Raw genomic sequence first — 117061 nt, 5'->3', positions numbered from 1 at the left:
AACAATAAAAAAAATTCTCACGACGTTTCGACCATAACTCAAACGGTCATCATCAGGTGTGTCGGTTTGCATAAATTTATTTTTAAAACGGCACATTCATATTCTTAGTTTTTTCGGTAAAGTCACGTTGAAGAGAAACAACAAAATAACAAAATATATATAAAACAATAAAAAAAATTCTCACGACGTTTCGACCATAACTCAAACGGTCATCATCAGGTGTGTCGGTTTGCATAAATGTATTTTTAAAACGGCACAAATAACGGCACAAATAAATGTGCCGTTTTAAAAATAAATTTATGCAAACCGACACACCTGATGATGACCGTTTGAGTTATGGTCGAAACGTCGTGAGAATTTTTTTTATTGTTTTATATATATTTTGTTATTTTGTTGTTTCTCTTCAACGTGACTTTACCGAAAAAACTAAGAATATAATGTATCCACTTATTACAGATGCATGTAACTCAATTTAAACGTTTTACAATTATTACAAGTTGAGTGAATTTGGTGTGGATGATTTGTTTGCGTCCAAATTTACTTAATTTTATGGTAACAGTTTTCTGTCGCTGTTGCGTTTATGGACAAGTCACCCTTGATACAGCGCTGTTGAGCTCAGCGGACTAATTAGGGCAACACCTTCTGATTCTCATTCTAAAAATGTTGGCGAGTGAGTGCCTATATTGAAGTGGACCGACAACCGGCAACTCCTGGATAGGCGTATTGAATGTTTATGTCTTTTCCTCGTGGACTTCTCCAAGTGATGTGACCATTGTACGAACTCTTCCTTCTGGGATTTTTATGGTGTTTAATTTAATTGTGGTGGACTTTGCATACATTTAGAGTTTGCTTTTCAGGAATACACACGGATGAGAATATCATCACATCAACACACCGTGTTTGATTTGACGACTGTTATTTGTTAACGCACTGCAAATGCATCGGAGTTCGGAATTAATGGATTTTTTTCATCGTTGCGTGGGTAGCAATCACATTACTGCTCCATCAGCAAACAGTTCTTTGGAAATTCTAAAACTAGCAGCTGAAGGACTGTGGTCACCGGTGTCAGGATGGGCGATAACAAGCACACAGTCACTTTGTGAATAACACATTGGAACACTAAGTGTTAGGACTCGGTGCGTGATGTTTATTACGGGCTGTACGTGCAATAAATAGCGCAGGCATTACGCAATTGCCTTGTGTCTACTGCCCATTGATCAGACAGATAAGCCTGCAGATTTATTTCTGAATTTAATTCCATGAATGCACACGTGATGTTTTTGAGTTTTTTTAACTTTGTGTTAGTCGGGTTTTTTGTGCATTGCAGTAATCGAGCAAGAAAACTTATAAAGTAACTTTGCACGGCATTCACAAGAGGATGGCCTTGGTAACTTCTAATAGTGCAGCCTACATTCTTTCCTGTCTCCGAATTTTAATGGATTTGTTACACCCACCTTGAATCATAAATCATTTTAGAAATGTACGTATCATTCTGCCAAATCAGACACGACATCTCTGAAAGAGAAAACATGGTAATTTAACCACTCCCATAAATGCCTGTAGTATAAGCCCCTTTTCATGTGAGGATTACATTTTCCCTTTGCGAAAGTTAAATGTCACATTATGATTGCAAACATTGTCTTCGCAGTGGACAAATGATGGGGAAGTCTGGAGGGAAGAGATAAACGTGGGACACATGACATGGCGTGCATAACACACATCCTCTTTTGTTCCTGATTCTGTGTTCAATCACAAGACTGTATCTTTCCCTGAATGCAAGCTTGTTAGGTTGGCCGAGAGAAGGTTCAGGCAGTAGTTATGAAAAACTGCTGGTGTATGGCCAAGAACCAGTTGATTAGGATGCTGACACTAATCCAACCCTACTTACGACAAGGTTTTGATGTCAGATAAAAAACACATTTCCCAATTTATCCGTATATTTTATATCATATAACATAATTTTCATGTATAAAGCATCTCCATAAAGACTCTTTGGGAAAATGCTGTAAGCACATAAGGGTAGCACGGCACATGAGGTAGTCATGTGGCCATTGCATTTAACAATAAAAATGTGCATTGCATGCACAAAGGCTCTCAATAGCCTTACGCATTATGCACAACCACCAGCTCATAAGAACTCCAATGTGTTAAGTGTTAACTTTGTCTGAGACCACCATAAATAAATTGAGAAAATGTGGCCAACAGGCAACAGTGTAGAAAGAGACAACAGCAGAGAGGATGTATTATGACTCATCAGTGCAGTCTAATCATCAATCATCACGGCTACCACGGCATTATAGTCATGCATGTTCACTTCTGTTGTCATGGATTTTCTCGTCTTTTACAGATTATGAGGGCAGTGATCGTCTCCCCAGTGCCGATGTTGCCCAGACTGAGTCAACCCTGGAGAATTCCAGATCAGATTCAGATACGTACAGTGAGAGAAAAAAAGTATTTGATCCCCTGCTGATTTTGTACGTTTGCCCACTGACAAAGAAATTATCAGTCTATAATTTTAATGGTAGGTTTATTTGAACAGTAAGAGACAGAATAACAACAACAAAATCCAGAAAAACGCACGTCAAAAATGTTGTAAATTGATTTGCATTTTAATGAGGGAAATAAGTATTTGACCCCTCTGCAAAACATGACTTAGTACTTGGTGGCAAAACCCTTGTTGGCAATCACAGAGGTCAGACGTTTCTTGTAGTTGGCTACCAGGTTTGCACACATCTCAGGAGGGATTTTGTCCCACTCCTCTTTGCAGATCTTCTCCAAGTCATTAAGGTTTCGAGGCTGACGTTTGGCAACTCGAACCTTCAGCTCCCTCCACAGATTTTCTATGGGATTACGGTCTGGAGGCTGGCGAGGCCACTCCAGGACCTTAATGTGCTTCTTCTTGAGCCACTCCTTTGTTGCCTTGGCCGTGTGTTTTGAGTCATTGTCATGCTGGAATACCCATCCACGACCCATTTTCAATGCCCTGGCTGAGGGAAGGAGGTTCTCACCCAAGATTTGACGGTACATGGCCCCGTCCATCGTCCCTTTGATGTGGTGAAGTTGTCCTGTCCCCTTAGCAGAAAAACACCCCCAAAGCATAATGTTTCCACCTCCATGTTTGACGATGGGGATGGTGTTCTTGGGGTCATAGGCAGCATTCCTCCTCCAAACACGGCGAGTTGAGTTGATGCCAAAGAGCTCCATATTTGTCTCATGACCACAACACTTTCACCCAGTTGTCCTCTGAATCAGATGTTCATTGGCAAACTTCAGAAGGCATGTATATGTGCTTTCTTGAGCAGGGGGACCTTGCGGGTGCTGCAGGATTTCAGTCCTTCACGGCGTAGTGTGTTACCAATTGTTTTCTTGGTGACTATGGTCCCAGCTGCCTTGAGATCATTGACAAGATCCTCCCGTGTAGTTATGGGCTGATTCCTCACCGTTCTCATGATCATTGAAACTCCACGAGGTGAGATCTTGCATGGAGCCCCAGGCCGAGGGAGATTGACAGTTATTTTGTGTTTCTTCTATTTGCGAATAATAGCACCAACTGTTGTCACCTTCTCACCAAGCTGCTTGGCAATGGTCTTGTAGCCCATTCCAGCCTTGTGTAGGTCTACAATCTTGTCCCTGACATCCTTGGAGAGCTCTTTGGTCTTGGCTATGGTGGAGAGTTTGGAATCTGATTGATTGCTTCTGTGGATAGGTGTCTTTTATACAGGTAACAAGCTGAGATTAGGAGCACTCCCTTTAAGAGTGTGCTCCTAATCTCAGCTCGTTACCTGTATAAAAGACACCTGGGAGCCAGGGATCTTTCTGATTGAGAGGGGGTCAAATACTAATTTCCCTCATTAAAATGCAAATCAATTTATAACATTTTTGACATGCGTTTTTCTGGATTTTTGTTGTTATTCTGTTTCTCACTGTTCAAATAAACCTACCATTAAAATTATAAACTGATCATATCTTTGTCAGCGGGCAAACGTACAAAATCAGCAGGGGATCAAATACTTTTTTTCCCTCACTGTACGAGTTATGTGGGGTGTTGTGCATGGCTTCATATGGAATCTGGGTGGCTGAGACATCCAACACTAGTCCAGTACGCCCCAGTAATATACCAGCAACCCTTATCTATTTGCTCGAATGACTTTTTCCACTTTGTGAATAATAAGACGTTGGCCCCTTTTACGAACAGTTGAATGGTGCATTGCGAAATGTTGCAAAACAAATGTGTGCAACCAGGCAAAAACGAAAATGCCAATGCTGCAATTTAATGTCTTAGAACACCAACAAGGTGTGCTTTATAGAATGTTGCTAAAAAAAGCACATTTAAATAGCAAGACCCAAGTATGCGGCAGAGGAAGACATAAGACTGGAACGTGCTGAGATGTGGCCATGGCAATGGATACTATCAGTTGATTTGAACAAAAGCTTGATGAAGTTCTGGAACAGGTTCCGAAGTATGGAAATCTACGTACTTCGAACCATGCATAAAAGGCCACAGATGTGGATTGTGCTCATTCTCATATGTGAAAGTTCGATGAAGGACGTTCTGGACGTTGGTAAAGAAGGACATTTAAAAAAATATACAAATCTGAAGGGTGTGCCGTCGAGTGAAATGAAACTCAAGATCGGGCGGGATGGAGTTTGAGCCAAATAGATACCATTTGACACAGATAACATGAGGGAAATAAATATTTCTCAATTTCACCCAATCGAATATAAAACATCGTGCAATTTGTACTCTTTAAGCATGTAATGGACTGTTGGGGGGGAATTCTATCATCAACCCCTCTATACAGTCTTGTACTTGAGCAGTTTAATCTCTGCTTGTTGAAACGTGACTTGGAACCCAGGATCTTGGCGTGTTGACTCAGCGTTGATCAAATGGTGGTAATAATGATGCCTGCCCTGAGCCCTCTCTGGACATTCACGCTTAAACGCAGTTTGAGTATGTCGCACACACACACAACACATATAAGAACAGAAACATATACAGTACAAAAATACGAGACAAAGATCCCCTTTATCGCCTGTAACGGACTGTTGGGACAAGTGCTGTTAGCGAGGGTGGGTGGTCAGCACCACGCGGAATTTTTATCCACGTGGCGAAATGTAAACATCGTACCAGGTATTTATTTTAAGGCTCAGTCGACATAGGGGAGGCCCGGGACCGATTGAGACATTCGTCACCAATGTTGGCCGTGAGCGGGAATCGAATTGGGGGTCGCCGGGTTCGTAGCGCAAGTGCGCGCTAACCAATGCGCCACCGCTCCTTACCACAAAGACAAAGAACCCCCGTATAGCTCCTTAACATACGTTCGGGGAAAGTGCTGTTAGCGATCACTTCAAATGAAGGCCAGCACAGCATACGCGGTGGGGGGGGGGGGGGGTGTTAGTGTCCAGCACCACGCCCGACCGCCTTTGTTTCCCCAAGTACTGATGTTTACACACCGGCACGCATACCTGTCAAACCCCTTAACAGCGCCCTACTTATTACAGACCTCGTTGGTCATCCCGTGCCCCTTATACATCTCAACGTTCATCCTACAAAGCCCCATCACAACGGAGAAACACAAGACACATTCACACACCCCCCCCACCCCCCGTATCGAAACGGCTGTACGCCGTGCGGATCTGACGACTCAATTTCCCTGCACAAGAATACGGGACTGAACCGTACGGGTCGACACGGCATGCACGGAGTGAGACGGCGAGTGTGGGAGCTCGCGATGATCTCCTCCTGCGCGCGTGCTGGGGGGGAGGGAGGTGAGCTCGCTAACCACCGGAGCCACCGCTGCCCGGCCGACCAACACCATCAGCATCACCGCGGACCACGTGGCGAGGCGCCCCTCCAGCTCCTCCTCCTCCTCCTCCCAGCCACTGGCCACCGAAACGCCGCCAGGAAGTCGCCCTTGGTGCAGAGGGTGGGGTGTGTGTGTGTTTGTGTTTGGTGTTGTTACACCTCGCCACAGGTAGCAGCGAAGGCGGGTTCGCCGTCGGTCGTTCGTCGTTCGTTCGTTCTGCATCTGCGGTCTCTCGTCCGTCCACACGACCCCACAGCTTGCGGCAGCAGCGGCGGCAGCAGCAGCGGCAAGGCGAGCCCACTGCTACGCACCGCCGGCTCATTCGTCTCCCATCGAGCCATCGGTGAAATGTTTTGTTGTTGTTGTTGTTTGTCGTCGTCGTCGTCGTGAACGAGTGCGGGTTACACGCGGCACGAACGAGTGGCGAAGCGCTAAGCGTGCGCCGTGTTTCCGCGCGCGCCGTTGTCTCGGGGTGAGACAAAGGCGGCCGGGCGTGGGGGTAGTGCAAGCCGCGTTCATCGTAGGGCAAAACGAGAAAACAAAAACCTCAAGCCCCGGCAGGCTTGTGAAGGAAGGGATCCCTACGTGGGGGAGCACAGCAGTTGTGTGTTTGTGTATGTATGTGTGTATGTATGTTACATATGTTTTTATTCGTGGTTTAGTGGTAATTTATTGAAGGTGGAGGGGGTTACCAGCCCCTCGCACCCGTCCAGAGCCCCCGTTTAGCCCCTGTGGTGGTCACAGACGCCATGAGGGGAGGAGCCAATCGGAATTGGCTCCTCCCCCCCCCCTCACGGCGCTGTCCACGACAGAGTTGCCCGTCCGGTACCGCGAGGAGGTAGGGGGTTGTTTTGCCGGATCACGTCATCCCACGGCAGAGAATGAGGAGGCTTACCGCAGCCTTCGCTCGGAGATTCGGAGAGCCGTGAGGCGCTGCAAGGATGGGTGGTGGTCGCGGCTTTGCTGAGGAGGTGGAGTCTGCCTCAGTGGCCCGCGATCACAAAACTCTATTTAACTCCATCAAAAAAGTAACCTGCAGCGCCACACCTATCACCATCATTAGGGGAAAAAAACGGTGATCCGATCTCCGACCCCCCAGGAACAGGTTTGCAGATTTGCTGAGCATTTCTGTGAGGTCCTAGGGGAGGGGAAATCCCTCAGCCAGGAAAACATCGTGGCACAAAGTGGGGATGACCCTGCTGAGGCTGCGGTGCCTCAAATATTGGAAGAAGTCACCCCCTGTGAGTGGCTGGCTGAGGTGCCATCTGTTGAGGAAGTACTAAAGGCGATCCGGAGTCTGAGACCAGGAAAGGCAGCGGGCAGAGATGATCTCCCAAGCAAAATGCTGAGGGAGGGTGGCGTTTGTGCACAGACTGCCCTATATGATATCATAACAACAGTCTGGACCACTGGACGGGTTCCCCAGGATTGGAAGGATGCCCTGGTGGTCCCCCTCTTTAAGAAGGGGGACCGCACAGACCGTAACAACTACAGGGGCATCTCACTCCTCAGTGTGCCGGGAAAGGTCCTGGCAAGGATTATTCAACATCGCCTTGCCTGGCACGCTGAGGAGAGGCTTGCGGAGCCCCAATGCGGTTTCAGGAAAGGGCGGTCCTGCACAGATGCCATATTTTCTGTCCATCTGCTACAGCAGAGGTGTAGGGAATTCCAGCAAGACCTACATCTCTGCTTTATTGACCTGGTCAAGGCCTATGATACCATCAGTAGGCCTGGGCTCTGGGTTGTTCTTTGTGCTTTTGGAGTACCTGACCCTCTGCTCACGATCATTAAGGACCTTCATGATGGTGAGCGGGCCCGGGTAAAACTACGTGGCCGGGAGTCAGAGCCATTCCCTGTACACCTTGGGGTGCGACAGGGATGTCCTCTGGCTCCCACATTATTTAACATATATTTTTACCACGTAGTTCATGAAGCCTTCAATAGCTGTACCGGGGGAATCTCCATATGGTACAGATATAATGGGAGGCTGATCGATGCCCGGGTGCAGTCAAGGGATGGCTCCCTATTGGTCAACCACGTTATGTATGCCGATGATTTGGTAATAGCCACTCATTCAGAGGAGGAGTTGGAGACGCTGCTGCTGAGACTGGAGCGTGCCACTAAGAGATGGGGCCTTACCATCAGCCCCACCAAAACTAAGCACCTGCCTGGGTATTTTGTACTATCGGACACTCCACCCCCACAACTCCCAATCGGTGATGGGGCAGTTGTGGAGAGAATGGAGAGTTTTCCATACCTGGGCAGTGTGCTTATGACCGGGCTCCAGTTTAACAGCGGAGGTCTCACTCCGTATCAGTCAAGCGGCAATAGCTTTTCATCGGTTGCGTAACGCTGTGTGGAAGCTACCTGGTCTGTCGCTCCGCACTAAGCTTCAGGTCTTCTCGGCCACGGTCATTCTTCCTTCTCTACGCTTGCGAAACGTGGACCCCCTTAATGGAGCATCTTCGCCGGTTGGAAACATTTAGGCTGGCCTGCCTACGATCGATCCTGGGTTTAACCAGGCTGGATTGTGTGAGGAGCTCACAAATCCTTGAAAGATCTGGGCACGGTCCCATCGGTGAGCTCCTCCGGCAGGCAAGGCTGCGTTGGCTGGGTCATGTCGTCCGCATGCCCAGCCACCGCATCCGAAACAGCTTTTGTTCGGCCGGATCGAGGGGGCTAAACGGGCGCGGCACGGGCTAGAGAAGAGATGGAGTGATGTGGTACAGGAGGATGTGGAGCTGAGTGGACGTGCCGATGACTGGTACCAGCGGTGTTAAGATCGGCCTCTGTGGAGGAGGCTCGTGAAGGACGCTACTGGGCAGTTGGAGACAGTCGCCCTCCAACAACGCAGGGCGGAGGAGCGACGCTCACTACAATGAGCGGAGCGCCGGGTGGCTAAAGCACAGCAGGTTGGCACAGTAGGGGGCACAGGTGGTGCATCAGCCAGTCATCTCAGTCAGTCATCTCAGTCAGTCGACCCGTGGCACCTGGGTCTGCCCTGTGACCTCCTGCCAGCGGGCGTTCGACACTTCACATGGCCTCAAGGTGCACATGGCCTGGCACAAGCGTCGTGGTGACGTCACCGCCACTTAGTGGCGAATGGCGGTATGATATGGTGTTTGTGTGTGTATGTATGTATGTGTGTATGTATGTGTGTATGTATGTGTATGTATGTGTGTTTGTGTGTGTATGTATGTGTGTATGTATGTATATGTATGTGTGTATGTGTGTGTATGTGGGGAGCGATAGAGTAGCGGTTAGCATGCTGCGCTATGAACCTGGCGACCCGGGTTCGATTCCCGCTCACGGCCAACACCAGTGACGATTATCTGAACCGGTCCCGGGCCTCCCCTAGGTCGACTCAGCCTCAAATGAGTACCTGGTGCGGTGTGTAAACATTGCCACTAGGGAGACAAAGGCGGTCGGGCGTGGTGCTGGCCACCCACCCCCTCGTGTACCGTTCCGGCCTTCATAGGCGCTCGCTAACAGCACTTGCCCCTACAGTCTGTTAAGGCTATATGGGGGATCTTTGTCTTTGTATGTGGGGGGTGGCTACTAGAGCCGTCAGCTCGACAGACGTCTTCTGTCTCCGCGGGACAGCCGTCCCCCGTGTGTCTTTGTCTCACGCAGAGTTAATCCCGCGGCGCTGATGGTCTCTGCGGGGTTTGTGTCGACGTCCGGTTGGGGTTTCATTGAATTGGGTTACGGTGTTCAGCACCCAAAGCCCGCGGCCTCCATCGGCTTTGCGCTAATTCGTTACGGCCATAACGCGGTGTGTCCGTGTTATCTCTACTCTGTGACTATTGATGCTTTGTATTCTACAGTAATTGCTAGTATGATAAATTTAGGCCCTGCGTTGAAAGGGCTCCGGGGTTTAACTTGCAGCAATTTCAATGGAGTCGGTTTCGTTTTCGTTTTCTGCAAAGGCTTAGGGCGTGAGATAGTGCCTTCGTGTGCAAGTAGCCTATGACCATGTCGCTCATAAAGCAACCCCCAACTTTGCCAGGTGCCTCGAGCCTAAGCAGACTTGAGGTCGGAATATTCCTTGGACGGGCGATAGCTGCCGTGGTGATGCGTTGTGGGTTAGCGGATGGCAGCGGCATGATCCATGGTGGTTCGGTACTTCCCTGTAGTACTGTGACGTCCCCTTTGCCTTGACCAATCCACAATGACCAGCGTGAATTGTGTTATATGGAGAAGGGCCGTTGCCCGAAACGTCACCGATTATATATTTTATATTAAAGGGGCCGTCCATAAATTACGTCACGCGATTTTGGCCGATTTTTTTACCCCCCCCCCTTCCCCTCCTCGTCACACGGCGTCACAAAAAGTCAGACCCCCCTCAAATATGACGTCACAAAGCTCTGCCCCCCCCAAAAAAACATTTCCATTTTTAAAATAAAACATGCTTCAAATCACTGTAAACTATTGTCATTGTAGTGCGTATTTAATGTGGCGCTGCACTCTGATGTTGTAGAAGAAACGTATTAAAAAGGAGGCGTTGGAAAGCTGAAATTTAGCATAAAATTCACTTGAAAATATTTAACGTCTACCTAAAACTGCAGATGTTCAGAATATTATATTGAAATTCTCTTATAATTATAAAATATTAAAAGTAATTATAACTATAAAAAAATACTTGAAACTGTGTAGTAGAACGAAGCAAAATGGAGAGTACAATTATAACAATCACATTCATTTCACAGAATGAAAAGCCCTGGTAGAATCATTAGAATCAAAATGTTTAATAACAATCATTCAAAAAATTCACAAAATTTATGCTTCTCCATTAACCCCATGGAGAAGCAAAATGCTCCTTAATGGAATAAATAAAAGGTGACCTTGGTAAATTTAAATATTAAAATAGTTAATAATGAAAATTAATCAAAATTAGTGTTGTAACAATTCTATTTAATTAATACTTATTTAAAGTTGCGCATTTTGACGTGACGTCACATTTCTCAAACTCCCCCCTCCCCCCCCTCGTTACACATCGTCACAAATGTCTGACCCCCATCCCCCCCCCCTAGGTGCGTGACGTCATTTATGGACGGCCCCAAAGCCTCATTTTGTTTTGTTATATTCGCTTGTGCACCACTGCCAACACAGCAGCATCAAAGCATTTGTCTCAGCGTGAATTATGGTCAAATTTTGCCGAATGAACCACACCGCAGGGACTTGCGGTGTCATGTATTTTTTCAGAATCCGTCGGATGGTATGTAACCTGCATCTGGCATGCTCAATGATCTCTTTCGAACAAAGACGGTCACTGCATCTGGAACGTGCTTCCTTCCGATAGGTGTAATCCACTGGAGCTATGCTACTTTAAATCTTAATTGAAGAATCGTTTCTTTAGAACTTATTTTTGTGTTTCATATGTTGTCCTCCCCCCGCACCGCCAATAAGCAAAACAAGTTCAACATACATACATAAATTCGTAACGTGATAATAAAAAAAAAGATGAAATAAAGGCATAACTGTACAGGTACTTTGAGAAATGTTAACGAACAGCATATTAGCAAATGACATCACTTTATGGAAATTGACCACAGCAAACGGAGGAACAGAGGTGGAAGTGTATCCGAGTATGAGCACACAGGCACATGCACTGACGCCCTGACCTACGTAGAATACATTACCAAAGGCAGTTAAATAATGCAAACACGGATCAGAATGTTGAAATAAAAGAGTTGGACGAGATCATGTTGGATTGTTTCGCAAATCTGTACTCAAGAATGAAAGCAATATACCAATGTGCCTAAAGAAGGTCATGTTTAAACAATGTGTAGTATCCAATTCAAAATGTATCAGAAACGTGGATATTTACAAAATAAAAGCTGATAAATACGTGGAGAAGATGCATCAGCGGAATGACACAGAAGAGGTGCGTGTGGATTGTAGATCACACCGTGCGCACTGTTATCTCCCTCGCCTGCTATGCAGGAGGCTGTGGGTTCAATCCCGACCCTGACGCCTGTATATCTGGAGTTTGCGTCTTCTCTCTCCCAGTGGTCGTGTGGATTTTTCTCCAGGTTCTCCGGTTTTACCCTCCACATTTATAAACATGCGTTTACATTTATTTGCTGCAACTCTAAAGTCTCACTTCATAAGTGACTGCGTAGAGCTATCATGTGTGGCCAGGTCACCTCTGAAGAAGAGAAAATACTGTAGGTCAGTGGGCTTTACTTGGAAAAAAATTGTTTTGTTTAAGAAGAGTACATGCACTTGGGCAGGACACATTTTTAGAAGGGACAGTGGCCAGTCGTCAAGAATAATGGTAAAGTGGCAATCCAGTGGAGTCAGTTGAATTCGTTTCATGTACAGGAGCCATGTGGATTGTTTCATCGCAAGGCCCTGAGAGAGCGTGATGTCCCGGGGAAGCCAGAAACCAGTCGTGGATAGATTTTGGTTGAATGTATACTTATTTCTCACGCAATATTAGAGGGTGTTTGCATAACTGTGTGTTTGTGTGTTTCTCCCCATTTGAATGGATGTTCACCAGGTACTCTAAATAACCTTTTTTTCTCACAAGCATTTAGGAATAGAACATTTACATATCCTCATAACAGAAACATATATCCGGTTAATGTTTGGACAATGGCCCTTCCTTACAGGAAAGGAGTAATGGCAAATATGTTGAATTAATTCGTTTGCACCGTATCAATGCAGTACCTTATAGTTGGGTTCTTTGAAAGACATTTGACACACATCTCAATATTGGACCTGTCTGGCATTTCCAGACTTGTGAGATGTTATCATGTCTATGACATTTTTGAGCATCAGAATAAACTGGAGTGCCTGGAGAAACCCCACATAACCCTGTGCCAATCCACTTTTGGATGACATCCTCCCCTCGCCTTTACCATGTCACACAGTCCTGCGATGCCACCATTTATTTCCTTCAAACAAACATGTTATCTCTCAATGTCCATGGTGGTATTCATCTCAAGCATGTTCTCTCCTTTGAGTGCCATCTCATCACAAGTCTTGTCCATCGGGCATCATCCCTTCCAGCTACGATGCTTCCTTAACAGTCAATATGATATGCCTGATTTTAATTTGTTGCCTGATTCATGCGCTGCTCTTCCTGTTTCTCAGTGTAATTACAAACATGCATATATTCTTTTTCACAATTGGAAACTTTCCTTTCTTTTTTAGTGTCCATATTTCTGTGACATATGCCTTGGCTGGTAATACCAATTGATTATAAACGTTCTTCTTCAGGCACATTGGTACCCTGCTTTTCATTATGAAGGTATCCTTTCCTCATCATCATTGTCATCAGGTATAATCAGTTCAACGTTGGATTAAGGTCTCCCCGCCATTGCTATCCCACACAGGCCCGCAATGCAACAATCCATCCAGTTCTTTGCACAGCAGCTGATCTCATTCACTCCATATATGCGTTGGACGTACTCTTGTATGTGTCCCCTCTTATAGCTGCCACACTTTCGTTAGTCTTGACCACCAACCCTCAATGTCTTCTAGTGTCGTATATTATTCTCCCTGTCTGTGCAGTGGTGTTTGTATTATTATTATTGTTGGGAACCGTAGTGCAATGGTTAGCGCACTGCACTACAAACCCGGCCACCCAAGTGTGATTCACGCTCACGGCCACCTACATGACGATTATCTGAACCGGTCCTGTGCCTCCCCTAGGTCGACTCAGCCTAAAACTGAGTACTTCGTGCGATGTGTAAACATCACAACTTTGGAAACAAAGGCGGCTGGGCGTGGAGGCTGGCCACCCACCTCCTCGTGTGTTTTGTTGGCCTTCATAGGTGCTAGCTCACAGCACTTGCCCCAACAGTCTGATGAAAGCTATATGGGGAATCGTTGTCTTTGTATTATTTAAATTACACTGCACATATAGTTTGCCATGCCATTTAATATATCACATACACGATGACACCATTTCTGCATGGTCCAGAAATCCTACCTTCGAGCCATGACATGTTTTGGAAAAATGATCAAATGTGCATTACCCCAATTGGCCATACCTGAAGCAATTGCTCCGAGCAGCTCATGTGACTTTTCTCGCTGAAATTTGAACCTGTGAGTATAATGGCATGTACCAGGTGTTGGTCTGCATCTACCGTGAAGGCGGAACACAATGGCTTTTTTGTGAAACTCCAACCATCTCTATATGCTAGTTCCAAACAATCCATGGGCAAAGCCTTTTCAAGGAGCATCTGTAATCCTAAATATATTAATTACACTGCAGACCGCTCAAGACATTAACATCGTCAACGAACAACTATTGATTTGGCGAAATATATTTGTCCACCATTGTGTGAATAGCTCGAGAGCCAAGTAGTTAGTTGCCATTGTGGCGATATGTTAACTACCTTGCCTGGTATGCGGGAGATTGTGGATTCGATCCCGACCCTAATGCCTGTATTTTTGGAGTTTGCATATTCTCCCCGCGGTCGCGTGCTTGTTTCTCCGGGTCCTCCAGTTTTTCCCTGCACATTTAGAAACAGAAGTTTAGTGTATTTGGCTGCTATAAATTTCCACGTGATAAGCTACTTTGTTGAGCTATCATTTGTGGCCAGGTCGTGTCTGAAAAAGAGTTATATAGCTAAGTGGGCCTTACCTGGTAAAATAAAAAAAAAATAGTTTAGATTTTTTATAATCCAAGGATGAGAAATAACCCAAAAATCTGAAGAATAAAAACTATGGAAAATCAAAATGCTTTTGTGAGAGGACATAGCCTATCCTGGAGGGCAGGCAAAACATTGAATGCAGAGAGTGAGATGCTCAGCGACCTCCACTTCACTGCCATCTGTGCGTCACGAAGCGGGAGGCATTGATTACCAGAGAGTGCACAGCAGAGCACGTTTGGACGAGGTGAAGAGAGGGGGTTGGGGATTGCATGCCATTTGTCTACCCATTGCCACGAACAGATGACATCCGTGGACCAGGGCTGCAGTAGTGAAATGGTGCCAAAGATAATAAAAAAACAAGGCTATTCAACCTTAAACACATGTGTGAAAAGTAGAATTTGTCATTCTTTTGGCCAACATGTTATTGCAAACACTGAAAATCTTCTCTTACAACTTTTGAAATATTCTTAGTTTTTTCGGCAAAGTCACGTTGAAGAGAAACAACAAAATAATAATATATATAAAACAATAAAAAATTCTCACGACGTTTCTCTGGTCGAAACGTCGTGAGAATTTTTTATTGTTTTATATATATTTTATTATTTTGTTGTTTCTCTTCAACGTGACTTTACCGAAAAAACTAAGAATATGAATTACTGCAGTCACGAAAGCTTTAAATTAAAACTTTTGAAATGTTTGCCAACGTTCGTCACCCTCTGCTTTGTACTGAAAGCTCTGGTATCCCAAAACGTCCCAAGAATTTCCAAGACAATTCCATGTTTGGGCGGGCAGCTGCAGGCACAGGTCTAATTTTAGAGCGAGCATCGCCTCTGCCACGAAATTAAACAATTTGCCTTTGCGTGTCATTAATTGATGGACAGGCGAAACCTCCAAGTGACTTAATGCTCCACTGTACAAACTTTTACTGCTACAAAAAATCGGCAGTGTGCTGGAGGGGGTCACCTTACTTGGTGTTTCTCAGTCTCCAGTCCTCGTAACCCCCCCCTCCCCACCCCAAAAGTGAATGCAACGTTCCTTTGTAACCTACTGTTTTCCATTCATATATGTAAATAAAGCCACTACATGGTTAATTTACCTGATCGTTGGCAATCACTGAATGCTGCACAATGTGGGATGGCAGGGGCGCTGTTTGCAAGGCTTGGAGTTGCAAAACACTACCTGAATGTGTCCGAGTACCCCCGCGTAGATGATTCTTTTGGGGGAAGAAACTGGAGAAGTGATATTGTGTGGGGTTTTTTTTCCCTCTTCCACTTAGTACGGCATTTCGTTTTGGCACAGCGTGCTGCACTCTGAACCCAAGGACTTGAGCTCCATTTCGGACCCCGGTTACACCAGTGGCGAGAGGTATCGGAACTGGTTCTGGGTCACCCCCTGAATCAGGGTGGAGGCTGGATTGTGTAGAGATGGGTGACCATTGTGCATGAAACCCGGCATTCAAGGCTGCTGCTTAGCTACATGGTGGGCAGCAGGGGACAGTGCAGCAGACACCATTGTCGTACTCTATTTCTTTGCTCCTACACCTCCACTCCCCACCCTTCAGCAACTCAAGATGACCAGCACAGTTAAGTAGGGTCAGATAAACACCGTGCATGAAAGGCATGGGGTGGCCTTCATCCAGCAGTGGATTGATCAAGGACCGCACATTCATACGCCCCATGTTTTCTCTTCAAGGAATAGATATTTTACCATCAATTATAACCAGGTAAGAGTTCACTGAGACAAGAAGCCCTCCCTTTCAGGATATGCCCCATTGGTGAAACTCCTTCATAGGTTTTTGCCTCCACGGGTCCAGGGTGAGGATGTGGTTATAGAGGCCTGTATGTAATATAGCCTTTCACTGGGGACGTTCCTCTGCCATTGTGCATCTAAATACATAATGAAGGCAGGGTTTTTTTTTACATTCCTCAATAAATAATCAGACTATTCTCATGTGACATACCAAAAGGTATTGTCCAGTAAAATGTACGAAATCGTTATCACGTGTTTGTTAATCCACTGCCGGATGAAGGCCTTCCCAAGTCACGTTGGTCATGTTCATGGGCTAACCTTTGAGAAATGTGTCCCGCCATTTCCATACGCTGAACTGTATTTTATATCAATGCAAGTAAGTTTAATTGAGTGTTGTATCCCGTTGTGAGAAGGACGTCAATTTGTTTGGCAGGCGTTTTCACAGAAACCTCATGTCTTTTGTGTGTGTGTTGCGGTAGGTGCTTCGTTGGTGTCTGTAAATAATGCCTGTGGGAAGGAGGAAAACCAATCAGTACCTGGAGTTGGAGGAATCCAATGATGTCAGCTCGATTACTAAGCCAGGTAATGTAAAATGCAAGCATCTATTTGTTGCGCCTCATTAATAATGTAGTATTTTTTTACTGTGTAGACTTTTTTGCGGTTGTGCTCGATAGCTCTCCGATGTATTTTCGGGTTTGTAGCTCGTGCTGTTCGCCGAGATGTTCCGACGTTTCCCTCCGTGTGCCGAAAGAGTCTTCCAAGAACTGAATTTCTTTGGGTTGTACCACTCGATTTTCCCTGAACTTTTCACTTCCTGAAGAAGCTTCCAGCATGTGAAGAAAAACAGCGAATATCCTGACGAGCAGGATAATGCTGTCTGGTCATCTGCAACTGAATTGTGCTCCGTTCTAGCCCATGTGGTGTTAAACCGGTTGTGCATCTCCATCTGCTGGAGGTAATGTGGCGCTGATTCCAAATGATTGAAAAAGTGAAATAACCACATACGCCACCTGCTGGAATAGGAACGCAACTGCCGGCAACTCTGGAGGTCATTCACGTGCGCAGCAGAGTTTAAGCAGTGTTGCAGCTTAGTGCTAATTATGATTAAAGCAATAGGAAGCATCTGTTACTCTAGTACGGTGTCTCAACTCCAGTCCTCGCTAACTTCACCGTCTGCCTTTGGGTGAAAATTAATCTTTTCCATTCATACGCCAGTTAAGCCACAGCACACGACATATGTTTGGTAGTTTGTGATCATGAAACGCCGTACCTGGGGGGGGGGCGGTGTTTCAGGGACTGGAATTGAGAACCACTGATGGAGTGAACGTGTCCGTGTACAGCCATTTTAGTCAATCCAGCGTTGAACACGAGGGTCACTTCATGCCTATGTGGTTCGTGGGGGGTTATTGGATCTTCACCGTGCTGGTCTGTGCGAGTTGATGCAGCTTCTAATGATCAGTCGCAGTGTGTACAGTATGATGCTAACAGTGGTGGCTCTTTGGCAGTTGGAGGAGGTTAACAAAAGATTGATTGAAATTCAGTGGCATTGGCTTCTTGAGCACTTTCGCTGCCAAATGGACTCGGGCAGATTTTAAATGTCGGCTTTATGTTCAATAAGATTAATACTTAGTTTTGAGTTAGATCGTATACGTATAAACGCTCCGCCCCAAATACTGTCACTTGAGCATTACTAATATGCCATCTAGGCATCCGTATGACTGACGTCTGCAGTGAGTGGACAGCTAGATGCATGCGGAAATGTGTCAACGTGTGTGTTGTGCGTGAACTTGTTGGCGACAGTGTGTGTTACAGTATCACGTGCAAATAAACACAAAAAAACATACACGAAATAACATACGTGGTAATTTAATTGTTCTCATAGTTCATTCATTCACACCAGAGTACCTTCCAACGCATGCACCGCTCTCACCTAACGATTATTTTTGCAACAGTCTTAGCAACGTCAAAGCGCATATCGCCAAAACCTAACGCCCATGTTCCAGAAAACAGACCTCGTCAAGTAAACAGTGTAAAGCCGAAACACACATTCCATAAAACCACATGCTGCGAGGTTTTCCAGTAATGTCATTTTTTTATTATGACCCTCCACCACCCGTCATCGAGCCTCATCAGCTGTTAACAAAAGCGCCGCTCTTTATGCGAGATCAGCTTTGATGTCATTGCCAGGTAAAACGTCTATAATTATTGTCAAAAATGTTGCTTGCTTTTCAACATTCCAGTTTTGCTGAGGAACAACATCAATTGGCGTGTTTGCCCACGTGACAACTCGAATTGATTGGCTCTGTCGATGGTGGAGAGTTATCGGTACAATAATTTACGTGTTAACTTTTTTTGTATCATACGTAGCCAACCAAAACTATACCTACATGATCTAACCCAAAATAAACTAATTATGAAATGGGGCACAGGCAAGTCCTTTCAGTTTTCCAGAAAATCTCATGTGATGGCCACCTAACACTATTATCTTACAATGCTTTTGCATTTAAATTATCAATAAATTCATATTAATGTTTAACCTTAGACTGAAATAACTAAGGAATTTTTTTTTGCCTGATCCATGTTATCCATATTTGATTCATACATACAGATTATAAACCTACATTTGAATCTCTTTGTTTATGTTATCAGTTAAAGCCCACTGAGCTATTAGCTCTTTTTCAGAGGTGACCTGGCCATATATGGAAATGTATAGAAGCCAAATAATGTAAACGCATGTTTCTAAATAAGGGTCAAAACAGGAGAAAAATCCACGCAACCACAAGAAGAACAAGCACACTCCAAATATACAGGTGTCAGTGATGGGAACAAACCCACAACCTCCTGTATACCAGGCGAAGCAGAGCTTGAATAAAGGAAATGGTTTAGTCTGTGGACTTAAGCCAATGATGACTGTCTGTAAAAAAAAAACATGCCCTGAAATTTTCCAACTGTTTGGCAGCAGCACAAAATGTGGAACCAAAGACATTCTCAGTGGAGCAGGCCGTGGAGCACATGGGATTTGGCCGCTTCCACATCCTGCTGCTCTTCATCATGGGCAGCACCACGGTAAGCCGGGCTCTGCTTGTGGAAGTCCTGCCCAGGCTTTTGTGAACACCGTATTCTCCACACCGTAAGACTCTCAGGAGAGTAAGATGCACCCCCTTAGACTTGTGGTGGGTGTCAATAAAGTTATACAATCGTAATAAAAAGTTCGACGACAAGCTGGCTGCCTTATTTATTTATTTCTCGGCGCTGGACAGCTCCGCGTTCTCCCACGCTATCACCGTCGCTCCGCGTTGCGCGGCGTGAGTTGTTATCGTCCGCGCACGCTCGCTCACTCTTCCCGCTCCCGCGCACCGCTGGCAGACGGCGCGCAGGGAGACCGCCTCCGGACCGCCACGTGGCCGATGGCGTGCCGGAGGCGCGAGACGTGGTCCCGCTTCCAGACTTCCCACACTGACCTCGAGTCCCTTCCGGCTTCCCCTTATAACCCCCCTCCGCGTCACCAAGCCCCGCCTCTAGCCACGCCCCCTTACGAACCTTCTAGATAATACCCCACTAGCACCCTCGGGCTCCGCCCTTGAACTCTGGTCCAGATAATCCCTTTCACCCGATTGGCTGAGAGGCTGAAGCGGCGAAGCCTGTCCCACCGATCGGCGACCGTCAGTGTATGCTCGCATTACATCACCCCCCCCCACCCCCCCCCCCGTGTAAAAGACTAGCCGTCCCGGCTAGAAACGAGGCAAAGCACATAATGCGAGAGACAACGGCGAATAACAACAGATAAACCTGAACAAGAACAATGCATAACTACAAAAGGGAAGGAACGGTAAGAATCAACGAAAGGGAAGGGATTTGGATCTAGTACGCGACGCTGGCCCATCCCCTGCGCGAGCTGGGGGCCTCGCCGGCTGCAACCCAGCCGGAGGTGGAAGAGCGGCGGGATCAGCATCCGTCGCCGCAGGTGAAGGTCCGGCCGGTGCAGGGTCACCAGCAACCGAAAGTTTCAGGGTCGGCGAGTCTGTGGAGGCAAGACAGGCCCCTTCGGGGGTTCAACAGGCAACTGGGGTAGCGCGTCGGATGCATCAGAAACCGGCAAGACAATTTTTGGGGATGAAGGATCGACGCGCGGGGAAAAGAAGGGTTTCAACCGCGACGTGTGGACGTACCAACGGCGCGAACCCGCCTGGGTACGTACACATTGAGGATTGCGTATTTCAATCAATTCGACGGGCCCTTGCCAAGGCCTGTGCCACTTGGGAGAAGTACCCACCGGCACCTGTGGGCAATGGAGCCAGGCCCGGTCGCCCACAACCCACGGCATGTCGCGTTGCGACCGACGAGCACACCGCTCGTTACGAGCCTGGGTTTTGGATGTGGCAATCCGTACCGCCTCCCATGCTTCTGTGACACGGCGAACAGAGTCGCGAACGTAGGTGGGAAGAGTCTGCGCGGGTTCTTTAGCGTGCGCTCCCAGTTGCACACCAATCGGTGGACCGTTCTCCCGCCCATACATGAGGAAGAACGGCGAGTACCCGATGGAAGCATGCGGTGCCATACGGTAGGCGGAGAGCACGCTAGGGATGTGGAGATCCCAATCGGCCTGCTTCTCGCTAACTGTGGCAGAGCATAGCCGATAAGGTACGGTTCAGTCGCTCAACCATTCCATCCGTTTGCGGGTGGTAAGGCGAAGTCCGTATCTACTTAGTGCCCAAAGCATCACACATTACGTAGCAATTTAGACGAAAAATTACGGCCCTGATCCATAAGCAATTGTTCCGGCGCACCTTTGTCCATCACATACCCGTACAAAAATTCCTCTGTGATGGACGACGCCGACTGATCAGGCAAAGGCCAGGCCACCGGCCACCACAAGAAGAGCCCGAGGATGTCAAGAGGCACCAGTTCGTTAATCCGCGTCACTTGAATCAACTTCAAGGGTGGAATATACCTCTGTCTCGGTGGTTTCCGCCGAGCGCATTCGGGACAGGCCTGAACGGCCTTGGCGACATCGGCCGTCATGCCGGGCCAAAAATAATCCCGCTGTAGTGTGAGCAAGGTTTTATGCATGCCGAGGTGCAGCAACTTCTCGGCGTGCAGTACCAGAATCAATTCTTGCCGAAGCGCGACGGGAAACACCAGACGCCAACGGCCCAACAAATCATCCCTCCACATCAATAGACCCTCTTGGAAGGCCACCTGCGGGGAGTCGTCCTTGGACGAGGACACCCGCGGCCCGTCCGCCTGACATCGCAACGGAACCAACGAGTCGTCCAACAGTTGCTCGCGGATCCATACCGAGCGCGGCAGGTGCAACGCACTGTCAGCCGGCCCCGGACTGGCATGGTCCGTGGAATCTGCCACTGCGGATATAACAGGCCGAGGGGGCTGAGGGAGACGTGTGCACCGATTAGTGCCCGAAGTGCACGCGCAAGGGGACCCTTGCGGCAACCTAGAGAGCGCATCCGCGTTACCATGGCGAGAACCCTTATGGAATGTACGTCGAAGGAGAATTCCTGCAATGTTTCCAACCACCGAGACAATCTGGCCAGAAGGTTGTTCACTCTTTAAGGAATGCTGCAAGGCAGCATGGTCAGTGTGCATCAGAAATTTTCTGCCGTACAGGTAAGGACGATATTGGTGAACAAAATGGACGATCGCCAATAATTCCCTGCGTGTAACACAATAGCGATTTTCTGCCGAAGAGAGAACGCGGCTGCCATACGCCACCTCGTGTTCGACGCCATTTTTGTACTGAGATAAAACGGCACCAATGCCCGTATCGCTGGCATCAGTATCCAGGATAAAGGGCAAGGAGAAATCAGGATAGTCAAGCGTCGGCGCGGTCGACAATCGATCCCGAAGGGTTTGGAACGCTTGCTCCTCCTCCGATCACCATTTAAACCTCTGATTCTTCGCCGTGAGGAGGTGCAGGGGCCTCACGATGGTAGCAAAATTTGGAACGAATCGACGGTAGTAGGACGCGAACCCGACAAAACGACGCACATCCCCCACAGAGGTGGGGGTCAGCCAGTCCCGAATGCAAGACGTTTTGTCTGGGTCCGTGGCGACACCGTCAGAGCTGACAATGTGTCCCAAATAACGCATGGAGCGTTCCAGAAGATGGCACTTCTTAGGTTTAAACTTGAGATTAGCGGAACGCACCCTGTTGAAAACCGCTCTCAATCGCTGAAGGTGTTCCTCGAGCGTACGACTGAACACAATAACGTCGTCCAAGTATATGAGACACGTGTCCCATTGCAACCCGGAACGTGGCGGGAGTGGCTTTCAATCCCATTGGAAGGCAGTTAAACTGGAACAGACCCTGAGGCGTACGTAATGCCGTCTTTGGCTTTGAAGAATCATCAAGGGGCAGTTGCTAAAATCCAGAAGAGAGATCGAGGGTGGAAAAGTATTTGGCCCCTGACAAAGTATCGAGGGAATCGTCCATCCGTGGCAGAGGGTACGCATCTGCCACGTACACCTTATTAAGTGTACGAAAATCAACGTAAAATCAGAGGCTACCATCCTTTTTCTTAACGAGAACAACAGGAGCGCCCCAAGGGCTATTAGATGGAGAAATTATATCAGCGGCCAGCATGTTATCCACCGTGCCGCGCACATGGTCCCTCTCAGAGGGACTCAACCGGTGCGGATTCATTCGTATAGGGCTTGCCTCCCCGGTATCAATGTGATGGGACAATAGCGATGTCCGACCCAAATCAAAATCGTTCATGCTAAAAACGTCAGAGTAGTCGGATAACAGCGCCCGTTGCGTGCCACGTTGATGCGTGGTCAGGGATGAATTTTCCTGGGACAATTTCGCGATCCAACGATCGTCAGATGTTGCACGGGAATCAATCGCCGCAGCCGATCTTTGTTGCCGATCCCCATCGCGAACTGTAAACGCGTTAGTGGCATGAGCCAAAACCGTAGCGGCCGTGACCGCCTGACCGGCCCAGATGATCGTCTGAGCCCCCACAAGAGCAAGACTCTTGATAGCGGTGTTAGACGGGGACAGCAGCACGCCCGCCACCATGTCCATCTCGTGGAAATGCTTCTGGTATCGCAATGGGATGAGCATTTGAGAGCCCGGAGGAATTTCGACCGAGACATCCGCAAGCACCTGCACCGCAACGCATGGCGAGGGATGACTTAACGGGGACGGCAAAAAAAACATCTTACGACCCGCATGCAACTCAACACAGCCCTGATTGACAAGAATTGTGACTGGCATTTTACGAAGAAAGTCGGTGCCCAACAAGCAAGGCCAACGCCAAGGATCTGGAAATCAAGACTGTCCCCGACGCCGCAACATTCCCAATGGCGATATGTGCGTCAACTTGACCGATAATACCCATACTACCCCCATTAGCAGCAACACATGCATCAAAGACCGGTCGCACACGCGAAGCGGGAGATAATAGTGGCAGACGCTCCGGTGTCCACTAATATCCGAACGTCCACCCCCTGTATAGAACCCGGCACCGTGGAGGATCCCGTCGCAGCCGCCACTACGCAGTGTGCCAATTTCCTCCATTGCGTAATCGTACGCGGCGAACCGTCGACGGCATCGTGTGAGTCGCGAACCGGTGGAATACGCGCGGCAAAAGATGCATGAGGTGTCAACATATGCCGGGTGTCTGATGCATGCCGACCTGCCTGGCCTGGGTCGCGGTCTGTCCATGGAGGCGGCGCCGAAGATGGAGTCCCGGGAGGAGGCGGAGGACGGGGACGACTCTGACAGTCCCGTGCGAAGTGGCCCAAGTGGCCACACTTGAAGCACATCATCCCAGCTCGCCGAGTGGCCCCACCAACGTCCCCGTGCGGTGTCGAAGATCCTCCTCGACGCGTCTCAGGCTTTGCCGCGGGTCCCAGCTAGGTGCGGCGGCGGCCAGGTCCCCGACCCCCGCGTCATCCGGAATGTGGACAACCCGCGACGGCGCCCATCCTATCGGCTCGCCATCCACGGCAGGGTCTCCTATCCAGTCGGCCATCTGCGCCCAACGGCGCAAGTTATACTGGGCGTCGCGGAATCTGGCGGCCCACCGGGAAGTCAGTGGCTCGTAAGAGCACACAGGCAACGAAATGCCGAGTTCCTTGGACAACTCCAACATCTTGCCCAAGATGAGGGGGTCGAGAATATCAAGCCTGGCGTCGGGGTAAGCGGCCATCGCGAGCGCCAACAGAGCGCCCCGGTAGGCAAGGGGAGACTCGTCGGTCCCCTGCCGACGCTGCATAAATTTCCTCTGAGTGTCCGACGGTGGCTCATAAACTTCTGCCATTTCGGCAAACGCACCTTTTAATGTCTTTTTCTTCTCAGCGGGGATGGAGCGGAACACTGCTAGCGATATGTCATCGAGGAGAGTAGGCAAAGCATCCAACGCCTCCTTCTCTGTCCACCACACCGAACGAAATGCGGACTCGACCCGCCAAGTAAAAGCACTCCAGTCGCCGCCCGCGACAAATTCCTTGATGTGAGGAAGGCGTTGGCTGCGCCCCGCACCGCCGTCAGCAGCCGATGGAGTCACCGTCGGCCGCGCACCACGCAGCTCTGGCGAAATGGCGGACTCAAGACCCGCGGCCCCGCCCAAGATGGCGGCTTCGCGCCACGTGGCGGCCACCGCGGTCTAATGGCGGACGGCCCTTCGGAGGCCACAATGGCGGCCGATTCCTGCACGAGGGGACCCTCCGAGAACCCCCGAAGGGAGCCCTGCATGTCATCACTCGGCAACGTTCCCTGCGGTCATCCCGGCGCCGTGGACAACGCGACCAGCGTCACAAGGTTGAGCAGGACCGCGCGGAGCGAGTCGATCTGCTCCGCCACACGCCGCCAGCCGTCGTCCACCCCCGGAGACGAAGATGGCTCTGCTCCAACGTCTTTACCCGGCGCCTTGGTAGAGCCAGCCGCGGTTGCCTTAACCGGGTCCGCGGCACCCGGGGTCGGCAGGTCTTGGGTGAGCGAGTCGCCATCGTCGTCGGAAGACGGCACAGGCGGGTTCTTCTTCTTCTTGAGATGCTTGGACATTTCCGTGGCACTCGCGTCGTCAGATTTCAAGAGTCACGTCTGACACCACTTGTAATAAAACACTTCGACGACAATGTGGCTGTTATTTATTTATTTCTTGCCGCTGGACAGCTCCGCGTTCTCCCACGCTATCACCGTCGCTCCGCGTTGCGCGGCGTGAGTTGTTATCGTCTGCGCACGCTCGCTCACTCTTCCCGCTCCCGCGCACCGCTGGCAGACGGCGTGCAGGGAGACCGCCTCCGGACCGCCACGTGACCTCGAGTCCCTTCCGGCTTCCCCTTATAACCCCCCTCCTCGTCACCAAGCCCCGCCTCTAGCCACGCCCCCTTACGAATCTTCTAGATAGTACCCCACTGGCACCCTCGGGCTCCGCCCTTGAACTCTGGCCCAGATAATCCCTTTCACCCGATTGGCTGAGAGGCTGAAGCGGCGATGCCTGTCCCACCGATCGGCGACCGTCAGTGTATGCTCGCATTACACAATTGTGGTCTCACACACACACACACAGACCTACTTACTGGATTAAAAAAGGCACTCCCAACCCACTTTAAAATATATGGGGGGGCGAGTGTATCTTATAATCTGCAGAAGTTTTTATCTTGAGGCCTATTCAAATGGCCCCTTGTTGTCTAGGTTAGAGGTGCATTTTCACAGTTCTTCTAAATAAATCACAGAGCCAGAGTTTTTAATTCACAGATCCGGAATTTTTACAAATTAAGTGAGATACAAAGTTTTACATGATGGTGTGACTGGACTGAGGCCATCAGCTGTGGCTACACTTGAGAACCCAGTTTATTCATGGCGGTTATGTGGATTCAAACCCAGGGTCATGGCAGTGTCATCTTAATGATCCCAGAGCCACCTAACCACATGCAGGTTCGGTTATGTTTTTTTTTACCAAATCGCCTTAATTAGTGCATGCTTACATACGGAGGGTCACATTTGATATTAAAATGTCTTTGAAAGAAAGAAATACAAAAAAATATATACATAATCGGCCACGTTTTGGTCAATGGCCCTTTTTCATAGCGCATGGTTTACATATCACGAAGAACGGCCATTGCCTGGAACATCATGGATTTTATTTTTTTATTTATTTTAAGGCAGTTTTGTTGAGGAACGTGTTGAGTTTTTTCGCCAAACTTTAGTGTCTCAAATAACTTGGCAAATGGCTTTCTGACGTGGTTTCGGATTGTAAGTGTACGTGCATGTTATAACACGCAGTACAATCCAAAGAACACGTCTGAGAGCTGTACAGCATAACCACAAAAACCTACGCAGTAGAGCTAAGAAAATGGCACTTTTGTACACACAATTTATTTATATCTCTGATTTTTATTGGTCTTTATATTCTCTAACTAACTTGGTGCTCGTACAACCACATTTTTAGTCACCATTCACAGAAATGATTTATTCTCAAATCACTACAAAGCTTCATACCAGCTATGCCTTTCTGAGATATTCCTTGGCATAAATTAATACAGTATGAACGTAAATTCATTTTGGTTAGGTCCACGGGTGTTTAGTAACCTGTGCTTATTTTAATTAAAAGGGGTGGCATTCAGTTTATATGGCTCAAGGCTTAACTATTCTGGTACACAGTGACTGATGGAATGTGTATGTTGTGGTATTTTAATATATACATATATAAAGCATCATCTGTATCCTGAGATGTAGATGTTCCTTCAAAGCTGTCTTTTTTTAAACCCATCGAAATGCTTCATCTGTTGGGCGCACGCACAATGCGGTTTGTGTATAATCAGATTCAGCAACACATTCAATGAGATAAATGTATACGGTTACTTATAAACAAGCATGCCGCCATGGTGTCATGGATAGCACATTGGACACTAGCACTCCAGAGGTCATCAATTCGATATCCCGGCGCGGCAGGTGAAACAATGGTGCCAGTTTTTTTTTTAATCTCATCGCTTTTGTCCACCCAGCAATATAAATTTGTACTCCACAGTTGACCGGAAGGTTGCGTGTGGTGGGGTAAAGTGTGGATACTCTCCCAACTGTTCTGAGATGTATAACCAGCGTAGAAGAGTAGTCCACTTACCTTCAGAGTGGCTATCTGTATAGCTACCGTTAGTGGAGTCCTGTTAGCAGTGGTGTGAGCAAGCTATTGCACGACTGCATCTTTTATGTCAATATGTTAACATGGTTTTTTGTTTAGTGTCTTTAAGTCTGGAATACATTTTATATATAAAGTAATCAGCTGTGAGCTCATTTAGGTCCCTCCCTTGTGATTGTTTGGTAACCAGCATATGCTGCCACATATCAAATTAAACTTGCCCTTCAAATCCATAACCTGCCCTTTCTGCTGTAGCTTTAAAATGGTAGACGTTTATAATAATGTTTAAAATGTCACATCTAAAGATGTGTTTATATCAGAGACTCTTTCATTGGGGATATTCTTATAAGTTCCAGTATGTGGTGGACATTGGTGTACGTGTACAGCCCTTTGTCGATACACACTGGATTAAGGAATCCCTGCGCCGTGGAGATCACGGGAGTTATTTGGCCATACATCATCATGCTAGTCAATGCGGGCTTTTGAAGTCGGGGTGCATCAATGTGGGGGCATGAAATAGAGAAAAACTATTTATCTATTTTCCTGCGTTGTTCTCTGTTGCCCAAAATATAGCCCATCACAGTATGTGTGTGTAAAATGAATGCAGAACAAACATTTTAGACAACATTTCAATTCCCAATGAGTCCTGCATCCTTCAAAGATATGCAGTAATTATCTGAATGGTTAAGATTACGATAGACAAGTACTATAATGTTTATACTGAGACATTTATTGAACAGATATATTCTGGGCATTACACCAAGAGACGTAGAGAAGAAAACCCCAGAGGAAAAAACACAAACTTATAGACTTCGTAATGACTGATAACACTGGTCTACAATTGTATAGACGTCGTCTGCTTCAGAGATGAAATGTGCTGTTTATTGTGGATTTCACGTGCTGAATTAAAATGACCGTTAAATCAACTGATTAGCTACTGTTCCCAAGATATTTAAGTTTTCACTTAAGTACTTTAAAAATCAGCAAAATGGTTATGTACATAAAATGTATTATGAAACAAAAGGCAAACATTTTTTTTGTATGTTTAAGTACATAGTTTAGTCCTTATGCAGTGTCTACTCGGCGCTTCTTGGCTTGTCTCTTGCATTCATTAAACGGAGGATCTTTTGTCACTGTCCATCAATAGTCTGCAAGCATTGATGGGGCTCCATTTTCCCTGACAGCGTTTCTCCATTGTTGCAATGTCCTGGGTGACATCGCTCACCATGCTCGTTGCTCGCTGCTCCGCAGTTCGGTGGGAAAAAAATCTATATGATGAGAGTGCAAAAAATGTATCTTTAGTGACGTTGCAACAAAGTATTTTGTATGCCTTGAGGAGGTTTTCCACCAACTCCCTGTAGTTGTCTGCCTTGTTGTTTCCGAGAAAATTTGTTGCCACTTACTGGAAGGCGTTCCATGCCGTATTTTCCTTGTCACGCAGTGCACTGTCAAATGCATCATCTCGAAGAAGTTCACGAATCTGAGTACCAACAAAGGCACCTTCCTTTATTTTAGCTTCACTTAGCCTTGGGAATTTTCCACGGAAGTACTTGAAAGCTGCTTGTGTTTTGTCCATGGCTTTGACAAAGTTCTTCATCAGACCCGGCTTGATGTGTAAGAGTGGTAACAAAATCTTCCTTGATTCAACAAGTTGTAGATGCTGAACATTTTCCCTGCCAGGCTCCAATGACTGTCGGAGTGGCCAATCTATCTTGATGTAGTAGGAATCTATCGCACGACTATCCCATTCGCAGAGAAAACAGCGGTACTTTGTGTATCCTGTCTGCAGACCAAGCAAGAGAGCAACAACTTTCAAATCGCCACAAAGGTGCCACTGATGTTGGTCAGTTTATGCACCTCAAAAGTTGTTTCATGTTGTCATAGGTTTCCTTCATATGGACTGCATGACCAACTGGAATTGATGTCAAAACATTGCCATTATGCAGCAAAACAGCTTTAAGACTCATCTTCGATGAATAAATGAACGGTCTCCACTCACCTGGATAATGTTGAGGGCTGCCATCACACCATCGATGTTGTTGCAGGCTACAAGATCACATTCCATGAAGAAGAATCGGACACGATTCTTTTGACGGTCACGGAACATGGCAACCCTAACATCACCTGCCAGGAGATTCCACTACTGCAGTCTGGAGCCCAACAGCTCTGCCTTACTCTTGGGTAGTTCCAAATCCCTCACAAGGTCTTTAGTTCACCTTGTGTTATGAGGTGTATTTCAGAGGATGGGATAAAATCTTGGTCACGTGACCTTGATGGTTCAGGACCAGAAGTTTCATCCTCTTCCTCATCTGACTCAAGTGAGAATGATTCTGGTGCATCAGGAACCGGCAGTCCTTCTCCGTGCGGTACCTGGCTTGTAGCTGATGTAATGTTTGGATAATCACAGTCCACATTTTCTTTTTTGACACACCTTTCCCAACTGGAGGCGCCATGCAGAAGTAGCAATTGCTGATATGATCTGTTTGCTCTCTCCAAATAATTGGCACTGCAAAAGGCATAGATTCCCTTTTCCTGTTCAACCACTGGCGAATATTTTTTGCACAAGTGTTGCAGCATGTGTGTGGGTCCCTCATCTTGTCCTGATTTTGCAGCAAAAAAATAAAGGTGATAGATTTTCTTAACCATAGTGGTTATACTGTGCTTTTGTGATGCAAACGTCACTTCACCACAAACATAGCAAAAGTTTTCTGCTTTGTTCACACAAGTACGAGGCATCTCTGCTCACTTTGGCTAAACAGAAATGTGTCCCTTTGCAAAATCAAACACTGAAAAATAAAAGAGGGCGACACTGTATGATTTCTAAAGTTGATATAGGGTAATTTGTTCAGCAGATGAATGTAAGCCTAGTTATGATTGCATCATCCATGACTTATAGGAATAACAATGTAATTTATATCATGTATGACACTATCAGGTTCAGATTGCATCATTAATTGTTTTGCTCAAAAAGCAAGTACTGTCCAAACCCAGTCATAGATTTATTCATAGAACTAGTCAAAGATGTATTTTAGTCATTTCTGGTTTAAATTGAGATCCCTCCCTTCCCTTTAACTCACTTATCCTCCACCATTCCCAGGTCAAGGGTCGTATATACTGACCCAGTGGCATATCTTGAAAACTAGAGCCAATCAACAATTTTAAGGATAATTTTCATTCTCAGTAAACCAGAATTAGTAAAGTTGGACTACATTTATTTCGAAAGTATTTTGGCTGTAAAAGGAAGTGGCCATGGACAGGACACGTTGGTGATGACTGATGACAGTGGATGGATGAGACTGGTGATAGAATAGCAGCCAATGGAGAGAACGTGCCCGTGAGGATATCCACTGCAGATATAGTTTGTTTCATCTCAGGGCTACGATCATTATTATTGCTAACAAATTAAGCAGGCTGGTGGCACAGCCCTTCACCCCCTCTGGGGTCAGTAAAATGAGTACCACTTTCTGGGGAAGTCAGTCATGGTTGCCCTCTATCTTGCCCCCGCCATAGAAACTTTTAATTTTCCACCATGAGCTCTGGGGCTGTATACAGGCGATTGGCACCGCCCTGAGTTCAAACGAGTAGGAAACTACTTGGAGCTATTTACGAAGGCGTATTTGTGTATATGGGTACATTTATTTATTTGTAATACTTTGCTTTATGTTCATTTAAAGCCTTGCATTATTTTATGTATTTTGCCTCAGGGATATGGAGCTGTCAGATCCTCAATAAATCTGGAATATATATTAAATTTCCTCCAATCGATCATATTCCCTGGTTCTTCACATAAACCGGTTTGGTTCTTCTTGCTGACCGAGTTGTGGGACCCTCCCAGGATTGTGTTTGAACCTACACCTCAATATACGATCGCAACATATAATCTATTGGCCACAGCAACAACAAAAAAATCGGTGCCAGGTATGGGAAGCAAAACTTTAGTAGCCACCATTTATTTGCTACGTCTCGATAAGAGTGATTTATTTGTTAACCCATTCATTTCAAACCGTCAGTCGCTTTGCACCTGGCCAGAGGGTAGCGGTTCCGAGATGCCACCAGGTGACCCGAACGCTCAGCCTGCTGCCACACTGAGCACAGTCCAGGGCCGTGGTGGTCTTTGACGCCAGCCCCAAGGTCGGCTCTAATCCTGCGGTAGCGCTGCTGCGGTTGATGATGGTGGCGCGCAGGGCTCTGGTGCAATCGGCTGAGGTGTCCGCCCTGTCAACGTGGGTCCGAAGAGGCGAAGTTGCCTGACCATGTCAATTTAAGTCACCGCCGGATGTGCTGTTCATTGAACGGGCTTCGCCGTTGATGATGTTCTCACTGTAGTGCATGGTTATCACGTAATTCACTTCTATTGGCCATAAGGAAATTGAAACCACTAAAGCGGTCGTATTACTTCAGGTGGTGGCGACAAGTCGGATATCTTGTCTGGGCTCGTGGACTAATTCTCATCAGGTATGATGGTGTAAAGTACAGTTTCCAACTCTTATTATCCCTGCTGTCTATCTGGCCTCTGTGTGCTATGAAGAGAAGGGCCTTATGCCCAAAACATCACCTATTTGATATATTTTTTTATTTTAAGGCAGGGTTGTTTGCGATTGTGAACTTGTTTTGTTAATTTAGTGAAGGCACTGACAGTCTCAAATTATATCAATGATTTATTAGCTGCAGGGATAGAGCCAAATATTTTACGTTATTAATTTTATCTACCATAATGTTTATTTAAGCGAATGCATTGACAGTTGAAGTATCCTTAGGATTTATAGTGCCTGTCATCAAATTACTCGGAATGTACCCAATGTTGTCATATTTTAGAAGCTAAGCAGCTTTGAGCCTGGATCATGCTTGGATGGGCAACGACATTCCTAAAGCAGGTGTCAGCTGTCAGGAGAAAGCAGTGCAGCAATGGGGGAATTTGGCATAATTTATTCAGAGATCTCGTACTCTCGTATTGGGTTAAACGGTAATAACAGTGCACTGCACAGTTTTGACAGACCTAGACTGAGAAATATGTCTATGTTTGGTCTGTGCCTCCTCATCTTCACAAACCAATACTGACTAGTTTTGGTCAACTCACCCCAAAAAGCGGTATGTGTGCATCACGGGCAGAAGAAGAGGTGTTAACAGTATGGGTTTTTTTAAGTATGGTACGATTTTATGTAACTTTATAGATATGAGGACAGGGAGTTTTTGTTGCCTGGGCTCTAACAGTGGCAGGGAGTTGGCATAACGGATGGCCAGGGTGATGGAGAGTTCAGACAATGTGGGCAGCAGCAGAAAAGGAGTGACCTCCCATTTAGTGGACATTTCTCGTGGGTTTTCCTAGTACGCTTTGGTTGTTCATGTGAATAGCACATGAAGGAGAGTAGAGTGTGAAAATACAGAGGTCACTGTACTTTAAGTCCTCGCTTAACGCGTTTTGACACAATGCATTTTTGCTATAACACGGTTCTTCTATTTTGCAACACTTCTTCAGTTTTTCCCTCCACATTTATAAACATACATTCAGATTATTGGGTTACTATACATTTCCATATGATGAGCCACTTTGTTGAGCTATCATTTGTTCCAAGGTTGCTTCTGAAAAAGAGATATACATACAATATAGCTCAGTAGGCCTTACCTGGTAAATTAAAAAAAATTAGTTTAGTTTCTTGGACAATTCGGGACACGCCTGTTTTAATGCGGTTTCTGAGCAGTTCACGACAAATTACTTTCTCGACTTGTGTAGCTAAGCGGTGTTGGAATTCTGGATATACATGCAGAATGATTCAGTATTTGACGTACCCTCAGCTCAGTTTTTTGTCTCACCATGGGATGACTACAGGCTGATTGTATAGTGTAAATATGATTTAAGTTTGTGTTGCTTTGTTTATGTATGCCCTGTAATGTATATACAGACATTTTCCAAATGAACGTGACACTTTTTAGGAAATAATCTACCACATGAAACGAGGATTTACAGTCGTGAGAATGTCAATGTCGCATCTGAAAAAGCCGTAATCCACCTGCGGCATTAGTGAGACATTAATTGAATCCACATCTCTGTTTAATTAAGTTGGCAAGCCAGTTTCCTCACTGTAAACGTGTGGATACTGGGTAGCAATCCTGCAGTCAAAGTATGGCCTCTCAGTGGGCACAGGGGAAGCTTGATATAAGCGCAATCCTTGCGAGCAAGGCCAGCTGCACTTGTATAATAATCATTATTACAGCTTATATATCAACTTCATAAAATCTCAGTGATGATGGGGGGGTGGGGGTTGTCTAAGCATGCGTTACTTATATGAGAACTGTGCTTATGTAAGGTGTGCTTATGTTCAACTTTTACTGAATGAATAAAATGGTGAACGAATCTTCAACCCTGAGCAGTACGCTGGGCGCGACTAGTACACCGGGCCACATTGCCGTTATTGAAGTTAACGGTCGGCGCGTGGACTTCCCGTGCAGATTGCCGAGTCGATGGAGATCATGCTGCTGTCGGTCATCTCCCCCACAATCCAGTGCGAGTGGCGACTGCAGCAATGGCAGGTGGCTTTAGTGACCACGGTGAGTGTGCGGTACCTACACTGGACTTGCCACCCAATTTGCTCACATGCGCACGGTTGTTATAAGTGTACTGATAAAATGACAGTGCATTCCTTTGATGTCACCAGCCATGATTATATACCACTGCTGGACGAAGGCTTCCTCCAGTCATTGCCATATTTCACAATCCTGTGATGTATTCATCCATCCAGCACGCACACCGAGGTGGACTTCCTTTCGGAGGTGTTCTATGCCTTAGCTCCCACTGTAATTATCCTTGACCATTGGCCATTGTATCTCCAACCCAAGCCCATTTGCTTTTCTTAATTGTTGGAATGATGTCTTTAACATGTTCTTCTTTCTGTCTATCAATGTATGTCCAAGTCTATTTCTCTCCATGCATTTTTGTACATGTACGTTTCAGCTTTTTCCCTTTGTTTGTGAAACACCGTCGTCAAGAGCGACATAAATGTAGACAATTGACTTATGCTGTTAGAACCTGATGGGCTTTGAAGCTCTTTGCCACTGGTGCCCAGCCCAAAGCTGGTCAGCAATGGTGGAAAGTAAGGAATGATGTTACATAGGTCGATAAGTTAAGCAATCCAACATACACTTGAACAATTAATCCGAATAATATACATACAAATATATATCAGCAACAGTGTAAAATCATCATAGGCGGTGGTACTCATTGATTACCATTTTCTACAGGCTCTTTATCCTTTAAATATAGTGTTGTTTATCTAACCAATTCTAAACCATTATTTTTCTCAAGCATATAGAGATGTACTCAGGTGATACATTTCACACCAGGATTTAAATACACACCTTGCACTCCACTGCTCCTTGTTGAACATGACTTCTGTTGAGATTTGTTTACATTTTGTCGTCGAGTGAATTAATGATCAGTCTCAAGCTACCAAATTGCATTTGCGAAGGTGATGGGAGCATTAAAATGGCATTCACAACATCTTACAGTTTAATTTTCAATCCATTGCTATGTAACAAATCCTTTATTAAGTTATTAAAATACACTCTATAGGTTATGTAACTTTTGTTTCCTTGCTTCATAGTCGACATTTAAATGTTAGTCGGCACAATAATGAATGGATAAGGGTATTTTTCACGATGTACAAAATACAGTAAAACCTTGGATTGCGAGCATAATTCGTTCCAGAAACGTGTTTATAATCCAAAGCACTCGTATATCAAAGCACTCGTTTATCAGTTGTGATCACGTGACGCTCGGCAGACAAAGCGTATACGTGCTACTCGTATTGCAAGGCCTCGCTCGTTTATCAAATTAATATTTATTTTAAAAATTTGCTCGTCTTGCAAAACACTCGCAGACCAAGTTACTCGCAATCCAAGGTTTTACTGTAAACCCAAATTAAAATTTAGTCAGAACAATGCTTTTCAGCACCATATGTTTTAAGCAGGGCCAACCTACACTGACATTTGACCTATTCGAGCCATTAACCTGCCTTGTGTTCAACTGGTGTGAACCTTGTCAAACAAAACCCAGACATGAAATGTGGCCTTGGTGGTAGCCCCGAGTCTCATCTGCAGCTGAGCACTCGGCATTGCTTTTATGCTTCATATTACATCAGCCCAAAACTGATGTTTGCCTCAACCCAGGCACGTCTTCCACTCTACTTACAGACGCTTTAAGGTATAAGATTATTTATTTTGTCAGTATTTAATTAACTGTATTTTCATTGCATAATATTGACTATTGATGGCTTAAACGCCATCCTCATCATTTCCGACAAAATATTGAAAAGGCAACACCGTGAACGTTTGTGGCTATTGTCATTGGTGGCCGTTGCAGGTAAAGGTAAAAAGTGCAGCCCCACAATTGATCACTCACGCCACTGCTGGCTGAAGGGCCCCCACTAGAGGGAGCCCTAGAGAGCCCCTCTAGAAGTAATATTACCAACTCTTCCACAGCTGACCATATGTCTTGAAGGAGGTGGGAGTTACCCATACTTTATTGTAGATCGTAGACGTGGATAATTTCTGGTTATTCTAACGTTGGCTGCTGTTAATTGCTCGTGACTGAAGATGACAAGGGGCAAGGTTTGATTCGAGTGCCTTTTCTGTAGATGGTGTTTTTCGGATTCATGCTGTCAAGTGGACCGTGCGGTTTTCTGGCTGATCGCTACGGCCGTTGGAAGGTTGGTTTGAACATTACCTCCCACATAAGTCACTGACTTGCTGCCTCTTAAATCAGCCACCGGGGAAATCGCAGCAGATTTTTTCCAAAATGTAAATTGACTGTTTAAGAAACAAATGGTTATGGTGCAAGGCCCTCTCATCTTTTCAGTGTGTAACCAAAGCGGACTTGACAGCGGCCATTGTTCTGTTTGTTGGTGAGGTTTTAAGTGTTCATGTAAAGCTCAATAAGCCACAATCACTGTGCACATTCAGGGGTGACCCAAAAGTTAGTTTAACGAGAAAATAATAATCTGTCCATTTCTCAGTCAACTAACTTTTGGGCCACCCAGTGGTTTATAAGAGTGCCATCTCTCGTGTTTAACATTGGTGGTTGTTTATTAATTATTACATTGGCACCATGTTTCAATCTTTGCCAATGTGATCAAAGTCAAACAGCGATTTGGCAGCCAAGCAATTGAGCGTTTTGAGGTAATTAGCATTGGTAACTGTTGTTACATGTGTAGTGACATGGAATGGGTCACTACGTAGCATAGCGTGGGTTGCTGGCAGAGAAGGGGATCTGCAGTTGCAGCAGCCCTTTCTGACAGCAGGTCACGTGATAAGCCAGAGAGAGGGATGTAGGGGAAAGGTTACACGTGAGGGAATCCCGGGAACCCGCTGGTAGGTTCTAGAAGAGGGGCGTGGCCGGGGCGCGGTGAGGCCACGCTGGGAGGATAAAAGGGGACCCCGAGCGAAGACTCGGGGCTGTTGCCTGGAGTGGGATGCCGTCGTGCTGCTGGAGTCTTCGCCGCCGTCTCCGTCTTCACCATCTCAGCGTCGTCAGTCAGGCAGTCTGCCAGCTGTCCTGACTGGGAGCTGTGGTTACCTCTTTTGTGAACTGTGAAGGCTGTTATTAAACAGAGTGCCTCCTACTCCCAGTGTCTCTGAGTCAGTCTCTACACATGTTTACATCTGCACCAAATATAAATTATTGGCCAGTATGACCCAAGTCAAAGAGTGATGTGGCAGCTAAATAATTGCTTGTATTGAGCCAAAGAAGCAATAAAGTGGCATTTGCACTGACTGATTAAGTTGCGTGAGAAAGTTTTCACATTTGACGCGTGGGAATAGCTGAATTTGACACTGGCAACAACTCATGTGTGCAATGTGGGGTTACATGTAGCGTGTGCACCTTTGTTCTCCTTCAGTTATGTCCTCAAGGGAAAGTAGAATTCCAAAGGTATTTTTCACGCAACTAAATTTAAATTAATGGGTTGCACGGGTTCCTGATTTGTATGTTGACCAGATAATGTGCGGTTGTTGAACTGCTTGCAGGAGAAAAAAAGTAATTTTGAAATTTGATTTAAAAAATCTGGAATGACCATATTCTTTAGGTATTGGGCCATTCTTTAGTACAGAGATTTTAAATCATGTATGTGCATGCCATTATATATGTATTTCATCATTACCAGTCAAATATATATCAAATATATTTTCAGAACATACAGTGAGGGAAAAAAGTATTTGATCCCCTGCTGATTTTGTACGTTTGCCCACTGACAAAGAAATGATCAGTCTATAATTTTAATGGTAGGTTTATTTGAACAGTGAGAGACAGAATAACAAAAAAATCCAGAAAAATGCATGTCAAAAATGTTATAAATAGATTTGCATTTTAATGAGGGAAATAAGTATTTGACCCCCTCTCAATCAGAAAGATTTATGGCTCCCAGGTGTCTTTTATACAGGTAACGAGCTGTCAATCTCCCTCGGCCTGGGGCTCCATGCAAGATCTCACCTTGTGGAGTTGCAATGATCATGATAACGGTGAGGAATCAGCCCAGAACTACACGGGAGGATCTTGTCAATGATCTCAAGGCAGCTGGGACCATAGTCACCAAGAAAACAATTGGTAACACACTACGCCGTGAAGGACTGAAATCCTGCAGCGCCCGCAAGGTCCCCCTGCTCAAGAAAGCACATATACATGCCCCTCTGAAGTTTGCCAATGAACATCTGAATGATTCAGAGGACAACTGGGTGAAAGTGTTGTGGTTAGATGAGACCAAAATGCAGCTCATTGGCATCAACTCAACTCACCGTGTTTGGAGGAGGAGGAATGCTGCCTATGACCCCAAGAACACCATCCCCATGTCAAACATGGAGGTGGAAACATGCTTTGGGGGTGTTTTTCTGCTAAGGGGACAGGACAACTTCACCGCATCAAAGGGACGATGGACGGGGCCATGTACTGTCAAATCTTGGGTGAGAACCTCTTTCCCTCAACCAGGGCATTGAAAATGGGTCGTGGATGGGTATTCCAGCATGACAATGACCCAAAACACACGGCCAAGGCAACAAAGGAGTGGCTCAAGAAGAAGCACATTAAGGTCCTGGAGTGGCCTAGCCAGTCTCCAGACCTTTATCCCATAGAAAATCTGTGGAGGGAGCTGAAGGTTCGAGTTGCCAAACGTCAGCCTCGAAACCTTAATGACTTGGAGAAGATCTGCAAAGAGGAGTGGGACAAAATCCCTCCTGCGATGTGTGCAAACCTGGTGGCCAACTACAAGAAACGTCTGACCTCTGTGATTGCCAACAAGGGTTTTGCCACCAAGTACTAAATCATGTTTTGCAGAAGGGTCAAATACTTATTTCCCTCATTAAAATGCAAATCAATTTATAACATTTTTGACATGCGTTTTTCTGGATTTTGTTGTTATTCTGTCTCACTGTTCAAATAAACCTACCATTAAAATTATAGGCTGATCACTTCTTTGTCAGTGGGCAAACGTACAAAATCAGCAGGGGATCAAATACTTTTTTCCCTCACTGTAGTTTCCTAACTGTCTCGCCTACTTCAGCATTTTCTTGCTGTGGTTATTCCACCTGATGAAGATTGCTTGTGTTGCGATCGAAACGTCGTGATTTGTTTTATTTCTACCAACGTGACTTTACCGAAATAACCAAAGAGTATGGATTCCTGCAGTCATGAAAGCTTCAAATCAAGATTAGTTTCCTGCTTGTTAACATTTTAAAATAGTTATTTTATATATTTTTCTTATTTCTATGTACGTGTCTTTCATTATATTTTGAGTTTTGCCGTTTACTCTCTGTACTTGAGATGCTTTAACGATGATCTCACCTCCTATTTACTAAACCTGAAGGATTGTTTTGATTAACATTAAACCATCCCATAGCTGAGGGGGGCGTTCTGCGTAATTACATTGCGTGAGACTCTTTAGTATACGAAGTACATGGCTCATCCAGCGTGTGTCTCACCTGATCATGTAGTTTTATGCCACCGCTCCCAATTTTTAAAGAATTTTCTCAGAAACCATTTGACGTGTAAGACTATCTTGTCTGGATAAAATCGCATACAACAACAACAAAAGCATTACACATTCACCTAAAAAAGCAACGTGACATTAAACAATATTAATGGAAATGTATTGTCTGTCACATTATTGCATGGTAACTTCTGTAGCCTGATCTTTTGATAATGACAAACAAATATATTATATATTTTGTACTGTGTAATGTTTAACAACTATATAAGGCTGAATATATGCCTACTACTTAATATCAATATTGCCCTGTAAATCGACACCTCAAATATAATTTGAAGTCTTGTGACAAATTTATGTTTATTTAGGCTTAAAATTATTTCTCTCAATTTCATGGAATAGTTTCCCATCCTGTGGAAGTGCATTGTTGGTTTTTGTATAATGCACAAAGGCCGTGAGCTTTTTGCACGTTTTTGTGTGTTGTTTGAAAAGTGGTTTTCTGGCCTGCACAATTTTTCTGTTATGATTGGATTGTTTAATCTTTTACAAATTGTATTTCATGCCACCTGTTCGTAAGGCAAAGAAACTTTCGAGGTGGCCGTATGTCTCAGGAGTCATAGTGCTGAGCCTTTAATTGGGATTTTGGGTTTGAATCCGTGTTTCAGCCATATGTAATTAACACCGGATTCTTAAGTGTCGCAAATGTAGTGACTTTCCCATAATATTAAGGTATTTTTTATGACATTTCGCTACATTTCAGCTCTAAGTATTAAAATAATATTTGTTCGAGTCTTGCTATTTTTTATGTATTTGTAGCAGGGCATTTGTTAAAGTGTACCCCGAGTGTGTGACATTTGAAGGGATCTCATAAGTAGCTCTGTGATGGCTCCTTCCTTAGCTCTCTCTATCACATTGGGGTGATGCACAATACTACGAAACTTGGAAATGGACACTGAAGCTCATGACATGATTAATTAAAAAACCCCACAAACAATCAAAATTACAACTAAACCTGTATTATCAAAAAAGAGTAATCCCAACACAGAAAATCCCTGGGTTTGATCTTCCATGAATCTTATTGTCCACCCTCAACTGCATCCGCACAAACCATGGCAGATGGGGATATCTGATGCACAAATGAAAAATGTATGACTCTCCTGTGGGCAACTGGTCATCCAGAATAAACCATACAACATATATTGACGCGATGCCCGATCCACAAATACAAAGGAGACATCACAGCTACACCCTCCGCTGCTCCTGACGCGTGCGGTTACCTGGCTTAACCACCTGAATTAGAAATTGTAGTTGCTGCTCTGCATCTACTACATCAGCCATATGAAAGAAGAAAAATGGTCATTCAAATGCACGAAAAAAGTTTCCGCTAAGTGTTGCTCAGTTTTCTTCTCGACCTTTTGTACGTGTCCGAAAACTGCATGTCCCGTCATTGGCTAAATGAACCGACACTCTCGCATCCACACCCCTGAATTGCCTGACACAACGCTCTGGTCATACACTGAATGCACTGAAATGTGATGGAGCCTGCAATAGCGTAACATGCTACATCACGCGACATCGGTCTGCAGCTCTGATCCATATGTCCCACCATGCCCGAATGCTTTACAAAATACTGTATAATGCGGATTGACATATGTCCTTAGGCTGGACACTTATCCTGGTGCCCTGGCTTGTCTCATATTTTCACGGACGTGCCGGTTACTCCTCTCTCGAGCACGCGGTCTCATGCGCTGACATTTGCTTCACTTCTTTCGGCGAACGTGTGTCTCCCGTGACCGTGACAAGCTCTCGAGACAGTTTTTTTTTGGTCTGAGCCTGAAAATAAAATATTATTATGCCCTTTTCATAAAATAAAATCTGCAGCTCCAAAGTCTTGTGCGGGCTTTTAGCTGCGGCCAGCAAGAGGAGAAAAAACCCTCAGGTGCTTTTGTAAGAGGAGTGGCTGTTTTATGGAAGGATTCATAAATCAGAATTCTGGGGCGTTCTTGCATCATCTCACCACTCAATCATGAGCACAGCTCTAGCAAAGTAGCGTTTGCGTGCTAGGACCTGAAACAGTTTGCTGGTTGTCAACCTTTTCACTACACCCTTCCCATGGTTGCAAATAGCACTTAATAGCCTGGGAAAACTGAGCACCTGCGTTTTGCAGGTTATTGAAAGCTAAGCAATACAGATTGGGTTATGCTAAAAGTATAAAATAAGAGTTCCAAATGCTGCGTTTTATTTAGAAAACTACAGTGTTTGAAGATAAAGATCGAGGTTTTGTGACCCTTTTGTTTAGCTTTTAGCATTGAAAATTAAAACGTGATCATTATAGGCCAATATGATAACGTTTCCCCTGCTAAAGGCAATGCTTTCAGGGAAAAGCGATATCAATGTGAAGATTGAAATAACGACGGCATATTTAACATAAGCCTCATCAGACACTCATCGACTTATGAACACAATTCGCTCCTGAGACCTGTTCATAAGTCGGAACAATAATGCACTGTATTTAAATGCCCATACCGTCAGTGTTATGAAAGCATTGTTAAACTCATAAATAAGAAGAAATATTGTAATGTTACATCTAACACTGTAAAAAAAAAAGATGCTGTATAGTAAATAAAACATAAAGAAACATAAATAGAAAAAAATCAGTTTATTTTCACTTACCTTGAGTTCTATGCTGGTTTGCTTGTTGTAAGGGGTGCAATGAGTCATCACAATTGCACACACACACACACGAAGGCACTCACGCAACAACAACAACAACCGCCATTTTCCACTAAGTGGCGGTGACGTCACCACGACGCTTGTGCCAGGCCATGTGGACCTTGAGGCCACGTGAAGTGTCGAACGCCCGCTGGCAGGAGGTCACGGGGCAGACCCAAATCCCACAGGTCGACTGACTGAGACGACTGGCTGATGCACCACCTGTGCCCCCTACTGTGTCAACTTGCCGTGCTTTAGTCACCCAGTGCTCTGCTCGTTGTTGTGAGCTTCGCTCCTCCGTCCTCCGTTGTTGTTGAAAGGCGACTACCTCCAACTGCCCAGTAGCGTCCTTCACGAGCCTCCTCCACAGAGGCCGATCTTGACACCGCTGGTACCAGTCATCGGCAAGTCCACTCAGCTCCACGTCCTCCTGTACCACATCACTCCATCTCTTCTCTAGCCCGTGCCGCGCCCGTTTAGCCCCCTCGATCCGGCCGAACAAAAGCTGTTTCGGCATGCAGTGGCTGGGCATGCGGGCTACATGACCCAGCCAACGCAGCTTTGCCTGCCGGAGGAGCTCACCGATGGGACTTTGCCCAGATCTTTCAAGGATTTGTGAGCTCCTCACACATTCCAGCCTGGTTAAACCCAGGATGGATCATAGGCAGGCCAGCCTTAATGTTTCTAACCGGCGAAGATGTTCCATTAGGGATGTCCACATTTCGCAAGCATAGAGAAGGAAGGGTTTGACCGTGGCCGAGAAGACCTGAAGCTTCGTGCGGAGCGATAAACCAGGTAGCTTCCACACAGCATTACGCAACCGATGAAAAGACATTGCCGCTCGACTGATTCGGAGTGAGACCTCTGCTGTTAAACCGGAGCCGGTCATGAGCACACTGCCAAGGTATAAGAAACTCTCCACTCTCTCCACAACTGCCCTATCACCAATTGGGAGTTGTAGGGGTGGAGTGTCCGATGGTACAAAATACCCAGGCAGGTGCTTAGTTTTGGTGGGGCTGATGGTAAGGCCCCACCTCTTAGTGGCATGCTCCAGTTTCAGCAGCAGCGTCTCCAACTCCTCCTCTGAATGAGCAGCAATTACCAAATCATCAGAATACATAACGTGGTTGACCAATAGGGAGCAATCCCTTGACCACACCCGGGCATCGATCAGCCTCCCATTATATCTGTACCAAATGGAAATTCCTCCGGTGCAGCTATTAAAGGCTTCACGAACTACGTGGTCAAAATAGATGTTAAATAATGTGGTCAAAATAGGTGTTAAATAATGTGGGAGCCAGAGGACATCCCTGTCGCACCCCAAGGTGTACAGGGAATGACTCTGAATCCCGGCCACGTAGCTTTACCTGGGCCCGCTCACCATCATGAAGGTCCTTAATGATCATGAGCAGAGGATCAGGGACTCCGAAAGCACAAAGAACAACCCAGAGCCCAGGCCTACTGATGGTATCATAGGCCTTGACCAGGTCAATAAAGCAGAGATGTAGGTCTTGTTTGAATTCCCTACACCTCTGCTGTGGCAGACAGATAGAAAATATGGCATCTGTGCAGGACCGCCCTTTCCTGAAACCGCATTGGGGCTCCGCAAGCCTCTCCTCAGCGTGCCTAGCAAGGCGATGTTGAATAATCCTTGCCAGGACCTTTCCCGGCACACTGAGGACTGAGATGCCCCAGTAGTTGTTACGGTCTGTGCGGTCCCCCTTCTTAAAGAGGGGGACCACCAGGACATCCTTCCAATCCTGCGGAACCTGTCCAGTGGTCCAGACTGTTGTTATGATGTCATGTAGGGCAGTCAGTGCACAAACGCCACCCTCCCTCAGCATTTCGCTTGGGAGATCATCTCTGCCCGGTGCCTTTCCTGGTCTCAGACTCTGGATCACCTTCAGTACTTCCTCAACAGATGGCACCTCAGCCAGCCACTCACAGGGGGTGACTTCTTCCTCCAATATTTGAGGCAACGCAGCCTCAGCAGGGTCCTCCCCACTTTGTGCCACGTTGTTTTTCAGGCTGAGGGATTTCCCCTCCCCCAGGACCTCAGAAATGCTCAGCAAATCTGCAAACCTGTTCCTGGGGGTTGGAGATTGGATCACCGATTTTTCCCCTAATGATGGTAATAGGTGTGGCGCTGCAGGTTACTTTTTTATGGCGTTAAATACGGATTTGTGATCGCGGGCCACTGAGGCAGACTCCATCTCCTCAGCAACCCGCAACCACCACCCATCCTTGCAGCGCCTCACGGCTCTCTGAACCTCCGAGCGAAGGCTGCGGTAGGCCTCCTCATTCTCTGATGTGGGATGCTGTAGACGATTAGAGTGGGCCTGTCGCTTTTTCTCAACCATCCTGAACACCTCCTCTGTCAGCCAGGGTCTCTGGGGAGTCCTGGACCGCGTACCCAAAGCAGCCATTGTAGCTGCATGAGTCACAGTCCTAAACGATGCCAACCCCAGCCGCAAGCGATGATGAAATTCTCGCTTGCAACTTTCATCAGATAACTGAGACCAGGCCACTTTAGGTTGGAATGGTGTCCTGGGTGTACACCCACCGCCGGAGTGGAAGAATGGCAGGCGCATCTTACAGATGACTAGCCAATGGTCAGAGGGCAGATCAGCTCCATGGTAGGTCCTGGTGTCAAGGACATGGGCTCGCATCCGTTGGTCCGTCACTATGTAGTCCAGCAGATATTCTTGCTTGGACCCAGCATGCATCCATGATGTTGTGTGGATGTGTCGATGCCGGAACAGCGTGTTGGTAATTACAAGCCCATGGGCTGCACAAACATCTAGCAGCCTCCTACCGTTGTTATTGTGCTGATCTGACCCATGCCTTCCAATCACTCCAGACCAGGTGCCAGCATCATGACCATCTCGGGCATTGAAGTCACCCAACAAGATGACTCCCGAGGGGCCACTTTAGCCAGCACCTGTGACAGGAGGTCATAGAAGGCATCTGACTCAGCGGCCTTGCCTGCATCCCTTCACGGATGTTCGTCTTTGGTGGGGGCATAAGTAACCACGACCACCACTCGTCACCTCCGGTTGATGGGAAGGCGAGCCCAAAGTAGCCTGGGGCTTACAGCTTCCCACACCTCACCGCCACATTCCCACGCCCCCTTCATTATTTTGTTCAGAAGAAGAGCCACACCCTGTTGTTTGGCAGTCTCCTGCCCGGAGTAGAGGACTGTCCACCCCTCATGGTGGCAGGAGCCAGAGCCGGTCCACCGGACCTCCTGAATGCCACAGAGATCCAGGCGGTACTGGTCCAGCTCCCGACAGAGGAGTGGCAGCCTCTCCTCCGCAGTGAGCGTTCGAATATTCTACGTGGCCATCCATAGTGGCTTTTCGTTGTTTCTGGAGGAGCCCCGAGGGTAAAGATTCAATCTCCTGGCTCCGCCAAATGGGGTTTGGCCAGGAGACGTCATAGACGCCTGTCCCCCCAGGGCCTCCGGCACAAGCTTATTAATTAGATATTTTAGTCGTGGTTTAGTGGTAATTTATTGAAGGTGGAGGTTGGTTACCAGCCCCTCGCACCCGTCCAGAGCCCCCATTTAGCCGCTGTGGTAGTCACAGACGCCCTGAGGGGAAAGGCCAATCGGAATTGGCCCTCCCCCCACGGCACTGTCCACGACAACGTTGCCCGTCTGGCACCACGAGGAGGTAAGGGGTTGTTTTGCCACACTCACGCGCACATGCAGACACACCAACGACAACGATCCCCTGTGTCGCCTTAACAGGCTGTTGGGGCAAGCACTGTTAGCAAGCACCTCTGTGAAGGCCGGCACGGCACACGAGGGGGTGAGTCGCCAGCACGACCCCCAACTGCCGTTTGTGTCCCCATTAGCGATATTTACACAATGCGGCAGGTACTCATTTGAGGCTGAGTCGACCTAGGGGATGCCCAGGATCCAGTCAGATAATCGTCACTGGTGTTGGTCGTGAGCGGGAATTGAACTCGGGTAGCCAGGTTGGTAGTACAGTGCACTATCGCTAACTGCTACACTACCGCTCCCCCACACGCTCACTTTCATACAAACTTACACGCATATACACATGCTCGAGCACACACCCACAAACCCTCCCAGCGTGAGGATCGCTCCACTAAATAAAATAGTTCCGCGATTCAGTTTGCAAAATGTTTTAATATTTCGTGGAAAACTGGTTTGTAAGTGTTGTGGTTTTGTAAGTCGGGTGTTTGCAAGTCGATGACTGACTGTAATACAAACCAGAGGTGACCAAGAGCATGTTGGAGTGCTTTGAGGAATTTTTTTTTTATAAAACCACGTCATTGAAGAAGCAAGTGTTTTTTTTTAAATCTGTGAATGTTGCTCTCTATCACATGGATTGTAAAAAAAAATATGTGGGCACTTAGAAATAAAATATAACAAAAGTTAAAACGTGTGCAAAATCAGCATGGATAGATGCATGCTTCAAATGACACTTGAGATGTATGTATGTTGAACTTCTTTCACACCGTCCGTAGCCAGCCGTAATAATCGGAGGTGCTCACGAACAGGTGAGAGACTGGAATAGGAACCTGTGGATCAGGGGGGGGGGGGGGGGGGGGGGGAACACAAATCAGAAAAATCAAATTGATTGTTGAGGAAAGTAAGTAAGTGAGTGGGCTTGGACAGGACACATCAATAGAGACGGTGTGATGGCTGACAGATGACACTAGTTGACAATCACCATGGAGATCTAGCCATGAGATCAGTTTACGTACAGAAGTGAGACGCTTTGTGTTACTGCGGGCACGAGGAATAGCGACGGAGTAGTAGGGGGGAGGCTTTTGCCCATGCACCGGCTAAACAGTGGCTAATGATGGTGGTGATAGGCTACTTGGTGCTTGTGTCCATGTGTGTGAAGTCTGGTGGTTAACGCTCTGCTCTATGAACCCGGCACTCCAGAGTTCGATTCCCGCTCACGGCCAACACCAGTGATGATTATCTTAACCCGTCCAGGGCCTCCCCTAGGTGTGTGAAATCATCGCCACTGGGGAGACAAAGGCGGTCGGGCGTGGTGCTGACAACCAACCCCCTCGTGCACCGTGCCGGCCTTCATAGGTGCTCACGAATAGCACTTGCCCCAACAGTCTGTTAAAGGCTATGCGGGGGATCTTTGTCTTTGTAGGTGTTACTGCTGGTGACCATATGGAGCAGCTATTGGTCTGGAATATCGTCCTTCTCCCCAACCTATGGCTGGTTTGTCTTTCTCCGCTTCCTCATGGGCTGTGGCATCGGTGGCCAATCCCAGGGGTGAGTGAGGCACGGTTCTGTGAACGCACTCTCGAGAAAAAATTCTGCACACAATTGTTAAAATGTCTTACTTTGTACTCATCATGAGCGGTCATTGGCATTGTTTAATACAATGCCTCATTAAATACCATACATTTACTGCAGTCGATTATAAATCACAATTCTCAGGTAGATTTTTAACTGCAAAGAGCTAAAGCACCAAGAGGCTAGCATCACAACACTAAATGACTATGTAAAGGATTTTACATTCCCTTTGTGATATCAATTTACTGCCCTTGCATTGCTGATATATCGTAAGCGATTTTAACAGATAACAGAGATGAACCACAATACAGAAAGAGGCTTTAACCGTGCATCTGTGGTCTTGCCCTGTGTCTGCAGGTTTGTGCTGATGTCTGAGTTCATGCCATCCACTGCCAGAGGACGAGTCCTTCCAATGAGCCAGGTCAACCAGGGGATACATGTTCATGTTTAAGGTCCACTGCTTTACAGCTGCCTGTGCAGTTGAGAGGTTGTCATTGTTAAATAGAATATTCTGATTGTACTTGAACCATTTATATTTAAATATGAATAGTTAAGTACATTAAAACAACGTCATTATTATGTATTATCACAAGCATAAACCCAATTATAATACGTCTGCCATATGTAAAACTTCGAAACATAATGAAACAATTGACAAAACATTGAAAGACTGATGACCAGTGCTGTCTAAAACTTGCGTTGCACAGGGAGAGCTGCCACTGGGCATGGTTAGACTGCAGCAGGGCACTGGCAAGTGGTATAGATGAGATACGATGCAAGGTGCTTTGATCTTCTTTGGTTCTTTCGGTAAAGTCACGTAGAATGAGAATAAAATAATAAAATAACACAATAAAATTCTCACGACGTTTCGGCCACAGCGCGTTGTGGCCGAAACGTCGTGAGAATTTTATTGTGTTATTTTATTAATGTATTATTTTATTCTCATTCTACGTGACTTTACCGAAAGAACCAAAGAAGATGAATCCTTGCAGTCACGAAAGTTTCAAATCGAAATTTAAGGTGCTTTGAGTTGCTGAAGTTTTCAAGCTCCCAATAAAAATGCAGATCTTTAAATCCTTATAAAATATGGGGTGGTGATGCTAGAATACTCGAACCGTGTCATACACAGGTATTTTCTGGGAATCTTCTGTCAAATACGGGTGTGTAAATACGTGTGAAATATTGACAGTCTGTGAGGACTCATGTGTTGTGCTGTATCCTTAATTCATGTTTAATGCCACCTGAAAAAAAACCGGATCATCGGTGTGTGAGCAGCACGTGCATGCTGATCTCCACGTCTTGTTTTTTTTTTCCCACGTAAATATTGTTGATAGATGTGGAAGTTGGATGTTTGCAGATTGAAACTGGAGGGTTGATGTTTATCCTCTTGAGTGTTTTAACCAGCATCGGCTATGGGCCACATGAGTAAACACACAGACACAACTATAATAGAGGTTTTTGTGGGTTAGATTGCGTAAATATATAAATGTTGTGTCGTTAAACCCGCCACCACCCGACACAGCCAACTAGTAAGGGTTGTCACGTAAACAGATCATGACAATTCGTCACTAGTGCAGCACGCCGGTGTGTTGGGAGAGCCAAGCCACGACATTTACAATCGGAGTGCGACGTTTTGCCTGCAATTACAACTAGCTTCATCAGGCGACAGCCAGATTTGTGGAGAAGTCCACCTGTTTCGTTCCTTATATAGAGGCAGTAGATGCGGTGACCAAACTTCTGCGCTCTTGAGTCAATGCACATTATGCATGTGCGTTATGCGGGCCTGTCTATTATGGATGATATTGGTCGCGAAAGCCTACGTGTTAAATTGACAAACGCAACTGTGCGCGTGATCAGGTGTTCTGGGTGCTGGGCTCCCTGCTGGAGGTGGTGCTGGCATATCTTATCCTGCCCACCCTGGGCTGGGCCTGGCTCATCCGCATCTCCACCATCCCCAGCTTCGTCCTTCTCATTGCCTTTAAGGTGATCATCGGAACGTGCTCGTTATACGGCAGTGGCGATATGGTAGCCACCTGTCCAGGTTTTCCTCGGATTGTCCTCTCTTTGAGGTAGCTGCTGTCCTCGGAATTACGTCTTCTCTGTAAATTCAAAGTCCCGGTTTTATCGATTGTCAAATAATACACCGTACCAGACAATGCGTTTAATGTAGATATTCTCTCCTTCCCATGATATGTCCCCGTGTTTCGTACACCAAAGATGACAATCATGTGTGGCACATGCACACTGAGACGTGGGTAACCCTGGTAGTGAAGGACATTATTTGGCGGTACTGCATTGGTTGTGCAAGCATGGCCCCATCACAGCCTTTGCATCAGCCACGTCCACTCGTGAATGTTCCATGAATGGTGACATTCGTTCACATTTTCTTTAAGGTCGAGGCTTTGCTGTGGAGATGTTTCCTTTTTGAAATAGCACAAGTATTAACTTTTAGACATCTGGTAGAGTTACGCCAAGTCTTTATTGAGGTCACATTAACTGTATCATATATGAGTAAACAATTACATTTTATGGGTGTGGTTACTGGCTAACCGCTGGTAAATATTTTTTTATTGTCATACAAAATAATGTGATTAATATTTGTTATGAAGTGGAGCAGCGACACAATGATTTGCACACTACGCTGTGAACGCGACCACCTGGCCACGTCTAACATCAATGGGGAGTGATATCTGAACCAGGTTCTGGCCTCCACCCCCACCCCTTTACCAACCTGAACCAACCAGCTTTGTGACCTGCGGTCAAACATCCACCATGACCGAGAGGATTGGGGAGGCAGTCATCAAGCAGTGGATGGAAAATGGGCAGTAACATTATTCTGATATCTACTTTTTAACCAAGAGATACGCATCAAAAATAATTAGTGTTGTGTTTTATAGATAGGTTAGATAAACACTGTAATGTCATGGTATAAACATCGTTCTTTCATGTGTACATTTTTAATTAATATATTTTGAAAGCATTTAAGTGTTTTTTTTATGGTTGGGAGTGTGAACATGTTTGATAAAAATTGCTTTCAATTACAACTGGTTTGTTGGGTGTATGCCTGTGGTTTATTTGTATTTATTTTTTTGTCAGTTTATCCCAGAGTCTGCACGATACCAGGTGTCTGCTGCAAAACCGGACAAGGCCCTTTTGACTCTTGCAAAGATCGCAAAGATGAACAAGACCACTCTACCCCAGGGCACATTGGTGGAACCTCCAGCAGTAAGCTACAATTTAAATTTAATTACCTCCTTGCATTTTGAAAACTATCTGCCTAATCTGCCCTTTCATTACATTTTAATTCTACCAGTTGACTGAATCGGTTTTTTTGAAAGTCATTATCATGCCACAAAATGTCTCATCTTGAAAATTCCACAAGATGGTCATCATATTCACGTGCAAAAATGGATGGTTGATTGTGTAGACATGCAGCAAGCAAGGGCACAGCGTTCTCTACGAGTGTGACGTTTGATTGCTGTTAAATGGTAGCGTGTGAGTGTGGTAATAGTTGTATGAGTTGATACAAGATTACTCTTTTTCATGGGGGGTAATATACGGTGACCTAGAAGGTGACATCATGGGGACCGGAGCACCACACCCAAAGAAGCTGACATTTATCACGATTTGTGGAGAGGTGACGTTTAGTCTGGTGAACACATTGGATAGAAGAGGAAGAAAAAAATAATGACTGACTTCTCTCTTTTTTTGTTGTCACTACAGTGTCGTTTTTGCCAAGGGCTGTTTGAGCTCAAATGCCTGACAAAACGTGGGAATGTTCATTTGCAAATACATATCATCTCCACAATAGGACGGGTCCAAAGAAGTGAAGTTGCGTTATTATTAGTGTCAATTATATCGTGATCCATGCCATGTATGCACTCTCAGGGTAGCAAGATTTCTTACTGATTATTGAGTGTATGCATTTTTTTATTTTAGAAAACCATTCTGACACGTTGACCTTATCATCTTTTCATCCATCTGCGCTGATAATATAATTATTTACTCCTAATACTTATTCATATCACAAACAGAGAGTAACAGGCTTTCAGCTGCCCAGAATATGGAAAGTTCACATCAATCACTACTGATGTAAGAACACTGGGGTATGAACCTCGTCACTTTCACCTCAAAACAAATCAGTCAAAGGTTATTAATACCACGGTTCCTCCAGTCACATTTACTAAAGTTAATCTTATCTGTAGTGAGTCAATCTGCTCAGCATGAGCATTTCATATGACTTGTCATGGAAAGGCTACATTCCAAATTGGCCAATGAAGAGCAAATACTGCTGGTTTACCAGATGTTATGTTGGGATGCTACATGAAAAGAAGCTATCTTCGTTTTGATGATGACAATGTTATTATCAATCATTGCGAATGGAATACATTTAATCATCCACGGCTAACATGAGTGGTGAATTATATCTGAACCGGTCCTACATTGGATTATGGACACATAACCCCCATTGCTGCCATGTCATGGGGAGGCCTTCATCCAGCAGTGCATTGACAAAAGGCTTTAAGTTATCATTATTACTGTTGAATAATTGTGTTTTAATTGTCGTATTCTTCCTGAATAAACCCAAGAATTGTATTCAAATGTATTCCTCTAAGGGGTATCAGCCTGTGCACATTTAGAATGGTTATTGAAAAGTACCAACTGAACTTGCCCACTTCTAAAAATAAGTAAACAGTTTTTTGCTTGCGTGAAATTCCAAGTGTCATGCTGACGGTGAGACTAAAAAGATTGAACTGTGTTTTCATTGTGTCTGACTTTTCACACAGGAGAGAAGGGGGAACATATGGGACTTGCTTGATAGGCAGTACTTGAGGACTACACTGCAAACATGGCCAATATGGTACAAGCTTTTCATCTCCATCAAATGTTGCTCTTCACGGTCAAATTACATTTTTCAAAAAGCATTCCAACCCTGAATTTTACTGCATGTAAAGCAAATAAAAAAAAATACACGATGGTTCATAACATAAGTGTTTTGTGTTTTTTTGCCCAGGTTTGGAACCACGCTGACTTACTACGGTCTGATCCTCGTGAGCTCCGAGCTGCTGGAGAGGAACCAGATGTGTGGGGATGACAGTGTAACGGCGATCGAGGAGCATATCGCTTTCTCTGAGCAGGAGTCGCCATGCTTCTGCAAGCAGTTTAAATCCGAGGACTACAAGACACTACTCCTGAGCAGCTTCGGCGAGTTCCTGGGTATGAGATGTAATGTACTCCAGCATTCTTTCGTTTTTTTTTTGCGAGGGATACGTTCTAGAGATGCTCGTTAATAGCAAATTTCGCGGATAATGATATTGGCCTACGAAAACCTTTTTTTATGAATTACCTTAAATAAATACGTAAATACGCTATTAAATACATTAAAATGATCATAATAACATCACTTTATCTCTCATCACAGTATCTCTCATCACTTTATCTCATCGCTTTATCTCATCGCTTTATCTCATTGTCTCGCATCACATTCTCATAATTTTATCTCATCACTTTCTCTCTCTCTCTCAATGCAGTCGTATAGAGCTCCAGATGCAATTCACGAATAGCCAAAATCGTGGGTAGCAAGTTCGTGAATATCGAGGGAATGCTGTATAATATATTTTTAGTCAAAGTCAATGGCGATTTCCTGCTCATAATCATACGCCAGTGGTGGAAATTCCTCATTCCCATGGCGAGAGTGAGTATCCATAGCAGAACCACTGTTGACTGCCCCACGAAGTGGTCCTTAATTTTTGACCCCAAAAGGATAATAGGCTGAGTCAAACCCCCAACCATGATTTGAAATCGCAACCTCCCAATTGAGAGCCACTGGGCCACCTGGTTGGATTGCCAGTTCCATTTGTGCTTCGAACGTCAAGGTACAGGGCAAGGACCATTCCATTTTGGATCCCCGTACAGTAACGCCAAATCACGTGGAATGCGCCCGATCCAATCATGTCGCAGAAGCTAAGCAGGTTTGAGCCTGGTTAGTGCTTGGATGGGTGACCATGATGCCTAAAAAAATAGGTGGAGTAGATTTCTTGGGCAGTAGAGGACAGTGCAGCAGAGTCTAGTGTTGTTCTCTACTCCCGCTACCGCTCTCACAAACCCGCACTCATCAGTGTGGTGAAGTATAGTTATATAACCCTCACGGTCTACAGAGAATGGGGAGTCCTTCATCCAGTAGTAGATTGCCAAAATGGGCTGCACACGCACATAAGTACACGTACAATAATACAGGTCGCCTGGCAGTAATGTAACATGTTCGTTCACCCGGTTAACGCTAATTGCTCATTGCTGGTATTTTGTGTGTAACCAAACAAATTTTGGCTTAAGAGACATGGAAGAAGGTGAGGCTGCCTATCCGTGCCATCGCCCTCTTCACGTGAATATATTTTACTGCTGCACACGAAACACAAGTTGAGTCGAGGTTGGATTGCTGCCGTCACATCTACAGCAGAGCTCTGAGTTCTAACCAGACTGCTCAATATAAACCAACATATAGCATTTTGGTTGATGAATGATCTTGCACTTACTGATTCACGTCAATCAGTCATCATTGACGTTCATTCGGTTCCTCATTAATCTCTTACTGCTGCTAACCCAACGGTCGTTCCCATGAATGATACCTCTGCACATGCCAATGCATCATTTTACCAGAGTGTTTTCTCTTATCCGTATTGTGAACTACCATTTTGTTTGAAGCAACATGTCTCTTCCTTCATCACACGGTTCTACTTTGGGTTTTCGTCCAATTTTTTACTCCCAAGTTTCTGTACCCCCCTTTGCCCAACTCAAAAAACATGTTCGTACTTATATTCTGTGCTATTAATTAGTGCTCTTGATTAATGATTGCTCTGCATTTAGCCTGCCTTCAGCAACTCCATGACAATAACCAGTAGCATATTACTTGTTTCAGAGGCATGACATGTTTTTTTTTTATCATGTCCCAATCCATTATTTGAAAATCTAGCAACCCTCACCGTAGAATTACAAAAGAGTAGATATGGAATTGTTTTAAATAATCGATTACTCTACTGATTATAATCGGTGTGTAATGAACCGGGGGTGGGGGTGATGAGCCCAGCTTGGTGACGTCATTGGCATCCTCAGCCGTGTCGTGCTGGACGTGGCTTGGCGGGGTTTTCATGCCTTCAGGAGGCAGGGTGTCTACGGCGCCGCCATCTTTAAAGGAGCCCGAGTAATCGACCAGATGGGATTAGTCGATTGTAATTTTTAGTTCCTTCATCACCTTATTTGAATAACGTCCACCACGGAGATGGAGGGGACGATAGCAGCTCATGTGCAGATGCTAAAATGGATTGTGTTATCGCAGGACAATTAGAGATGGTGACGGTATGGGCAGGTCTTCAGCCAGTCTTGTATGATGATGCATGATGGTGATAGCACTAATTAGAGGGCTTGTCTTTCAGCTGGTCGTGACTTAATACAAGCCACACCTAACGCCGATTAAAGGTTACGTATGTTACGTGTGACTTTGACGAGGTGTCTGAAAGTCACTTTCTGTATCTCAGGGCTGTCTTAAGAGTATATTTAAGACAACAGCTACTTTTATACAAATAAAATTACACTCGCAGGCAGTCGTAGCAAGGCGTGTTTTTATGGCGTTCATAGCATGCATGCATTTATAACACAGAACAACGCCCTGTTCTTCATTATGATACTGCTTCGTCAGGGCCTAGGTATGCATGAATGTGAGGTGTGTGCATCTGCGTTACCATGCATTTGTTATTGGTGACTGAGCATGGTTGAGAATTTGCCTTCGTCACCCTGGCCTCTTGAGCCATGGCACCTTCTGGGTCAGTTTTGTGACCTGTCCGCAAGCCTTAATTATTCCACGCAGCCACAAAAGTGCACCAAGCTTGGCATAGGCACCACCCCTTTGTGGCAAATTATGGCAGCTGGTGCCATCATTTATCACAGATCCATATGTATAGTGTTTATGTCATTAATGTAAGTTAAGAACAATGATTTAAGAGTTGTATGGTTTATTTTGTCATATGTACTTGGGCGGCCCTTATGTCAGTCGACTACTGGATGAAGAACTCCTCACATTGTACAGGTCATGGAGTTAATTGACTGTACTTAACCATGTTGGTCAGTATGGGTTTGGTAAATTGAGTGCAAAATATAATTCAAGAAAAGATGAAAAGCGCACAAGGAAGTGTGGAGAGAAGTATTCTCGGAATTACACGGAAAAATGGGATGTCTACCGCCGAGATGGAGAGATGAGATCCGCACACATGCAGGAATGAGATGGATTGTGGCATCAGAGAACAGCTATGGATAGCATCAGCTTTGAGAGATCCTTCATCCAGCAGTGGATAGATTGGGGCTTATGCTGGTGCTTGTGAACTAAGGAATAGATTTTAATTAGTTACTCATACAATTCCTATATTTACATGACTTACTATGCATCCCATGTGCGTATATGAATACTGTGTGGCGCTTTACAAATAAAAAAATACTATTGGCCTTCAGATATATGCATCAAATTATGCGCATATGAATCAAGTATTTACGATTAAAAAACAATGATATGAAAGTGTAATGTAGCTCTCAGAGACACCGTCTTGTTCAGTTATGTATATATCTATTGTGAATAAAGTCCGCCGACTCACTGAAAATTTTAACGGGCTAACCGCGAGTTGACTAAACACAGCTGGGTAATTTCTGTGACTGTACGCGACGCTCCCTATGGAGTTGGCTGACTACGTAGGAGTGGATGCATAGCAGTCACGGAGACAAGACTATAAGGTGCCCGATCCAAGATGATGAAGACGACCCGCTCCAAGACGACGACAGTCTCTTGGATTCCCCCACTGCAGCAGCCCCCAGAGCCCTGCTTTTATCCCACTCCCGGACCCGGTCACGCCTCTTTTCTCGAACTCTCTCTCACCTCGGCTGGGCCTGTCTGTCACTGTCTCAATTATTATTTACGACCACTTAGGTCCTTGTGCTATCCTTACGTGACCCTGTCTGTGCCCGTCGCGCCAATTATTAACCACGGCCACCAGGCACCGTGCTGTCCTTACACAAGCATTACCTTTAGGAAAATAATGCAAAAGAGGCAGACCAAACAAGGCAGAACAAGAGAAACAAACACCGCAAACTAGTCGGTACAAATGAGACGAAGTAATTTATTATTACAACAAATCGTGCTCCTGAATCGTGGCAATTTATCTTGCGTTTGATTATTGACAGGGGAGTAATGAAGAGGCGTGTACTTGGAATTACATTGAGAAACAGAAATATAAATGCATCATGTATTAGAAGACAGACAAGTTATAGATCTAGATGATATCGATTGTTCATAAATATATGTTGGCTTGGGCAGGATACTTCACCGTAATGGTTAATGGTCGGTGGCCGAGACTCATGATGGAGTGGAAGCTAAAGGAGGGTAAACGCCAGAGAGCACTCCCATGCAGAGATGAAGCGATAAAATTGCAGGGCAGGTGCCTGGAGCTATATGGACGGTTCCATGACGACTCCTTGAGGGATAACGACAGTTTGAGGAGATCTTCATCAGAAGTCGATGGATCACGTTTGATCATGATTGTTTGTCTTTCTGCAGCGATCCCATTCACGACACTGACCATCGACACTCTGGGCCGACGGAGGAGCATGGCCCTCTCAATGATCCTGTGTGGACTCTTATACTACCTCCTCAACATCTGCACCACGCGGTGATGCTTCCTCCACTTCCTCCTCATTATTGAGACTTCTGGACAGTGTCAAGTGTGGCTTGATAGTGACACAGATAAATTTGTAACATTTCAATATACTTGAACTTAATTTGAAACGAGAATATCTGCGGGATCAGGAGTGACCCCTGGCACATGTCCCTGGCAGCAGAGCCGGACAATTACTCCCGCAGAGCTTACACGTATTTCTAAATTCACTCAAAACTCCAGAACCAACTGGCACGAGCGAAACAGCCGCGTGACAACATCACGTGGCCACCCCACATGAGCACTTGTGGCTTGTACCATGTGAAGATTTTAGTTTTTGGCTTGAAGAATCAGGAAGTTTGGCCACTCCTTTTCGCTATCGGTAAAAAAAGAGCTTTGTAGCTCATCGGATTCCTCCAATATTAATAGATGTATTCTGATTCTCTATACCACTGCAGTATCTTTTCCTATAGTTGCTGATGGTGAATGCGTTGCTAGTAACAATTACTGGCAACGATTATCCTAAAATTGCCCATGGCCATATATTGCCCTCACCTGTTCCCCAGCAGGTGCTTGGCACTGCCACATCAGCACATTAGTGAATGTGTGGAAAATAAAACAATGCCGAAGTTGTAATTCTCAGCTCGCCTTTCATCTCTTTGGATACTCCTGTGGCTTAATAATAGGCTCTGCTTGCTGTTTGTGACAGATAAAAGGTTTGTTTGTGTATCTTGTATTTTAAATAATTCACCTCAAGGGGCTCACTAGTGTGTGTGCATGGATAAAAGGTGAATATCTGTACGCTTGGTACTACCCCTTTAACTGCTGTCACTATCGGACGTAATAATAAGCTTGTTTAATCGCATATACAACTGCATGTATAGTACATAAAGGGTTGTATTGATGCAGTGTCTGTGCTGCTCATGGAATTTGCTGCTGCTGTCCCTCACCTTAACCACATGCATTCTTAAACCCAAAAAGCAAATAGCTTATCAAAGGTATTATTTTGGAGATGCACGCTGTGCACTTTCTATTCTGCAACTTAGTGAAAATAGACCTTACATTTATAGTTTGAGGTGCTCTTGCAACCTTTCCTGCAACATCACTTCCATTCCTTTTCATCCAACATCACTGCAGAGTGCTGCGTTACAAATCCTAATCAATATATTTTCATGAATGAAGCTTCAGCTGCTACGTTTTCCTCGTACACACTGCTTTATTATGTAACAATTAGATGATTACTTGAAATATGTTAATATAAGCCCCTTCCTGTAATGTTTAGAATATTTAATTTTACAGTGCTCTGTGTGCATACGATGATCAATGTACAAAAGCGGAGTTTGCAATTCCTCTTTATGTTTAATTGCAGGATGGGACTTACGGTATTGCTCTTCTTTCTTCGTGCTGTGGCCTCTACCAACTTCAACATCATCTACATCTACACGGTCGAGGTCAGATTATTGCGGGCTTTAGCACTCAGTTTCCCCATCACTGTCCGTCTGTAAGTCAGTCGCAGCATTTACACGGGAATTTTTGTTGTTGTTTTACGATTATTATAACTTTATCGCGAGCCCCAATTAAAAAAAAAACGCTGATCACCAAATGAACAGGGTAAAATAAATTTCGGATCGAGGAAGGCGAGATATACAAAAGGAGATGATTTTTGTGATGCTTCATTTGTCAGTCACGGGTGAATTGTGAGTGTCTCTGGTGAGTGTGAGTGGTTGTCAGATGAGTGGTGCGAGTCAGGTAAACCTCAGGGGAGTGATACGTGTTAAGGTTTGCCGAGTGTAGTTGTCGCGTAAGCGATGTGTGTATGTTGACTGTTGCAGATGGTGAGTTATAGTGGTGGGTGTAGGGTTAAGGTGTCCAAACCTGATAAAAAAAAATCTTACTAGATTGGCTGCTTGCTGCTATGGTCATATTTGTCTGATGCCTGCAACATGAAAGGTGCAGAGTTTTGTCTGTTTATTTAATCATTCATTTGCCGCAATTAATCCTACTAAGTGGCTCTTAATGGCTTTGTACACATTGTATATAAGTTTATACAAACGTACACAAGCAGCACCCCACTTTGACATTCCCCCCCCCCCCACTGTAAATATATTAATCTGTATTTACAGCATGTTTAACAAGCTTCACTCTATACTCTTTGGCTTTATTCGGTAAAGTCACGTAGGTAAAATTTTTTAAATAAAATAAACAATTAAAACACGACGTTTCGGCCACAACACAAGTGGCCTTCTTCCGGTTGAAGGAACAGAACTGTCGGGACGACAGAGCTTCTTTTATTTTATTTTAATTTGTTTTTTACCTACGTGACTTTACCGAATAAAACCAAAGAGTATGAATTCTTGCAGTCACGAAAGCTTCAAATCTAGAAGCTTCACTCTGATGATGAGACTCGGCAGGTCAAAGCCAGCTCAAGTTTTCTTGCCGAAACAGATCTTGCTGAATAATGTATATATGTTTAACCTCTTTCGCACCGTACGTAGCCAACCATGCTAATCGGTTGGCTAATAAAATAATAGTTTAAAAAAAAAATTAGTTTGGAAAGCCAATGGGCCACTGGAATCAAACTATATTTTGTGGAGACACAAAACGGAGGTCTGCACACACACACACATATATATGCATTTACTTCGAATTAAGAACACGGGAGTGGTTGAGACAAACTTGGGCTCCTCCCTGTTTGTTCAGCGGTCGTTAACTGTGCCCCGAATAGCCTGCGAGATTGGCTACGGATAATGTCGAAGTACTAAAGAGTCATCGCATACCCAAAGGGCAAGATTGGCGTCAAGTTGTGACTCGTGAGAGGGTGCGTGTCCTTTGACCACACCTTGTGAATGTACACTTGCGTGTAGAGTCTTACCTAAAAAAAAACAAATCCCGCACTGAGTTCTTGGCTTTAATTGACGTGATCGGTTCAAATGCACCGAAGGGAATGTGACCATCCCATACTTGTCATAGGGGTGTGGAGCAGTAGCACTCGGTTGCAATATTAATCTTAATGCAATTTCAAATAGAGATTTTTAAACCAAACGGTTAGGTAATGCTGTAGAGCAAGACGGATGTGTAATGTTTATGAAGAATATTGTATCGCGTGCGCACATTTCTCCTCGGCATCATCATTCGCCTTGTATCCACTTCCACGTGAAGGACCTCCCGCTTCTACGCCACTCCACCATGGTGCCACGATTCCAGAATCCATCTCTCGCATGTGGGCTCATTTCGTTACTCCGTATCCACTGCGCTCATATTCTCAGGCGCGGTCCCTCCTCCTGACTGCCACTCTATCACCGGTCTCGATCACCGGCCATGAACCCTTCTCGCGTCCTGTCGAAGCCCACTTTTATAAATAGTCACGATGACCGTCTCTGATTTGCACATGTTCTCACAATCTACGTGTTCCTCTTTTATTCTCTCATTGGAATCCCCATCGTGTATCTATCCATTCTTGTGCTTTACAGCTTAGTTTCGTGTATCTATCCATTCTTGTGCTTGTCTGCTTTACAGCTTAGTTTCATTTCTCATTGTAATTATTCCATACTTCCATACCGTGTTTTAACAGAGGTATTATGCACCGAGTCAAATGATTCCTCTCTTGGCACATTGGTACATTGCTTTTGAGTGTCATATTACAAATGTACTCCTGCATGCTCATGTCATCATTTTATCCTGGTCTGACATCAATAACAGCCCCCCAGTGTAAATAAATATTCGGATATCTATACTAGATGTTGTGTTTTACAATTGTATCCCTCAAACTGTTATTTTATTTTGTTAAGCGATGTTATCGGCCTACCTTTGCAGTCTTCTTTGATACGTTCTTGAATCTTTGCCTGTAGTTCATCTTGATTGGTTATACAATGACGATGTCATAAGAACATCTGAGATAATGCAATCTGAGGCATGTATTTTTTCAATCCAAAGTTTGGAAAATGTCTTATGAAGTTGTGGATATCCTTCGTGAGAGTGGACACCTTTGCTGACTTGTAATTTCACTATCGCCATTCCATCTTTATAAATAATATTGTTCGTTTCCAGATAGTTTTCGTGAAGGCCTTGGATGATAGCATTAGCTTCCACTGAATGAAATACCTTTTCATATTCTACAATAGATTGGTATAATGGCCTTTGATATGCATTAGTGTTTTAAAGACTGATTGGAAAACGAAGTGGTCACCTTTTCTACATCCAGATTAATCGCATGATTGGTTGGCCTCTAATTTGTCCAGTATATTCGTACGTATGTTGAACTTCTTTCTCACCGTACGTAGTCAACCGTGCTAATCGTAGGTGTGAATTCAGTTCTCTTTGATCTTCGTGAACTATTTAAATACGCGAGGTAAAAGGCTAATAGATCTGTAATTCTTCAATTCAGTTTTGTCTCCCTTTTGCAATCGATAACTCATGCATCGTTGCATGATTTTCCGTATTTCATTTCTGCATAAGCATTTCGTAATAATTCTGCCAACTTTGATCCAGCAGCTGGTCCTCCTTCTCTGATAATGTCCACCATTATTCCATCTGATCTGGGAGCTATTTTTTCTACGTTGTAACGGACAGTGTTCTGACAGTATAGGACAGAAAAAAAAGTTACGTGAAACTACAAAAAGCACGCTAAATAAAAATAGAGATGTAAATGCCAAACAAAATATAGAAGAAGAAAAAAATAGTCTCCTGAGAAATAACAAAAGGTGGCGCAGTGCTTAGCGTGATGAAATACTTAACCCGGTGACGTCACCTGTATTTCTGTCCGTAGCTCACGCCAAACAAACACCTCCAGTGAGCGACGACACAGTATAGGGGGACCTTTCATCCAGCAGTAGATTGACTCAAAATCGCACAAACCAGAACCCGCATAAGCGAGGGAAAACCTGTAGAGCGACACATGTTCAGTTATTGCCAAGGGACGTGTGCATTTACAGCGAGAAAGCCCTTGAGCGCCTTCAGTTTGACTGCCTTCTTGACGGTGATTGACATAAATGTTGTACATCCTTTTAGTAGACAGTCTACAGACATCACGTTACTGTAAAAAGTATTAGTAATTCAAAAATAATCACAAAACTGTGTAGTTTATATTTAAATGTGTGTCGAATAGTTTTGAATGTGGGTACCATGGACTCAATTTAGATCATCTGCATAGCTGAAGTAAAGCTATTTGAACAAATACAAAATAATATTACAATTAAATTATATACGTAAGGGAAAAATACATTGAGAGGGAGTGGTGGCGCATTGGTTAACACAGAACACTCTTAACCCAGTGACCAGAGTTTCATTCCTGACCAGGACCAACAACCGCTGGTAAATGTTATCTGAACCGGTCCTTCCACACCCTCTTCTCCAACCTACAGTGACCAGCATGGTGAAGATGGCAAGCAACCGCCATGACCAAGAAGGCATGGGGGAAGGCTTTCATCCAGCAGTGGCTGTAAAGTCTAAATAAAAATTACAGGCAGAATATATAACAGGTCCCTGCAGGGTGGGCTGGTAGGAACGTTGGAATTTTGCACAATTTTATTTTTACACCCCAACAGCACGAGATTTCACTTCGTTAAAGTATTGAAAGGGGACGGACGGACGGACACATTAATCTATTGCAGGCTGGTACACTCAGTTTACAACTTCGTTCCTACCAGTATAAAACATTCTAGCACTGTTATATAGCATAACTAATCACAAGTTGTAAAACACTTCTTTTTATCACATCTATTTTTTGTCACGGGAATGCCTGAGAATGTCTCCACAGCTTCGTCAGTGGGGAAACCACAGACCAGACCAGATCTGTTTATATCGATAAGGTTCATGTAGCAGAGTAATGTTTTTTTTTTACGAAGAAAACTGTGAGTCTATATATATATAGCTTCGCTTCTCATCCCACGCCTCTCCCTGCTTCTCCCGTCCCCTCCTGCCCTCTTGCGGGTCAAGGTTTACCCGACGAACATCCGCTCCCTCGGCCTTGGCTCGTGCAGCTCCACGGCGCGCATCGGGGCCATGATCGCGCCGTTCGTGGCGCAGGTAAGTGGCGGGGTGGCGCTCCTTGGCCCCCCCGCCCTTGTGCACAGACAAGCCCCAGGGCAGGGCCGGTTGCTCACGACTGGCGCTCTCGCTCGCGAAAGCCGTGACTCAAAATCAAGAGATTTTTCACGGTCACCTTTGGTGTTTGATTATAGCAACGGTTAGGTGATGCACAAACGACAACTGAGCTTAATGCAACATTGGTTTTCTTTTTTAAGTTTTTCCACTTTTGAAATCGTTATTTGGCACACCTTGGAATTGTACGTTGGCAGAGCCCAAGGCAGTTTTTGAGTCGCTCTCCGGGATTTTATTGTTGGTTTGTGCCAGGCGTTGTTGTTGAACTTGGCATCCCAAGCAACTCCCCAGCACATAGAGTGAAATGTAAGACGTCATGCCAAACAACACGCACTGTGCTACAGTCGGTTAATATAAATTCGTCCTGGAGTGTGTTCAATGCTAAAATCTTACTTTGGTGGTTACATAGATTAAGCAGTGGAAAATAATAAGTTTGACCACAGCGCTAAATGTAAAAGCCATTTCGTACATATGAACACCGTTCCTTTATGTTTTAACATCCTTTTTCTTTTTTTAAACTGGTTAACTACACCTTGTGTGCTAGGTCAAAGCAAAACAGTGTACGAAAGGCATCACTGGAACATACTCTGTGCCTCCACTCACATCATAATGTATTCGTTATCTTGCAGCTTTTACACCTGCTAGGCAGCTCTCGAGGCACTTCAAAGATCTTGACATTGAAACCCAACTAAGCATGGATTACAGAAATAAGTCACAATAAAATCCTCGGCAACATAGAAATACATGACCTGTTACCAGTAGAATCGGCAGCAACTCCTGTGCTGTGATCGCCACCATTAGTCACAACATCAGAGATATTGAAAATAGGTGCAGTGGGCCCCCTAGGCAATTGTGATCACGTCATTTGTATTAGGAAACAATTGCGAGTCCCGTGCCCTTGTACCACATTTACATCACCACTAGAAAAGGGTGCCGGCTGGGTTCTCACGGCAACCCTACCAGGCCAACCCAAACACCAAAGTGGGGCCTTGGGAGGCTCGCCTTTCGAAGAGAGAGCTGCATGCTTTGGGCTGCACGCGGGACCGGTCACGTGTCAATGCAGAAGTGGGATGCACAGCCCAGGTTCATCGGTCACTTAGTCTGACTTCAGGTACATGTTTACAAGTGGTATGGCAGAAAGATTATTCAAATAATAGGGCCTAATGTAAACCTTCATTAAACATTAGCTAATACACGTTTTTTATATAAAGTTTGCTTCTCAAGCCCATGTGGATAGTTCGGTTGCCAGCAGTCCCTGGTGTTCCCAGGATTATCCACATTTTGAAGGTATCTGCCATCCTGAACATACTCTATCTTTTCCTAGGATGTTGAAATAAATTTGCGTGAGCACACGCCGCCCAAGACAATCACATTTACATGTGATTGTCCTCTTTTCTGGTATCGTGAGGTGTTCTTTCCAGGACATGTCCCAGTTTTTTCTGTACCTCAGAGGTGGCGACCATAGAATACGGGGGGTGGGGTGGAGTGGACCAAGGGCACGAAGCAAGAAGGGGCAAAGTTTGGTGACGCGCGGGCTTTGTGCCGTGCTGCTAATATTAAAAATAGTAACTTTATTTCGCCAGGTGAGGCCCACTGAACTTTTTGCTCTTATATTGGAACACAGCTGGGCTGTTCTTGCGCAACCGAGCCTAGCTGCCTGTGGCAATGTAAACAAAGCATTAGAAATCCTTGGCTTTTTAAAACATTACCGCGAGGTACTATAACCGATGGGACAAAATGCTGGTCATGGAGGCTTGAGTGGGAATATCTCCAAAGCAAAAGCTCATAGAAAGGTGATGCAATGAAATCGGACACGTGATATTTTGTCCGCGTCCACATGTGATAAACCAGTGACGAGCTTGCTCGAGGTTTATCTACCCACCTGGCAGCCATGGGCTGGCAGTGATTTTGGAGATAACTGCATCACACTGATAATTTACTCAAACATTTGTATGCGATTGTCGCAAACGGCTACGCACATGCACTTCTATGTGGTATATGCTCGTCATTTCGCTTATGTTAAACTGAATTGCGTGACGCAAAACCGTAATTATTTTTACTGTGACATAATTAGTGCAGTCTTGGCGTGCTTGTACGAGGTGTTGCCTTTGGACTGCCCTGAAATTAACCTTAACACAAATAAGTGAATACAATGTTTGGAATGCTATGACTTACTCTTTAAAATAAAAGTTAATGTCTTGTGACCATTTTGTTACCGATGAGACTAATACCATTTTGTAAGGTAGTGCTGATCAAAAATGGCCGCAATAATCAACATTTTAGATATTTTGAGTTCCGTCGATTCCTGCATAAATAATATTGCACACAGTATGATACATTGACGATGTGTACCTTTGTAAATGCCAAAAGTATTGTCAAGGCAAAACAGCACTGAATATATACATTTTTAATGGTGAAACAAATATTGAGAAATACACATGGGTTGAATAAAATGCTTCATTTTAAAATGGTAGCAGTGAATAGATAATCATGATTAGCTCTCTTGAGGTGCTCTCAGGCAGGACCGCGTGTTGTTTGGAATGACGTCCTCGGTTTCACTCCGTATATTGGGAGCTTCTTTATGAACTGAATTCCTTTTCTTGCACTCAATAATTTAGTTTCTCAAGATGCTTCCAGCATGTGGATCAAAACGTCGAACGATATGCCGTACAACATGCGGTACAACCAAGAAAGACATTAAGAATGCTGAAGAGCACAATTAGCGAAAGCCTACACGGTAGCCTGGCACGTAGTTCACGCTGATAGCCATGTCAAGAAATCAGTAGCACTAAGTGAGCCATGGACTAAATATTCACTAATGAGGTTTTGTGTCCCTACAGGTGATCCTTGATATTTCTATTCCCCTGGCTCTGTGTCTGTTCGGGACCGTGTGCGTCATATGTTCTGTCTTGGCGTTCACCCTACCGATTGAGACAATGGGCCGAGAAATGAAGGTGCGTTCTCATTGTGTCTATGTTTTGTGTGTTGTTCATCATACGAGGAGCGGCGTTGCAGTAGTTAGCGCACTGCGCCTAGGAATCCAGCAACCTGAGAATTAGAATACTAAGTAAAGTTATGTTTACTGACGTTGATTGTTAGAGAGTAGGAGAAGACGAAGTTTAAATTTGCGAAAGAATACACGTGCGTTTTATAAAATATCTCTGAAGCATGGTTTCAAAGCTTAATGGTGTATTGTGCGTTATGCAAAAACAAGTGAGCAATGTATAAACTTGAACACAAATGCGAGTGAAATGTTTTGCTTACAACAGTGCACTCTGTTTGTGCATTTTCATGGAGGCTTCTGTCTCGTCACAGCAAACCAGCTACGTTTAAACCGCACTTTCTTCGCCACTGCTGCTGGACTCCTCGCCGCGAAGGCATGCCGTGGACGCTGCTAAACTCGGAATGGAAGACCTCGTACACTCACGGCTGCAACGCAGACATTTAACACTAAAAGTGACGCCTATCCATGCGCGTCGGGTACAGTGTTGTATGGTGCTCTGCACATTCGGCGGCATTGTATCCTCTGTCTAAAACGGGACGACGGAATCGGCGATGGTGCAATATGGCTTGGACGTCTTGGGAACTGGATAAAAAATCATGATCTGCGGCTCGCGTTTGTGGACACATAAATGCTGTTGCTGATAAGTTCAAGAAGAGTAGTACTGCCCTGTTCCTGGCGGTTTCGCCTATGCCCGTTGTGTATGGGCACACATGGGATATTAAATTGACGTTCGTGGAAGGTTTTTTTTTTAATGCACACTTGGTAGCCAGCACTTGCCTTTAAACTATTAACCTGGCATTGATCCATGAGCATAGTTATGCTGTTTTCACAAAGCGAGCTGAGCCAGCCTGGTTTGTGAATTGGGAATGTGGCCTTGGCCCAGATCACCATAACTGCCTTAAGGGCCATCCATTTAGTACGTATGCATGGAGGGGGGTTAACCCAAATGTGTACGCTTGCGTATGGGGGGGTCTACTGACAATGTACGTACGCATAGGAAACGGGGGGGGGGGAGGGTGAAGCCTCGATAGTCCGGCGGTGGACTATGTTTGCTTAGACACGTTAATATTATTAATCCTTGATCGTTTCTGCGTGGATTAAATATCGGCGGTTCTATAGGATTCGGGGTGGGGGGGGGTGCGTCAAGCGTACGTACACAGGTGGTGGGGGGGGGGGTGTAAAAAGTACGCGTGCGTACAGGGAGGGAGGGGTCAAGTGTTGACAGATTTTTACGTACGTTCTAAATGGATGGCCCCTTATGACGGTGCTGACTTGTCACCAAACCGTCTGCTTCACCAAATTGCATTACCAAGCCCCATCTGAAGTGTGACACGATTTTTTCCCAGGTCATCCTCAGAACAAGCTCCAATGCCACAGGATCAATGTAGAAACAGGAAGTTAACAAATGGTGTCCCTCATCGAGGACCCATTCTGCCACAGAGTTTGTTGCATGACAGTCACATTTCTATACTCTGTGGTTCTTTCGGTAAAGTCACGTAGGTATAAAATTAAATAAATCTCGACGTTTCGGGCGCAACACAAGCGTCCATTTGTGTTGCGCCCGAAATGTCGTGATTTATTTCATTTTATACCTACGTGACTTTAACGAAAGAACCAAAGAGTATGGATTCGTGCAGTCACGAAAGCTTCAAATCAAGATAGTCACATTTCTATTTTAATCGTCAATTGCAGAATTTATGACAGTGAGAATGAAAACCACATTTCATCTTTTTTTGTGTGTGTGTAGACATTGGTGACCGAGTTCAGACCAACAATTCAGGACACTTGAGAAACTGCTTTCATCCTGGATGGCTGAAATCTGAATGCAAACCCAGCTTCTCAGCAGTGCTGGCTGAACACTTTTGCCTCCTGGCTAGCTATAGGGCTTTAATTAAAAAAAAATGTTGCCCAATTTAAGTATACTTTAAACCTTGTTCGTAAAGCAAATTAATTTTGTGATGACTGCTTCCCTCCTGCTGTGGAGGAACGGGATGGGAGGGGCGTGGTGTGGTGGAGGTGTAACCCATGCAGCCAGCCATCTCAAAACGCTTTGGCACACAAGGGTTGTCGCACTGTGCCTGTTTATGAGGACCCTGGCAATTTGTATACATCCCGCTGAGCTATCCGATTATTTAAGTAATCGCTTTCTATCAATTATTGGTTCTACGACTCGACTAATCGGATAGCACATCGGGAAAATAAAAGCCTCACCTTTGTTTGCATACTTGTCTTTAGACGAGTGGTGATGGGCGTGGCTTGAAGGGGGTTTCCTGCCTTCGGGATGCAGGATATCTGTGTGGGCGCAATTTTTAAGGGGGCCAGAGTAATTTATTACAAAGACAGTAATCGATTAAAATGTTTAGTTTAATTTACTTAATTTACTAATCATTGCAGCTCTAGTTACACGCATTGGAACAATTCGTTGCTATTTTTCTGACTTATTATTTACATTTGTTAATTCACTAAAGTAGATGTATTCATTATTTAAGATGAAACATATCTGCACAGTTATGCACTGAACAAATGGAATTTACATAAACAATGATTCTAATTCATGTATATGCACAAATGTTACTTAACAGTGGGTTATTGTACCCTTTCATGATGGTAAAATTTGGATGGTTCCTTTCCTCGTATGTATGTTGAACTTCTTTTGAACCTTACGTAGCCAACCCAGCTAATCGGAGGTGCGGAAAATGACAGCAGTACATTAATTGAAACATTGACACGATATTCTTTAGGTCTTTCGGTAAAAAATAACAAAAAACTACGACGTTTCGATCGCAACAAAAGCATTCGTCATCAGGAAGAGGGGGTTAGCTTCTAAAGGCAAACTGTTTATAAAGGTTTGAAATGGGCGTAGCCCAAATGTCAGCAGCCAATGTTAATGTGAGTGGTGAGCAGCGACCGCGACGGTGGTGATTTTTCCACCAATCAAAGGGCTGCCAAGTAAAAATTAGCATATTAACAGCCATCTCGGGGCGCTGGCCGTGGAGGCCGCTCAACGATCTTGCATCTTCCCGTTGACGAACGCTTGTGTTGCGATCGAAACGTCGTAGTTTTTTTGTTATTTTTCTTTGAACCTATCTACGTGACGTCACCGAAAGACACAAAGAATATGAATTCCCGCAGTCACGAAAGCTTCAAGTCAAAAATTGACACCATAATTAAACTGGGTATTGGTGAGAGGGGATTATTTTTTTTAAATAAAATACTTGTGTGGATGTCTCATGAGCTAATTTCCAGAGCCACTCCTACTAGTATGAGGGATTTACAATAAACCCCACACGATGAATAATGTACACGTACAGCACTTTTGAAAATTAATCTTTTTCCCATTCATACGTGGAGCCGCAAGCACACCGCATGCGCCTGATAACGATGGTTGGCAATCTTGGAACGCTCTCCTCCGGGGGAGAGCGTCGTGGTGGTTTGGTCCCAGGACCTGGAGCGGAGAAACAACGCACGAGTTAACGAGTTACATGCGCAGCCATTTCGTAACTCCACAAACCACGACTGGCTTTCCCCAAGCCGGGCAGATTGTTTGATCGTCCTTCACGCTGGCCAGTGCGGGTTGAAGGAAAGGTAACATGGATTTTGAAGTTGTAGATAGTACGATGCAACAGGTTTTTGTTTGTTGTTAATGCACTACCCTCTTGGCCAGCCACCATGTAGTGCCGCAATCCCTGTGACAAACTCAATCACACGTCCCAGGAACTTTCCAGGCCCATCGGGCATCCTAGTGATTTGGACAAAGGTGAACTCATACCAGTTTCAATAATAGAAAGGCCTTTGTCAATCTACTGCTGGATGACCCCCCCCCAATCCCCCGCTATGCTGCGTTTGATATGGTCGTTGTTTTGACTTCACAGGTTCAAATTTCACTCGACAAATGATGGTAGCCATGGCTGGGAATTGAGCCATTGTTGTCCGGTTCACAGCGCAGTGTGAGGCAAAGCTGCCCAAGGGGCTGTCCATAAATGACGTCATGCACCTAGGGGGGGGTCAGACATTTGTGACGATGTGTGACGAGGTGGGGGGGGGGGGTTGAGAAATGTGACGTCACATCAAAATGCGCAACTTTAAATATAGACAACACGTTCTACTTAAATAGACTTTTTAATCAATGTTTTCTCCTACAACATTAGAGTGCAGCGCCACGTTAAATACGCACTACAATAACAATAGTTTAAAGCGATTTGAAGCATGTTTTATTTTCAAAATGGAAATATGGTTTTTGGGGGGGGAGCAGAGCTTTGTGACGTCATATTTGAGGGGGGTCTGACTTTTTGTGACGCCGTGTGACGAGAGGGGGGGGATCAAAAATCGTCCTAAATCGCGTGACGTCATTTATGGACGGCCCCCAATGTTACGTCCTTTATAATAATAAAAACTCCTTTAAAAAGTTTTTTTGAAAACGGTTTTATTCACAACTTCATTTAACTCACCCTCGAGAAGTGCGTCAATGATGCGGTGCTTGCTCTCACATTCAGTTTTGAGTTTATTTATTTTGGTATAGCCCTGTGAGCCATTCGGCTCTTGAATTGCAACAACAAACAAAAACACAAACAAGAAAACATCTTAAAGTGACTATGTGACTGTGCAAACAGAAAATCCATGAAAAAACAGCAAAATATTCCTGAAAAAAGCACTGTACACCAACGCTGTGTGCAAAAAATCCCAGTGGGATGCAAGCCAACCAACAACAACCACAAGGAAACTTAGATTAAGTCCACCAGTCTAACTCCGTACTACAACAAAACAAACATGTCCAAACCAAAAAACTTTTCCAAATCACCAAAAAAACAAAGTACATAATTGCAACGTAACAGTGATCACAGGCACATCAACGCTTACTTTAAATAATTGGTTATTTTATAAATGAATCTTCAATGTATTACTTTTTTTATTGTGGAGTGAGGGTGCCCGTAACTCGTTCACACGGAGCAGGCGCGCCTTAGACACGTGGCGCCTGCTTCTTGGCGATTCGACGGTTTAGGGACCGCGGCGTTTTTGACCGACATTTAAAATATATCAATAATAAGGCGTCCATACTAAAATTGTAATTGCTTGAAAGGAGCAAATTAATTGATGCATTTATAACGATTTTGATACAGGCGTGCATTGTCTCCGGATCTGAGTACGTGTGCAAAATTTTGAAAAGATTGGACAACAGTAAGTGGACTAACTTTTGATTACAAGATTTGACCACGACCAACAGGAGTGAAGTTAAATGAAACCGTTGAAAAACAATATTGGCGTGTTTTTTTTTACACCGGCACCACATCTCTGAGCGTGGAGATTATATATCTACTGCTTTTGTACCACGTATTGGTAACGTAATTCCAAATAGTTGTTTGCTGAGGATACACATTTTGACCCACCATTAGGACAGAAGACTGAAATTGTAGCATCTTGAAATGTTTTGATCAACTAAAATGCGCACTTGGAAGCGGCTCAAGAGAATGCTTTTTTACTCAGCTTTATCAGTCGTACTAAAAATGGGTGCATGCAGAGGAGGTTGTTTTATCATCATCGATGGCCTAAGCAATTTGCACAATATACGTTTGTTTAAAAAAAAAATAATGTACATAGAGACAGCTGTGTAATTTGTGAAGTTTATTAGCAGGAGTGTGTTTCAATTAGTCTTTGTTAAATGGGTTGTAGTAAAATAGCATTAATCGGTGTTGTTGTCATGTGAAGCAGATGAAATGTTAATTAACTTGCGTTCGCCACACTTACGCGTGTTTTAGTTGTAAAAGTCTTATTTCCTACTGTCGGGCGTTTGCACACGATTTACCTTGCATAGGTTTCTATTTGTCAGAATTCTGAAGTGCCTTTTGTCTGAGAGAACTGAATAATAATCACTGTCAAAGTCATAAACCAATATTTGTGAAAAGTGTACACGTTAACCACATTTGTGTAAAATAAACTCCTTCGCAGCTTACATTTTTTGACTTATTTCATGATAACGTATTTACAAGGTGATCGAGCCCAATAACTCTCCTAGAACTTTAAACTCCTGCATGGGGAAAAAACACAAATTGACGTTTATTCGGTGGTTACTTGTCATAGACACTGGTATAAGTAATGGAGGGATGATTAGGGGTGGCTGTAAGGTCATAGGTTATACATTCCGGTCATCCATGCAAATTGAACGTCTTAAATGCTGTCATTAACGAGTTAACGTGACCACCACGTTAGTTATTACTTTTTTAAGATGATGGGGAAGTAAATTTAAACATGTATACTTATGATGTTAATTACATTTAACAAGCTTTACCATTATATCATTTCTTCTAAACCTTTCTCATTTTGAAAATATTGTAATTGTTGAATATGAATGTGTCCATTTATATCAGCATTACATAACGTCAAGATTACAAGCACTAATGAAGAATAGCTAGTCTTATGCTGTGAGATCACTCCCACCAACAAACACTTCTATGTCTGCTTCAAATGTTTACTTATTGTAAATGTAAAGTGTGTATGCGTGTGAGACTCTAAATGTGTCGTTACAGAATGGAATCAACAAATTGCTGTTACATTTACAGACAATATACGTTTGTGTTATTTTGAGAGTGTCATCATTTGCACACGTGGATGTCAAATGTTCGGACTTGCAAAAAGTAAATAAAATCATTGTGATGGAACATCACAAGTTTACATTTTAATTTCGTTCCTCGTGCGGACACTTTATCATCACCGATTTAAAAAAAAAAAATCTGTAACGCATTGCTACTCTGCTGCATTGAGTGCATGTTTGTTTATGGATACCCACGAGTCTGCTTTTGTTGATGTCATTAAACGTGCACGCATGAAATTCTATTCTGAGTGCCTTTCGCGTACTTGGGCCCGCTTCGTGACGTACTGCGAAGCGAGTCAGTGGGCGGTGTGCGTGCGTGCGTGCTTCGGTGTGCGACATCGGAAGGCGAGGAGGCATCGTTATAAGGGCAAGGAGGGGATAGGCTAGCCATAGTAAGCTCTGCATTCAGGCGCCTCAGCTCACAATCCTCAACACGTTCACGGCTGCTGCTTCGAGACTTGAGGAGCCGCAACAAGAATGCAGAGATTTATTTTGGGTGGAAGCCTTATTTGCTTGTGGTTAATTTCATTTCCACTTGAATCGCGCTCGGCAAACATAGGTAAGCTATGTGTAATGGTTTAATTTTATATGGGGGGTTTTAAAAAAAAAAAATTCGTACAGGTTTTTTTATGCTTTAAATTGAGTGATAATATTGACGTTAACTTTACCAAATTAAAATAACCTTTGAATTAATATCGCAATGCTTGTTTGCGTACAGGTATAACAAATGTAAATACTTTTATCACATGTTTAATGTGTACTCATCTCAAGTTCATTTCAAGTCCTGTAAAACAAAATTCATCTGCCAATCACCCCAAAGAGAAACTTTCTAAAGTTAACTCCTCTGATACCAATAGTTTGGTTGTGTGGTTTTTAGTGTGCATTTTTTTTTACAATTTTAATCTCGGGTCCAAAGCTGCTGTTTTTTAGTGCAATGTTTTAGAAAACAGCAGCTTTCTTTTCATCCAAAAGAAAGCTGCTGTTTTCTAAAACATTGCACTTGAGCTCTGTGTTTTTATGATACAGCAGCTTCAGTAAATTGTTGATTTTGAACAGGAATATTTAACATAAAGAGGCTCCCTCAATTTGAAGTTTGCTGTGTTGTTGAGGGCAAATCTGGTTTTAGGATTTTATTGTATTGTGCTATTGGGGTGTTATCAATTTGTGAGCCGTTTCACGAACTATATTAATACAAACAACATCGTATCACTTCATAATAGTGGATGATCGCATACCTCTGTCAAACTAAAAAATATATACAGTATCTTGATTTGAAGCTTTCGTGACTGCAGGAATCTATACTCTTTGGTTCTTTCGGTAAAGTCACGTAGGTATTTTATTTTACACCTACGTGACTTCACCGAAAGAACCAAAGAGTATGAAACAAATATATATTTTTAAACCAGTGACCGAATTTCGACATTCCGCGTGTGTCTTTTGCGTCCACAGACCCATGCTCCTTGCCACACTACTTCAAAACCAACACGACATGGAGGAAGAACACAGACTACAACATCATTCCCAACACCACCACTCCGCCGTTCAACAACGACAACACCCTTAACAGCGAGTGGATACGCTACGTGTACGGGGCGGGCGTCAAGCTGGTCCAATCCTTTCCGGGATTGTTTCACTGTGGCACGCGGCGGCCCGTGTGGCTGACGGGCACTCCGCCGAGCGTCATCAACACCACAGACGAGGTGCAGGCGTGCGTGCCCTCCTACAACGTGGCCACTGCCAATCCAGACTGCGACACGCAGCTGTACGTCTCCATCCGCCTCTGCCAAATTCCCAACACGCTCGAGACATTTTACGTATACAAGCTTCCCACCACGCCTCCGGACGCAGCCTACTGCACAGGTGCGTTTCGTGGTGGTTTTTTTCGAACGTAACAAAGATCATCTTAACCCCCCCCCAACCCCCTCCCCCGTCAAAATGTTTTTGTGCTCAGTATCCCATGTCATAAGATCCATTCGGATCTCTCGCAAAGCAGTGCCATGGCTCCGTGTTAGATAATTGGTTATTGAAGCAAACATCGTAGAGCCACTTCTGAGATCCCTTAAAGTGATATGTTGCATTTTGTGTCTTATACGCAATTTTTTTAATGTTCAGTACTCTGCCAGTTCGTTTTTTGTTACAGTAATTCTATCGAAAGCATCAATGATAAATAAATTGTTTCCATAAAAGTACATTGGCTCCATCCCGGGTGTTGCAAATTTAAATAAAGCCAGATAATTGTATTTTTTCCTTGCAAGGGGTTCATTGTAAGTCCTGACTGAATTATATACAGTGCACAATTGAAATTTCTCTTTATGTTGTAGGGCAGTGCCATAGATTTTAAATTTTGATTTAAAGCTTTCGTGACTGCACGGATTCATATTCTTGGTTCTTTCGGTAAAGTCACGTAGAAGGGAAACAATAAAATAATAAAAATATAAAACAATAAAATTCTCACGACGTTCCAACTGCAACACAAGCAATCATCATCAGGTGTGAAAACCACAACAAGAAAATTTGAAAATATATAGTGCCATAGATGTGTTTTATCATGACTTCTGCACCTTGTCTCAGCTCCAGTTTAAATTAAAACAAAATTGGGTGTGGTCCTTGCCTGTCTATTGTACTGCATGTGTTTCAGCTCTAATACGAGCTCTCAAACATAACAGACAGTAGTTTCTGCTAAAACTTTGTAAAATATATTTGCTATTAGTGCTTGGCATGGCTTTACGTGTATATGTGTCTGTCAAATGCTAGTGTTCATCAATTGGACCTCAATTTTTTTTTATTGACCTACGGTGGTGAAGTAGTGTTATTTAATGTTGTATTTATTTACTTAAATCATTCAGTTATCTAGCAAAGCCTCAATGAGTCTCCAGACTTTCGTTTGAGATATTTGTATAATTTCATGTCGATCGTTTGGGAATGGCGATGTAAGCCAAAGAACCCGGAGATAACCCACCATGTGCATGTCACTCGCAGCTTTGCTCACACGGATTCAAGATCCATTTTCTAAGCCAAAACTTGCAGAAATGGTGTGACGTGCCAACTATTATTTGCCTCATTAAAAACTTGAATTTAATTACTCCCCGCACCCCCGAGATAATAGGCGGTATGCTCACATCCAACAACAATGTAATGGGGAGGAACACATTCTTGGTGCGAACATTGCGTGATTAGCCCCAGGCTGTTTGTGGTTTACAGCTGGTACTTTTTCAGGAGTCTGGGACGAATAATATATGTGGATTTATTTTTTTATTTCATATGGTAAATATACATTCGGACTGCAATGTTAGGCTGTTGTTTATATTACACATCCTTTAACATCATGGGGAGGGTTAAAATTGTCAATGAACCATTTGCATTAGGTCTTTTTGCTGGAGTAAATAAAGGATCTAATGTAACGTTTCGTAAAACAGGGTGAGGCGTAACTGTGTGTCTGTGTTTTGCACGTACAGAGGGCGACAGAAATGAGTGTTTGGAGAAAACCGATTGCAACCCGCTCACGTCCACGTGTGTGGACATCGTTTATAACACGCTCAACAATTCCGGATTCTACTGCCAGTGCAAGCCTGGGTTTGCCAAGAATCCAACAACAGGAGAATGTGAAGGTCAGGATCATCATACAAATCTCTGCAGGGATCATTACGATAACAAATACAATTCTGCTATCAGCAAAATGCCATGAGCAGATATCCCAGAGCTACTCCTGAGATCACTTTTAAGTAACTTCTTATAACGTCTTATGCACGCGTTCCCGCATGCCTTGATACAGAGATAAGTTCGTTAATATCAGTGAAACTAATGTTACTCTTAATTCTGTGAGCTAGAATCGAGCCAAGTCAAGTGACGAAAAAAACAATTTTAATGCAATGGATTGTTTTTGTATAGCCCTTGGTCACAGGACTGAGACCAAAAACCTGCTACACTTGAGAACCCATTGTTTCATTTAACCAGCCACGTTATGATTTCAGTGTAGCTTCAATGCATTCCAATAAGGTTTTGTATTTTTTAAAGCAGGCTCTGTTGAAGAATTAGTTGGTATTCAGTGCAGCGTTGTGGTTTTTCTTTTTCAGATGTCAACGAGTGTCTCTTACCGCAGCAGTGCCAAACGTCGGCGCATTGTGTCAACACCTTTGGGTCTTTCACATGCGCTTGTAATGCAGGCTTCACAGGCAATGGATACAACTGCCAAGGTAGGCACTGCACAAGTAGCCTGTTTTATGAGTTTGTGTGTGTAGAAATTTAAAGTAAAAAACATTACTCATAACGAAAGTTCTTCCTTTTTTACAAGGCACGGTTTGTGCCTATGCTGTTCATACAATAATGAAGTCGGCCGAGCAGTGGCCCGGTGATTTGGCATACTGCGCGGTGAAACTGGGTCCACTGAGCTATATAGCTATATAGATCTTTTTCAGAAGTGACTTGGTCACAAATTATAGCTCAATGAAGTGGCTCATCGTGTGGATTGTTTTTATAGCAGCTAAATACTCGAAACGCATTGCTAAATGTGGAGGGGAAAAACCAAGCGACCACAGGGAGAACATGCAAACTCCAAATATACAGATGCCATGGATCGGGATCGAACCCACGGCCTCCTGTATACCAGGCGAGGCAGTTAACATCTCCTAGCCACCGTGGTGCCCACGATGTGGGTAGTCCTTCGTGCGGCAGTGGATTTACAACAGGCTATATATTCCAATTGTAACTTTTATGTACGTGAAATTTGTAAAAGTTCTAATTATTCAGCATATATGTAAAAATCGATTACCTATCTGCATATGCAATTCTACCTGCATAGCTAATTGAAGCTCACTCTTTGCCGTATTATTAAAATATCAGACGTTTGTATAAGCTATTGTGACATTCACTGTTGTAAAAACCAGCGTCACTAATTCCAAACCATCACATTCATGACAGCAGCCAAAGGGCTGCAAAAACACGGGAGTGGCATTGAGAAGGGTAGACGGGCGGGGTGGCACACAATGTGTCCGGCAGCGCTTCTCCACTCACCGAGCAGAGCTACACATAGAGAGCTTAGGATCCGGACTAAGCTCTGACCGTTAATCGAAGCCCCTTCAAAAAAACTACTTTTTTTTACCAGGTAAAGCCCACTTGAGCTATATAGCTCTTTTACAGAAGCGACCTGGCAAAACATTATAGCTCAATGAAGTGGTTTATCACGTGGAAATGCATAGCAGCTAATTACTCAACGCATGTTTCTCAATGTGGAGAGAAAAACTGGAGGGCCTGGAGAAAAATTCACGCGACCATGGGGAGAACGTGCAAATTCCAAATTTACAGGCGTCAGGCTCGGGATCGAACCCACTACCTCCTGTATACCAAGCGAGGTAGTTAATATCTTGCCACTGCGGCACCCCCCCCCGCCCCCCTTCCGCTACCTACAGACATCAACGAGTGCTTGACGAACAATGGAAACTGTAGCGACATCTGCGTGAATGAGCAGGGTGGCTACCACTGCGCCTGCCCGGTCGGGTACACGCTGGACCCCATCAACCATGCGGCCTGCTTTGGTAAGCGAAGCCCTGCGGCAGGGTCCCCCCAAATCTGACTTGGTCACGCAAAGTGGACCTAGACTCTGTTTCCTCTACACGTTTTAAAAAAACATCAATTTTTTTTAAAGAGCAGAGCAGGTACCTGGTATGGTTGCCGTCTGTCCATGTTTTTCCGGGATCCGTAGTCATCTTTTTGAAGTAGCCCTACTGCAAAGCCAACCTGCAAGTTTTCCGGGACAAGTTCATGTTTTGTCAAGACAATGTACTGGCATGTAGTTTTCCCATCTTCTGGTTTTGTGAGCTATCATTCTTGCCGAGATATGTCTTGATATTTTTTGTACCTTCAAAGTGGCAGCCATCGTACCAGGTAGTACATGTGTTTGCCAACGCGCGTGGGGAACAAATGTAGATTGATCAACGTTGAATGCGGGACCCATGAAATGGAAAAGGTCTGTTGTATGCCCATTACACAAGGCTCGGTGAAAACGCATTTCCAGTCAAGCTTGTTTCCACCATCTGTTATGTGTTACAGTAAAATGTGATGCTGTGTATAGCTGGTGATGAAAAAAGTAAAGAATTGTGTTCGCTTAAATGGGCGTATTTGTGCATGTACTTGTGTATGTGTTTATATACCTAATTATGTATGGAGCAGGCTCGGAAGGTATCTATTGTTATTGTTTTTTGGTTAAAACTGGTCGAACTCCCTTGCGAACTGAGGGACATCAACTCACCCCAAACTACCTCCTGGATTCTGGACTTGTCTAGCGCAATGTCCAGTACCGTATATCAGTAGAATCCAAAGTAAGCGGTTACCTATGCATAATACGGGTTTTGCTGCAGATGTATTTCCATCACGATCGTCACCACTATTAATATTCTCAATTATGTATTCCTCCAACTAAAGACATAAACGAGTGCATGGTGAACAAAGGGAACTGCTCGCAGAACTGTCAGAATACCGAGGGCAGCTTCGCCTGCACCTGCTGGTCGGGCTACACCATGAACACCACCACCAAGACGTGTGTCGGTAAGCAGTCCTTCCAACGTGCTCCGTGCCGCCCCACAGTTTCCACAATGCACGGCAAACGCAAACGTCTCACCCGCACCCATGAACGCATCCGTCTTTTAAGATCCTCGCCCCTCTCCATCTCTCCTGTCTTATCTCATTGTACCTCTCTACACACACACACACACACTCTGCTCCAGCAGCAAAAGCTTTCTGCTGAGGCCCTCGGTCAACCTTGAGTCAGTGGGACATCGCTCATTCTCCTCTGCTGCTCCCACGTTCTGGAACTCCTTTCCTTGTAGCCATCAGTGCTGTTAATTTCCTCTTGAAGTCCAGGATCACAACATTTTTTTCCATTCTGCCTTTGATGGACTGCCCCTCTATTAAATAAAGTATACCCACTGTTTCTGTACAGCGTACAGAAGTAGTCGCATTCAGATGCTATATAAATTCAAATTGTATGATATTCTGTTATTTGTTGCAGAGAGCAGAATTGTTCATGGACAAAAAGGGCTTACATTGTGAACCATTGCTTTTGTGACTTAGGAAAATTATTCCATGCTCAGTAAAGTTGCTTTGGTTAACACTTGGGTTTATTTCAATCGAAACTAGTTTTCAGTATTTGTTGTTGATGTCTGTTTGTTTGTGTTTATCTTAGACATAAATGAATGCCTGAACAATCCATGTGGAAGTAGTGGATCTTGCTCGAACATCGATGGATCTTATATCTGCAACTGCTTGAGAGGCTATCAGCTGAACTCTGCAAGGATCTGTGAAAGTATGAAATATCAACATGTGTACATAACACTCTTCTGAATTCTAATCGAATTCGCTGTGTCCTTAACCACGTATAAAATGAGTAATGCGAATTCCAACCGACTGTTTACAATTGGAATATGCGTTGCTGAATTTCCGATTTTTTTGTGCTGTCATACATGTACATGAACAATTACACATACTTGACAAAGTAACCAACGCACTCAACAAGTGCAGCAATGTGTACATTCAACATAATTATAAATATATACCATATATCGGTGCAAGATAAATGAACTTGACTGTCATTGTACCAGAGAATACATGAACAAAGATTTACTCTCCCTTTGTTTTTCAGACATTAATGAATGTTTGACAAGTGCCTGTGGCCCCAACGCAATCTGCACTGACCTCATCGGGTCATTCACCTGTCAGTGCCAACCCGGATACTCCTCAAATGGAACAATGTGCCTCGGTAAGATCAGCGTCAGCCCACAATCCACTTGTGCTTTCCGTAACATTTGAATACAATTCAACTTTGACTTCACTCTCTGCTCGTAAAACAGATTTGCGGTTGATGCTTTTACTGCATTCATTACGCTTTGTAGACATCAACGAGTGCGCCAACACTGCCAGTCCCATGTGCCCCATCGGAACGTGCGAAAACCTCCCCGGATCATATCGCTGCCACTGCCCCTCCGGTTACACCGCAGCCAACAACACCTGCAGAGGTTGGTGACATTGACGTCGGCAGACACCAACAGTGGCTGAATAGTCTTAAAATGTCATTGTGTGATTTTTTTTCAGCCATGTGCTTTTCTCACTGTGACTTTAGTTAGTTGGAGGTATCACTATTCTTTGCTTTCGAATTGCTCATGAGGTGTCGGGAATCCTGGGAACGATGTTTGATCGTTCGTCCGTGGGTTCACTTGTTTGGCCAGGAAGGACCTCGCGCATTTTTTTTTTGCTCACATTTCGTGTGCTTTGGTTGCAGATGTGAACGAGTGCCTGATAATCCCATCCCCCTGTGGATCCAACTCGATCTGCCAAAACACTCCTGGCTTCTACACCTGTCTGTGCAGCAGTGGCTTCACGAGCGTGTCAGGCGTCTGCCAAGGTGAGGAGGCCCACATAACCCAACAAACAGATAGGGCCCGAATTGTGGCTTGTTGCCGAATGTTCATGTCACCAATAATGGGGCCAATTGGCAAAGCGATGAGTTGCATGCCATTTTGTCAGAATGTGAATCAAGCACAGTGCATGTAACATCGTGTAAGTGGTCAAACACATTTTGTCTTACAACTTTTCTTAATTGTTGTTAATCTTCTCTACCTTTCCGCACCTTCGATTGGCACGGGTTGGCTACATACAGTGCGAAAGAAGTTCAACATACCGAAGTCAATTTATGCGAAACTGATTGTTCATTGCTAAATGTATATGCGAGTCGCATACTTTGTTTTATATATGTACGAATAATAACAACATTTGTCATTTAACACTGCCTTGCAACAGATAAATGAATAATATTCTAACATTTTATTATGTACCATAATATTCCTATATGTATTGCCTGCAGCTCTCTTTGATTTTTCTTGATATATATAAAACACTCAAAACAAAAATGTTACGTTTGTGCACCGCTTCAACAGACATCAACGAATGCCTAGCCAATCCTTGCGCAGCCCCAGCGTCGTGCATCAACACAGCAGGTGGCTTCCAGTGCAACTGCCCCCTAGATTACCAGCTCAATGGAAACATTTGTGAAGGTCAGTAGCAAGCACTAACCCACTCAAGCTGCGACAAAAGTTACATTTTACATTGATATCTCATAACTATTTTTCGGTTCATTGTATTTTATACGTATCATTTGCACGTCACTGCTTTTACTTCGTTTACCTATTCTTCATTTAGCAAGTTGTGTTTTCATTTGCAGGTCCGTATTGTCCTGTCAATGGAGTGTGCAATTATCCCAATGGCTACATTGCTTACCTCAACTACAGCAACAACGCGGACGCGCACTGGAACTTCAACTACAGCGCGAGCAGCGGCATCAGTGGTAAGCGGTTCGCCTCTATACACTGGTCACCGTGTGTCCACGCTAGGACCTGATGTAAGCTGACGTGCATAGCGATTGCTGTCGTGGTGGAGTTGACCATATGTTTCTGGGATAATCCCTTTGGACTCCACACCAAGCTGTGTCTTTTTGTGTCACGTATAAGGTGCTACATTCGTGAACTGATGCAATGAAAATCAGGATAATTCACAATAATAGCATGGTCTTTTCTACCATAACAGAGAAAAAATTATATAACTTGACATTTTGGCAGACTGGCCCAACCTTATTTATGCCCATGTTTTTGTTTTCCCCTATGGGCAGGGTACAAATATGCGTGAGTTTATTTTTACGGTTCATTTTGCCACTTGATTATTCATAGCAATGAGTTGACACCCACGTTGATTTCTTCTTCCGTCTGCGGGGAAAACACAGGTGTGACGCTGACTGTGGAAAAGTTCTGCACCCAGAAAAACCAGGACTATTTGGATTTGGGCCTGGGAAGCAACTACCTTGACCAGACCACGATCAAACAGTCGATTTCAGGCAACAAGACAGCGGGCGAGACGATCTCTCTGGCGTTTACTCCCGGCACGCCGGCCTACATGCACTTCACATCCGACCGCGATATCAACTGCACAGGCTTCAAGTTTCACTTCACAACAGGCAAGCTTTCCTTTGAAGATTATTGTAAAATTCGACCTCGTCCAAGTTATGAAATTGAAGGATTAATGTATGTATAGCAACATAGCGTATGCATGCATTTTTCTTGTAAAAGAGTTTGCAATGTGCTCTGTTTTGAACAAATAATTTCTCCTTGACAGCCACGTATTCCAGGTAAAATGTTTGTAAAATTGGTGATTCCCGACCACGAGTAACATCGGTAGCGAGTGATTTGTGAACCTGTCCTGGGCTCTCCTTTACCAAACCCACACGGACCAGCGTGGTGAAGTATGGTTTAAAAAATCCCCGTGACTAAAAGGCATGGGAAGACCTTCATCCAGTGGTGGATTAACAAAGGTCTGCAAATTATCATTATTTTATTATAAATGTGATATTTTCAGGGTTTACAGTAGCAAATGGAGAATCTTCATTGGATAATGAAAGATAATGAATAAGAATAGGTTTTACCTTTTCTGGCCAGAAAGGGTAAAACCTATTATATTTCGATACTGGCAAGGGAGGTCCCAAAGACAATGCAGCCGGTATATATTTTAAATGTGTCATCGAAATTACACTTTTCATCTTCATGCGCACATGTCTTGCAGCGGTCAACCAGTGCACAGTACCTGGCCAGAAACTCTGCAGTGAAAACGCTGTGTGCATCAGCACGCTGGGGACATCGGCCTACACCTGCCAGTGCAAAGCTGGCTACACAGGAAATGGCACCGTCTGCACGGGTATGCGGTCCAGCTGCCTTGAAGACACTGCCATCACTACAGTCACTTCAGTCACTCGCTGCTCTTATCCGTAGCAATTCGAGGGAGCTGCTATTTATGGCTCCCATTATACTGGTAGGAACGAAGTTGTAAACTGAGTGTACCAGCCTGCAATAGATTAATGTGTCCGTCCGTCCGTCCCCTTTCAATACTTTAACGAAGTAAAATCTCGTGCTGTTGGGTGTAAAATCAGCAATAGACAGCGCAGAGACTTGTCCTACCAGCCCACCCTGCAGGGACCTGTTCCACGTTTTATGGTGATACTTTTTAATGGCGTCGTTTATGCAAATTGCATATCACAATCGCCGAGAAACCAAAGACAAGGCAGCCAGGTGGTGAGCTACTGCCAACAATTGACCAAGCTCTGCCGTCCGCTAAATATAAAGGTGTTTCAGCCCATTGAGTATCAGGCCCATGTAGCATCACCTAGTGCTGCACAGGGACAGCTGTCATTGGGGGTCCCCTCGGTTAAAAAAGAGAAATCACAGGTGGGCATATAAGGTGCTTTGAAATGCTGGGTCATTTAAGTTCCCAATAAATGCGAATCGTAATCGTGTAAATTACTGCCGAGTGTTTTGACAGCAGGATATAAATGTTATATCGAGATAATGTGTGTAAAACCCTTATCTGCATGCCAATAACGTCCATGTTGGAGGTAGTACAGCAAGTATAATTTGCAGGCTGTCTGTGCGTGGACATTTACTGGGCTCACTCTGAGCACACTACGTTTGCGTTCATTGCAAAAACGCTTGGAAATTATTTCGACAAACATTCCAGAGCAGGAGTCCCCTGATATGAGTCTCCAAGGCCCAGTGACGCTAACCTGGGAAAGTTTAAATTGTTGAAGGTGCAGCCCTGCAATTCCTTGCTCACGCCACGAGAGGGAGCTCTCTAAAGATATTAAGGAAAAGAAACACATCACTATAAGCTTAAGCAGACACTGAGCACGGACACTGTTCGTACATATCAATCTCTGAGGCCAATGCATTTAGAGTCTGTATAAATAGCCACAGAGTGTGGGCCCATACAGAGTGCGCGTGTGTCCCCTTGTCCTTATTTGAATTTCCTCAGACGTGGATGAGTGCCTGACTCTGAACAAGTGCGGAGCTAACCAGGTGTGCAGCAACAATGTCGGCTCCTATAGTTGCATCTGCGTCGCAGGATTCAACACAGTTGGAGGCACCTGCCAGGGTAAATCCACCCACACACCGGAGATGAGGAAGGAAAAGAAGCTAACCAACCCCCACCTACACCCCCCGCCCCCTCCCAACAAATATTAATAAAATTAACTATCAGGATTTGGGAGTGTGATTAAAATTAAGTGTTTATAAATTGTTGTCTTGTTTTGTTTCTGTGTCAAGTTGCTTGTTCCCCCACCCCTCCCCATATCTCATTTGTGCAGCTTTGTTTTCTGCATTGACCAGCCACATGCCATGGGCATAATTTTCATGCATTTTAAGTAATCTGCGACCACAATCACCCTTTGTTGCATGCATCGTGAGCATAGGAATCAATTATACTGGTAGGAACGAAGTTGTAAACTGAGTGTACCAGCCTGCAATAGATGAATGTGTCCGTCCGTCCGTCCCCTTTCAATACTTTAACGAAGTGAAATCTCGTGCTGTTGGGTGTAAAAAAAATTCCAATGTTCCTACCAGCCCACCCTGCAGGGACCTGTTCTTCTGCCGCTATCACTCACGCTTTGTTGTTGCGCTACGGCGTTGGTGCCTGTGTGCAGACGTGGATGAATGCGTAAAGAAGCCTTGCCCAGTGAACACCGTATGCCTGAACACGTTCGGCAGCTACACCTGCCAGTGTGCCGCAGGCTACATCTACCTGAACAACACATGCACCGGTGAGGATACCAATACAACGGCGATTTGTAATTACTGCACATGGCATCTTAATGAAACTTTATTTTTTCCAAGACGCTGCGGTATGCATGCATAGCTTTCAAATTCGACGTGATGACGCCTGCAATGGGAAGTGGTCAGCGAGACGACTCTGCTGACCTGGCCTCTGAATGTTCTTCTCTCTCTCATTGCAGACCTCAACGAATGCAGCAGCGTGAACCTCTTCTCTTGCCCACCGAACTCGAAATGCGTGAATGCCATCGGCTCCTACAGCTGCCAGTGCGTGCCTGGCTACCAGGACGTGAAGGGCGCGTGCCAAGGTCAATACCTCCTCTGCACTATTCAAGCAGCAGCAGCAGCTGGCGGAGGATGTTAAGAGTGTGAATGTGTGAATAATGTCACTGACACTTGTCTATGCAATGAAACCACATAATCGGGTGTTAATTGTGTTGATTGGTACTTTTACATTGACTCAACACTCGGGTGAATGTTTATCTTGACTGTGTTCTTGTCCTGTTTCACCCGAAGCCAATAGTTGATGTGTCATTGGATGTACAACACACCCTAACCTGCATGTATACATCAAAATGTATCTGCTCATGGTGCCTCCTGAAAAAAAAAACACTGTTGAAGAAGGCCAGGGGAAGCCATCTCAACTATCCTTCCCTAGTTATTGAAACTCTAGCTGTATTGAGGTGAAGAGAGAGAGAGAGGGATCGGCTGAGATGGATAGAACTTGTGGCCATGAACCTGTCTTCGGGTAGAATGTGTGTTTGATGTCGGAGGCGTGTCCCTGCTGTTTGTATCCTGAGCTGCTCCAGTTACTGCTCCTGGCGATGGGAGACTGCGATCAGTGACGACAGCAACAAAGTTGCAATAATTTCTCGCCCATGCCCGTGTACCCCCCCCCCCCCAACACAGATGTGGACGAGTGCCTTCGCGACAACGGGGGCTGCCAGCATCTCTGCTTCAACAATGTGGGCAGCTACCGCTGCGGATGCCGCCCCGGTTACCTGAGCGCCGGGCTCAACGGCTACATGTGTATCGGTGAGTGCCGGAGCTTCGCTGCTCCCGTCTGCAAACGCGACACATGCGGCACAAGCCGCGGTGTGAACGTAACCATTGCTGGGGCAAGCGGGTGCTTGCCCCAGCCGCAGTTTTTCATGAATGTTTAGTTCATGGTTTCCATGGTAAGTTTGTTTACTTTTGTCCCCCACCCAGTTACTTCATGTTTTCCTTTTTTAGAAAATGTAAATGGAGTTATATTCTTAGTTTTTTCGGTAAAGTCACGTTGAAGAGAAACAACAAAATAAAATATATATAAAACAATAAAAAATTCTCACGACGTTTCGACCATAACTCAAACGGTCATCATCAGGTGTGTTGGTTTGCAAACCAAAAAAACTAAGAATATGAATTACTGCAGTCACGAAAGCTTTAAATCAAAATGTAAATGGAGTTGTTGTTTTTTCTCCGACAAAAAAATATCTTTTTTTTAGGTTTTGATGTCAGGTGCTTTGACATGCCGTGTCATTTAATCGCCTACAAATGAAAATTTTTTTTTTTTGTTTTTTGGATGAAAATAACCCTTTGAGTGGAACATGCAATGCATTGATCACTATAAGTAAGCACGTTTTTTGTGGTCATTGCCAAAAAACTCGGGGTTCCCTGGGTGATTTTCTGGGCGATGCTCATGATGGGCACATGTTGTCCATGTTTCCACAGACATTGACGAGTGCCAGAACCCAACGCTGAACAACTGTAATCAGAACGCCGTCTGCACCAACACACGTGGGTCCTTCAAGTGTGCCTGCAAACCCTACTTCAAAGGGGATGGCATCACTTGCGATGGTATGTCACACGTGCAACTGAATCCACCACGACCATCCCAGCATACATGAAAAAGTCGTTTCATCTTAATAAGTCTGATATACATGTCTCCCTAATCAAGAAAGGTGGATAAATGATTTTGCTCTGAATTTCAGTTGCAATTAATTGAAATACTTTGCCAAACTAAATAGCCATGTCAGGTTTACACTTTTGATCTATTAAAATATCTTAAATGTATGTCCAAAATGGTGGAATGGCCCAGCAGTTCTTTTCACGTGCTGTGTATCGCTCTTCCATCCTAGGCTGCTACTGCCCTTCCCAGGACCTTGCCACAAACAGTCTTGAAGTGCCTGCGAAGCACGCATGCCCCTGCTTCACGGGCTACATCACGAGCCCAAACTACCCTGGAAACTACTCCCTCAACACCAACTCATACTGGTTCTTCGACAGTGCACAGTTCAACAATGCCTCCGTTAATTACAATGGTGAGTGAGGCTTAAAAATACATTTTCAAAGCAATTTTTCTCCAATGATAGCGTTTGTGAAAGTGTGTTGCTCGCTTTTACTCTACCCTGTGAATCTCGTGACCTGAGTTTAGTTCCTAGCCACAGCTAAAATGATTAATATCTGAACCAGTCCTGGGTCTCCCCTCTTCACCACCCTGCATTAACCAGCCTGACGAAGCACGGTCAAACAACCCTAATGACCAACACGGCCGCATTGGTGTGGAAAGTTTCTTCATCTGGAAGGGAATTGACATTGGGCCGTACATGGTGATTGTAATTATTTTCGCAAATGCCCACCACAGGATTGTACTTCAAAATTTGGAACATGTCGTTGGAGAAGACGGACGACTACGTGGACTACGGCTGCGGCATGGATCCACCGCAGATCCGCCAGGGCAGGCTCACGGGGGAGAAGATTGACCTCAGCTCCTTCGTCTTCTACTCCCTCAACTGCAGCGGCACCAGCACCTGGGTCCAGTTCCACTCAGACGCCAACGAGCCCCGCACCGGCTTCAACATCGAGTTTGAGTACAGTGAGTCGCCGCCACATTCACGGCCGTAGGTTCCTCTCGGTGCCGTTTGTCAAGTTGATTTGCCTCACTGTGACATTGGCAGATGCGGATACCCGATGCACAAAAGGAAAAATGATAAACTCTCCAGTGTGCGACTGCGATTGTTCATAACGGACCGTACAACGTGTAACTACGCAAATGCACAATCCACAAGGTGATAGTTTGGCTTGATCATCCGAAAGTGAAATTGTAGTTGTTGCTCTGTGTGTATGTCGAACTTCTTTCACACCGTACGAAGCCAAACTAACTAATTGGAGGTGCTCTGCATCTACATCAGCCATACGAAAGAAGAAGACTGACATTGCAATCTGCCTCTTTGTCTGTGCTATTCTCTCTCTCTCCCTCTCCAGTTATCAACCCCTGCAGAAACAGCTGCGACCCCAACGCCATCTGCGACATCAGCAACCCTCAGTCTCCACGTTGTGTCTGCCCCAGCGGATGGGTGGGCACTGGGAAGAAATGCTATGGTGCGTATTGCTAGAATTGTTTTTCACAACCTCCATTTGCCTGTGATCAGCAAGTCAGTACATGTAAAAGGAAGAAGGGGGCTCTGAAGCCTGAACATTTCCTCCGTGTTTGTTGTGCGTGACAGATGTGAACGAATGCCTAAACCCTTGCACTTGCCCCGCATCCACAACGTGCATGGATTTGGATGGTGGATTCAAATGCATCTGCCCTCCCGGTTACATCTTCTCCAACAACGTGTGTGTGGGTAAGTGAATGCAAAACATCAAGTATTTTCTAAGAAAGTTTGGCTTTTTGTTGAGAGTAGATAGATCAAGCGGATAGAAAAAGTCCACTGTGAAGCAAATTTTCTCATCGATCTGAGGAGAGCTGGTATAGTGTTTTTTTTCAAGCTACCAAAAGTGCATGGGTCATAGGCTACATATGGCGCACTTGTCTGCATCCTCATTAAGTCAAATGTTCTCATGGGTTTATCCACAGAGGACACCTGCCCTTTCACGGAGATCCTGGACGAGAAGAACTACACGGTCACGTTCTGTAACCGATCGTCGGGCTTCATGCGGTCCCCGCGATGGCCCGGTGAATACCGGCCTGAGGAGAACGTGGCCTGGTTTTTCAACCTCACCAACTACTCGGGTACGATGAGATCACGTTTTCGGCGACCCTTGGACCGTTGTTCGATTTTACTCATCTGTGGTGTGGCTGCGTTCGTGTTGTTTCCTCCATCCATATTTGAGGACTCGGCCCAACACACTGACTGTTTAAACTTCTCCATTCTGTGTTCAACCACCACGCTGCAGGTCACAACAGGGTGCCACAGTGGCGAGATGTTAAATACCTCGGCAGGTATACAGGAGGTCATGGGTTCGATCCTGACCCTGACGTCTGTATATTTGGAGTTTGCGTGTTCTCCCCGTGGTCACGTGGATTTTTACATACACAGTTAGAAACATGCGTTTAGAGTATTTGGCTGCTATCAATGTCCATGTGATACGCCATTTCGTTGAGCTATCATTTGTGGCCAGGTCGCTTCTGAAAAAGGGCTATATTGCTCAGTGCTCTACCTGGTAAAATAAAAAAATTGTCTAGAGTTTATCTTCTTTGGTTCTTTCGAAAGAACCAAAGAAGATGAATCCTTGCAGTCACGAAAGCTTTAAATCGAAATGTCTAGAGTTTAGTTTTAAATTATCTTTCTGCTTCTTTTCTCATGCTGCTCTACTTTATAATTCTCGCCCATTACCTGTTCCATAAAGTTTTTATACCCTTGCTTAATTCAAGAAACGAATTTACTCGCATCGATTGCACCGTCATAATTGATTATTTTTGCTGGCCGCTTGGCTTGTTAGGCCTTTGGGCCTGTGCTCAAGAACTTTGGTTAAAAACACACACAAAGACAAGGTGGTGGCAATTAACGGCATGGGGCGTTTTTTTTTACCTTAATTTAGATGTTTGTCTCTTTCCCTCCAGGCATCTCCTACAAGTTTGTCAATTTCAGCACTGAGACTAAAGAAGACTTCTTTGACATTTTCAAGACGACACAAATTAACCTCAATGACCAGGTCCTGCAGATTTCTGGAAAGACAGGTAAGGTTGCAACAGCAGTAGCCGTGTCTTGATTAACAATCTGTGCTAAACCAAATATAATCATCGCCTAAAAGTGTAATTATTCTGCTTATGCACAAAATGACCTACCACATTCATTACATATGTAACTGCCGTGTAAAATGTAACAACCAACAGGGCCACAAGCGATGATATATTTCCTTTGTAATTTTTGTGCATTTAGTCAGGGTGAGATTATAGAATGTTGTACTCTGGAGAACACATGAAATTGTTTCAGATGTGATCAGACCATCATTGTTACTAATGAAGCACTATGTATCAGCCTTGTGCTACTGAGCCGCGTCTGTCGCAGCTGTGTGTATTCATGGGCGATTCGCTGCCTTGCAGGATCCCTGCAAGAAACGTACAAGCAAACCGTCTCAGACAACATTCCGGACAACTTCACTCTCACAAAAGCCAACGTCAGCAACTTAATTTGCAACAGATTCATATCCGACCGTCAGAACAATGGATACGTCAAGGTTCAGTTCATGAAAGGTAGAGTAGGGTGGCTCACCTACATCATAAGCTATGAGTACATTCATCATCATCATCATCAATACATGTAAAACCTGCTCACAACTTTGTCAAATTACTTTGCTGGTCTCGTCAAGGAGATCATAAACCATCACAGCGGCTTTTGGCTAGCCATCGTGCGCTTTCAGAGCCACTCCTGTGACCATCTGGAACGCTCTTCCTTCCGATGTTAAGAAGCCACTGGAGCTATGCACTTTTAAATATAGATTGAAAACTAATTTCTTTAGAACTGTTTTTTTGTGTTTAGTTTGTTGCCCTTCCCCTACACCTTCCATTAGCGCGGCAGGCTACGTATGGTGCAAAATAAGTTCTACATTCATACATACAAATGCTAATGGCATTAACATTGGTCGACGCATGCTTACGACATGACTGGGTAATTAATCTGCATTGTTTCCATCTCTCCAGTCGGGAACAACTGTGCAAGCAACCCCTGCCAACACAACGGGAAGTGCACAGAGAACGACAATGGCTTCAGCTGCTCCTGTGTGACTGGCTACACGGGCACCTACTGTGAAGAAGGTGACGCATCTCACCGCACGCTCACTTGAACCCAGCGCTCTAGATGTGCCATGTAACCAGGCGATTTATGCATTAAAATGTGTTTTAATTACACACGATACTTCGTTTTTTTACCAAATACAACTCTGTAAAACTCGAAATTCCATATTCACAGCAAAACAACAGTCCACCATCTTCATAAACTTTATTACAGATTAATGACCAATAAATTGAAGTTTGGTTTATAGTTTCTTGTTGGATTAACAATCCCATTGTGTCAACATTGGAGAATATATTACTCAAAGACCCAAAAACCTCACCTGCAGCATTGCTTGAACCTCAATAACATTGCACAACCTCCGAACTGCAAGGACATCGATCTCCGTCGAGCCATTCATTCATTAACTTGTTTTGCCTTGCCACTGCCGCTGCTGCTGTGTTTACAGAGGTGACCCAGGTGTTGAGGTTGGAGTGCACCGTCAACTGCCGCTCGGTGACCGTAACGTGGGCCCTCAACTCGCGCGGGGCGCCCGTTCAGGGGCTCCTCTTCCGCCAGGGGCTCACGAGCGGCCAGACCGTGGACACCAGCCACGTGCCCTACCAGCTGACGAGCCGCGTGGTGGACAACCTGGAGCCCTTCATGGAGTACGTCATCGACATTCTGCCCGTGGTCTACACGGGCCAGAGCAAAGGCAGCAGCTGCTTTGTGACCACCCTCTGCTACTCCGGTAAGGGGCACGACCACTCGAAAGGGCTCCATGTAACAAAGGCAAAGATCCCCTGTTTTGCCTCGACGGAGTTTTGGGGCAAGTGCTGTTTGCGAGCACCTAATGAAGGCCGGCAGGGCACACGAAGGGGGTGGGTGGCCAGCACCACTCTCGGCCGCCTTTGTCTCCCCAGTGGCGATGTTTACACTTCACACCAGGTACTCGCTTGAGTCAACCTAGGACCCGAGCTCCACGTAGAAAACTAAGAGCAATTTTCCTGGTCTTTGTCAATCCACTGCTGGATGAAGGCCTCCCCATGCCGCGTCGGTCATACAGGGTTTGTTTGGCCACGCTTGTTCACGCATTGCACTGTGAACCCGGTGACCTGAGTTGGATTTCCGGGCCACGGCTACCATCAGTGGTGAGTGATATAAGGACCGGTCCTGGGGCACCCCTTCATCCACCTGCACTGACCAGCATGGCTTAAACAACACCCCCCTCCACTCTCCCCAACCATGATGGGACTGCACGAGAAGGTTCTCATCCATCAGCGGATTGACAGAGAGGTGAAAAGGGTCGACTGGCACAGCCCTCGCGGGGACAATGTAAAGCTCGTGTCTCTGTTTCCCTTCCGTGTGCTCTCTGCGTCTCCAGACTGCCTCAAGTTTCAGACGGGGCTGCAGGCGGTGGCGCTCACCGCCTCCTCCGCGGAGCTGCAGTGGAGCCCCACTCAGGAGACACCGGCTGAATTCAAGGCCGTCTACTACCCGGAGCCCTACAACTCGCTCGAAGTGAACAGCGCGCCCGTCCAGCGAACATCCACCAAGCTCCCGCTCACCAGTAAGCCTGCTCGCCTTCACTTTGTTCCTTATCCTCCCACTTATCGGCCGCACTTGGATTCTTCGTCCGTTGCTTTTCTGGGGGTTGTGATTCACAGCGAGGTGTCGTGTTTCCAAGTGCTGGAGAGAAAATGCCAAAGTGAATGTTTTTGTGTGTACAATGTTTTGTAAATTCTGAATTGTTTTCCCTTTTGCAGATTTGAAACCGAGTTCAAATTACCGCGTCTGCTTCAAGCTGGTGACTTCCGACAATAGTTGCCCGATAAACGACGGAATCTCGTTCAAGACTCGGCCAGGTGCAGTACAACATCCCGATACCTTAGGTCATGTTCAACTTCATTCTGACTTTCAGTGTTTTGGTACACAGTGAAAACATATCAGGGAGATATACAACAGAACTTGGAAAACACACATGGTAACATTCAATGAAATGTTGTTGTTTTTTTCCTTTCAAATCCACCAACACGAATTCAAATATGTAAATAACGAGAAAATCCAACGGAACAATGAGTGCTCAGCCGCAAAACGAAAAGTTTCAACAACACACATCGTCAGAAAACTGAAATCCACCTCACTCATCGGAACTCATGATGTTTCGTTGGTTTATTCCCCCACTCCCCACCACCAATCCTCACAGACCCGGCATCTGCCATCGGCAACTTCTCCGCGGTGAGCATCACCCCGAATGGGGGGACCTTCTCTTGGGACTCCAACGCCCCGGCTCCTCTCAAAGTCACCGGATTCGACCTCGTCGGGAACTGCAGCACGGCCGCTGGCGACCAGGTCATCCGCACGGTGCATCTGTCGGCCAGCGATCGCAACGGCACGCTTGCGAGTAAGTCACCCCGCTCACCCCCAACCGCGGCTTCGTGAGCGCATCGGTCGCAGCGGTTGCTCTGATAGTTCGAGAACATTTGTAAAAAAAAGAGCTTTGGAGCTCATCGGATTCCTAGAGTATAAATACATATTCTGATTCTGAACACAGCAGCGAGTTGCTGTTAGCTCACAGCTGCACATAATGCTCATTGCTCGGCATGCAATGGTGTATCAGTTCATCGATTGTTTGCGTGAAGTTCATTTATTGAAGATATATTCCTGTTATTTGCTAATGTTACATTGAAGCTAATGGAGTGAGCTATATTGTGCGAACGAAACAAACAAAGAGAAGAAACAATATAAACGGGATGGTAAAAATGAGATGTAAAATAATATTTTTTTTATCGAATTGTGATCCTGTATTTTCACAATTCATAAAATTGCTCAGGGGGTGAACTGAGATGTGCCTACATACCACAACAGGTTGATAGCCTCAAGTAATTGAGGCCGCTTTGCCCCGTGATGAGTGAGAAATTATTTTACACAATGTGGCCATCTTACAAACCTGCCAGTGACAACAGTAGATGGAGAAAACTTGCTGAAGCTTGCTGATGGATTAAAATATCTTCAACATGTGTTGAATGTGGTAACCCCCGATGTGAGTTCATTGTTCCAAATGTGTGCACTCACACCGAATGTTGTAAAATCTTTCACATTCAAGCAAACTGTTGCACATAACAGTGCAAAGTGCATGCGACAACCCTGTTAATCCGTCTATTTGTTGTCTGCAGACTTCCCTTCATTGTCCAACTGCAAGGCTGTGCTCATCGTGAACACAAGTACAGATGGGTGGGCCTCAAGCCCAGCCATTGATTTCACCACCAGCATCGGTAAGCAACCACGTTGGCGAGCGGTGCGGTCTCGTGCAACCGGAAGAGTACAACGGAAAGCAAGTGTGGATTGTGTAAAAGTGTAAACGTTCAGTTTGGGAAAACAGCGTGGATGGATTTGTTGGATCGAGCTACGCTCTATGGCCCATGTCCTTCTCTCTGCAGGGGCGGCGAACGTGCGCGCAGTGTCCGTGAACAACATCACCGAGACCTCGGCCATCGTGTCCTGGCAGTCATTGACTCCCGACGTTCCGGGAAAGTTCTCCACGGTGTACTACATGCAGATCGCCGGCAACACGTCGGTCGGCATGCTGATGAGCGCGCACACCAACGGGACGACCGTCGACCTCCTGGGCCTGAACCCCGGGGTGGTGTACAACGTCAGCATCGTCGAGTCCATCTATGAGACGCGCAGCAGCAACTCCACCCCCTACTCCTTCCGTACCGTGCCCGAGCCCGGTACAACAACCGCTCCCTCCTCGCGTGTTGTCAGAAACGCTCGACCGTTTTTACTCCGTATGGAAGTAATGCAATTTGTGCGTACGTTTGTGTGACTTTCTAGGGGTTTGTTGCTAAAGTATCACCGAATGAGTAATCGTTCATAAGTCAACACTGCTCATCTTGAAACTTTCTTACAAATTACATTTCTACCAGTGCCCATTGTTGTATAGTGTAGTCTCCAAATAATATTCACTCAAGCTCTTACTATGAAGGTCCATTGCCCTGAAACATTGCCTAAATAGATAAAAAAATCCTCTTTTGAGCAGTATTGTTGAAGAATGTGTTGCGTTTTAGGCAACAAGATGGGTCTTCGGTTAATGACGCGATCTGCAAAGTATGACGTGATCTCCGGTGCAGAAACAGTGTCAAGATAGGCAACGAGATGGTTCGCTCGTCACATGCTAAATTGCGTCCCTCCCTCTCTCTCTCTCTCCCCCGCCCGGCCCAGTGCTCCCGCTGCCCAGCGGGGTCGCCATGAGCCGTACGAGCCCCACGACGGCGCTCATCGCTTGGTCTCCGCCCATCGTGACGGATGGCGTCGACCCCATCTACTCGCTGCACTACACCAACCTCAACTCGAGCGACCTGCCCGAGACGGTGGTGCCCCTCAACGGGACGGTCGGCGAGGTCCTGCTCAGTGGTCTCACGCCCGGCAGCACCTACTCGGCTTATCTGCAGTGCCAGAAGGCGCTGGGCCCACAGAAGAACACCGGCCCCATGTACTTTACCACTCAACGTAGGTTTTTTCTTTTTTTAATTTGTCATCTACATCTTTATAAAAATTATTATGACCGCGATTTGTGCAAATGTATTCGTTTCATGATGGAATGTTACAAATAAAGTTACACCCTGGGATTATACTGAGTTTAAACAATATCGCGTCTCGTCTGGCACAGTGTTGGAAAAGTAGGCCGACATATTTCATTGAGGGGCTCGCTCCAGCTACTATTTGTGTTTGCTCTTCCGCCAGTAATGGCATGAGAAGGCAATTGCACGACCGCACCTTTACCAACATTTATAGAGATTGAAGGCCGCGCGGTTTGCAAAGTGCGTGTGTACGCGCGTGCCCTTTGCGCAGCCGCACAGAAGGTGTCCGACGTGCGGGTGTCGAACGTGACGATGTACGCGGCGAACCTGCTGTGGGCGCCACCGGCGAACAGCAGCTTGGACCCCGTGGTGTTCTACAACGTGAGCGTGTTTCCCGAGGGTTCCAGCGCCCCCATCGCGGCCGTCATCCTCCCCGACAACGGCACCTCCCTGCCTCTCGTCGGTGAGGTGGACGGAAACGAACGCGAATGGGGCCAGGGCACTCCGCTAGCAAGAGACAAAAAAAATAATAATAATAAAGTAGTGTGACGAAGCTGTAACGTGGGCGGTTGAACGTGCCGCCTTCAGTGCCGATGAACTAACGGCTTAATTCTGGCATGTTAAATGGTGTTACACGAGCAGTGTGTTGTGTTTTGGCTTCCATGTTACGTCTTGGCTCCTCGAGATGTACTGCTTGGGAGGAGCGGTATAAGTAGCACTACGGCGATGGTGGCCATCAATGTTTTACGGATTGTTTTTGTGATTTTACCAATGCAGATTTTTCTGGTAGTCTCAGTCGATAAACGCCCGTGTGTGTATGTAGTCGAGCTTGTCTCTTGAACACAGAATCGGTTGCTCGTTAGAGCATGGATGTACAATGGTGCGTGCAGGATATAACACTACTCATTTTATTTTGTTTTTAAACAGGTCTCGTGCCATCCACCAATTACATTGCGTACGTCACAGCAGTGACAAAATCCGGCTACGTGTATTCAAGCGACCCACTGCCTTTCACAACGGACAGCGGTGAGTCATGCTACGTGGCCATGCCATGAGGGCAGTGCTGCATTATCCATCTATGATGAGGTCCTCGTACAGCAGTGGATCGACAACACAGGAGCTGTGTTAACTCGTATATCTAAAATGTACGCATCAAATATCATTGTCATTGACAATGCTTGCGATTTAACATCCCACGAAGGAGTTTTTATTAGGGTGGGCAATGAAGATGAACAGCATACGGTGCAATAGGTGTTGAGGATCATGAACAAAATGCGCGACGAAGAATAAAAAATCATCAAATGAAGTAATGAATAATTTTAATATCGCAGTGTCTAGCGGCGTACAACAATGGCTAAACCAGTGTGTCAAAAGCATTGATATGTGGCCGCTTGTCCATTAAGAACATGCGTGCATGTAACAATCCACCTCTTAGAAATCCGGTAAAATTCCATCATTCAGGATCACGCTTTGATTCACAATCCTAAACGTAACATTAGTGCATAATTTGCACTATGCATACATCGTGAATAATCAATTCTCACACGCACGACTTTATTTATGTGGCATGAGTGCAATAATTAATATTTAATTGATTTAGTAATGTATTGTCACATGCCTAATAAGACCTGCCAGTTTCTGAATGAACAAGATTGTCTCCTACATGTCAAGTTTTATTCATTCAGCGCTGCAATGGCTCCAAATGAATAATTGTTTCGGCTCTACTTTGTGTTTTTTTCGCAGAAATTCAACTGGTGCAAGAGACAAGCTCACCGACGAATGCGTTCATCGACTGGGACTACAAGAACCAGGCCGATAACATCACGTCTTGGCAGTTGCAAGTTATCGATGACCTCACCAAGGAGACGACTAATTTCACACGGTCATCCTCCGATCTCAGCCTTCAGGACCTGCTGCCCGGCACCAACTACACAATTATCATCACCCCCATCACCGTCGCGGGCCCGAAACCCTCGCGCACGCTGCATTTGACGACCCAGCCCGGTCAGTTGAGCTCCTATTTCTCACGTAAAAGCGCACGTCAAACCTTGGCGGCCATGAGAAATGTATACTTGACTTAAAGCTTTCGTGACTGCAGGAATTCATATTCTTTGGGTCTTTCGGTAAAGGCACGTAAATAGAACAATAAAATAATGAAAATGAAGTGAATAAAAAATAATAAAAAATATTACGATGTTTCGATCGCAACACAAGCAATCGTCATCAGGCGATGCAATCTTCCCCCCTTTGATGACGATTGCTTGTGGTGCGATCGAAACGTCGTGATATTTTTATTATATTATATTTTTGACTTTACCAAAAGACCCAAAGAATATAAATGTATACTCGATTTAAAAATGTTGTTGCCGGTGTTACATTGTTGTGTACGTATGTGTTTCATTACAGATCCTCTGAATCTGCCATCCAGAATAAGGAACTTGAATAAAATTGAGAGCGAAATTGATGCAATCTTCCTGGCTTGGGACAAGCCTGAAAAGAGTGGAAATAACTTGACTTACAAGGTAGATTCTCCTCCACCCGACAAATCTGCCAGGGCTGACTCCTTACCTCCAGCTGAAGTGGTCACCACTTGGGTTTTCTGACGGCACTATGATTCCATGAGTAATGCGCAAAACTCGGTTAATTACATAAGTCAAATCTATCACTGTTTATTTTTATGTTCGTGCTTGGTCCTAAAAAAATCGGTAAAACAATATGAGCAGCTAGGGACTCCATAGATATTTCCTGCACTTGTTATACCAGTGCCTCCGTATAAAACTTAAAGTACATTTTTTTTATCAATATCATTGAGAGATTAGTAACGTTTTTTTCCCCTCATGAAGTCCTGTGTTCACTTGATGACATTGATGTTTTGTTGTTTTCTCTGACATGATTGGGCTGTTATTTTACAAACGTGGCAGGAATATTATTTTTTAAAATATATAATGGACCAAATCTACTCGCTTGATCGAGTAAATGTGTAATTACTGTGAGTTTTTGTCTTAATTTTACAAATTATACATACTCCTGGTAAGTTGAAATCATTTTTAAGAGAAGGCCGTTAGGTATAAATTGCGCTCCTCGAATGTCACAACAATGTCCAAGGGCCAAATGATCATTTGACTGCTACTTGTCGGCCAAGATTCTGGTGGGACGGAGCCGCTCCTGCCACAACCTCTGGTCCTCCAAGCAACCTGGAAGGTTGAGAAGCAAAATTATAATGCACGTGTGTTGCGTTTCTTTCCTCAAGGTCCGAGTGGAATCGTTCAGTGACGTTCGGGAGAGCGTTACCGCGAGCAACTTCATCACGCTGTCGGGCTTGCTCGACGGCGTGGCTTACAACATCAGCGTAGTTCCGGTGGACGACAATGGGACAGGGTTCCCAAATACATTCTCCTACAGCAAACCCGCGAAGAACAAGAGTGACGTTTTGGACGGTCAGTGCCCAAGCGGACGGAGCACCCCCCTGCACACTCCACGTTCTCTATGATGGATGTGCAAAGATGCACCGATCGATTCGGTGCCTAAAATGGGTTTTTACTCTCACGATACATACGTGGAATCGATATGTGTGTGGTAAAAGTAAAAGGTACAGCCAAGCTTTTGGGTGCTCATCTGACTGCCGGTGGAATGGCCTCCACTCGAGGTAGCAACGGAGAGCCACTCTCCACTCAAATACCCTTACAGTAACTCCTTTCTGTTTCGTACAATGGGAAACAACTGTACCATTGAGTGGGTGTAGTAGCTAATACATTTACGACCAACGGTACTTATCATAAGAGTCTAGCTATTGCATTTAAACACATGCCTGATGATTCTGTGGTGTTGCCAGTTGTGATCTGGATATCAAAAACCCCAGTGTACTATTTTGCAAGAATAGACCATTATGCTTCCATAACATAACCCAAGAGGGTAGATTATTTGTGGGTAAATAGTCCACTGCTATAAAGAACATTACCTGAATTAAATCCTAAACACAGCTAATATGCGTGGTGACTGCTATCCTCTAAATCGGTCCTGGCCACACTCCCCACCACCCACTTCATTCACCAGCCTGAACTGACCAGCATGGTGAAGTATGATGAAACGACTCCCCACGACCCACACAGCATGGGCAGTACTTCCTCCAGCAACAGGATTCACAAGGGGCTGTAATGTCATTGACGCTGCCCAATTGTCACAAATTTGGTCCACAAGAAAAATGAACTCCACAAATGACAGAAATTGACCTTTGCCGACAGCTTCCGGGTCAGAGCTGCGACTGGAGCCCGTTATCCTCAGCAACGTGGTGGCGGCCGTGCGTCAGCATTCCATCATCATGCAGCTGCCACGCTGTGATTACTTCAAGAACATGACGCTCATGGCCCAAAAGAAGCTTGAGAATGCCTTCGTCGTCGTGATAATCGCCGAGAGCGCAAGTGAGTGTTTGTCGCTGGTGTGGGGGAGAGTTCACGGTTGCAGACACCTGAAGCTGATTGCGTGACCCAGTGCCGCGGTCGCCGAATCTGTTTGGAGAATTTGTTGCGAGCAGCTGGGCTGGATGCAGCTAAAACAAAGTCTTGTACATCAAGATGCATTGTTATTCATTCGGAAATCATGAATTATACTATCAACATAAAACTAAACTGCACTTCATATTCTAAAAAAAAAAGAGACTTGAAATGCCAAATTTCAAATAATAATTCAGGGACTGAAACAGCATTTACTCTATCGAAGGGAAATTTCCATAACTATTTTTTTCAAAACTATGTTAAATAATCTAAGCCTCATCTGAATCTCGAGATCATATTTCGGGAGAGTCCTATTTCTGATAGCAGCACTAATTTTCTATGACGTTAGTATTATTGTTCGCAGCGTTAGTGAATACATGATTTAATTTCATCCAGGTGTCTAATAAGCTCGGCAAACCGCAGTTAGAACTGTTCGCTATGAACCCTGACCACTAACTCACATCTACTCCAGTCTACCAGTGACTGGGAAGATATTCAGTGAGAAATGAACTGATGGTTTGGTTTTTTTTCGCCTGCTCGTCCCACGCAGAGGCTAGCGAGAGTTACAAGCCTCCTGCGTTCTGGATCAACGAGACGTACCTCGGAACGGACAAGGGCAGCTTGCGTCCGTACGTGGCCGCCAATCTGACCCTGCAAGATTGCCGTGGCACCAACCCCCGGAGAAAGCGGGAAGCCATCGTGGACATGGCCGGCATCGACGCCTTCCGCATCGGAACGGAAGAGGTGTGTCCAACCAACACCTTCTGCAATGGGCAACTGCGCGACAACACCAACTACAGGTGCGTGCCTGGGTCAACCGTCGCTGTGCCCGTCAACAACGTGATGAAATGGGTTTCCTTTTACGATGTCAGCAGCGCACTTGTACTGTGATCAAGTGGTCGATTGTTTCTGGATAGGTTTGCCGTGTGTAATCTTAAATGCCCCTCCCTTTTTCTGTGATTTCAGCACCCAATATGTCCTCATGAATCTAAATGAGACGATATCCCAGAGCAACTGGTCTGCACCCATAAACACCCGAGCAGGTAACAACCCCTTAAGCATTCTGGCCCCTATAGTATATTTCACGTATATAATTTCACATATATATAAAACACACACGAAGAAATAGCTAGTTAAAATTCAAATTGTATCACATAAAATAGTTGTCTAAAGTAAAAATGTGGCATAACTCAGAATGATAATGTTTAATGCCATTTGGTTTTCTTTACTTTGTTTTTAATGACTACTCCTTTGTTGAGGAAAGTCAACAGTTGTTGTCTTATGGCTAGAATGGCCCCACCATAGAAATTCCGCATTTCCACTACAGGCGCAGGTCTGTAAAGAGTAGATGAGCGCTGCCCAAATGCTCGTTTTCAGCACGAAATCACTTTTGACGTCATTTTTTACTTGTTGTTAAGCGTCCCCGTACGATGCCATCGACACGAACTTCATGCCGCACTCGGGCGGCATGATCGCCATCACCACGATCCTCTCGATCCTCCTCGCCTTGCTGCTGCTCGCCTTGCTGTTGGTCTGCTGCTTCTGCAATCGGTGAGCAGCTACGCACCATCTCACACCTCGACGTGACTACTTATTTACTTATTTGTAACCTTCGGGGGAGGTTGTGGTGGCGAGATGTTAGATGCCACGCCTGGTATGCAGGAGTTCATGGGTTTGATCCCAGACCATGACGAAGCCTGTTAAATATTCGGACTCCACGTGTTCTCTCTCTCCATGGTGATCGTGTGGGTTCTTTGCGGGTCCTCCGGTTTTGCCCTCCACATTTAGAAACATGCGTTGTGATTATTTGGCCGCTACTTTAACATCCCACATGACAATATAAGCCACTTCGATGAGTTATCATGTGTGGTGAATAGCTCTTTTGGCTTTACCTGGTAAATAAAATCGTTTAGTTTTTTTTGTTTCATTTCGTGCATGAATTATTAAAAGTAAAAGCAAATAACTGTTTTGCGGGGGTTTTAAGTTGTCTTTTGGACTCATTCGAACATCAGAATGTGAAAATTTTTCATAATTTCACAGCAGTTTTTAAAAATATATATACTAGCAGTCCACTGCCATGGACATGATATATGAGAGGGTTATATTGCCCACTTCGCTATGCGTATCGGTGGTGTGGTCGGAAATCATACACATATGGCGACCTTTGCATTCTCAGCGCTGATTTTGGCACAACGCACCAGGTGCTTCAATTTAGGCAACGCCAGCATAGGGAAAGCACTCGTGTACAGCAGCAAGTGCCTGATGTGCCACTATATCCACAGCAGACTAAGCGCATAACACACACAAACGCACACATTCACACATCTCTGTGACAATGGTGTGCTCTGACGGGTTTGGCCCACGGTGTTGGACTTATCTTCTCCGAAGCTCTTGCCGCGCACTACTTGCGGGCATCTTTCAGGTGTTGAAGTGAGGGTGCTGGCAGTCGATGAAGATGCCTGTAAGTAGCGCGTTGAGTAAGCATGAAGGAAGAAAAGCTCAAAGCGCAGCCAATACAGGAGTCCACACTATGGTCACGAGTGGCAGCGTAAACCCGCGTAGGCTAAATCTCTTCGCTACTTTAGATTTCATAGAAGAAGAAAACCACTCCAGCCGCAGCTTCGAGTCTTTCCAAAGTCGAGTGCAGGATGGTGCGTGAGCAGCCAGCCTATGTTACCCCTGCAGGCGCCGGGAGAAGACCCTGCCCTCTCTGAAGACCTACAACCCGCACTTCGGCAGCAAAGTGAGCCACGGGAGCACCCTGTACCACGAGGGGCCCGTCCCAGCGCAAGTCAACGAGCTGCACCCCCAGGACCTGAGAAAACCAGTCGCCGGTGATCCCAACAAGGCGTTCATGTGAGTCCCATGCAAAGCTTCGCTCTACACTGTGTTGTGGCTTCATCGCATGTGTAAATTTGACCACATCTAAAGATGCTGTACAGCTATTAGGTTTTAGTTTAAAGTTGATTTATGTAGGCTTTGGCAGTGCTCGGCTCAGTTACTGATGAGTAAATCAGAAAAAGGAATCCGATGAGCTATGAAGCTCTTTTTCAAGTGCTCATTGTTTTTTTCGGTAAAGTCACGTATGTAGAAATACCATAAAATTAGATTAAAATAAATCAATCACGACGTTTCGACCGCAACACAAGCGATCTTCAGGTGTAAAAAACAAATAGCGAGGGAGCACATAGGGCGACACCAACGCAACACAGAGAGAGCGCCAAACTGCACGGAGGTAAATACAAGAAGATGAGAGACGAGAATTCAACAAACCTAAGAAAAAATTATGTGATGCAAAACCAGTCAGGTTAACAACACAGTTAGACACTTACCTGGCCGACCACGAATTTCAGAAGAGTGCTAAATTTCGTGTTCATCCTCTGGATTGTACATCATATAATTTTATGGTATTTCTACATACGTGACTTTACCGAAAAAAAACAATGAGTATTTTATGCAGTCACGAAAGCTTTAATTCTCTTTTTCAAGTGCTCTGATAACAACTATGTAAAGACAATGCCTTGTCCTAGATTTGAAGCTTTCGTGACTGCAAGGATTCATACTTTGGTTTTTCGGTAAAGTCACGTAGGTAAAATAAAATGCCTTGTCCGGCTGGCTTGTCGTATTCCTCTCCCATACCTATCATCAGAGAGGAGAGGGCTGAGAGAGAGCAGCACCCTCCCCTTCACTGAAGGTAGCCTGAGGGGTTTGACAAAGGCCCTTGTTGTTGGAGCAGAGGACATATGAAAGGGAGTAGAGATGAGAGGGTACAAGTAGACAGTGGTCAGTCCTTGGAGACAATGGTGAAGGCAGTGGGGGTGGTTGTGTAATTTTACTTGTGCCAATGCGAGACCATCAAACAACGGTCTGCAGAGTGACACTGGTAAATGGCGAATGCTGTTCGCTGCTTTGTTTAATATTCATCACGACACTGTTGCTCGGCAGGTTTAACCGTATCATCAGTGATGGCACCAACCGTCTGGAGGGGGCGTACGGAGGAGACAAGTCGACTCTCATGGGGGGAGAGTTGTGAGTAAAGCAACAGGCACTGCATCCCACTCGTCATACTTCCAAGTTTACTATCGTGTGCATTAGATAATTTTATTTACAGCTGCAGTCGCAATGTTTTACAAATTATTGGACATTTTTCTTAAACTGTTGCAGTCTGCATAGCTATTAGATTATATTAAACATCTATTTTCATTTTTTTTTAAATATATATTTGGTAGATGGAGCATTAGTATAGTCACAAATAATTATTTTTGATTTTGTTTTGTTTATTGTGAGTAGGCATTTAATGATGCATTGATTCATCGATTTAAACCGATTCTTGCACTCATGATACGTGCATTAAAATTGTGCATGTGGGAATAGATAATGCGATTGATGCATTAAAAAATGCTAATTATATATGCATCTTTTTTTTATTCATGCCAATGGTGTGAACATGCCTGCACAAGCGAGACAACAAACAAAAAACAACACAAGCCAGATGTTAAAAAAGACGTATCGTATTACAACTACAACATTCACAAAATCAATGCGTGCCTAATTGTGAGGTTTTCTCTGCGTCCGTTTCTCATGGGCAGCTTGCCGGGCGCACAGACGCCGCCCAACACCATGAGGCCCCAAACCTACGTGGTCCAGCAGCCCCACGAAGTGCTTCCGTCAGCCCCCAACGTCACTACCATGAAATCGATCGTGGTGAACCAGCCGCCCCCAGACGTCCAGCAAGGACCTGTTGGCGTCACCTACGTGCTCGGCCAGCCTCAAGAGGAATCCCTCTACTCCATCGTGCAGCAGCGCCCCGCCAGGACCGCTGAGCCGTGAGTTCACAGAGCATCCAGGACAAACTCTGCATCTCCATATCTTTCGTACAATACAGACAGCCCATCTTTATTACTCGTCGATCAGTCATCTTGTATTATTTTGTCATTTTACATTCGAGGCTATGGTCTTGAATATAATATTCCTTTGAAAAATGTTGACTTTTGAATGACGTTGAAGTGATTCTTAGACATAAATGTTAAACAATATGGTGTTATGGCTATATAATTGTAACCTATTTAACTGTAAACTTGCAGACACATATGTCACTATACGCTTAAACATATAATGTAAAGGAATCATGTATCTTTGATGTGAAAGTCAAAATGCCATGCCAGATTGCTTCTCAACCCGTTTTAAACAGAGGAATCCTTTACAGCTATTATAAAATGTCATAGATCCCAATTATAATGAGTGGTTCTGTGTGTAGTCCTAGCAGACAAACATGTACAAAATTCATCATTTCTTGAAGTGGTGAATCTTATGGATGCCACTTGACTTGCTTGACCTCTCCCAGTTGTGAACCAATTATTTTTTTATCGTGTCCTTCATGGCATGAACTCTTTTCTGTGCCATATGCAGGGCTCTGCAAAATCAGCAGTCTTCTGATGGCGATCTCCCTCCATACATCTTACCAGACTACCCAACCAAATAAGCCCTGGACCTGCTACAGCAACAGAGTGAGTCTCATTCACGCTATGTTTCGATGCATGAATTTAAAACTGCACGTGCACATTTTTTTAAATATTCAAATTAACTTAAATTTGCATCAGAGTCATATTTGCTTAGGTTTTCGAAGGAGAGGCTGTATGGCTCTCCGATGTATTTCCTGGTTGTCTCGTGCGTTTGTTCCGCACGATGCCCGACGTTTCGCTCCATGTGGTGGGAGCTTCAGAAACGTCGGACAATGTGCGGTACATCAGAATATTTTTTTAAAATATAGGACATAAACAGTGTAATACATCATGATGCAACTTAAGAAATAATAATGGTGCACGCTTACCACAAAAAATTGTGATGCACGTGTGAATCCTACTTGTGGAATTTTTACATTAAAAAATATCGTATTTTAATGAATCTTTTTCATGTCTTTTTTTAGAAAACCTGAACATTGTGGCGCTGGAGGAAATCAGCCACCTTCACAACACAGATCATTCTATAGCCTTCAGCAAGTGGTTCACAGCATACACTTATCTTCATAATAAATAATATTAATAGTAGGTTGCATGCCTTTGTCAATCCACTCCTGGATGAAGACCTCAACATGTTGTGCTGATCATGGCGGTGTTTCACATGCCTCACCACGCTGGCTGGTTGAATACGTTTTACACAAACGATAGTTATCAAAATGCACTGCTTATTTGGGTGTGCACTAAATCAACTTTTGATGGAAACTAACAATATCAAGTGCAGTTATGTTTTATTAATGTTAACATTGGTATTAGTCCTGGCACTGCATATGTAGTGATGCTTTTTATATGATGTTATACAAAAAATGAAAGATAATGGTATTGTCAGGATCTCAATTATTATATTCCACCAAGATGCAAAATAGAATAGTCAAATATATATATAGTTTTATTATAAAATGTCAAATCTTCATTGAATAAACTCCCATACAGATTCCTGGAATCAATTGATTAGAATTTATATAGAGTAAATTATTGGTTTAATCAACCAACTTTCAAGGACAAGCAGCATGTAATTGCCACCATTTTTCATGGGTAACACAATATTATAAATGCAACCAATATTCACTTTGTGGTCGGAATTAGTCTTTTTCATAAACCCCATCTATCGCTCTTCCTACATGGGTTCCCATGCACATTTGTCGTTGAAAAATAACTGGCGTCATTACGGATGGAAAGTAACTTTTGAGTACCATTTGAACGTGCAGTGCTACCTGGTGGCTGCTTCTGGAAACTCCGAATTACTCAAATGTGGGATGGCGTGTCTCTAACGTGGCTCCTTAACTTCACAGTTATTCCGAGTGCCATTGTCCAAATATTTTACACCTACACAAACACGTAACAGCATTATGTAAGCATTTTACCAGAAGCCGTGTTTACCTAATCCATTTACGTTATTGTCGCATGTTGCACAAAATCACATGCTGCAAATGAAACACATCCAACATTTGAAATTGGCGTTCACGTCTCATATCACTAAGCTGTTTTTTTTTTACAATTACGAAACAAGACTTCGTCTATTAATTATGCCTCTTGGACAACCTCTGGAAATATGTAAATATGGTTTAAAACAAATATTCGTGAACAAAAGGAACTTTTCCAGTCAAAACATAATTTGCAGCGATTTCCTAATCCACTACTGGATAAACAAGGCTTTCCCATGCTTTGTCAGTCATGGGGGTTGTTTGACCATACTTCACCACACTGGTCAGTACTGATGTTAGTCGCAGTTGGGATTCATACTCAAGTCACCAGGTCTCCCCCTGTGCCACTGCTCCCCCCAACTTTTCCAGCTAATGTATATACTCAATTAGACTCTAAGTTGTTTCTGAAATGTAATTCTAAACCTTTTGTTGGACCTTGGGATCTGGGATGTTATTTGGAAGCACTTAAAATAAATGGACAAAATGATGTAATTATCGCAAATTCTCACGTGTGTCTGTACAAAACTCGGGAAGGTAGTGTGTAATGTGTGAACATGATTCACCAATAATATGAAGTATGTGCGGTAGTTACGATTACTCTGTAATCGAGGGTACTTACACTATCAAACTGTCCATGGAATTTAAGTGTTGTCCATTCTTTGTTGTTTAACGGATACATGTATGTTTTCTATGGGTTATGTGTCTTTCGTTTATTGAATTCCTATAATGCAGCACTCAATGGATTAAACATCAATGTTTACATCTTGTCTAAAGCCTTTCTCCTATGGATGCACCATGTCTGTAATGTTCTTTAAAATGTATTTAAAATAAATATATGAATATGTACCTACTTGTAACCTTGTGATGGGTGTCAATAATGATCGTCACACATTTCTGCATTGTGCCTATTTTGCTTCAAATAACCCTAAAATGCACCTGATCATGTCAAATCTTGAAAGTTATGCAATGTTTAGCCTGGTAACTACTTGAACAAGGGACCTCCAGAACTTTCCAGGGACTCTGTTTTTTCCCCACATTAAAGGCACACTCATGAATGGTATTTGCCAACCATCCCATTGCAGGACTCTCCTGAAAAAGTGTATTGAGACTTAATGAAGGCTTTCCTGAGTAAATAATTGCCATTTTATTTCATTGAATATTTTTGTAATGACTCATTGTATTCATGATTTATCATTGCCTTCCTTAGTATTTGTTAATGGCAACATGATTTAAAATTTGCAGCAGACTCGAAAGCTCGCGCTAAGACCAGGAAGAAGAATACACACGTACATGGGGTCTATTCCTGAACCTTAGAACAGTTTTAAATATCTAAGCCCAGAACGGCAATGACCTGGCCAACCCCCTCCCCCGCCTGCTCTGACAAGTCCGATGTGCCTGATACCATCAATGCAACTGGTAATGCCGTCCAGAATTTCAGGATGTTGCAATGTATGATGTGAGGATGTGGAATAAAACATTTTATGTATATATAAAACAAGAAAGCTCGTGCTATATGTGATCAAAATCTTTGCAATTAACGATGCGAATATTCCTTCTCACAAGGCATTGCAATAAGAATCTGGCCTCACTACCCTAACAAAAATGTATATAAATGTATCCCCGTAATCCACTTGAATGAACGCCTCCCCATGTGAAGTATGGTTGTTGACCACACTTCACCATGCTAGTCATTGCGGGTTGGTAAAGGGGCTGGGCAGTCCAAAACTGGTATCACTCGCCACTGATGTCAGCCATGTGTAAGAATCGAACTCAGGTTATTGAGCTCATAGCACAGTGCACTAACCATTACACCACCGCTCCACTTCCAACAAAGTGTATTCTAACCACTCTATATACGACAGTTTAATTGCCCATTATGATTGACATGAAAGGCATTCGGCATCGCACAAGTTGAAATACAACGCCTGGGGCAACACAAAAGAGTTGTGAACGCCTGTTTTTGTTCACTGAGATTTGTACATTTAACGCGTCAAGTTGTTCATTGGTGCGTTGAGCAGCAACACGCTCGGGGCTAAACTTGAGGTTGAGCAAATGCACACAGAGCTCTTGGTCGGCAATTCCCATAGCCATTATATAACATATGATGAAATCCTCTGGCAACAATAACGATTTATAAATGTCTACTAGTAATTGTACATAGACATGAGAGCAATGTAAGTGGTGGGGTGCAGTAATCTGTTTGTTTCTCAATCGCGGCAGTAGCATGTTGAGTAGGGCGGTCCAGACCTCCCTTTCAGGCGATGGACTCTTAACTCTTCCTGGGGAATTCTCCGGTTCCCAGGCCAGCCGAGCGACATAGTCCCGCCAGCGTGTCCTGGGCCGGCCCTGGGGTCTTCACCCAGTGGGACTTGCCCGGTAGAGTTCCAGGGGGAGTCTACCGGGGGGCATCCTTTCCAGGTGCCCGAACCACCTTATCTGGCTCCTCTCGGTCTGGAGGAGCAGCAGTTTGACTCTGGGGCTCTCCCGGATTACCGAGCTCCTCACCCGATCATGAAGAGTGAGCATGGCAACCCTGTGGAGAAACCTCATTTTGGCCCCTTGTACCCGCAATCTCATTCTTTCGGTCATTACCCAAAGCTCGACCTGTTAACCAAGAGCTTTATTCGAGAACTCAGCTCCCGCTTCACTACCATGAAATGGTACAGCGCCCATATCACTGCGGACACCGCAACGATCCACTGGCCAATCTCCTGCTCCCACTTACCATCACTTGTGAAAGAGACGCCGAGGTACTTAAACTCCTCCACTAAGGACCGCTATTCCCCCCTCACCTGGAGAGCAGACTCCACCATCTCCTGGGAGTGAACTATGACCTCAGCTTTGGAGGTGCTGATCGTCATCCGAGCTGCTTTACACTCCGCATCAAACCGTTAAAGTGCATGCTGGAGATCACACACTGCAAAAAGCAGCTACACCACCTCCATGCCCCCGTACTGGGTACTCTCCATACTTCGGCTGTGCCTTGATATCCTGTCTGCAGTGCTAATCTCCTCGGTGGGTGCTCTGTCTTCTGGGTAAGAAGTGTAGTAGGAGTCAAGATGAATGGTGACTCCGGGTCAGTTGAGACGGGGATCAGGGGTCTTGAGTCCATTACAGCTGAGACCTCGGCCATGAGAGTGGTCAAGACCTTGTGAGAGAGCCGTGTGGACCCGACATCACACAGCAAGGAGTCGAGAATGTGTCGAGCAATCATGCGTTCCCAGGCTCCACCCATATGCGGAGAGTGAAGAGGATTGAAGATCCATGTCCAGCCTTGGTCACTAAGATATTTCCCTAAAGAATCATCTTCAACATTTTCCGAATTGATCTTAAGCTCTTTACATGCTCCAGTGAAATTGGTTCCACAATCAGAACGGTGTTACTTGGCTGGCCCTCTGATGGCGAAGAATCTCTGGAGTGTATTTATAAAGCTCGAAGAGTCCATGGACTCGATGACTTCGATGTGCACTGCTCGTGTACTCATGCAGGTGAACAGCACTGCCCAATGTTTGCTGTTCGCGAGCCCTCCTCTGGTGCGGCGGAAGATGACTGTCCACGGTCCGAACACATCGATCCCTACAGAGGTGAAGGGAGGTTCCATACTGAGTGGATCGGCTGGGAGGTCTGCCATTTTCTATTCTTCCTGTTTTCCATGTAGCTTGCGACACCTGATACACTTGTGGATTGTGCTGGTGATGCACCTCTTTGCTCCAACGATCCACAACCCTGCAGATCGGCCTGCTCCTTCTGTGAAGTGCCGACCTTGGTGCTTGACCTTCTCGTGGTAGTAGCGCACAAGTAAAATTGCAATGTGGCTCTGACTTGGGATTATCAGGGGGTTTCGTTCATTATCATGTAATTCTGCATTCCCTAGCCGACCACCGATCCTGAGCAAGCCGTCTTTGTCCATCCTGGGGTTTAACTTCCTGAAGGAGCTGACCCTAGGAAGGTCTTCTTCGTTGTTGATGGACTTGATCTCACTTGCATAAGCTGCATGTTGCACACAACGGAAGATTAATTTCCTTGTTCTGGAAAGCTCATCTTCAGTGCGTCACACTGTGCAATGATGCCACCCATTGCAGCTACCAGTGGTGCCTCTCATCAGGCGAGAAGTCTGCGATATGCATTAAAAGTGCTATCGCTCGTATGAGCGTCGTCCATTTCGAGAATTGTTCAAAATGGTGTGGACTCAGTGGACTTCTTGGTGGCACATTTGTGACCAAAGCTGTCACTTGAAGACGAATCTCCTTGTTTGACTCGGGCTCTACGAGTCCAAAAGTCTCTTTGGTAGTACATGGGCCACCGTCACGTCGTAAGAGGAACGCTGGACCCGTCAGCCAGATGGTTTGCCTCAGCAGAGTTGCAGGGACGGACCTAGTTGCGAGATCTGCTGGATTCTGTTCAGTTGGAACGTAATTCCATTGCTCCGGCTGCATCGATCTCCTGATGCGTTCCACCCTGTTGCTGATGTAGGTGTAGAACCTTCTGGTTTGGTTGTTTATGTAGCCTAGTACGACCTTACTGTCCGTGTAGAACTTGACCACGTCCAGTTTAATGTCCAATTCGTCTAAGATCAGTTCCGCCATTTCTGTAGCTAGAACGGCTCCACACAGCTCGAGCCTTGAGATAATATATTCTGGTTGTGGGGCCAATTTGGCCTTGCCTAAAATAAACCCAACGTGCTGGATCCCTTCTGCGCTTGTGGTTTTTAAGTAAGCAACGACTGCTACGGCCATCATAGAAGCATCTGCAAACACATGTAACTCCTTCCGTTGGGTTACGGAAAGGGATGTGGGCGCGTAGGAATGTGGAATCTGTAGCTGCTCAAGTGCCTGTAAGGAATTTCTCCAAGTTTCCCATTCTTGTTGCCTTTCCTCAGGCAACGGGCTATCCCAGTCTTGTGTATCAGCACAAAGATCTCTGAGTATCCAACGGCCTTGAGTGGTGACCGGCACTACAAATCCTATTGGATCATACAGGCTGTTTACCATCGACAAGATGCCACGTTCAGTGTAAAGCTTCTCTCCAATTGTTACTCGGAATATGAATGTGTCCGCTTTCAGGTCCCAACTCAGTCCAAGGCTGCGTTGGATTGGTGGTGTGTCGAAGTTAAGGTCCAAGTCTTTCAAGTCCTTTGAGCGATCGTCTGAAGGAAACGCTTTTATCACTTCTGTACTGCTGGATGCTATCTTATGAAGTATCAGGTTAGCAGTTGCTAACATTCTTTGCGTCCTTTGGAGCAGATCAATGGCTTTTGAGGCCGTGGGCATTGATTTCAGTGCATCGTCAACGTAGAAATCTCGCTCGACAAATCTCTTGGCGTCTTCCCCAAATTTCCGTTCTCCTGCTTGCGCGGTCCACCTAAGTCATAGGTGGCTACCGCTGGGGATGGGCTGTTGCCGAAGACATGCACCTTCATTCTGTATTCAACAATTCGATCCTCAATGTTGTTATTGCGGTACTACAGAAATCTGAGATAATTTCTGAACATTTGTTGAATGTCGGCTGTTACAGCGATTGACTCCTTTCTGAAACGGATGAGTAACCCTAGGAGACTGTTGGTCAAGTCCGGTCCGGTGAGCATTACGTTGTTCAAGGAAATGCCCTTAAATTGAGCAGTGGAATCAAACACCAATCTGATCTGATCCGGCTTCTTTGGGTGAAAAACGCCAAAGATTGGTAAGTACCAGCATTCCTGTCCTTCTTCTAGAGGAGGGGCTGCTTCAGCATGACCACTGTCAAATATGTTACTCATGAAGGACTCAAAATTATTCTTCATCTCTTGTTTCTTGTCCAAGGTACGGCGCAATGAGTTGAGCCGTGAGAGGGCTTGCTCTCTATTGTTGGGTAGCCGGCATCTGGGATTACAAAATGGCAGAGGGGCAACCCAGCTGTTTGACTCATGATTGAAGAATTCTCTGTCCATTATTATCAAGAATTCTTTATCCTCTAGCGATGGAGCAGGTTTGTCGTCGTCCTTCGTTGTCACGAACACCGTATGTCCAACATCATCTCATTGTGTTTCCAGCATGGAAGTATCTTCGTAGGTCTGCATGGTACAGCCTTGACTTCTCTCTTCATGTTTCTCTTTCATCGTGAAGTGGTTGGGGCACGGTTTGAAGAGTGACGTGCATCCATTCGTGAGCACACTTGTTCTGAATGTGCTAATGCGGTCTGGTTTGTGTGTTCCATTGAGACAGACATCTCTGGGCATAGGGAGCGTCGTGAGGTCTGTTGCATTGATCGCGAACCTTGTGGACTCTCAGGATGTCCCTGCCAAGCAGAAGTAAAATCTGTGCCCTGTGATACAATCGCGGGATGAACTCTGCTATGGGTTTCAGGTGTGGGTGGTGACGTGCGACTTCGGGCGTGGGAATCTCACTCTTGTCATCCGATATCTCATTGCACTCTATCACCGTAAGAAGGGCTAGCTTCATGGTGCTATCCATGGTTTCCACCCGCTGTCTCCATCAGTCCTGAGCATGTTCTGAGCGTGTAAGGAAAGGAATTACCACCTACGCTTAGCTGATCAAAGAACTCTGACCTTGCCAAAGACTTGTTGCTCTGGTCGTACATTATGGCATACATCCTTACTGCCCTTTCAGGATGTCCTTTGGGATACACTTGGACGAGGCATATCTTTGAGCAAGATTTTCCTGTGAAGCCTTCTCCACAGACTTCTGTGCATTTGGTTGTGATTGACGAAGTGGATACGGCGGTCTCACCTTGCTCCCCGCCGTGCTCTGCTTCGGGATCGGAAGCTTAGTGTCACTGGGTTTGGAGTAAAATGCGTGCAGAGCAGTTGCGTGTTTGTCACTGCCACATTCCTCGCACTTGATATCTGCCTTGCAATTCCTTGCAAGGTGGTTTGTAGAAGCACAGCATTTGAAGCACACTCCAAATTCTTTCAGCATATTTTTCCGTTCCTTCTGAACTCACGGCATTTCTGGAGGGAGTGAGGTTTATCATGCAATGGGCGTTGCTTTTCTGGATCCTTTATCTTCTTCTTTGTGATGGTTGCCTGGACGGAGTTTGCGAATGTCGTAGGAGAGACCTCAGTCTTGTGTACGGAAATTGGCACTCTCGCTGTTCCTCATTGCGCCATTGCTCTTTCGACTTTTGGGAGATCTAGGCTGGAATTTATCTGCAACCTAGTCAGGTTGCAGATAAACTTTGAGAAAAAAAAGAAGGGGGGGAATGCAACCTGATGCTCTGACTTGTATCTTGAACCCACTGTTCTCCATTTTACCTGCACGTCAAATGGCAATTTCTCTACGATGAGGTTCACGCCATGGTAGGAATTCAAGAAAATGAGACCTGGTAAGTAGGGGTCAGCCTGGGCTGATTCAAGCTCCATCAAAAGATCTCCAAGCTCTCGTAACCTTTTATTGTCTCGACCAGAGATTTTTGGAAAGTTCTGCAACTTCTTGAAGAGAGCCTTCTCAATGGTTTCTGGGCTACCATAGCACTCGTCGAGCCTCTCCCACACCGCATGCAGGCTTGAGGCAGGGTCGTCCATGTTTGCCGACCGGATCCTCTTTGCGTACTCTGCAGATTCGTTTCCTAACCATTTCACCAACAGGTCGAGTTCTTCACTTGCAGAGATGTCTGCATTTCTGATTGCATTCCTGAAGGTAGATCTCCAGGCTAGATAGTTCTCAGAGCGGTCATAAAACTTAACGAGTCCTGTGTTGATTAGTTCGCGGTGAGCCAGGTACCTTGCAAAGTCACCTATGCCTGCTGATCCAGGGTGTATCCATACTGGCGCTTGTGAGGTGCTATTATTGGCTGTATTGCCTTGCATGCCATCATTCGCGATGGCGTTGGATTGCGGGCCCAAAAGGTTTCGATCACGTTGGTTTGATCCCTTTATGTGACTGTCTGGAATGTGGGTCTGACTCGGTGCGACTAACTGCCAGGGCAGGATATGCATTTCCACCATTCCCGTAGACAGCATTTATGTTCACTCGGTATGGAGATGGTGATGCCTCAACATCCACCCTTTGTTCAGTATCATTTGGTGGAGGAGAATTGGTGCAGTGTTTAGACCAGTCCAAAATATGTATTCTGGTAAGTTGATCACGGTCGTTGACAGGCATCTGAGTGCCAAACTCACTCCAATTCTCTTCCTTATCCAGATTGGTTGCTGCTTCGAGCACCTCTGCTTGGGCCCTTGCAGCAGCTGCTTCTTTTTTGAGCTGTAGGGTACTTTGCTTAGCATCCAGCTCAATTTTATTCCGTGTGGCAGTAGCCACTAATATACGTTCTTGCTCTTCAAGCTCTGCTTTCCTCCGTGCGGCAGTAGCCATTCATGTACTCTCTTGTTCTTCCAGCTCTGCTTTCTTACGAAGAGCGGCAGCTGTTGCTATACTTGCTTCTTCTTGTATGCGGGCCTTTTCAATTAGCATGGCTTCCTCTTCAGCCATGTAGGCGATATGGGCATTTGCTGCTTCTGCTGCTGCACGTGCCTGAACTGCTGCCATACTGGTAGATGATATCTGTGAGTGTGCTGAGCCTTTAAATCTTGTGGTGGACTTGGATGAGACAGAGTGCTGAGATCGTGTCTCTCTTAAACCCTCCACATGGTCAATTGTGTCTTGAATCACTGCCTTCACATTATCGAGCAGCTCTTGCATGCACACTCCCTCGATGCCCTCTTCTGTTTTACCCTTCTTCAGGAGGGAGATGTATTTATTTGCCAGCAGCTTGTAGCTTTAACTGCTCACCTTCACTCGCTGTACGGCCCGTTGAATTGAGGCCACTGTCTGAGGCGTTTTGGGCTTCAGATATATCTGCTTCAACCCGGTCCCATGCCCTTTGTATCCTGGCATCAAGGTCCTGCTTCTCAGCGTCATAGCTTTCCAAGGCCCTTTGTGTCAGCCTGACCTCTCTCTGGGGCCTTGAACTCCCTTGGTCCTCTTGAGGCAGGATGGGAGGTCCTGGATTGCTTAAATTACCTGCTTCAACATCTCTCCCTGCTGAACTGTTGCTTTCCATGCTGCGATGCTTGCAACACAAATTTAATGTAGACTAGCTGCAGAGCTGGCTGCTTAAGAGCTCCAAGCCTGAGGAGCTGGCTGGTTGAGAGCTCCAAGAAGAATGTCTTATTGCTGTCTCGGCCTCGCTGTGCGCTGCGTTGCACCACTACCTGAGTAGATAACCTCGCATTCAATAAACCTTCAGAGCCAGGGTGACCATCCGACTCCAAACGTATTTAATGAATTGAACGAGGTAAAACTGATGGAAAAAACACAGCACAAATGCAGCATCCGTTAATACATGGAAATATCAATACAATGAATTAACACTACAGCATCATAACATTGACTTAGATAACATGAAACTCAATAGATCCTGGATGGACCAGGCACCTACATTAGTACTGAATAGCTATACAAGAGAATAAGCTACTGCAGCCTAAATGTACAGCACTACACATAACACTGAACTGTGGATGAGATATTTCGTCATCCTTGTTCTCAAGATCGCAATAAGGTTATATGGGTACAAGTCTGACTCGACTTATTCAATTACAAGTAACATTCACAATAAGGCAAGTGGCAGGCTTCGTTGTTAACTAGGCCTCATATTTTTCATAACAATTTAACAGCATTATAAAGGCATTTACAGCATTATAACGGCCATTCTAACAGCATTCCCAGTATTATAAGAACATAAACGAACTTACAGACAATGCTTGTTAAAGTCCCACAATGAACAGTTACAGCTGTCTTCTTTGGGACGCTATTTGTGCCACCATATTGTACTCTGTGTAAAGGCTGATAACCTGCCGCAATGGCTTAGAGGATGTCAAAT

At 45.0% G+C, this 117061-nt stretch overlaps 2 protein-coding genes across 8 annotated transcripts; both read left to right on the top strand.

Annotated features, from left to right (window-relative positions):
* Nucleotides 1–5495: 5495 nt before the first annotated feature.
* SVOPL (SVOP like) lies at nt 5496–67048 on the top strand. 7 transcript variants are annotated; one of them, XM_032948964.2, is made up of 16 exons: nt 5497–6150; nt 16645–16747; nt 19125–19231; nt 33718–33816; nt 35901–35972; nt 47093–47217; nt 47599–47662; nt 49099–49224; nt 50338–50466; nt 52029–52102; nt 52256–52458; nt 56837–56948; nt 58303–58384; nt 62868–62957; nt 65873–65986; nt 66330–67048. In XM_032948964.2, the coding sequence occupies exons 2-16, from the start codon at nt 16669–16671 to the stop codon at nt 66363–66365; spliced, it is 1512 nt and encodes a 503-aa protein (XP_032804855.1). In that variant the 5' UTR covers nt 5497–6150; nt 16645–16668; the 3' UTR covers nt 66366–67048. The 7 variants fall into 7 exon arrangements, with proteins under 7 accessions (XP_032804852.2, XP_032804851.2, XP_032804850.2 ...); XM_032948965.2 differs by having other exon boundaries at nt 5498–6150; nt 66348–67046; XM_032948961.2 differs by lacking the exon at nt 66330–67048 and having other exon boundaries at nt 5496–5927; nt 65873–66322.
* A 156-nt stretch (nt 67049–67204) lies between these two features.
* LOC116939917 (uncharacterized) lies at nt 67205–108095 on the top strand. Its single transcript, XM_076065330.1, has 48 exons — nt 67205–73181; nt 74072–74482; nt 76078–76230; nt 76696–76815; nt 78028–78153; nt 79040–79162; nt 79800–79919; nt 80256–80372; nt 80506–80628; nt 80892–81014; nt 81547–81663; nt 81831–81953; nt 82386–82616; nt 83219–83350; nt 84461–84580; nt 85128–85244; nt 85437–85562; nt 86164–86289; nt 86968–87093; nt 87375–87557; nt 87881–88111; nt 88501–88617; nt 88743–88862; nt 89096–89251; nt 90083–90199; nt 90566–90715; nt 91163–91276; nt 91702–91983; nt 92617–92802; nt 92999–93097; nt 93439–93636; nt 94409–94507; nt 94673–94966; nt 95457–95744; nt 96087–96278; nt 96743–96841; nt 97559–97819; nt 98222–98337; nt 99066–99252; nt 100057–100233; nt 100856–101105; nt 101272–101348; nt 101724–101856; nt 102991–103161; nt 104251–104334; nt 104895–105131; nt 105715–105812; nt 106232–108095. The coding sequence occupies exons 1-47, from the start codon at nt 73100–73102 to the stop codon at nt 105785–105787; spliced, it is 7407 nt and encodes a 2468-aa protein (XP_075921445.1). The 5' UTR covers nt 67205–73099; the 3' UTR covers nt 105788–105812; nt 106232–108095.
* Nucleotides 108096–117061: the final 8966 nt, after the last annotated feature.

This window comes from Petromyzon marinus, chromosome 7, assembly GCF_048934315.1.
Source record: "Petromyzon marinus isolate PM22_M1 ecotype Great Lakes invasive population chromosome 7, UKy_Petmar_22M1.pri1.0, whole genome shotgun sequence".
Classification (NCBI taxonomy): domain Eukaryota; kingdom Metazoa; phylum Chordata; class Hyperoartia; order Petromyzontiformes; family Petromyzontidae; genus Petromyzon; species Petromyzon marinus.
The sequence above is the reverse complement of the archived record's forward strand: the minus strand, read 5'-3'. Positions and strand labels throughout refer to the sequence as shown.

Excerpts from the sequence above, each read along its gene's own strand:
- LOC116939917 (XM_076065330.1), top strand. The coding sequence starts at position 73,100 with ATGCAGAGATTTATTTTGGGTGGAAGCCTTATTTGCTTGTGGTTAATT. Across the intron at positions 85,563-86,163 it reads CGTGAAGGGCGCGTGCCAAG|ATGTGGACGAGTGCCTTCGC; the intron begins GTCAATACCTCC and ends CCCCCAACACAG. Across the intron at positions 90,200-90,565 it reads GCAGATTTCTGGAAAGACAG|GATCCCTGCAAGAAACGTAC; the intron begins GTAAGGTTGCAA and ends GCTGCCTTGCAG.
- SVOPL (XM_032948961.2), top strand. The coding sequence starts at position 16,669 with ATGCCTGTGGGAAGGAGGAAAACCAATCAGTACCTGGAGTTGGAGGAA. Across the intron at positions 47,218-47,598 it reads ATCGGTGGCCAATCCCAGGG|GTTTGTGCTGATGTCTGAGT; the intron begins GTGAGTGAGGCA and ends CTGTGTCTGCAG. Across the intron at positions 56,949-58,302 it reads CTCAACATCTGCACCACGCG|GATGGGACTTACGGTATTGC; the intron begins GTGATGCTTCCT and ends GTTTAATTGCAG.